Source organism: Tiliqua scincoides, chromosome 9, assembly GCF_035046505.1.
Source record: "Tiliqua scincoides isolate rTilSci1 chromosome 9, rTilSci1.hap2, whole genome shotgun sequence".
Lineage (NCBI taxonomy): Eukaryota > Metazoa > Chordata > Lepidosauria > Squamata > Scincidae > Tiliqua > Tiliqua scincoides.
The window spans coordinates 29,822,191-29,966,369 of NC_089829.1; the positions used below are offsets into that span (position 1 = coordinate 29,822,191).

General features: G+C 42.3%; 1 protein-coding gene across 7 annotated transcripts; it reads right to left on the minus strand.

Annotated features, from left to right (window-relative positions):
- Positions 1-441: 441 nt before the first annotated feature.
- Positions 442-88,996, minus strand: CHD9 (chromodomain helicase DNA binding protein 9). 7 transcript variants are annotated; one of them, XM_066637634.1, is made up of 41 exons: positions 88,931-88,996; positions 83,987-84,051; positions 69,816-69,907; positions 65,504-67,096; positions 53,446-53,783; positions 47,873-47,984; positions 47,596-47,742; positions 43,585-43,653; positions 43,438-43,493; positions 42,838-42,955; positions 42,289-42,375; positions 41,855-41,992; positions 40,501-40,622; positions 39,590-39,833; positions 38,213-38,389; positions 37,773-37,916; positions 31,371-31,626; positions 30,139-30,349; positions 27,743-27,938; positions 27,212-27,379; positions 26,411-26,590; positions 26,080-26,190; positions 25,015-25,211; positions 23,763-23,962; positions 23,404-23,563; positions 22,739-22,828; positions 22,387-22,490; positions 22,177-22,294; positions 21,337-21,394; positions 20,964-21,006; positions 20,617-20,836; positions 20,259-20,461; positions 18,842-19,750; positions 13,589-13,749; positions 12,093-12,317; positions 11,239-11,407; positions 9,010-9,149; positions 7,623-7,844; positions 6,252-6,380; positions 5,756-5,860; positions 442-3,848 (listed from the first exon to the last, which is right to left on the minus strand). In XM_066637634.1, the coding sequence occupies exons 4-41, from the start codon at positions 66,932-66,934 to the stop codon at positions 2,985-2,987; spliced, it is 8,622 nt and encodes a 2,873-aa protein (XP_066493731.1). In that variant the 5' UTR covers positions 66,935-67,096; positions 69,816-69,907; positions 83,987-84,051; positions 88,931-88,996; the 3' UTR covers positions 442-2,984. The 7 variants fall into 7 exon arrangements, with proteins under 7 accessions (XP_066493731.1, XP_066493729.1, XP_066493732.1 ...); XM_066637632.1 differs by having other exon boundaries at positions 12,045-12,317; XM_066637635.1 differs by having other exon boundaries at positions 11,239-11,380; positions 13,589-13,752.
- Positions 88,997-144,179: the final 55,183 nt, after the last annotated feature.

Below are 144,179 nucleotides of genomic sequence, written 5' to 3' on the forward strand. Positions count from 1 at the left end.
AAGAGTATTGGTTACAGTGAACAGTGGTGGGAGGGCGTAACAGAGACATACGGTGGGTCCCTAGTCTCACTTTATTGGGGCAGTGGCATGAAAAAGACCACTGGAATAGACAATATGAGGCAAGAAGAAACAGTGCCCTCACTAAATAAAAGACAATTTCATACATTCATAAGACATTACTATGTATTTTTAAACAAAATCTCACCCACTCTGTTAAGTGAAACTTCTTAGTATATGCACATTTAACATTAGCTTCTCAAATGCAATTAACAGAAAAGTTACCACCATGTATCCCTCATAATAGTGAATACCTTCAAGGTGGTTTGTTCGCTTTTTTCAAATTACTGCAGTAATTGCACTCCCTTTGTTATGAAAAATTAACTGCATTATGTGAAAACTAAAAATATTTTAATGTACTGAGGCCAACATCATGGGTTGTCAAAGAATATGTTTAATAAAAAATAATTAAACTTCCATTTGCTCTATAGAACATCATAGAAAGTAATTCAATAAATTACAAATGACTTTTTAAGACGCTTGTTCAACTACAGAAAGCAAATTCAGACTACACAGAACACAACTGGCAAATATTGCAAATGTCCAAAAGAAAAAACAGGACTAAGACTTGGATAATGAAGCCTGAAACAAGGGATAGAAATACAAGGCAATAACAGCTAAAGTTCTTTTAGTCACTACCAACATACACTTCTTCACCATCTTGGATATCTTTTGTACTGAAATGTCAGTATTAATGAAATTTTTGATGAAGTCTCCTTACAACCCTTGACTGTCTGCAGCCACACTTGCATATTGTTTAGCTGAAAGAATTACATATCTCTCATCTTCCATCGGGTAAGGATTAAAAACAAACCTTTACTTCCTATTCAGATCTGAATCAGCTGTACATTATTTGAAACTGTAAAATTGCCTTTCATTACAGAGAAAAGATCACTAGAATGGTAAGCAAATTCACTTGACCATAATTAGGAAAATACTTTATTTCATAAATTTATTAAAAATTATGCTTAGGATTTATTTTAGGGGAGGTGTGTAGGGGGATGGTGCAAAGTGATGATATTGTTGAAATACTCAATTGACTATGTCAACAACTGTGTTTGGAAAACTTTGGCTATATCATGGATACATACAAGATAAACAAAAGTGCTATATTACAAAGGGCAAAATATTAAATATGTAATACATCCTTTCATGATGAAGAATTGCTACCCCTTTTTGTTGTGGCATGTTTTACTATTGCTAAGACACTGTCTGAAGGGCCAACAAATCAATACTATCTGGGGGGGGGGGGGAATACAGTAACCAGCACAATCCAAATGTTATTTGTATAATTGTGTAATTACATGTAATACTGCTTTCTAGTCAAAGGGTTAATTATTTTGCATGTATAAATTTCATTTTTTATTTGTAAAGATCTTGGTAAAAAACACAGTCTTGTGTAATGTACGAGCAAGCAACAGGAACATACCAAAATACAGATTTTGTTAATTATTCCCTTTTGAAAAGGTTTGTCATTGACTATCACTGGTACTTTTTTCCCAATCCCTCAACGGTTGCCTATTCTTGGACCACAAGTGAGATAGCGCAAACACACACTTAACGTCAGTCAGGTTCACCACATGGGTGTGAATCTGCGATTCTACCATGTCAGAGTAATAGCAGCTTCAGCAGAACAAGGAATCATATCACACATCAATTAGACTGATTTTATACAATAAGGGTTTGAAGGATTTGTATTTAAACAGATGCTTTTTAAGCAAAGTTACTACCATGGTTTCAAGGAACCTATTTCTCTCATCATTGTTGAAAGTGCTTCTTCATTATTGGGCAACTCAGCATTATTATAATGAACTAATGATACCCTCAAACTTGATTTTGGGTAATATTTTTCTACATTGATTCAAACCTGCAGACAAATAAGAGAGTTTAACAATGTTTACATTTCCCCTTACCATTATTAACTGGTAACTACAGGAGGTTACATGACAAACAAAACACAGAGAATTCATGACAAACAAAGGAAACAAACCATTCTCACAAGGATCTTATCCTTATACATGAAGTATGCAGTGTTGAAAGTGGCACTTTTATGACAATTATTTCAACTTGTGGACACAGCTCCTCAACAACATGAATGCTGTAGAAGAAGAGCAAGATTTCAAAATTAAATAGGTATCCATGGTGTAAAGGATAGGAAAGGGATTTTCTGTGCATGTCAAAATTTCCCTTTACCATTACTATAAGAACACAACTAGTAATGGCAATTTCCCTTGCCAAATTAATGTACACAGGATGCCTTTAAAAAGCAAAGCAGAATATGAAAACAAGTAGAGAAACCAATGTAAACTTCCTAAACTAACTCAGCTGAGGTAACAAGGAGCCAATTTAATTGGCTGACTGGGAAACTTCTTTTTAAACACAGTTGTACCTGAATTGGAAACATCAGCAGTGCATCACAACACTAGAGCATTTTCATGTAATTAAAGCAATGGATGGTGATGTAGATTCTACAGCTTTCATGACATTCATTAGCTGCCCAAATTATTGCTGAGTTTTGATCTGTAAATTATACGTGTCAAGGAGGCTGTAAAACTATATTCAAATTAAATCAATAATGCACATAAAGATTTCTGTGTTCACTGCAAATATATTAAATATACAGCTCTTACTGAGCATTTTTTTAAAAATTAACCCTCCCCCCAAAACACAAAATTATAATGCCTTCTGCTGTAATTCTTTTTACACAATTGTGTATTTGATAGTACATACAAGTTCAGAAACTTATGAACTTCAGGAAATAATATTACATGCAAAACGTCTTTGTAAGCAGTTTGCACTTCTAAACAAATACTGAAATGTTCCATCAGTAAATTATTGATGCACTCACTCAACACTGGGTTATTTACAACAAAATAATTAAAGAATAAATTCAAAATCAGTTTATAATTTAAGTGCAGTGTCTGGGGTCAGTCTTCATCACTAGAATCTGAATCCTCAGACGAGGATGACGTACTGTCTGATCCAGAAGAAGCGTCAGCTTTCTCTGAACCCTCATCTGTGCTGTTTTCATTGCGAGAGTTAGGATGTGTTCCCCTTTTGTCATCTTGATCTTGAAGCCTAGAATTTTCTCTCTTTTCTTCTGTAAGCTTAGCTAAGCCTGTGCCATTGTTTTCATTGTTCTGTACATCAAAAATATTAGATTGGGACAAAGCTGGGATATGGAGATTAAGGCCTGGAGTGAGAAGCATCCCTGGATAAAGTATATTGGACAACAGTAAGGGGTTAAGAGCCAAGGGGCTGGCAGCGGCAGCAGCAGAGGATGTGGAAGGAGAGCCTGATGTAGAGTTTTCGCCACCATTGTGTGCATTTTGGCTGTCTGTCCTCTCTTTCTTTCCATCATGTTCTCTGGAGTCATTTCCCTTTTTCTCCTCAGATATAGATTCTGAGGACTTTGTTAGAAGTCCTCCCATTCCAAGCAAATTTGGTAAGCCAGCCATACCTGAAAGCAGCATGGGAAACACAGCAGCCATGTTTTTAGCCTCTCCAGCAGTATTCAGGCCAGCAGGCATTCCCATTAGACCAGCTGTCACTTGTAGTGACTGAAAGTTTTGCAGGTTTTGCTGTAAGGCCTGAAGAGTAGGTAGATCCACTCCTGGGAGCAACCCATTGGTTAGCAGAGGACTGACTTGTACATTTGCTGCTGTTGCTGCAGCAGCAGCTGCTGTTGCCTTGGCAATCTCACTTTTAGGCCTCCTCCCTCTTCTGCTTACTTCTTCTCGCACAACAGGCCCTGTGAGAATTCGGTCAAACATGCTTTCAGGAAGAAATCCCTAGGGTACAGACAGAACAAATAAAGAAACCTGTGTTAATTTCACCATACATTGCAGTGACATCATTAAAAATACAGTACTTCGGGGGGGGGGGAGGAGTAAATACTTCACTTAACCTCAAATATACCAAACTACCAGTAACGTGCAAGAGCCAGGACAGCCTAGCAGGTTATGAAAGTGAGCTGGGAGCCAAGAAATTCCTGTTTCAAATCTTAGCCACAAACTCATTCACCTACAAGAGTTTCTATTCATTCTACGAGGGTCGCCCAGAAAGTAATGCACCACATTTTTTTTCTCAGCCTACAGTAATGGTACGAATGCGAAACTTTAGATATACATTATTTGAATTTTCAGAACTGCGCACACAAATTTTTGGTTTCTTCAGACAGATAGCGTAGCTGCAGCAGTGTTTTGAAATGGTGTATGTAACTGATGTACGTTACAAGCAGCGTGTCGTCATTGAATTTCTCACTGCGGAGAAAGAAACTGTTGGGAACATTCACAAACGTTTGTGTACAGTTTATGGAGAATCTGCAGTCGACAGAAGTACGGTTAGTCGCTGGGCACAGAGGGTGAGGCCATTAGAAGGCGGTTTGGCAGAGCTCCAAGATTTGCAGCGTTCGGGGCGGCCATCCACGGCTGTCACACCTGACAAGACGCAGCTTGCTGATGTGCTCATTCGCGAGGACCGACGCATAACGACTAGGCAGTTGGCGCTGAAGCTGTCAATCAGCGAAGGAAGTGTGGATGCAATAATCCGTGCTCTTGATTACTCAAAACTGTGTGCACGATGGGTTCCGCGCTGTCTTACCACAAATCTCTCAGAAAAAACATTTCTTCTGAGTTGCTGAAACGTTTTGAAGATGAGGGGGAAGCGTTCTTGTCCAGGATTGTGACAGGTGATGAAACCTGGGTTCACCATTTTGAGCCCAAAACAAAACGAGTCGATGGAATGGCGTCATCCTCAATCTCCAAAGAAGAAAAAATTCAAAGCAACTGCTTCCGCCGGTAAGGTCATTATCACTGTGTTTTGGGACTGTGAGGGCGTCATACTCATTGATGTGATGCCAAGAGGCAGCACCATTAATTCTGAAGCTTATGTGAAGACATTAACCAAACTCAAGAAGCGCTTCCAGCGACTTCGGCACCATAACAACCCAGGTGAATGTTTGATTCAACATGATAACGCTCGGCCTCACAGAAGTTTGCGGACTTCGAACACATCACTAAACAGGGTTGGACTGTGTTAGCCCATCCACCCTACAGCCCTGACCTAGCTCCCTCAGACTTCCACTTGTTTGGGCCATTAAAGGATGCCATTCGTGGAAGACATTTTGAGGAAGACATTTTGAGAAATGGCTTTGTGACCAGAACAAGGAGTGGTACCGACAGGGCATACATGCCTTTGTGTCTCGCTGGAGGAAGGCCATAGAACTAGACGGAGATTACGTGGAAAAATAGGGAGTATAGAAGAAACATTCTTTCTTGTGTGTAAGTTTCATTGTGTTCAATAAATAATCGTTGAAGAAAAAAAATGTGGTGCATTACTTTCTGGGCGACCCTCGTACTCTCAACCCTCACCCCAACCTAACTTCCATAAGCAGTATGGTGCAAATACAGGCTCACTTTACTAGGTTATTGTAAGGATTACTGAGATGATAAATGTGTATATTTGAAACAACTAAAGTGACTAAATGCAAATCACTATAATTTCAAGTCATTTACAAAAGCTACCTTTTACAGTTTTAGAATCTTTAGGGACAAGCTTGACCCTCAAAAGATAGCTTAGGCATTAAATTTTTCGTGCAAGTATGCAAATATGGCCCTCAAAATACATAGATTTTCATAGCAGTCTTCCCTTTATTGCAAAATTGAGTTTGACCCCCCCTACCACCACAGGTACTCACAGATTGTTTCACAACATCTGCCCATTCAGGAGCTACTCCATATTCAGAGTTCTCTTTCAAGAATCTGCACAAGTCTTTCAATGGTGGAGCAAAAGCACCCCCAACCTAAAATATGAAAGGTTACAAATATATTTAGTTAAAATCCTTCTCAGTTTATTTTGTAGTTTTGTGATGCAGCACTCCATTTACATCCATGTCTTAACAAATATGGTAACAGTTTGTTTCAATTTGCAGTGAAGCAGTTGTGGTGGCAAACCAGGGAATACAGCTAGGCCTCTATTTAAGATGCCCAATGTGGAAGATTATAAAATCTCTTGCCAAAGCAAATGCCCAAGATAGCTTACAAAATACACACACACCACCACCACCACAACTTTCTCAGTGCTTGAGTCCATGGGAGCTGCTGTTATAGGTACCCTCTGGCCTGGGAACCTCTTCTTTCCTCCCTCAGGGAAAACAGACCCTCAGGGAAAGCAGGTAGGGAGGTTATAGTTACCTTTCTAGCATTCCTTCTGTTGATCAGCTGAACACGTTCTTCCCCAGTAAGGCTATTAATGTCCAATTTATTAGGATTGCGACAACGGTGCCTTTTTTGTTTGGGTCTCCCCTCATGAAGCTGCATTTTCTGTTGTAGAAGAATTTCAAAAATCAACTGACATAGCATATTAAGCTGATTACAAAATGACTTTTTATGTTTCCAAGGACTGCAACTCTACACACACTTGGTCTATACTACCTTATACCACATAGTTTGGCCCTGTGCCAATTCTACACAATCAGGACTGGGGTCATGGCATAGAGAAAGGGACTTTACCCCCCCTCCACTCTCTGACCCAAATTCCTTGCACAAAAGTTATTTTCCCTGGAAGTTCCCAATGCTGCACCCAGAGCACTGTAGCTGGCAGGGGGTGGGGAGAGATGCATGGGAAAAAAGTTAAAGCTCCCTTCTCCCATGGTTACTACCCCAACTTGAAAAATGAAGCATGCATAACATGGAGTTTGGTGCTCAGTCTGTACATACTTTGTAAACTTGCTGAAGAACACACAACTACACAATACTTTGTGCTAAATCCCACAACACAGTGGTTCCCAAAGTCCTACTTGGATATTAGGAACCCTGTAAGTCTTTGTGGTGGGGTGGGAGCAATGCCATCACCACTATCGCACCACTGCCAGGCAGGGGAAGGTTTTTTTAAAACTTATCAGAGGGTCTCTATGGCTCTCTGGAGGGTCTGGGGAGCCTATGACCCCCTCTGCTGCCCTCATCAAAACTTGGAAATGTTGTAAAAAGAAAAAGACGCCACTTCCTGTTTCGAGATGAAAATTGGAGGTGGGTATTTTTCCCCCGTTTTACCATTTCCAAACTGCTGCAGAGAGGGTCACAGGCTCCCCAGACCCTTCAGAGAGCCATAGTGACTCCCTGGTAAGTTAAAAAAAACTCTTCCCTGCCCGGTAGCAACGCAATCATGTTGCTGCCAATTTCTGGGTCATTCTCCTTAAAGAAGAATGTTTCCAGTTTCCCTGGTGGGTCATGACCCACCAGTTTGGGAACCACTGTCATAACATATTGGAGTCTCAAACCATGCTAAGATGATCAACCAATGTGTGTATGTCTGTGCAGGTATGTTTGCTCAAAAGTGCAATCCTATATTCAAGCCTTATACAAGTGCAATCATATGTAAACATATCCTCAAACTATTTCTCCTGTTCTCATAACCCAATCAAGCTGCTTATACCTTGCAGATTCAGAGAGGGAGAAGGATTATTATAATTTAAAAAATACAAATCACGCAGTTTGCTTTCTGCATTCAAATATTACAGCAAAGGCAGAATGAAATTCGCTACTGTAACACAACAGAATACTCACAGGAATAAAAGCTCCTAAATCTTCAACATAGCCAGGATGCTCAGTAAGCCATTTCTCCAAATCTTTTCTTTTGGGGGCATCATCACCTGCAAGTCTTGTTCCATCTTTCAAGTTAATAACTGGAACTGGATTTTCTGCATCAGAGAGGCCTTGGGACTGTGCATATGGAAGTATTGGGCTTATGCCTGGAGCAAACTGGGGAGTATTAATGCCCTGATAAACCTGTAGAAACAAATGTGCTATGAGAAATTCCTCAAATAGAAGGGAATGTTTAGGGAAAGCAAAAATCACAATTGTACCTGCACATGTAAAGTTTAAAATTTGTCTTGCTAAAATATATGTATGAACCCAATAAAAAAGGATGTCAGTAACAGGTGCATCAATATTTTTTGCAGGGTAAATGCCATAACAATACCAATATTGGTTGGTCTGTGGAACTCCTTGCCACAGGATGTGGTGATGGCGTCTAGCCTGGACGCCTTTAAAAGGGGATTGGACACGTTTCTGGAGGAAAAATCCATTACGGGGTACAAGCCATGATGTGTATGCGCAACCTCCTGATTTTAGAAATGGGTTATGTCAGAATGCCAGATGCAAGGGAGGGCACCAGGATGAGGTCTCTTGTTATCTGGTGTGCTCCCTGGGGCATTTGGTGGGCCGCTGTGAGATACAGGAAGCTGGACTAGATGGGCCTATGGCCTGATCCAGTGGGGCTGTTCTTATGTTCTTATGAGAAATAAACGTTTCTTGAAACAGAAAGAAACTATTCTTGAAACAGGAAAGTTAGCTCTTTCTGCCAATAGTAATAAATCCCTTAAAATTTAATACATGAGTCCCCTCATATTCATAGGAGATTTGTTTCAGGGCCCCTTGTGGATATGGAAACTGCAGATGTAGGAGAATCCTGTCTCCACCACCACCCTACAGACCTCTATGCGCATTAACATTCAGTGATTTTCAACCTTTTTCTTCTCATAGCACACTGACAAGGCACTAAAACAGTCAAGGCACACCATCAGGTTTTTGACAACTGACAAGGCACACCATGCTGCTAGTGGGGGGCTCACATCTCCCATTGGCCCTACTAATAAATGACCTTCCCCCAAATTCCTGTGGCACACCTGTGGACCACTCACGGCACACCAGTGTGCCATGGCACAGTGGTTGAAAATGGTTGGGTAGATACTTACTGCCTTCAAGCCTGAAAGCTTGAAGAGATTAGATCAAAGTTAACACAAAGCAGTTAACTTCCTGTTAACATTCAGGAAGGAGGTCCTCAGATCCACAAACTGAATCTGTGGATACCGGATCTGTGGGGATGCCTGTACATTCACATCAGAACAACATTATATACGCATATTTCGTGAATGAGTTCATGTTTACTTACATGATTAACTGCTTTATTTCTGTTTAAAAAGAAGATATCAACTCCTTCGACATTCTTTCGCCTTCCTCTTCTCTTTTTCACAACAGGTTGGTCATCAACTATTAGTCCATTTGCACTAGCTACCAACTGACTGGAAATTCCTAATCAAATCAACAGTTCAATATGTTAACGACTGAGATTTTTTTCCTAGTTAACTTGTTCAGTTGAAATAGCAATTAAGGATTCTTAAAGTAAAACCAGATTTCTAGGGGAAAAAAATTCTAACAGAACCATCATTATTTGGCATGCATTTCAATATGAAAGCCCTTGGCTTCAATAGGCTCTACGCATGTCTTTTCTGCACAATTACAACATACTACTGTGGAACAACAAATCCTTCGACATATGGGTAGCTTCAGCCTGGTATCTCAAGGGAAAAAGTTCAATCCCCTTTTCACTGTTGCCATTGCTTTGCACATCTCTCTCTCCCCTTTAAAAAAGCTTAGTCTTGCAAAGCTATTACATGCTTATTTCAGTTATTTTCTAGAAGAACACTGGTAGAAGGTCCTTTTTCATCAAGCCATCCACATCCTGCTTTGTTTTGTCTGCCATGCTGTTTCCCTACACTTGGATATTTTTATTTCAAATGCCCAGGGTACTCTGGCTTACCTGACCCTGCTGAAGAAGAAGAACTGCAGGTGGCCCCAACTTATGGTGGCAGCAACGGCTCTGCAGGGGTGGGGCAGGTAACAGCCCCCAGACAGCTGTAAGCCTGTGGAGTAGCTGCAGAGGGGTTCCCCAGGCTTGCTGGATGAGCTGCTGCAAGGCAGCTTAGGTTTGCCCAGAGCTGCCCTAGGCCGAGCACTGGTGAGCCGTGACAGAGCAGCACACAGTCTGCTGATGAAGACCTTGGCCAAGCGCAGGCCCCAGCTCCGCCCCTCTGGATGCCCCTCTGGAAGGGGTGGGGTTGGGGCACACTTGTCCAGGTTGCTGTTGACAGCCGCCTGAGTGTGGCATAGCTGTCACAGGCACAATCCCCCACCTCTCTGGCTGCAGGCAGGTCGTCTGGGCTGGGGAGAGTCAGGCAGACAACATGCCAGCGGGGGATGTTTCCGGCAGATACCTCGGAGACCTGGGATCCACCACCCTGGAGGTTGGCCTACCAAGGCAGTATCCGCCATGGGTCCCTGACTTAGGCAGTCAGACCCTGCTGTGGTCAGCTGCAGGGACGGCAAGCAGCAGGACTGGATCTGGACGTGGTGAAGGAAAGTGGTGGGGGGGAGCAAGGCCCCTAGACAGGCTTCATAACCCAACTAGGGCCTGAGGAGGCCAGCTTCCTGCATATAAGGCCCAACCTGGTCAAGGACAATAGTTAGTGCTGGCAACGCTGTTGGCTGCAAAGGAGGGCACCAGGATGCAGGTCTCTTGTTATCTGGTGTGCTCCCTGGGGCATTTGGTGGGCCACTGTGAGATACAGGAAGCTGGACTAGATAGGCCTATGGCCTGATCCAGCGGGGCTGTTCTTATGTTCTTATGGTGTGGAAGCCAGCTAGCCTGTGAGCCAGGAACAAGATACAGGAAAGGAGGACCAGGGCAACACAACCCCCTTTACCTGCAACCTTATGGAGCCTTTGGGCTGGGTTTGTAGTGCCGGGGCCGAACCCAGCGGCACCCTGCCACTACCCATCATAAACCTGTCAGAACTCAGTGACTCCGTGGCAAAAGAGTTGCCCCTGGGACACTACACCAAACAACTATTAGAGCATTAAACTAAAAATGATCAGAATATTAAACAAAATACTTAAATACACTTCTATCTTTGTCTCAGACACTTTACTGACTTACATAAAATGACAAAAAAGTGTTGTACTTATAGGCCTATTGCTCACTGAGTTGTGTCTGGATTATTCCTTCAGCTAGCACTCGCAAGATTATCCTCCATACCACACCCCCCACTACCCAAAAAACACCCTACAAAGAAATGTAAATGTCATGAAATGTTCTCCTTGAGCTGCCATTTTTTGTCTGTGTGCTCAAGGCATTTCTATGGAACATTTCATCATATAAAGCTCCATTTGCAGTCTGAAGTGATACAGTGGGATAAAACTTGACAACCTTAGTGAGAATTAGGTCACAGATAAACTAACAGACAAACTGCAATGGCAAACTCAAAAGTTGTAAACACATGATTATTGATGTAATAAGCCTTTTATCACTAAACAGATGCTATCAAAGCCCTACAGCACTAACCTGACTCTGGCAAAGACTTTGGAAAATTAACAAGGCTAGTCTCTGAAGCATTCTGGAGTTCATGTAGCCTGGCAAGATATTGCTGCTGTCCTAATGTGCCATCTTCATTTTCAATTGGCCTTTTCTGAGAAAATCCCTGCTTCTGAAAAATTAATTTCAAACCACCTTCCTGTTAAACAAACGTGAGGGTTAGCAGATTTCTTTGGGAAGGACAAATTAAATTTCATAATTTGGTTTTTCGTGTGCAATTTCTTTCCTGGAAGAAATGACTTCCCACCCCCAAATGCTAATAACTGCATCTAGCCAATTTCAGTTACAATTATATATTAATACTTCTATAAATACTTAAGAAAAAGTTTGCATTCATTAGTATCTATTACTATCAAACTTCGGTTTACAAGGCTAAGGCATTCTGAAAATAAGGAAGAAATACTGAAATAAAGGGTATTTAAAATAACAGCCATTTAAAAAGTTCCTATTTTCAAGCATTCAGGACTAATATAAGAAAGAATTGCCATATACCTGGAAATTAACTACAACACTATAAATGGCACAAGGAAGGCCTTCTGAGAAAGCATCTCACCAGCAAAGTTTCAAAAGACCAAGAAAAGGAATTAATTTGTTGGTGGTCCTGAAAAACGAGCATTTAAAAAAAAAAATGAAATGCCTGAAAGGAATGGCTCAAAAAATACCCACAAATGTGTGTGCGAAAGTAGTAAGGTTTGAGAGCAGGCAGCCACTTGTAGGAAAAGCATGCCGCACACCGCAATCGCAATCAGGTCCTAGGGCAATAAAAATAAACATACGTCATTGATTTTCACTGTAAACTCCTTTTCCCGTACATGCTTCTTCACCTTTGACATCTGTGGTGACTGATCATTTTCTTCTTTAACATCTGCACTTGGGGGAGTTGGTACACTAGGCTCACTGCAGTCTGCTGCAACACCTGGGCTGTCTAGAAGCTTGGTGGTATAGAAGGAAGCCACAGTATTGCTGTCATAACTTCTCCTTGCTGAAGGCCATCTACCTTTCAAGACTGTTTGACAAATACTATCCAGGCGGTTAATCATAACACGATCCTAGAAGAAACAGAATGCAGTTTAGAAACATTGTACTGTCTTGCCACTGAACAATTTTCAAAAAGTCACAAAAGTCAGTAAATAAGAAAATATATTCTGGTAAAACTTAATCAGGATAAATTATCACACGGCAACTATTTCCCTGTAACCATAATCATAGCACTATGATCCCTTTTACCTTCATAGAATAGAAATACTACTTGTTTTTGCCATCTTGACTAATGTCTTAATGTAGGAATCATGTCCTTAAAAATGAACTTTTAAATTCCCTTTTCTGCCAAGAGGAAAAATAAGACACAGTTTCATCACATCCAGCTACGGCAAAGGGTTTTCGTTACTTGAGAGAAAGCTCTGAAAAGGCCCATAGTCTTGGAAGCACCTTTTCAGGTCAGGCATATGTTCACAGTTAATGTTACAATAAGCAAAATTACGTTTCCTTTCTTTTTCCATCTAGACCTAGGTGCTGCAGCTACTGGAGTCAGATGACTGTTTTCTTATTTTAACATAGCAGGTCTAATGGGAAGAGCATAGTAGGCATTTTTAAAGATAAACGGAAGAACGGCATCTTACCAGAACATTACCAGAACAGCATCTTCAAGTGATGTGACTGATTCTTTTCAGTCAGAACAGTAAACCAAAGATAACCTGCCTAATCCCACTCAGATTTAAGAGTATGCAGAAACCATATTAATAAATTAAGGACACAATCCTATCCTGCGCTGGAACAGCCAAGCCAAGAGGCTTGCACTGTATCCAGCGTGGGATAGGGGCCCAAAGTGGCTCAACCAGAGGTAAGGGGAAACTTTTCCCCTTATAACTGGGTAAGGCACCCTTGGCCCCAATGGGTCTCCTCGGACTTGCGCCATCTCCAGAGGTGGCACAAGTTTGAGGAAAGCGGAGCAGCTTGAAGCAGCTCCAAACTCCCCTGGAATGGGGGGAATCCCAGCCCTGCCTCCTGCTCCCCACCCACCCGCCCCAGAGCCTCCCACTGCCCACCCTTTCCCCGTCCTGGAATGTCTCCGTCCCATCTCCTCCCCTCCCACCTCAGAGTCTTGTGCTGGCCAAACTCAGCCAACACAAGACTAGAGCCTCCATCGGCGCAGAGGCTTATTCCAGCCTCCGCAGGCCGGTGCGCCTCTGCTCGTTGGCCTAGCTGACTCCCAAGGAGGCACAAGGGACTTGTGCCAGCCCAAGTGCAGTTCAGGATTGCGCTGTAAGTTTCTTTACAAGATTACTGATCTAGATCTGCAAGTATGACACTACGAACTTACCTTAGGCCAGTAGGAAGCAGCCAACATATATCCACCTTGGAAGAGACAGTTAGAGTTTGGTGTTCCATTATTCATTTGAAAACTGTCTTGGGTTTCATCCTGCATAGTGCTTATGGAAGCTACACTTTCTTCATCATATGCTTTCAAATGAGGAGTTCCTTCTACTGAAAGAAATAGATTTAGGTAATTAAAGCTTAAAACATATGGTATTGTTATACCCTATTGCTGCAATATAGTGGTTTAACAAACACAAATCAGAGACGTTTGGGATTGTTCAAACGACAAAAACTGCACTATAACCACCCTTTAGAATGAAATCCCCAAGACTTTTTTAATTCTTTTTTTTTCCTTCCTGAGCACAAGCTAAGAATAAAGTTAAATTTAAATTACGTAATCAGGTTATAGGATTACAGAGGCAAAAACAAAACTGTGAGATCTCAGTCAGAAACCTGTAGTACTGTACAAATGAGAAATCATCAAGAATAAAATAATGTACTACAGTGGGCCTTCCATATTTGCTGGTTTGGTACCTGTGGATTTGACCCAATGCGGGTGCTGACCTGCACTGGAAGGCCTCACATATCTCCTGGATGTGACCAGAAATCCCTTTTGGTTACATCTAGAAGGTTTTCTGAGGCTGTGCAAGGTTTCCATGGAGCTCAGAAAGCCTGCCAAAGCCTTCTAAAAGGCACCTCCAGTTTTTTGGGCCCTATGGATTTGATTATCCACAGAAATCTGTATCCACGAAGATCTGGGAATGAATACCCCACAGATACTGAAGGCCCACGGTATTATAATCATCCGAAACATTCTAGTTCTTAGCTTTCTTAGCCTAGAAAACTTTTTCAATAGAAGTTACAGGAGCTCTCAATCAACCACACTGCCATCATGGTTTAGATCAAGGGTTCCCAAACAGTGAGTCCGGGACCCACCAGTGGGTCGGGACCCAATTTTTGTTGGATCATGAAACTGACAAGGCAGATTAGCCTATGTGTATCAACAGTTAAACAAGCTGCTACTCAGGGTGAACACTGCTGCCCAATCACAAATATAGTCACACACCTTTTATAAATCAGGCACCAGCCTCCAGGGCCTTTAAAAAGTTTGGGAACCACTGATCTAGATTGTATACAAACATATCACTAATGAATCACTCTGACAACAAGGAAGTTCAACTGAGCATGTAACACAAGAGTGGTGAGATGTAAACCGCTCTCAAGAGAATATACTTTTTCCTCTCAAGGAACCTTAACAACTGTAAAGTACTCTAACTGTAATTCCAACACAACCCTCAAGGGCAATTTCATGAAAACAGCCAAGGTCCAAAATTGCTGTGGAATGAATGATGACTGCCAGATCTTTCTCAGAAAGTGTCACAACTAGACTGGGAACAGTGAACAATAATTCTAGCCAATGACAATTCAAGAAGCATGTAGAAATGAGCCCAGCATGACTCCAAAACCACAGACTTGTAATCAGAGGAGGCAGAATCATTCTAAGTCAAAGTACAGTCAGATCTCTTTATCTGCAAATCTGCTTTCTGTGAGGAGCAGAATTGCTACCTTCTCTTGTCTGCGCCTCTGTTCTCACTATGCAGAGACCTTCCAGAAGCTTCAGGGACCTCAGAATGGTTGCCTGTGACCAGTGTGAACCCCTTTAAAATGGCTGGTTTCTTAAAGGGGTCTGGACTGGTTGTAGGTGCCATGCTGAAGGTTCCTGCAGCCTCTGGAAGGTCTCTGCGGCATTCAGAGATATTTTGGCACTTAAGAACCTAAGAACAGCCCCACTGGATCAGGCCATAGGCCCATCTAGTCCAGCTTCCTGTATCTCACAGCAGCAAACCAAATGCCCCAGGGAGCACACCAGATAACAAGAGTCCTGCATCCTGGTGCCCTCCCCTTGCATCTGGCATTCTGACATAAACCATTTCTAAAATCAGGAGGTTGCACATACACATCATGGCTTGTAACCCGTAATAGATTTTTCCTCCAGAAACGTGTCCAATCCCCTTTTAAAGGTGTCCAGGCCAGATGCCGTCACCACATCCTGTGGCAAGGAGTTCCACAGACCAAACATACTCCAAGAAAAGAAATATTTTCTTTTGTCTGTCCTAACTCTCCCAACAGTCAATTTTAGTGGATATCCCCTGTTTCTGGTGTTATGTCAGAGTGTAAAGAGCATCTCTCTATCCTTCCCATGCATAATTTTGTATGTCTCAATCATGTCCACCCTCAGGTGTCTCTTTCTAAAGAGGCCCAAATGCCATAGCCTTTCCTCATACGGAAGGTGCACCAGCCCAGTAATCATCTTAGTCATTCTCTTTTGCACCTTTTTCATTTCCACTATATCCTTTTTGAGATGTGGTGACCAGAACTGGACACAATGCTCCAGGTGTGGCCTTACCATCGATTTGTACAATGGCATTATATTATTAGCCGTTTTGTTCTCTGTTGCATTTTGCAAGCTTCCTGAGAATCTCTGCTGGATTCTTCTGATAGTAGCCCTTCCCTCCCCCAGGGTACCCCTTGTACCTTAATCCCATTGATCTCAGAGGATCAGTGGTTTGTTATCTGCGAATTTGCTATCCGCTAGCATTTCCAGGAACCTAACCCTAGGGGATAACAAGAAGTGACTGTATGTCTCCATTGTTACTGCAGGATTTCTGTGTTTTACAGAATGATAGCAATGGACAGCTCTGTTCACCTCTCTGCAACAAGACAAACAGAACTGGTTAGAATCTAGAGTCTGCTCATAAAACCATATGGGCAAACAATACACTGGCTCCCTGAGTTACAGATAGATGCATTGGTGTCTTTGCATGAGCACAGTAGCATGAACTGGCAGGAGTCTGATGCTTCAAGAGCCTGATGTTTCAAGCTCAACTTACAAACCCCTGGAACATACTTCTTGGAAGTATGTAGGGACCTACTGTATGGATTACCCACTGAACTGCTGAGAAATCAACATATATCAAAGTACTTGAAACATCTGGTGAAAAATTTCATATTATGTCTGAATTCACAGACCACGGACAAACCGGTTAGGGCCTTTTCTGAGCCTCAAGAGTAACTCATGAAAGCTACTGCACCAGAAACAAGTGTGAATTTATGAAGCTGAGAGGCTACAAAGCAGACAAGCAGCTTTAAATCATGGCAGAGGCATACCTGGGGGAGAAATGGGGGCAAATGCCCATGGCACCAGGCTTGGGGTGATGGCGCCATAACCCATTCCCCTCAGTTTTTTTTGTGCAGTCAGGAACCGCGCTGGCAGTAGTTGCAGGAGTGCAGCCACTGTCGCCGCATTTCTGTGCTGATCTGAGTGCCGCCCTGTTCTCCTCTTTCTTTAATGGGGAGGAGAGGGCAGCCTTCAGATCAGCAAGGAACTGCGATGACAGTGGCTGCACTCCTGCAGCCATGGTGTAGTTCCCAACCATGTCTGAGGGCCTCTCTCCTCTTTTCCCCTTAAAGAAAGGGGAGGAGAAAAGGGCGGCCCTTTGAACAGCTGGGTAGCCAGCGGAAGTGGCACTCGCCTCCTCCAGTTTCGAAGGAGGAGAACGTTGCTTCTAGCAGCTGCTTCCAGTGGGCTAGAAGAGGTGCCTGCCAGAAGTGGTGCTCATCTCCTAAGCACCACTTCTAGTGATATGAAAAAGCTCCAATGAAGCCTTTCAAGCTGCTAGCAGTGATGTCAAATGCTCCATTGGACCTTGGCCACCTCCTTCCTCCTCCCTTTTTTTAAAAATGGAAAAGGAGGAGGAGGAGGAGCAATTGTAGTGACACAATGACATCACTGCAATTACTTCCAGGTCAGGGGGGAGTGGCAGATGCGGGGTAGCCCTGGCGGGAAAAGTTCCAGGAGTGCCACTGAACCACAGTTGTCTGAAAGCTCAAATTACAATGTGGGTTCTTAAGTATGGATAGTACAAGCCATAGTTTCATGGTATGTCTGAACACACCCACTGTCTCTAATAGTAGTTTTCATAATTCACTCAACCACATGTCCTTATTTCATGGTTTCAGTCAATACAACCTACAGCATTATACAGGTTGTACCTCATTATCCACTGGGGTTCTGTTCCAGATCTCATAGTGCAGTGGTATTCAAACTGGGGTGTCGCGACGCCCCAGCCTGAGGGCCCTGGTCTCTTTCCCCTTAAGGGGCAGGGGCAGCCAGGAGGCAAGGAGGAGGCAGCGGCATGATCCCCAGGATCGTGCTGCTCAGGGGGGCTACAGGGGCTTGGGTACACTTGCCCAAGCCTCCTGCAGCCTCCCAGGGATGCGGGGAAACCTGCGCGACCTTCAAGCAGGGCTCCCCAGGTCCAGGAAAGTGACAGTGGGGCGATCGCACCTCACCTCTGCTAAACCGGAAGTGGAGTGCAATCGCTCCACTTTCCCTTCTGACGGGGCTGCAGGGACTGGGGTGCACCCTCCAGTCCCTGCAGCAGCCATCCCTGGGTGCGGGAAGCCGTGCGTGAGTGCCTGCAGGGCTCCCCAGGTAAGGGAAAGTGAGAGTGGAGAGATTGCGCTCCGCTTCTGGTTTTGCGAAGGCAGAGCGTGATCTCTCCACTCTCACTTTCCCTGACCTGGAGAGCCCTGCAGGCGCTCACGCACGACTCCCTGCACCCTGGGAAGACTGCTGCAGGAACTGGAGGGTGCACTCCAGTTCCTGCAGCCCCCTGAGCGACGCGAGCCTGGGGATCGCATTGCTGCCTTCCCCCTGCCCCTGTTGCCTCCCCCCCCGCCCCCACAAAGACTTACTGCAGGTTTCAAACTCCCTGAGAGTTTGAAAACCACAGTCATAGTGGATTAAAAAAAAAAATCAATGGATACTACATCAGTGGAAACATAGCTTTAAAGACCCACTTCCAGATATCTTTCTCCTCTTATCACCTCAGAGTGCATTGGTATATATGCTATACAGCATTCAGCCACTAGATGGTGTAAATAATGGAATCTATTGGAATGAAATTATAATTATTTAACAGTGCAAAGTAAATTTTTTTCCCTTGTTACAAGGCATTTAAAGGTGGACCCCGGTATCAGTGGTGAGTCAAATCAGTGAATGCCAAATTAGTGGATAACAACTCCCACCTGTGCATCACTTTCACAGCCCACTATTTTTATGTCAATATCAGGTAAAAAAAATGTTTTGAAGAAATGTCTTCCATCAGCCATTAGAAATATTTAAAAAAATAGTTTTTCCATTCTGATGAGCTTTTCAATGCTTAGTGATAGTTGTAAGTATTTATGTATTTACCTCTCTTCTGTGCCTCCTCTTCATCAGTGTCACTCTCTTCAGATGAAGAAGAGGAAGATGAAGATGATGAAGATGAAGAAGATGATGAGGATGAAGATGCAGAAGAACAAGATGAAGAAGATGAAGAGCTGGAGCCTGATCTCGAGCGTGAACAAGAAGAGGAAGAGGAGGACGAAGATGAAGATGACCTGGAAGAACAGGACGATCTGTCTGAATCAGAGTCTGAATCGGAGCTGGATTCTGATCCTCTCTTGCTAGCTCTCTGTTTTTTGGAAGCAGCATTAGGAGTTAGGGGCTCTGTCCTTGCTGCAACCATACGCCTGTCACTGTCTGCCTTCGCAACTGATTTGTGGTCTGTAGCATGTGATGGTGTGCCATTCTTTGGGCTCAGGGGTTCAGTCTTCACTCCTGTCCGTATATCCTCAGTAGACATAGATTCTTCTCCTGAAGAATGAGGTTCTTCTTTATGGTTTTCATTCTTAATTTTTGTATCCTCAGGAGTGCTCCCTTTAACATCCAGTAGCCTTGCCTGAGGTGTGAGAGGAGACGCAGAAAGTGCCATCTGATACTGTTGCAAAAGTGGAGTAGGAGTTCTCGAAAGTGCTACTTTGTTCTGACTGTAATTCCTTTGAGCAGTCATAAATGAAAGCTCAGGATCACGAAGGATATGATAGTCCGTCCTGCTAACCCCATGCTTTGCAGCTCCGATCAGTAAACCCCAGTCATGAGTCCCACACTCCCACCAGACTGGCAGATCTGGATTTGGTTGACAAAGTTTTAATCGTTCGACTAGCTGTGGATGGCGAACAGCTTGTTCTCGTACCTTTCTGAGAAGTTCAATGCGATACAAGGTTCGAGATGCACGCTCTTCTGTGATTGGCTGGATGAAAATGCTTGGATCCACAAGTTCTACTCAGAAAACACATACAAGACCATCAGCATCTCCCAGAACAGGAATCTAAAACTTAGCTCAGCTCAATACAAGATGTCCCAAATTTCCCCTTTAATAATTGTTCCCAATGTCTTTAAAAATACTCTTGGGAAGCAGAAATAGATTTTCAAAGGAAAATGCTGAACTTTATTACTACCATAGATAAAACATTTGTTTTGCGGCGAAAGTGCTTTAAGTAAGATTGAAAAGGGTTCAAATTCCTGCTCAACCATGAAACTCACTGAGTGATCTTGATCAGTTACTATCTCTCAGTCTAACCTAGCAGCATCCTGAGTACATAAAGTTCCCAATACTCATATTCACTTCAGTACTGAGAACATATTTTGGGTGTATATTGGAGTGCTAGTTGCTCATGCATACATACACTACATTTGGGATTTTACTGTCACATGTGCAACTGTTCCTTTCTTCCAAATTAACTGCCTTTTTCATAAAGAAAAAAACAAAATGCCACAAGTAACTCACCATCTTTTGAAGGCAGGCGGCAGACTCTTCTGCACATGGCCATAAAAGCATACAAGTACTTCTCCAAACTCTCATCTGTTTTCTTATGTAGCCTAGCCATGGCTCTAAACTTTGTCCAGTCAAACTGGCCTCTGTCAGGATCAAAGACGACACCAAAGGTGGAAACAACTCTATAGAAATCTGCTTCTTCCCTTCTTGTCCATCTAGATTGAAAACCAGAAAGAAAAAGAGCTAAAGTTAAATTACTGCTATAAGTACACTACAACGCCATAATTGACCATCTTAAAAAGAACAAGGTCCTTTTTGTGTTGTCTACAACAGCAAGTCTCAAAACAAGGTGTTTAAAAAACCTACAGACCTTTGCTGTCTTTCAATTTTGGCAGCCATTTTTGGATTTAAAGCAACTTCTTCATATGCAGTCTGCATTACATAGGCCTGAACTGGAAATGCAGGTTGAATCTGTTGGTTCTGCCTATTTTTACTAGTCCGCTGATATGCTGTTATTAGGCGACGCAAGCGTGTTGTTAAGGCAGACTGAGTTGGCCAATAAAGCTTGTCCCCTTCAATCATCTGACCATCTGTAATTAAGAAAAATCAAGAAAGCCAAAAATATTCAGTATGGTATACTCTGCAGCATACAAAATGCAGGACTGCTTTCTTCGAGAATTATAAAAGGAGCAACAGCTTAACATTATGTGACGTTACCTCCATCTGCTATTATGAGATCCCCTGGTGATGACACATCATCCTAAAACACAAATTTAAAAATTCAAGAATGAACAAGAGATATGATTCAGACATAGCACAAACCACACGCCTTGCATACACATTAAAAATAGAAGAAACTTGTTAAACGGATTAATTTCCGGCAACTTCTTTAAGGTGTTAGTCTTTCCATAGAAAGTTAAATACTATATAGTTAAATAAAAAGGGTTGCTAAGAAACCAATTCCAAGAATTACTGTGCTTCACTAAAGTAAAATGTTTAGAATCACGACCATTATGGTATGCTTATCAAATCAATAAGGTTTGCTGTAACTGTAAAGAAATGAATTAATGGTGAAGTAAAAATGTATTACCTCCATATCATCTTTAAACATTGCTGGGGCTGGTTTATATTCTGGATCTTCTACATCCCTGAGGAAAGTACACAGACATATTCAACACAGGACTGTAAATTATGTAGTCTTACCATGTAAAGTCTTTACCTACTGGGAAATTATAAATAACTTCTTTTATGAGAGAAAAGCATTAACAATAATAACAATAATAATAAAGGTATTTATATACCGCCTTTCTTTGGTCTTTATTCAAGACTTTATTCAAGGTGGTTTACATAGGCAGGCTTATTAAATCCCCGTAGGGATTTTTACAATTTGAAAGAATGTTCTATCTTACAAGAACCACAACATTCAGGTGTTACTTTCTTGATCTGGTTTCACATTCTGGCCTCCATCCTCCCACGCTCAGAGCAGATGGAATAACTCGGCTCAGCTTCTCAGCTGCTTCAAGGTCGCACGGTGCCGGTGGCCTCGAACCGGCGACCTTCGGATGTTATCTTCAGGCAAATGGAGGCTCTACACTCTAGACCAGACCTCCTGCCCTCCTGACCTCCTTTTAATTACTATTAAAAAAACAGATGGTCTAGTTCTAACTACAGAGAATTTTTCCCTAGTTGTCATAATCCAGTGGTCCAAAACCTGGGTTGTTTTCTGCTTTTGTCCACTAGGAAGCAAATTCTTTCAGAGAAAGATCTGGCCATGGGACTGAATGAGGAGGCATAATCCCACTTCCACTCTTTCTTCTGCCTCCATGAAGACGGTCACAGCTTTGAAGAACCTAGAACCTAATCCTCTTCTCTTGGCTTGCATGCTCAAAATGAAGAACAATTCACTTTAGTAGTTTTTTTTAAATCATACCCATCAATATAGTCATTTGCTCTCTGTTCAGCAGCCACTGCCTTGTCATCAGGTTTTCCCACTCTTTCCAGGAAGCAGAGAGCTGGATCTGCTCTAATTGTGTTGTACTTTTCATAACCTGGAAAGAAAATATATTATGAATACAACCTCAAAGGACAAATAACCTATACCTGTAAGACAAAAAAAACAAGCTGTACCATCATTACTTACCATGTTTGAAAACTCCTATTAGAAGAGATTTATCTGCCTCCGTATCCCACCATTCTGCTGGCACCTCAGAATGGTCTGGCTCAGGGACCCAAATATCAATTTCACTGAAATAATTAAGATGAAAGAAGGTAATATTTACCCACTGTAAGATAATTTTGGGGTCATTTAAATTTCAGGCATATTACACGCACATGCACACACAAATTAGCAAATTAAAAGAAACTACTTCCTAATTTAACTGCTTTGAAGCTTTGCAAATCTTGTTAAAATAGTTCAAAGTCAAGAATTTTGAAATTTAACTTCAGCAGTCAACAAGGGAAAAAGAACATATAAACTTTGGTATATAGTTTACCTGGCATCAACTCCCTCAAAAACCTTTTGGCACTCATTACCAATGACTTCTTGCTTCAAATAATACAGCATTCTAACACGAAGTAAAACCCTAAACATGAACATAAAAATACATCATTTTATCAAGGTTTTAATTCAGACTATATGTAAAAGCTTAACCAGGTATTATATACACAAAATTTTTATTTTATTTAGTGAATTTGTATAGCACATCAGTGCTTTCATGGCAGCTCAAAAAACTATGTAAGTCATAATATAAAACCTACACAGTAAAAAAAACAGAATGAGCAGATAAAATGCAGCTGATTAAAACAATGCTTTAAAAAAACTGGGTGCAGGTATTAGAATTACTTAAAAGATAGAGCATATCACAAAAAAGGCACCTCAGCAAGGAAGGTCCTCCCCACAAGCTGCCATCTATCTAACTTTAGAAACGACACTCCAAACCTACCTTAACAATATAGGGACTGGTACACAACATGGTACCTTCAAACATGATACATTTCTACTTCATTAAATCATAGGTTGGGCTACATTAATACAGCCTGTTAAATTCCCCTGCTGAACTCTGTTTGTACTTCAGTGAAGAATATTCAGTTTTAAATCAAGTGGACAAAACATTTCAATAACCTTAAAATACTCCAAGTTATTAACAATGTTACTTACTTGTTGCAATGGTGTTTTATGTGTTTTTTATAGCCTTCATCTTGCAACAAATGCTCTGGATTATACTTTCGAAGCCATTCTGCTTTATGTATGTCAAAAGTGCTTGCCTGAGTCTTTACTTTCTTTCCTTTCCGACCCCTGGGGACAGGGGCTGATAAACCTAAGGAAAGAACACAGTGAGTGCCTGCGTGACATAACAGTATTTGTGTGTTAGAAGGTATAAAATTGTTACATGTATATGTTTACTTCGTGCAGGAAAAACAGCTTACTTGTTTTAGTACATTCTGTGGGAGATTTTAATATTTACCCCGTTCTTACATCAACCATTATTAACAGTACACTTGGATAGGACACTTTACCCAGGTGATTCTGCAGCTCTCGCGTTTGCCCATCCTCAGTTGGAGTGATAAGGTCCCATATAAAACTTTTTATCTTCTCATCTCCTCGGTAGTGAACAAGGCAATATGCTAAGAGGGCTCGACAAATTATCTCCACATCCTGTTCGTTCAGCTGCCTCTTGAAGCGTCCATGTGACAAAATTTCTCTCCAGCGACCCCACCTGATTCAAGTTAAGCAATAAGCAACATTCTAACAAAAAACTCTGACATGATCATTAAAATCTCTGGGTAGGGAGGTCTTCCTGCAAAGCACTCCCGAGTAAGATACATTTCTAAGATATTTTTTAATGTATTAATAATTTTCATATTTTATCAATGTACAAAATGCATATTCTCCTCCCCCCAAAGCAGCTCAATGCAGTTGAAAAACTGAGATCTCATTTAAATTCATTTCAGTCATGTGACACTAGAGTTCTTTTAACCAATAAGATAGAATGCTTTCGCAGTGCACAGCCCATTTTGCTCTCTCCCCTTTACCTTTCCCTGACAAGAAACACTATTTCTGTGCATACCCATATGTTTTTGCAATGGTCTAAACCAGTGGTTCTCAAACTTTTTAGCACTAGGATTCACTTTTCAGACTGACAATCTGTCAGAACCCACCAGATGTGATGTTATGGCTGGAAGTGACATCACAATTCCCCAAACATCTTCAAAGGCTATAATCCTAACCACACTTACCCAGGAGTAAGCCCCATTGACTAGCATTGTTAAAAATATATACGAAGTAGCCTATTAAAAGTACAGACCTGTCACACTTTTCCAAATGCAATCACATGCCATGGTAGCATTAAGTCTATTAAAAATAAAATACACATTGAAATGAATGGGGACCCACCTGAAACTGGCTCGCAATGCACTTAGAGGGTGTGGACTCACAGTTTGAGAAACACTGACCTAAACACTTCTAAAAGACTTCTTTTGACTGCTTCTATCATAATTACAATCTATATTATAGCATATTTTGCACTATTACTCACTATAATTCTGTCACAAGCAACATTTAAAATATGTACATTTTATATTCTGTGTTCTCTGTCAACAAATCTATACAGTAATGTTGGCCTGATCCTGATAGTTACTGTAATTTGTCATTGTGTTCCATCACCATAAAATATGGCATTACTACATCACTTCAGGCAAATGTGCACGCACACTAGCAAGTTCAGACAGAGCTATGCAATCACCCCAAAGTAACTGAAAGTGTTCTTACCCATAAACAAGCAAGTTTTTCTCCACCCTAAAGCATTCTGTTCTTCCATATCCATTGGAACGATCACAAGGCCGCCGAAGCTTTGGTTTATCATCCCCTTCGCTCTCAATGTCTGATAATTCAGCAAGTTCATCTTTTGTGGCACTGAACGGCCTTGTTTGCTTCCTAATTCTGGGAGTGTCAATGACCAGACTATTCTGTAAAAATGTAACAAATATTTGACACCTCAGAAATGAACATTTTCAAACTATCTAGTATATAGTTTATATAATTTACACATATATATAAAATGTATCATTTGATATATCAAAAATCTTCTATACAACATACTGCATGATTAATATAAAACCATCAAATACCAATCACTAACTCTTTATAGAACCATAGTTCAAAGGAAATTCTGACTGTACTACTTCATGCCTCCATAGAACATGTATTTGGAGATCTCTATACCGACTTCCCTGAGGTAACAAAAAACTTGGCACTGAAGATAGTTTCCAACATAAAAAGATGAAAAAAGTAACAAAAACAGTATACATAATAGAATATATAAAACCCCAGTAGCCTAAAATGGCAGTTAAAATATAAAAGCATAAGACTAACAGCAAATAAGGTTTGAAGATCCCCCCATTTCCCCAACTATCACATTATTCCCCCCCACCACCAAAAGCCATTTGAAATAAAAACATCTTCAAGCCCGATCAGAAAGTGACAGGGAAGGGGCTGATCACAATTAGCCTTATTTTTAAGAAAACTAAAACATCTTCATCAGGTTAGTCACTGATTTAAGTCAATGGCCTCTCTTATAAATGACCTAGTTTAGATCCTTCAGAAGACTCAAAACAATAAGCATTAGATAGAAAAAAAGCATTAGAGATTTGCATGAATGAAAAACTAAGAAGATATTTATACTTTTTAGATAAAAGAAATGTTTTAGCTAGCTCTTTCGGATGGCAAAAGACGGTTTTCACAATGTGAAAAGCAAACCTAACAATAAGTCTCATAGATCATTAAATATAAGTACACTCAGGTTTTAAATTTAGTGCAAAACAAGTTCATACTTACTCTACCACTGATGGCATCTATGTCTATTTCTGCTTTTTTGGCCCACTTCTGCCAAAAGTTGGGATCATCTAATGAAATATCTGTCCTGTTTCCAGAAGCAACGAAACTAGCCTGTAACAACGCAACATAAGATGTGTCACCAACACAGCAGTTCAACCAATGGTAAGGTATGGTGAGTAGGTGTCATCCCAATGCATATTCCCAATAAGCAGGAAGAACAGCAGTTTCATTCAAGGCAATCTTGCCAATTAAGTATTGTCAGGGTTTCCTGAACATAGCACACACCTGAGAACAGGAAATAACTTGATACAACAGTAGAAATGGCAACTACCTTAGCAAATGTTGAGCCCCTCCCTTCAGATTCAATTGTGATGGTTTTTGTCCGACGCTGTAAGATTTGATCAATATCCTCCTCACAAAATTTAGAGCCCTCGTCTTCTTCATCCATAATGGCACCATAAGCACCTCTTCGAAGTAAGTCCTCAATTTCTTTTTTAGAAAGTTGCTGGATCTAAGTAAGTAAGATCTGATGCTATAAGAACCTCTCCAGAACTCAGCATAATGCATGTACATTAAATATCTTTTTCTAATTGGTTTTAAGTAATGTACTTGGACAAGGAAATCAAATGTCTATTGACAAAATACTTGAAGCTATTTCTTTGTGTCTTCAGTGAAAATAGCTCTACAGTATACGCATTATTACATATTTTAATGTGGAATTTGTTTGGTGACCCCACACTGACATTTCAGACTTATCCATGCATGAAGAAACAGATAAGTTCTATTTGGCATTATATACATGTGAAGTCTCAAGGATTTCCAGGTTACATTTTGCCAACTATTCCTTCAGGTTATAAACGCATTCCTAGCAACAGTGTTCAATGCCCTCACAACAATAGTATCCCCTTCCCCAGCCCCCCTAAATGGTCAGCTGAACCAAATATGTCATGAAATAAAACAGAATTTTACGGATATAATGGAAAATTGGAGGGTGGAGGTTGTACACAGCCTTAAGACACTGTTGTTTGCCAAATTTTTCTGTCTCCATTTTCTCTGGAATAATCATAAAAATGGAAAAAAAAATTCAAATTCCTGTTTTCCATGTGTAATGTATAGGAAAAAGTGTACGTACACCACCAACACTATTTTCTCTTCCACTCATGCTCTGGAGGACAGCCTTATCCAGGCCAAGCTTCAGACTTGCTCTATCAAACATCTCTCTTTCATAAGAATTGCGCGTTATCAATCTGTAGACTTTCACAGCTTTGTTTTGACCAATTCTATGGCAACGAGCTTGGGCCTGTGAAAAAGGTAGATGATTCAGACAGAATCATATGTAATTACAGCTTCATTCTCAAAACTGGCTGCAGAACTACTGAACTGATAATCTGAAGAAATCACTAAACTGAAGCCATGCATGAAACACATTTGGAACATTAAGTTTTCCAAAAGATTTAGAAACATTTAAATTATGGTCAACTCAATCAGCTTTTGTGTGTGTTTTAGAACATTGGTCTACACTGTACAATTATTTCACTCACTGCTGAACCATTGTTCATTAAAGGTCCATACAGCCTGGGTAAATTATGTTGGCATCTATAGAAACCTCACTGTTGATATTCCTTTCCCAGGGCAAAAGAATTAGTCACTCAATGAAATTTACCTGCAAATCATTCTGAGGATTCCAGTCAGAATCAAAAATTATGCAAGTATCAGCTGCAGTTAAATTAATGCCCAAGCCACCAGCTCTGGTGCAAAGAAGGAACACAAACCGATCAGAATCTGGTTTGCTAAACCGATCAATAGCAGCTTGACGCAAGTTTCCTCTTACTCTTCCATCAATTCGCTCATACAGATATCTTTGAAGTAAAAAAACAAAAAGTCATGAAAAAATTGAAATAATCAACCAGAATTCAATTCAAATTAAGTAATTTTGAGAATGACTCTGTTCAACAATCTATGGTGCCACCAGATGGCAACGTCATTGTCAGGTTTACAAGCATATCCACTTAAAAACATGTTAAAAGCCTTCAATCCACACTCAGATGAACAAAGCAAGAGCATCCGTACATTCACCTGATACTTTGATGGCAAAGTTCATAATGAGAATGCGAGTGCCCACCCTGCTGCCAAAAGCACATCTGACAAACATCCTTTATGGAAATCTGAAAAAACTTACATTGTTGATATAGTATCAAATTGCAACACAGAGACACTTTTCCAACTCCCTCATATATTTCATTAAATACATGATTAATGGTACAGATCCCAAGGACAGCAGATACAGGAAAAGGGGTGCAGGATGATCCTAGCTGCTTCATTATTTGCATAATCACTCTCTATGACTTTTTTCTACACATAGGACCGTGCGAGTTCTTCATATTTTATCTCTGGTTGTAAATTTTTATTTCTATTGCTGAAATCTTGTAATTGTAGTTTGGGAACGCAGGAGGACTCAAAAGTGGGCTAGTACACAAATATTTCATTACTCAAAAGAATGAGAAAACTTATTCATGCCACTGAATAAAATCAATTTCCTCCAGTTTCTGTGAACATAATATTAACAGAAGCGTAAGTTATGTTTTACAGTAAGTCTTGACGAATTTTGTAATATATAAAAGAAGAAAACCTGTCTGGTTTCCCATTATAGAAAAACAGTAGCACCTCTGTGTGGGGTAAAGCAGAATACAATGCAGCTTTTGCATTCGCTCATTATTTAAAAGTGCCATAAGTTTTCTTCACCACTAAATCAGCCATAAAACTGCACAGCAGACAATCCACAAGCCCACAGGCATTTGGCAGGCAGCCATGCTCCCAGAGTTATGCATTTTGTAATGTTTTGTAATGCATTAGCTTTGACAATTCCAACCAAAGGGCAATGTCAAGCAAGTTCACACTTCCGGGGCTCTTAAGAAATTTCATCTGTGTGCACATTGCATTAGTGCACAAGTACTATGCCTGTCTGACTAGTATCAGAGAACTTTCATAGAAATATCAGAAAACTAAAAGTAGCCATAACTATTAAAGGCATCAGAAAGTATTTGAAATGGCACTGTGAATATATAGCTATGTGTTAAGCACAGACAACACAGCAAGCATGCATTTATACTACCAGATAGGCTTCCAAAACAAGGTATGTCACAGAATTCAGGTACTGACATGTATCAGATACTAATGCACTGAAATATGTATCCAAAGGTATGGACACATTTTTTGTGTTTTCTATTTGCATGCCACAGTTCCATCAACAAATTTATTTATTAAAAGATGTACAAATGAAGAATAATGGAATTTTTACAAAATATTTCAGAAATGTTCATTAGGTCTCTATAGAGAAACTATTATATTTTTAACATGTATTCAGTAGTATCACTTGAACTTATGCTCTGTGATGCTGCTTCCTCAGCTTACAGTTCAGGCTACCACACACAGTTCAGGTCAGCACACACATAAATGTAATTCACTGAGAGCACAAATTCTAACTGTGCTCTCGGTTGGCACAGCAGCCCGTTCTGGCCAAAGGTGTCACTAACTTGCCTTAAAGCACATTTGCAGCACCCAGAGAGGAGGCGGCAATGGTGACAAGGCCTGTGCTGTCCCTACTGATGCTTCAACCAGGTATATGGTTTACCGAGCAGGAGGAGGAGCATAGGGAGCCAGCATTTCTGGGAAGGAAGTGGAATGTGTCCAGGAGGAGGACGGGATCAGCAGAAGTCTCCTCTGCTGTATTCTAACATCCCTCCCAGCCCTACACCAGGTTTCCCATACTTACGCCAGCTATACAGCTGGCATGGATCCGAGAAGTCCCACAGGACAGGCTGGGACTCGACACAAGGCAAGGGGAAACATAGCCCCTTATCCTGAAGAGACCTCCAGTCACCTCCTAACCTGCATTGGATACAGTGCAGGGCATACAGCCTGGTTTGTCAGCACAGGTTCAGATTGGGCTGTTAATTTCTCAGCACTAATGACTTGCAGATGAATGAATGAACCAAGCCCAGTGAAAAATGGTTAACATGCCATTAAACTTGACTATTTACAATATGAATAGAATCATACCTTTTATGTATAAGGTAATCTTCAAGGATATCTAGACAGCGAACCATCTGAGAGAAGATAAGCACCTTATGGCCTCCTGCTTTCATTTTTGGAAGAAGTTTGTCAATGAGGACCAGTTTTCCAGCAGATTGGATCATAGCTTGCAGGTGGAAATCAGGAGCAGTTGGACTGTAGGTCTCCCTAAACTCTCCTAAGATTTTTTCTTCAGCACCTACCAGATAAAATACACTCACTCATATCCTGCCTTTCTACAAGATGGCTTACAATGGTAACATTTTTAAACACATCACAGCACTATATTTAAAAAACATCATTTTAAATATGTCACAATATTAAAACTAAAAGAGCAACAGCAAGAAAATTGCTGCAAAACCAGAAAGTAGCAGTAATTTGATCTCTATATAAAAACACATACAATGTATCATGTGCTTTACTATTGACAAATACAGGTGTGTGCCACTTAACAACGGTGATACGTTCTCTGATCCTCGTTGTTATGCGATCAGTTCATTAAGCAAACATTTCACCCAATCTAGTGCCTTTCTTGTGTAAACAGACACTCCCTGCTACACACTTGCAGGATGCACAGTCTACTGGAGACACATTGCCTCTTCTTTGCAAAGAGCCTCCAGACACTCTGCTGCAGACTATGGGAGACCTGACTGCCTCATTAAGAACCTCTTTGTGGTGCTTTGACCACCATCTTATATGCAGTTCATTGTTATGCAGTCCGTTGTTAAGCTACGCACTCCTATAGTATGTTTCAGGTCACTTTGACCCAAACTACAATCCATACTTCGAGTGCCTCCTCTTAAAATTGCGTAGTGATACATTTATGGTCGGTTCTCTGCACTTTACAGAGCCACTCCTTGACGTTTTTTACTGACACTTGTTTCTCATACTAGTAATTAGTGTTTCAACTTCAAAATGACAGGATGCAGAATAGAAATTTCTAAGCCACATAAATGTTTTGAAGAATCTTTCTCCCTAAAATATGACACAACAGATCAAGGACTTGGCTTACTAACACTGCCTTCCTGAGATTCATCTTAACTACAGCTTCACCAAAGTTATGGCGTTTTATTTATTGGAAGATTTCTATCTTGTCTTTACCAAAGACAGACACACATTCGAGATGGCTAAAAAGTGAAACAATAACAAATAAACCCCAGATAGAAGATATTATACAAACATGAACAAGGCATGAGCAATCCAAAAACTGATGTTATTACCTTTGATAAGATATGGGTGATTGCAGCATTTCCTGAGCTCCATCATAGTGTTGACTAAGTTAGGTACGTTGGTTTGGCCTGCTCCTTTTGACAAAAATGCAAAATTTTTCTCTAAAATAGCTCTATAATATTTCTTCTGGATATTAGTTAGCTCCACTTCAATAATAGTTTCTTCTTTTGGAGCCAACTTTTTCTCTACATCTTCTTTTAGCCTTCTCAACATCATTGGTTTCAGGATAGCCTGTAGCTTTTGAACCTATATAAAATGGAAACAGTTAACTGAAAACTTGTATTAAAACAGTACACAAGTAATTGCAAGAAAGTGGCCTGATTTCCAAGAGCTATTCAGGCATGCCCTGCTTCACAATCTTGGACTTCTTCCTTATGAATGTTGCAGAGCCCATACCAGATCACAAACACATTCTCAAACTTTCCTCAGTTGTAGAAGCAGCTTATTTTTTATATATATAGAACTAGTCTTCACCATGTGGAACTAGTTTTGTAGTTATCTGAATTCAAATTGGTATGCTTGACCTTTGCTAACTTATCCCTGAATTAAACCACAGGAATTGAGATATTTAAAGAGGCAGCATAAGACATTGCTAAAAAGCCCACTCAATTTCATTTTAGTATTTTTTTTTTGGACAAACTTAGTACTGAATTTTGGCAGATTCATAACCACACTCTAATAGAAGGGAATTTTATAAAAATAGCAGCTTCACTATGTTTAAAATGGAAGGGGCTTTCACAAGCTGTCTGAGAGGTTATGAGGGGGTTGGGCTGCTGCTCAAAGAAGCAAAACTAAAAAAATTCCTCTGAACTTTTGGCACACCCAAAGTAGTTGTTTGGGATACTGGCCAATACACACGTATTGTCCTTTTATCAGCCCAGAACTTAGACTCTACACCAGCGGTTTTCAACCACTATGCCGCGGCACACTAGTGCACCGCGAGGCAGCTTCAGGTGTGCCACGGGGCCAGAGGATGCAGGAAGCAGCCACACGCAGGAGAAGCTGCTTTGACCCTCACGTGACAACTGAGAAAAAGGAGCAGCTATAGCTGCTTTGCATCTCCTGCTGCTGAGCAAGAGGAAGGTTGCAACCTGATCCTCATTTACCTGGAAGTAAGCCCCATGGAGAGGGGGGATTTGCTGCATGGGTAACAGCATATCCTCCATACCTTCTTTACCCAGGCTTCGCGCACTGGAGAGGACACTCCAACTTCGCCATATGGCGTCGGCACAACACGGGAAGCAGCAGTTTACCGGTTATAAGTCTTCGCTCGATTGGCGTAGAGCGTGACGCCAGGGGCTGCTTCCGACGGTGGGAGGGATCACTGCATCTCATTAGGCAGCTACCGCCCGCCTTAAGCTGGGCAGTCCCCAGCCAGTAAGGTGTTGCCTCGCCACGGTCCGTTAACCTCATAGGGTGCGTGGGGTTTAGGGTGAAAACTGACAAGCGGATCGACAACTCTGCACCATGCAACAGAAAACAGAAAACTCCTGCTCTAAAACTGGGCACCTGGAACGTAAGGACAATGACACCTGGCTTCTCTGATGACCTGCAAGAAATAGACGACGCACGCAAAACAGCTGTCATCGACATGGAGCTGAGCAGACTGCAGATGGACATCGTCGCCCTTCAAAAGACAAGGCTGCCAGATTCCGGATCTGTCAAGGGGAGAAATTTCTCATTTTTCTGGCAGGGAAAACCACCAAACGAAACCAGGGAACATGGCGTTGGCTTTGTGGTCAGAAATACCCTGCTGGAATCCTTCATCCCACCTACTGTGGGAAGTGAAAGAATTTTGTTCCTGCAGCTCCAGTCATCAGCAGGACCTGTCACACTCATCAGTGCTTATGCACCGACTCTGTCATCTCCAGCAGAAGCCAAAGACAAATTCTACGATGACCTGGCCACCACTATCAAGAAGATCCCTGTAAAAGAGCTATTGTTCATCCTCGGCGATTTCAATGCTAGAGTTGGTGCTGATCACAGTTCGTGGCCCACTTGCTTAGGTCAGTTCGGGACTGGGAAGATGAATGAAAATGGCCAACGCCTGCTAGAGTTTTGCTGTCATCACGGTCTCTGTGTCAGCAACACGTTCTTCAACACAAAGCCCCAACATAGAGTCTCTTGGAGACACCCAAGATCAAAGCACTGGCAGCAGCTCGACCTGATTCTCTCCAGACGCTCCAGCCTTCCCAGCATCAAGATCACACGCAGTTATCACGGTGCTGCCTGCGACACTGACCACTCCCTGGTGTGCAGCAGAGTGAAATTGCAAGCAAAGCGACTGTATCACACGAAAAAGGAAGGAAGACCTCGCATTGATACCAGCAAGATCCGGGATCAGAGGAAAGTGGAGGAATTTGCACGAGCACTTGAGGAATCTCTTCCAGGCCCAGCCGATGCAAACGCATCCAACAGATGGGAACATTTCAAGAATACCATTTACAACACCGCCTTGTCCATATTTGGCAAGAAGACCAACAAGACGGCAGACTGGTTTGAAGCCCACTCTGAGGAGTTGACACCAGTCATTGAGGAAAAGAGGAGAGCTCAAGCAGCATACAAGGCCTGTCCCAGTGAGCGCAACCTGCAGTTCCTCCGAGCTGCTTGTAGCAAAGTCCAGCAGGCTGCCAGAAGATGTGCTAACGACTACTGGCTCCAGCTCTGTTCCCTGATACAGATAGCAGCTGACACGGGCAACATCAAGGGGATGTATGATGGTATCAAGCAGGCCCTAGGTCCAACACAGAAGAAAATTGCCCCTCTGAAGTCTGCAGCAGGCGAGGTCATCCAGGATCAGGCGCAGCAGATGGAACGCTGGGTGCAGCACTACTCTGAGCTATATTCCAGAGAAAATGTAGTCAACGAAGAAGCGCTGAACAACATTGAGTGCCTGCCTGAGTTGGAGGAGCTTGACAGTGAACCAACCCTAGAAGAACTTCACGTGGCCCTGGACTCCCTTGCCTTTGGCAAGGCACCTGGAAAAGACAGCATCCCTGCTGAAGTCCTAAAGTGCTGCAAAGAGATCATCGTCACTGAGCTGCATGAAATCCTCTGTCTTTGCTGGAGAGAAGGTGGAGTACCTCAAGACATGAGGGATGCAAACATCATCACGCTGTACAAGAACAAAGGCGACAGGGGTGACTGCAACAACTACCGCGGCATCTCTCTCCTTAGCATAGTAGGAAAGTTGTTTACCCGAGTTGCACTAAAGAGGCTCCAGGTACTTGCAGAGAGCGTCTATCCAGAATCTCAGTGCGGATTCTGAGCCAACAGGTCCATCACTGATATGGTATTCTCCCTTAGACAACTGCAGGAGAAATGCAGGGAACAACGACAGCCACTCTTTATAGCCTTCATAGATCTCACGAAGGCTTTCGACCTGGTCAGCAGGGACGGCCTCTTCAAGATTCTCCCCAAGATCGGATGTCCACCCAGGCTCCTCAGCCTCATCAGATCTTTCCACAAGGACATGAAAGGCACTGTTGTCTTCGATGGCTCCACATCAGACCCCTTTGACATCCAAAGCGGAATGAAGCAGGGCTGTGTTCTTGCGCCAACCTTGTTTGGGATTTTCTTCGCTGTCCTGCTGAAGCATGCCTTTGGAACTGCAACAGAAGGCATCTATCTCCGGACCAGATCAGACGGAAAGCTCTTCAACCTCTCCAGACTGAGAGCAAAGTCCAAAGTTCAGCTGAAATGTCTGCGTGACTTCCTCTTTGCCGACGATGCAGCTGTCACTACCCACTCTGCCAAAGATCTCCAGCAGCTCATGGATCGTTTTAGCAAGGCCTGCCAAGATTTTGGACTGACAATCAGCCTGAAGAAAACACAGGTCATGGTTTAGGATGTGGACTCACCTCCCTGCATTACAATCTCTTCGCATGAACTGGAGGTTGTCCATGACTTTGTGCACCTTGGCTCAACGATCTCCGACACTTTCTCTAGATACCATGCTAAACAAACGCATCGGTAAAGCAGCTACCACGTTTTGCAGACTCATAAATAGAGTCTGGTCCAACAAGAAGCTGACGGAACATACCAAGATCCAGGTCTACAGAGCTTGTGTCCTGAGTACACTTCTGTACTGCAGCGAGTCATGGACTCTTTGCTCACAACAGGAGAGGAAACTGAACGCTTTCCACATGCGCTGCCTCCGATGCATCCTCGGCATCACCTGGCAGGACAAAGTTCCAAACAACACAGTCCTGGAACGAGCTGGAATCCCTAGCATGTATGCACTGCTGAAACAGAGACGCCTGCGTTGGCTCGGTCATGTTGTGAGAATGGATGATGGCCGGATCCCAAAGGATCTCCTCTATGGAGAACTCGTGCAAGGAAAGCGCCCTACAGGTAGACCGCAGCTGCGATACAAGGACATCTGCAAGAGGGATCTGAAGGCCTTAGGAGTGGACCTCAACAGATGGGAAACCCTGGCCTCTGAACGGCCCGCTTGGAGGCAGGCTGTGCAGCATGGCCTTTCCCAGTTTGAAGAGACACTTCGCCAACAGTCTGAGGCAAATAGGCAAAGAAGGAAGGCCCATAGCCAGGGAGACAGACCAGGGACACACTACACTTGCTCCCAGTGTGGAAGGGATTGTCACTCCCGAATCGGCCTTTTCAGCCACACTAGATGCTGTGCCAGAACCACCATCCAGAGCGCGATACCATAGTCTTTCGAGACTGAAGGTTGCCAACAAAAAAAAACAAAACCCATTGACTATTATGGGGCTTACTTCTGAGCAGATACACCTAGGATTGGGTATCAAGTCAGTTGTCTGCCCTGCCTGCTGATTGGGCAACCAGAAAAGCCTGGAGGAGGTCTGACTGAGAAGGAGGGAGCCAGGGGCAGGCAAGCAGGTAGGAAGCCAGCGAGTCTGCTGAGGCCACCAGCCTAAGAAAGGGCTGGCTGAGGGTCCACGAAAGTCCCTTTTCCTTGCCACAGTTGTCTGCAGCTCCCCAGGGTGACCCTCCAAGCCTTGCCTTTGCCTTTCAGAGGAGGGGCATTGGGCCACAATCTTATCCACACTTTCCTGGGAGTAAGTCCCACTGACTATAATGGGACTTACTTCTAAGTAGACATGCCTGGGCTGGGCTGGGCTCTCCTCTCCTAGCCCCACTTTCCTAGGAGTAAGCCCCATTGACTATAATGGGACTTACTTCTGAGTAGACATGCCTAGGATTGGGCTTTTGGTCACACTTTTTTCTGAAATACAGGAGCAGGCAATGGGGGGGGAGAATGTGAGGCAAGTGATTCTGGACCTTTGGAAGGTGTGGATGAGTGAGGGGAGGGACAGCAGGAGAGGTGCTAACTGCAGTTATGAGATGAGGGGGGAATGTGCCTGTGGGAGGTGAGGTGGGGGAGAGGAGGAGAGAGAAGTGCCAATTGCCTGCTACTGTATTTGCGAAAAAAAGAGTGCAACCAAAAGCCCAATCCTAGGCATGTCTACTCAGAAGTAAGTCCCACAGGCACATTCCCCCCCAATGACCCCCCCCCCCAGTCTTTGGCTGCAATCCTAACCACACTTTCCTGAGAGTAAGCCCCACTGAACAAAACAGGACTTATTTCTGAGTAGACTTGGTTAGGATTGCACCCTTTGTCATGTAATTATTTAATTGTATTAATTATATTAAAAATTGTAATGCAGTAATTTAATGTAAGTAAAAAACTGTGTGCCTTGTCAAGTGTGCCTTGACAATTTTAGTGCCTTGACAGTGTGCTGTGAGCTGAAAAAGGTTGAAAATGGCTGCTCTACACTATTTAGCACTGGGACCCACTTTTTAGAATGAGAATCTGTGAGTACCCACCAGAACTGGTGTCATGACCGGAAGTGACATCATCAAGCAGGAAGATTTTTAACAATCCTAGGCTGCAATCCTACCCACACTTACTCAGGTAGTTCCATTTACTATCATTGTTAAAATAATATACATAATAGCTTGTTAAAAGTACAGGTCCGTAACATTTCCTCAAATGCAGTAACATACCATGGTAGCATCAAGTCTAATATATTAAAAATAAAATATTGAAATGAATGGGGACCCACCTGAAATTGACTCGCAATCCACCTAGTGGGTCCCGATCCATAGTTTGAGAAACACTGCTCTACACAGATTGGACTGCAAATGATGGAGAAACTTTGCATTGTCCCTCACATACTATATGATGCCAAGATTTTTCTCCATTATTCTCTTGCATTTACAATGAATTATGATAACCAAAATAGAACACAGCACTAGTAAAATTGCCCATTCATGAAGACGACTGGGGTGGCAGCACTAACGAACTTAGTGCTGAGTGTTGGGAAAATTGCCGTAATAATGTAAACAGCCTACTGAATTCTTAGTTTTTGAATTTAGCATCTTGGAATAGGATGTGAAACTCTTAATACCTGTTCTTCTGTTTTAAGGTCTCCAAACTCCTGCATGAATGTGGATTCTGCTGGAAAGTGTAAAGGTTCAAGGAAGTGAAGAAGGCTGAAAAGTTCTTCTACTGTATTCTGCAATGGTGTGCCAGTCAACAGCACCTTGTGCTCCTATGGAAGATGCACATTTTGCACAATATTTTAAAATACAGCAGGTAAGAAGCTCTTGCACATTCCAACAGGAAATACAGAAGTAGGGCACAGACCCTTATTCATAAAACAGCAAAAGTTTCAACAAACAAGTACTGTTTGTGGCTTTAACAAATGGTATTTCTTAAATCTTGCCATTGCTTTCAATTGGTTATCACTTGAACCTTAATCTTAGGAGTTTGTTTATATTATTCTGTGCTAAAAATCAGCCACATACCATCTAGATACTTCCAGAAATTAGCAAAATTGACACTCACAAGATTCATGAGTTTGAGTCCCTCAAGAAGTTTGCAGTTTTTATTCTTCAATCTGTGTGCTTCATCAATAATAACACAGCGCCACTCAATTGCATTGAGTTCTGGACAGCCACCAAGAATCATTTCAAAAGTAGTGATAATGGCTTGAAACTTGTATGTACCTCTAATGATGCGACCCTAGAAAATTAACGAAATTAACATAATTTGTCATGTATCTGGAACCTTTTTCAATTTCTGATTGCATTTGCAAGTGAAGTTTATGCCAGGGTAACCAGGATGTTTCTTAAAACACAGAGATAAGATTTGTTTCTTTTCAACAACTAGGTCAAACGTCTTAAAAAATAAAGTGCCAGAGCTGTTCTCTCACTACAGCACAGAATGTAGAGAGTTCGGGACCAAGCCCTCCAGCGAAATGTAAGTCAAGACAGCAAAGAATGAGCATGGAGGAGGGAACAAAAAATGTAAAAGTAAAGTTCAGAGACAGAGCCCAATCCTGAGCTTGATGCGCCAGCTTACCGCCGGCGTGCACTGTCACAAACATGCTGCAAGGCACGTTTGCGAGCCTTACTGCCAGGCTAGTACCTGTGCTAGTCCAGCACTGGCCGGCGCTGGGCTAGCTCTGGCAGGCACCTGGCCTCTGCTGCTTGGCGGTTTCATGGACCACCGAGCCACAGTATGGTAAGCGGGGGGTAGGTGGGGAGGAGGCATTCCGGGGAGGGAGGAGGCAGGCAGTGGGTGGAGAGGGCTGGGAGAAGTGTGACGGGAGGCAGGAGGTGGGGATAGGGCTGGCAGGAGACATGCTGGGGGGAGGGAGTGGGGAGGGAGAGAGGTGGGAGCGGAGCTTCACCGGATCCTATCAATTTGTGTGGGGCTCGGCGCCTTACACAATGCTTTTACCTTACCGCCAACCTTTTGGTAAATTGAGTAGCTCCACTGTGGGGCTACATCCCTTACCCGGGAGAAGGGGACGAAAGTCCCCTTCTCCCGAGGTGCTGCCCGCAGTGCTCAGGATGTGGCAGCCGTCGATTTTGGTGCTGCTGAAGCTGCACGCCATGGGAGCTCAGGGTTGGGATGACAGTCATCTCCACTCATGTGCTGCCATCACAAAGTCAAACTCTTAGATCCCCAAAGTTCTATCCACTTTTTGTTGTGATGCACTATGCAGAAGCAACTTAATCTGACACCTTCAAATAGCACCCATAGCTTCTCAGTGCATTAAACTGACATTCTAAACCTAATCTCAACACGATAAAAACAATATTTACGTTCCTTCCAAGACCAACCTAAGTTTGGTTACAAACCACTCTGCCCTTTTTAGGAAGTTTTACTACCAAGTTAATGTACAGAAGATAAATATAGAAGCAAATCTGAAGTTACCTGTGAGTCCCTGAAGTACATCTCATACTGCTGTATCATCTGCCTGCTGACCATGCTCCCATGATATACCACAACATTGAGATCGGTCCATGTGCGAAACTCTCTTTCCCAGTTGGCTATGGTGGAAAGTGGAGCTATGATCAAGAAAGGCCCTCTTATGCCAGTCAGGAGGATTTCGTAGAGGAATGTAATTGATTGGATAGTTTTGCCAAGACCCATTTCATCTGCTAAAATGCAGTTTTGACTGGAAAAAAAAAAAACAAGAGCATTTAAGGAGATAATAATAATGATTTCAGATCATTAAGCATAAGAAAGATTTGAAAGTTCTCAGTTTTATGAACAAGAAATTAATGTTGAAATAACCTCAGAAACAAGGAGAGTTGACCAACAAAAGACTCTTCTCCCTTGTCTTGTTGCATAAGGCACAGAAAAAAATCTGGACCTGGGTATCCAAACAAAAACTGGTTCCTTAGATTCTGTATGCCACCAGCAGGTACTATACTTATGAATGGTAAAAATATTTTGATTTACTCTCTATATTCTCCCCATTGGGTTGGATTCTAATGATTCCTTTCCTGCATCATTTTCTCAGAGGACGTCTTCTTCCATTAGAAGGGAACCTTTGGATCCAACCCAATTTTATAGTTTCTTTTATTGCCCTGTGATCTTAGGTAAGATCAGTCTTCAAACATTTTGCTAGTAATCCTTCTCCCTTTACATTATTTAAAAGTAGTCATTCTATATATAAATATGTTAAAGGGAAACAAGCCAACAGAAAATGCGATAGCTAGATTTTGCATGTATTTTCAATTTTTCCTATTTACATGGCTTTGATTTAAATACAAATTTAATTCAATTTAAATGCCTTTGAAATAAGCATCAAAACTGTTTTTAATCTGTTGAGTACATACCTATTATACCAGTTGAAAAGGAGCCAGTTGAGCCCTTCCAACTGGTATTCCCTGAGTTGGTTGCCATTTTTATATTCCCTGGACTGTTCAATCTTCTTCCACGAATTAGGAGGTGGTCGATCCTTGAGAATAAAACAATAACACAAATGGAACATCTGAGAGACAACTAGCCTAAGGAGTTGATCTAGATTTAAATCAGTGTCTCCTTGATTCAGGTCTTATGGTTAACAACTGGAAAGTTCTGGCTCACCATGTTGACATGGGCGGAGAATTCCAGAAAGTTGCATAGGATTGCCTTCCATGTAATCCCATCTAGTCACTCCTTGGACAGTGTGCACTTGCTTATAAAGTGAATCGAATATCTGTCCAATTCTGTCTTATCTGATTCAGACTACAGCAATATTCTTCTTTTCTTCTCAGAAAAACTGGCCACTCACACCCAGAGTGTGGAGGAGAAGTTATCTTATCAATTATGGGTCTAATTTACTTCAAGACTGGATCAGTTTATTCTATATTCATGTAAATAAATCCAGGTTGAAACTCTGAAGGCTGTCAGGGAGCTGATGTCAACTACCAACTGCGCAAAGAAGCCAACATAAAATATCTACACTACAGAAAGTAATTGGAATTCTTGTTTTAACACACGTAGGAAATAACCAAGCCTTGCCCTAAAGATAATATTTGAGTTAGCAATTTCAGACATTCAAAGCTATGTGCTTTATGATCCCAGTATCTCAAGCAAAGACAGGAGAAATTACAGATGCAGAAAAGTCTTAAAGAGTCAGACATAGGGCGATACTGTCAATTCTGACACTGATTCTGTGGCTCCAATCCAAAGCATATTTGCAAGAAAGCAAGTCCCACTGAATTCAGTGAGACTTATTTACAAGTAAATGTACTGTCCATTAGGTTAGTGTCCTTCCAATTTATCTGTAATCATTATACTGCGCAATACCTGCTACCCTCCATATTTCATTGATTAGAAGGGTTGAAAGTGGTCTCAGTCAAGGAGCGGCTGTAATTCAGTTGCAGAGCACATGCTCTTCATGCAGAACAACCTGCATTCATTTTCTGACATCTTCATGAAGCCCTGGGAACAAACCCTGTGAAACGCCCAAAAGCTGCTGCCAGTCGATATAAACAATACTAAGCTTTTTTTTTTTATTTTTCACATTTTTATGCTACCCTCCCCTCCAAGGAGCTCAGGGTGGAACTGAAGGAGCTAGACAGACCAATGGTCTGACTCCATAGAAGGAAGCTTCCTATGCTCTATGCACGATAATGTAAGGGGAACTCAAACCCCTCTAGACAACTAACACCACCTTTGTGAGAAATTATGTATAAATGTCCTTACCAATCGCCTTGAATTTGGCCTTAAAGCTTGCAGCTGTTCAAACTCTTCTATTTTGGCTTGGTCTACATCTTCTTTCAGTTCCCATGTGCTGTCTTCATATGGTAATGAGCACCATTTTACTAAGTAGTAAGTAACAGGCTGTGGCAAAGAAAAATATTTATGGTATTAGCTGTCCATTTAGTTTTCCACAAGCTAACAAACCATATTGAAAAGAGACATATACTAAAGAAAATATGAAGTTTGTAATTTTAGGGAAAGGACCTCCTAAATTTTTTAACACCGTAACTATCTGTTTTCACATGAATGCACGTGAATACAATAGAACATTATATTGTTAGAATATTCAATTGTTAGAATAATACTTTGTTGGCCATGACAGGGCTTGTGAAACATGAATCTTGGCTTACTTACACTTATTTCAGTCAGTTACATACCTCTCCAGTATCCTTATCTTCACAAAAGGAGACTTCTAACACTCGATCTATTTCAATATAATCTGGATTAAAGGGTTCCTCCTCCATCTGAAATACAGCATATCATAGAATCAGAGTTGGAAGGGACCTAATAGGTCACCTAGTCCAACCCCCTGCCTTAGACAGGAAATCCTCTTAGAGCATCTCCAACATATACTCTGTAATTACTTAAACTGATACAGTTCACACTAAGACTAGATTCTAGGATTCTACAAATTAACACTGTTCTAAAATTTATATATAAGCAGCTGTGTATAGTTTATTAATATCAAACTGTAAAAAAAACAAAAAACCAATCACATCAGCATTGTGAATAAAATTACCCAAGAACATTACTATTTTAAAATCTACTGCTATTATTACACTACCCAACTGCTAAAAATCAAAGAAAGAAACACTGTACACAGAAAATATAACAAATTCCTAAACAATAAAACACAATTAGGTTTTTAGTAATCAATATTTTAATTAACTCTGCAGGGGTTTCCATCTTTTTTTTAATATACTCACATCTGCAAAAAAATGGGCTCTCTGTGCTTGCCTCAGTTTGAAACGTTTGATTTTCTGCTGGATTCTTTTATCCTTTAAAAGCTGTTGTTCTGTGGCCCATTCACAATGGAGGTAGGAGCTGATATCACAAAAGATTATGTCAGCACACTATTGCAAAAGTTGGTTGTATTTCTTTTAATCAGATGGTCTTGGCAATATTAGATAAATTCTTCACTCAAAGAGAAGCATGGGTCAGTTTCTGACACAATATGTTCCAGTGGTTTAGTGTGTTTATTACCCTGCATACATGCACAACAGACTGTGGCCCAGATTCAGAATCAGGAGTACAACTACCCATTTCCATTTGCTAATCACTCTTGCTGAATTGAGCCATCCCTACATGTACAAAACAGCTCTAAGACCAGAATTACGGAGTATAAAAAGCAACCTGTCTGTTTGAACAAGGGAGCCATGCTGAAGACAATGAAATTTACTAGTATGGAGACCAGAGAATATCCAAAGTATATGCACAAATCTCTCAGATCAAGGTTGATAAAGTATTACACAAGCAACCTTTTGCAATTTAGCTCAGACAAATTGCCATTTAGCTGCAATACTTACTAGTTTTTGTATTTAACAAAAAATTCCTCTGTTTCCACTGTCAGTCCCCCAGGTATCTGAAAAAATACACAGCACGCTGTTTTTAAGATTCATTTATATTTTGAATATAGTTGTGCACCAAAAATCCACATCCCCATATATACTCACTTCTTTCTTTACAATTCTAGAGGATAAAATTTTATCTACAATTGCTGCATCTTCTTCACTTGGATTCTCCTATGCAGGTGTAAAAAAAAAGGAAAATGTTGAATTTTCATAAAAGCACTTGTGATTTCAGATGCTGATAGACAAATGAGCTACTTGTAAATGAATAAGCAGCAAATATATAGTTTACGAAACCAATCTCTCCTTCCATCCCTTCCCACAACTTTATTGGCACAGGTGCATTCATTCTTATCACCTAGGAACAAAAAGTCTCTTGTCAGAACTTTTCAACATAGGGGGGCGGAGTTAACACTCAGTGAAGTAGCAGGGAACCTTGGACGGCTCCCGGGGGGAACTGCTAAATAGATGTGTTTTCAAGTGCCTCAACAATGAGGTACTCTTCGTTGCCAAGAAGAAGGAATGAAGGCTGAGAGCCTGAACGGGGGAGTCTCTTGAAATGGCAGTTTCAGAGATTTTTTCCCCATTTGCTCTGTGCTGAATCACATCATATCCCGGATGCCATCTTCAGAGACAATTTGGACAGCTGAGGGCTCCCCCCCCCCACGGCCTAGATACAACAACATGACAGCAAAAAAAAGCTTTGAATTGTGAGTAACCAGCTCATTAAAAGGCTATAAAAAGAACTTCAATCAAGAGGTTGAAATGAGGAAAAGATAACTTTAAGATTATTTACGTTGGCTGGTAGCCACCCAGAGGGGAAATGAGCGAATCTGGATTTAAAGAAACCCTTGCTGGAGTATTTTTCTCTGTTTCGTAATAAGGGTGACTGCAAGAAAAGGACAGAGATAAGAAGATAAAGATCACCCTGCTGAAATGGCAAGCATGGAAAAGAAATAACTAATCTTCAACGGCTGAAATAACTTTTACTTTTGCTTTCCTAGCAAGAAGGCTCGATTCACGCCTGGTCATTTAAAGGCATACTAACTTAACTTGACAGTGTTATTGACCTGGATTACTGATCCACCCCTTTTGGAAGAAGGGAGTCAAGATAATAAGACTTGGATGACTCTGTAATTGTTTGACTGATGTGACATTGTTATTGACTGGAAGTGGAATACTGACTTACCCTTTTTGGATATAAAAATTGGAAATTAGCCCTACAAGAAGGTGAAACAAGATAATGAGAGTTGGTTGATTTTTTTAATTGTTGGACCATTTTATCTGTTTTTTACAGCCAGAGGTATTTTGGCTTGATTTGATATTGATAAGAATGGCAATCAAAAATTTAAAGGATGTTAGTAAAAGCCAGTCCTTAATGGATTTGTTGTGGAATTTCAGAAGCGAAATGAAGCAACAGGTCAGAAAATTATCTGAACAAATGAAGCAAATAAACTCCTCCCTGACCAGCATGCAGGAACAGATTACAAATAACAGACAAGAAAAAAGAATGGATCAAATGCCGGATGAAACTAAAGATTTTTGAAGTTAGACAGGAGATGGAAAAAGCAACCGTTATCAGAATTAAGAATTTTAAGGAAGAAAAAAGAGGGAACTTTCAGAGAGCACGTTGTTTCAAGATGAGGAAGAATTTTGGGAATAAATTCAAAAAGACAGAAGGAAGAAAAAGAAAGAAGAAAGGAGAGGGATTAAGAAATTGAAAAGAGTTAAGAAGAAAAAGAAGAAGTGGAAGGAGCAGTGGGAGGAGCTAGAAGGAAAACACCAATAAGACAGAGAACAAAGTAAGTACTAAGAAAGTGAAAATGGCTGAACAACAAGTAGAATTTTTTTTCCTTTTGTAGATATCAATGGACCGAATTCTTTTTAGAAATGAAGAGTATTCCATTAATTAAATCAAAGTAGATGTAAATGAAAACTTGGAACACAAATTTTGCGAAAATTTAAGTGGTATTAAGATAACTAAAAGGGTTATTCTTTAAAAAAGAAATTATATAAAATATTTTATAGATGGTATTTAATTCTGGAGAAAATAGTAAAAATGTAGCCTGGGTCATCAAACAAATGTTGGATAAGTAAAGAATTGAGGGAATTTTTTATTATATGTGGTGGATATGCAAAAAAGCAAAGAAATATTGGAAAATGATATATAAACTGTTATAAGAGATACTGAAGTGTGTATTACCATTTAAACTGGAAACATTCCTCTTAAATGCGACATCAGAAATTAAGAATCAGATAAAAATTATTTTATTCTAAATATTAGTTTAGTGGCAAGAGTGGTATAAGTAAAAATTTGAAGCCTTTTTATGATTGGATAGATAATTTTAGATAAAAATATTGACTGTTTAGTTAAATTATTAATCTGTAGATTAACAAATATGATAATTTTTGTATTGATGAATAATTTTGTTTTTAGACATTATCAATTTTTTTTTTTTGGACTAATGTATGTTGTACTCGATGGCCAATACCCTCATGTGTAACCTGTGTAGTCCCTGCCCTAAGTCTAACCAATTTTCCTTACCTGTATCTGTAATAAATAAACTCTGTTAAAAAAAAAGAACTTTTCAACATAGTATCTCTTGACTAATATGCTTCTAGTTTCACAGAAATATGCGTTTAAAACTTTTATCCTGTTAGACTGATCAGCATTAATTCAATTGATAATATTGCACATGCCAATGAAATATGATTAAATACATTAATTGCTTGCATGTGTACATGTGGTAACTAATTTGAAACAGAGCCATACAAGTAGAACAGTGCAAGCCATCTCTCTTGATGATTTCACTGAAGTCAGCAGTTCTGTCCATGCATTGTTCTGGGTCAGGGGTGCCCAAACCCCGGCCCTGGGGCCACTTGCAGCCCTTGAGGACTCCCAATGCAGCCTTCAGGGAGCCCCCAGTCTCCAATGAGCCTCTGGCCCTCTGGAGATTTGTTGGAGCCCACACTGGCCCGACGCAACTGCTCTCCGCGTGCGGGCGACTGTTTGACCTCTCGCGTGAGCTGTGGGATGAGGGCTCCCTCCACTGCTTGCTGTTTCATGTCTGTGATGCAGTAGTGGCAGCAAAGGAAATACCAGCCTTGCTTTGTGCAAGGCATTTTACAGGCCTTGAGCTATTGCAAGACCCTCATTCATTCATCAAAGTTCATCTTTAATATATTTATTTATGTAAACTTATGTAAATTTATTCAAATTTTAAATGTAAATTAATTCTTTTTTTCCCCCTGGCCCCCGACACAGTGTCAGAGACGATGTGGCCCTCCTGCCAAAAACTTTGGACACCCCTGTTCTGGGTACACAAAATGATCCACTCCATTGAATTCCCTTAAAGGGTGGGTGGTCCTACACACATGCATCAAAGCTCCTACTGAACAGGAATCACCATACTGAAGCAAAGGTATGCTACAGAGCAGTGGTTCCCAAAAGGAGGGTCACAACCCATCACTGAGAACTAAAACCGGGCCATTCCCCCTTAAGTGATTTCACACCAAAACTGGAAGTGTGCTCAGATTTCTAAACCGAGTGATTTTCAGCATTGGGGAGGCCTGCAGAGGGGGCCACAGGCCACCCAGACCCTCTGCAAGGTCAGCAGGACCCTCCAGGTAAGGGGGAAAGTCCCTAGAGTCCTGTGGCACCACAACTACTACAGTCAGGACACCCCCCCCCCGCAAACACTTACCTGTGGATCCAGGTGACTTTGGGAACAGCTGCTACAGAGAGTTCAAGACTCAATGCATCATGTACTATTCCCAGGCAGCTACCACTTGTTTCAGTAAGAATTATCAAATAATGCAACTTGAAGAACTGTAGTTTTTAATAACACTACATTTCTAAGGCACTATCTTATTCATAAAATGAGGAGGCTTGAGTAGCCTGGATCCCCAAAGTCACAGACTGGGTTTGTTGTGGAACAGCATGGAAGATGGTATTGCCTCAGACAAAATCATAACACCATGCATGGAATTTAATGAAAAACTGACCTGTAATTGTATGTTTATGCTACCTAGACAAGGCCAACCATGCAAGCAAAAACTCTGAAACTAAATACAGAGAAAGCTGCGACACTCCACAAATAAAAGAGTTTCACTTACAACGAATAACTGTAAGGGCTGCTCAGCAGGTAAGGAGGCAGAAGTCTTTTTTATTTTCACAGAAACCTTTGCTTCTTCCTCAGATTGTTTTCCTTCACCTTCTTCTGCATATTTCTTTCTTTTAATTTGCCGATTTGATCTTCTCTTCTACAATGAATGGCATAAAACTAAGATAAAAATCTAACCAGCATTAGAAAAAATGTTGAGGTGGGTGGGTGATGGGGCTGAGTTAATGCTTCTAGCAAAAGTTGTAAAGGCAAGTGGCGATTTTAAATACCTGAGACACCTCATCTTTGAATGGCTGCTGAGGAGTCTGCTTAGCATCAGACATTTCATCTGAAGACTCATTTTTTCTTTTCTGCTTTTTACCCAGCGTAATAATAAGCTTGCTGTTTTGAAACAAAAGACATAGTTAAAGAAGCGCATAAAGATATAGTCATCTAGTTTTTTCCACTAAAACATTCAAGATGCACCATCAAGACTGAACTGTTTATATATTTCCCCCTTATCTTGGCTGACCAAAAGGAAAGATTTCAGTTTTTCTACTCAGAAATGTGGTTTATTTTAATCAAAAATATAGGCAAGTGTAGGGACACTTCACATATGCCCAGTGTTGCCAATTATGGGACACAAGAAACCAAACACACACTGTTGATATAACAATTTAACATCTACATGTTGCATAATTCTATAGTATTTTTAAATATGATCCAAAAGAGTAAACAGACCCATAACATTTTCAAGTTGACAGCTTGGACTTTAAAAACATCAAGATTTACAGAAGCTATTTCATCAGTAACAACTGATAATGACTACAGAATTATAGGGAAAATTATATTCCTAATGCAAGAGTGCTAATTATTTCTGAGTTTATATTCAAAGGGTTACAGAATAAGGGGCAATATTAATATCATTCCATCTGGTTTTAATCAGAGGACTGCAAATACATATAATTTTCCATATTTAAAATCTGACAAGTGCTGCTTTTCAAATGCCTTCTCAGAATAATCACAATGTGATTATAATTAGACCCAAATTCAGATAAAGAGATGTCCTTAGATGCATACTTTACATAATGTAGATTTGATAATTACATACTGTGTAGCAGTGAGAGAATTGCTTTAGAATAGAAATTTCTACTGCTTCAGACCCCCCCGAAAAAGTTTTGGCCTTTATCCTTTTGCTGCAATTAGTACACATCAAAAACTGTAAACATGACTGGCCACTGAGATAATTAAAAGTAGTGACACAAGGTTAATGAAGCCAATTTCAGTCTTTCCATACTTAAAGAACTAGATAAAACTGGTCGAAATGACAGTCATTCATGTATATATAATCACTGAGTAATGTTGAAATCAAAAATTCATTTCTGAGCTTTTATCAATTAAGATCATTTTTTATTTGAAGACGAAATGTGGAAGATATTGTTGCAGTGTTTTACAGATTGTAAACATGGAAGATTTAGTGAGAGATGCTCAACCTAGTTGTTTTAGGTTAAACTGCACATTACAGCTCTTTAGAGACCATCAAAAACTGTACCTGCCTGGAATAGGACCATTTTTGCAGCAGATACTGTGAGGAACATGCAGCAATGACATGCAAATTCTACACAAAACTAGGCTAGCACAGTGTTTCTCAATGTGTGTCCTCCACTCTACACTTTGCATGGTCCGCCTACTCAAAGTACCATCAGAAGTAACTGGAGATGACATCATTGCCAGTTACATTTGGGTTGGGAGGCCAGATACAACACAATAAACACCACTAAGAGGCTCAGGGTGAACGGAAGGGGCTTTTTCAATAGTGGAAAGCTTGCTTTGGAACCTCTTATTGCTGTGTCATGTTCCTGGTCTCACTGCCAAGTGGCAGGAGTCAAGGGGCCCCACGAGTACCACAGACACCACTTCAAGTACTATTGATGGTACCTGTACCACTGGTTGAGAGACACTGGGCTATACTCCAACATATAAATTTTATATTTCCTGTAACGAGCACTACTGTGCTGAAAAGCTGCCAAAAATAAACTATTTTATGGTCTCCACATTGGTCTGTAATGGTACACATTGGTCTGGTCTCATTCTCAAAAGGAGAGGGTCAAAACCATTGCCAATGGTGTTGTCCCAAGAGTGGCAATTTAATGCCCCCACTGTATTTTGTTATGTAGGTAGGGTTTAGAAACCTCACAAATGCGGACAATTTAAGATTGGCAGCAAATTCAAAAGCCTTTTTGTGGCAAGCTTTGAGCCCTTGCTAGCATATGATGCAATTACACAACCTTCTTTCAAAAAGGTTCCCGCCTAACACTGTGACCATTGGCAACCTTCAGTCCCGAAAGACTATGGTATTGCGCTCTGAATGGTGGTTCTGGAACAGCATCTAGTGTGGCTGAAAAGGCCAATTCCGGAGTGACAATCCCTTCCACACTGGGAGCAAGTGCAGTCTGTCCCTGGTCTGTCTCCCTGGCTATGGGCCTTCCTTCTTTGCCTCTTTGCCTCAGACTGTTGGCAAAGTGTCTCTTCAAACTGGGAAAGGCCATGCTGCACAGCCTGCCTCCAAGCGGGCCGCTCAGAGGCCAGGGTTTCCCACCTGTTGAGGTCCACTCCTAAGGCCTTCAGATCCCTCTTGCAGATGTCCATGTATCGCAGCTGTATTGCCTAACACATATTTATGTTATCAGCAGCACTCATTGAAGAACACCATTGCATCCTACACCCATGAGGCAAGTCTCCATTAACATGCTCCTCCCTACTTTTTGTGCTGCCTTCGCCCCTCCCAAAACTGCCCTATACATTCAGTGAAACTATTGCAATTGCCAAAAAGAAGATTTTTTTTAAATTCTGAGTAACAACAAAGTAGCTGTAGTCCTTCTGGTTCACAATGCTTTAACATTGAGGCCCTCAATGCTGAACAAATTAAACTATCATACAGTCTCATGAACTAGAGACTTTCCAAAGAGAAAAAAAGTTGGGTAGTACTTTAAAAAAAAAATGTTAGTTTTGGCAATACTGAGCCAGATGGATCAATGGTCTCACTTTGGATAAGGCTGTATCCTATGTGCTTCAAACAAATATTGCTTTCCAAACATTTTAAAACAAAACCTAATGAAACCAAACATATCTTTACACAAAGTATACATCAAAATACGTATTATAAAAATTCAACTGTAAAAATCATAAATAAAAGTTCACACCAGGATAAATTCTTATCATTTGAGACAAGTTGAAAGTTTGCCCACCTCTAATCTAATCTTATACACAGTTCAGCATGCTAAAGCCCACCCATTTCAAAAGGTTTATGTAGCTCTACGGCTGATATTGGTTCAAAAGATATTTGGATATTTTCATTCCATTTATTTCATTCAGAGTCCCAGTTTGTGGTACACCCTTTTCTTTGGAACAGCAAGTATTATTTTAACTACAAATAGCATATTATGGTGGGGGGATGGGGATCTGCATACAATCAATTTTTGTCTGGGAGACTTGTTAGGTCAGTTTTACTTTCTGATAGGCTTCTGATAATAAAGGCTTTAACCTGAATTTTTCCAGGGAGGAGATTTGCCTGCATAGTTGCTATTGCCTTGAAAACCAACATCAGCCCTAAGTAGCCTTTGCTCACAGTCCCCAACTTACTTCACCTTCATATCACAGGTTGGCCCTTGTCTGTACATAAACTGTCTTTGAAAGTTTGCATTTGTACAACAATGTCTGGATGTTGCTTCCCATACTCTTTCCTTTCTCACATCTGCCTCTGTGTCCTATCTTGCCTTGAGCTGGAGCCTGGGTTCCTCTTGCCTTCTTTATCCATGTAATATCTGTGCCTACCCCAGAATTGCTCATTTGGGCTAATTTTGCTTGAAGTGACCCTCTAAATGGTTCTTGGACAAGACTGTGAATTTGCATGGTCTGTCATTCTAGAATGATTTCGTGGCTTTTTGGAGGTCCTGATCTTAGCCATGTCCCATAATTTACATCCTCCTGTAAATACATGCATAGACACTGATGGGGAGCCAGGGTGGTGTAGTGGTTTGGGAGGTGGACTCAGGCCTGGAAGATCCAGGTTCAAATCCCCCCTCAGCCACAAAGCTTCCTGGGTGACCTTGGGCCAGTCACTTTCTCTCAGCCTCACCTACCTCACAGGGTTGTTGTGAGGACAAAAGGAGGGGAGCAGTCGTGTACACCGCCCTGAGCTCTTTGGAGGAAGGGCGGTATAAAAATGTAATAATAAATAAATCTGTCTCAACTGCACATGAATTTTTCTGTGTGCGATTCTGTATCTTGGGTAATGAAAGATCTCCACAGACAGGAGAGGGAAAGATGCCCCTGTTGCCCATATCTCTGATGCATGCCTGATGCCCCACAGCAAACCGTAATGGGTTTATAGAAGAGTACCTAACATATAGTATACAATGCAAAGTGAAAGCACAAAGATCACAATAACACCATGTATATACAGCAGTGACTTGGAAAGCAAAAGCCCTGTTACCATAGGCTAACTGGAGTATAGTCTGGGTAAAATTCCTTCTCAATCTCATTAACAAGCAACTGAGTTTGTCCACAGCAAAAATTTAGAACACTCACTGAACCTAAGCTTGTAAAAGGATGGAAAGTGGAAAGGCATCTATAGGCATCTATAGTCTAGAGACCTATTATAATCTAGATGTGGACCAGAGAGGTCTCTTTTCAGGTCCTCACCACAGACCTTTGCCCTTGCCAAACTGCTGGAGACTAATGACGCAACTGCTATCCATCAGACAGATGTAAGCCTCGCCTTCCTCCTCACTGCCAGTCCACATGATTATAATAGAGGGGCCCCCAAATGAGTCAGGGGAATGATTGCGAACAACAGTAGAAACTGAAGCCTGGCAGGAGAAGGAAGCACAAGGGACACTGAATCTTGTGAATGACTGAGTTACAGAAGGTCACAGCTACTTCGCTCATTATAATCTTCCAGGGACAGCAGATGCATTATTTGGCGTGCAAAAGCAAAATGTTATACTAATGGGCAACACAACTAATAAAAAACTACAGGAAATTGATCAAATCATAAGCAGAGGTATAAAATGAAAAAAAATGCTTGCAAAATTATGCAGTATAGAAATATACAGCGCAGAAATACAAAAATTATGCAGAAAAACAGAAAAAGTCTAAGCCAATATAGCAAAGACAAATGCTGGCTAATATTCAAAAGGGTAAGAATACGTTATGGCAATATGGCATGCTTTCAGAGATGGCTGCCATGTTACAGATGTCCTACATATTCCTACATACAAAGAACCACTTTTGGTAAACGATAGTTGGACTATTGCATACTAATACAGGCACCTTATTTCCCAATGAATTGGTTCAACTGCAGTCACACTTTAGAAAAGCAGTAAGTACCACCTCTGATACATCAAAATACTCCTACAACAACAAAAGCAAGCCCCAACTCCAGTTGTACAGACTGAATAACTCCCAAAGCCACAGATTCTGCTTTGATTTATATAAGAATATGAAATGTTGTACATCTGTCCTTACAATACTGGGGCCTAAATCAGCAATGAAAATTAGAGGCAAGAGCAACTTTAGTGTCCCTGGGACTGCATCCATGCACTGATCTACAATGATCCAGCAGAAATGGGCTATCGATACAGGCCAATACATTATTTTCAGAATATAATTACATCCTGAACCATTGTAAACAATTTCTCATTCTGGTATAATTGCAAATCTTATGAATACTCTTGGGGCTACAATCTTATACAGTTAACTAGAGGTAAGTCCAAATGAAATCTATGGGAGTTGCTGCCACCTAAACATGGCTGTGAAGAGGGTCTTAGGCTTTCAGAGAAGAAAATGTTAGCAAACTTACCCAATTTTTGTTCTATCTTTAGTTCTGGATGAAGAGCCGGTTTTGGGTTTTTTGCTTTCTTTGTCTTTCGGTTTAGATTTAACTTTTCTGCCCTTCTTTTCCTCTCTTCCTTCTGCTGAAATACTTGGGAAATTTTCTGGACTCATTACTCGTGGAATGTTCCTCTCCCCTCTCTCTTTTGCTTTTGCTATTGCCTCTGATATTATGCGATTAGCTTTTTCCTGCTTGCTTTCAGATTCCACTTTTTTTTTCTGTTTCTTCTCAGACATTGCCTTCACCTGGGTATTCTGCAACTTAGTATATGTCCCAGAACCATCTGTTTTCTTGGTGGAAGGAGGCTGCAAGAAAGAAAAAAATAGGTTATTCCTCTACGACGAATATTGTCTTATGCACAAGAGCTGAAGTACAATCCTTATACATGTTTATGTGGGAGTAAGTTCCAGCGTGTTCAATCAGGCTTACTCCCAGGTAAACATCCATTAGAATTCCAGAAATGGTCATGTAGTTAGATACAAATATAGTTTTGTACACTACTATGAATTCATACTAGCCAGTATAAATACACTAGCTATTTTTAAAGGTCTATTCTTATTGAGGAATAAACCAGTCTTTTCACTGCATTCATCATGACAACTAGTATCTAGAATAAAATATAGCGTATACATAGAGGTGTTCATTTCCTGTTAGTAAGACAGAATTACAGCCGAAGTCTTACTGAAGATAATGGGCTTATTTCCAAGTAAAATAAATAACAATGCTTTCAAACATGTCTAGGTATACACTGTAGCCTTCATTTATGGTAATATTATATTGTAAGCCAGAGTTATTTACTTGAGGGGGGAAAGGGAAAATGAATATGCTAAAAGCCAAAAATATTATACATTTTTGCTGAGAAAAAGAGTAAGTCAAAGTTAGATTTCTAAGTGTACTGTAAACAGTAAGAGTTTGGAAATCTTTTACTTCTAGATGTTCCTGCATTATAGCCTTATAACAGAGGGATTCATATACAAGGCCCTTGAGATTATTGCGGATACATCTGGGAAAGCTCCTGAGTTTCAGTCTTCAGACATGAACGTGAGTTCACCATAATAGCATTCCCACTCCACTATACCAATTCCCTTATTCTCTCTTTCCTTCCTTCCTCATTTATGCATAAATGATCTGCTTTATTTTACTCCTTTGTAAAAGAATATATATTTACAGGCCTACAACAGTGCCCATGAAAATATGGACTATGAACCCACCCTTCATCAGTGCCCATAAGAATGTGGACTAAACCAAGTAGTAATAAACAACCACCCCTGTAATAAGAACCATTTTAATGCATAATCTCAATATGCAGGGTTATTCCCACCTTCTCAAAGATTTTAAAAAAACAACCCTATACTGTATATACTGATGAAGCTACACCAAATGATACAGGCTTACATAACAAAAAAGTTAACGTCACAACATAATCTGTATATAAAGCAATGTTTCATGGTCAGATGTAAGATATTTACATACAGCTAGCATTCACAGTAAGACTACACATATTATGCTACAAACACCGTAGTCAATTACTTACAAAACACTATTTGCTAAGAATTTCCTAAGAATAATCAATCACATGAAACAGTTACACAGTTCCTTTGTTTGCTTGTCATTTCTAAATGAACTCAGACTGAAATTCCTCATTCTACCATAAACAATTACAGCAGCCTTTTTTTAATCTCATGGAGGACATTTTTTTTTTAAACCAGAAAGAATGGAAAGAATTTCCAAACAGACAAAAAAAGGATAACAATTCTGTTATGTTCTCACCCATAAATGTGCTTCTGACTACAGCACAGGGGAAAGCCACCAGGAATTTCCAAACACATTTTCAGGCCAAATCCAGTTCGCTTCACTGGATACATTTTTCTATACGCGCCTCATCAAAGCTCAACAGCAGTGCTGCAGCACCAGGAAGAAAGCAGGCTTTATGATAGCTAAGTAAAATGCCACCTCAAGGCCTGCAGGCTACAACAAATCACCAAGACTCGAGAAAACAGCAACAAGCTCAAGATGGCGATGCAGCACAACTCCCGCAGCAGCAGCCAGTAATAAGGAAGGTTATTCAATCCCATTAGCCTTTTAGCCCAAAGAACCCCTCCTCCTCCCACTCATTCAAGCTTTCACTTACCCTTCCTCTTGGCCTCTTCACTGAAGACATTTTTGGCATCAGACAAAGGCTTGCCCTCTGATTTTTCACCACCCCATGTAGTGCTCAAGAGAAAAGCATTGAGAGAAGATTGCTAAATGGCCTATTTAGCAAGCCAAAAGCCAAGATATACACAACCTTCCACAAATACACATTTAGATTTAGCAACATATTCCTTCCTTGACAAGCATATGTTCCCTGTACATCTACTGCATGAAAAACCGTCAACCTCCTTGGAACGGCAGAATTTCAACAAATCTGTAAGCAGATAGCCAGATTCCAACAAAACACAGAAAGAAATGAACGCACAAAGCATCAAAATGCATCAGCGTGAATATTAGAGATGTCGTTAAAAATACTGACTCCTTCTGCGGAAGTAGGCCAGCAGATGGTGCTACCAGTTATTATTCCATTAGACTCTGTAATTTAACCCCCAAAAGACTGCTTTTCCCTACATGTGGTATAGTTGTTAACTCTTCCTTTTCCACCTCCTGCAATAATTGAAATACTATTTCATTGCATTCCAAGCTATTCAAAATACATACATAAACCTGGCAATTATTCATTTCAAAATCTCTGTAACTGCTCCAGTACTTCTACTATACAGAAAAAAAAATTTTTTTAATCCAAAAGCACAAATGCTGCATAAGACTCTACATGCCAATATCTGTTGTTACAAAATTCAGCATATCTTGCTTTGATCACAAAAGATACACTTTGTATTTCAGAACAGAAGTAGAAGATTAGTGGAGAGATTATTTTCCACTAGCATTAAAAAAAGATGTAGCCTTTTATTCCATCCTATTCTCCTTACTTTTCTCATCCCTGCTGCTCATCCCAATAAGTTTACATCACTATAAAGGGGACCTCTCTGACATAACTTTTAGGGCATGATAATTGCTGGGTGGGTGGGGGGAACAATACAAGCCAGGTCACACCCCCTAACTTAGGTACCTTAAGTGTTAACACAAATCTTATGCTGACTATTTAGAATCATCTGTTTGGATAACAGTTCTTCCACTTGAGCCATTAATTTCTAGACAACAGACAGAAACCAACTGTCTCCAACAGAAAGGTCTCTGGAGAAATCTTCTAGTGAAGGCCCGGATTTTGCCGAACTCATGGCACTCGTTAAAATTGAAGGACAGATCAAAATGTCCAGCCTAAAGGACAAAAACATCTAATTGGCTTCCAAAATAATAATAATTTATTCAATTTGTATTCCACCTTTCTCCCAGAAGGGCACCCAAGGCAGCTAACGACAAAAACATTAAAGTACAGAATAAATACAAATAAACATTAAAAATAAGAACAATTAAAAACAAGATAAAATACAGAGCAGTATAAAATACAGAACAGTCAGCAATAACACACACAATAAAAAAACATTAATTTGTAAAAGCAGTCCTTATAAGGCCTCAAAGGCTTTCCTAAATAAAAAAGTCTTCAGGCCGCACTGGAAAGTTAAAAGCGAGGCAGCTATCCTCTATTCAAAGGGGAAGGAATTTCATAATTCAGGTGCCACCACCGAGAAGGCTCTGTTTCTGGCCATCATCCCCCTCACCTTGCTCAATGGTGGCACAACCAACAGGCCCCCTCTGATTACCTCAGAGAACGGACCAGACTATACAGAAGAAGGCAGACTCAAATACACTGGTTCCAAACTTTTAGTCATTTCAGGGTGCCCAGAAGGCTGAACTGGAGAGCAAGATGTGCAATTAAGGACTTCCAGGTCAGACAAAAGGTTGAAACTGGGTTCATACATGATCTACAGCATGCCAATTACTAGAGAAAATGGAAAAACATGACATTTTAATTTGCACATTTTACAAATGTAAAATGACATTTTAATTACCTCATGCAACAGGTTAGCATTCCAGCTAATAATTTTCTTCCGCAAGAACTGGCCAAGTATACTTGCAAAGCTTTTTTGAAATGTTTAAAAAAAAAATTGTGATCCACCAAAAATCAGCTTGACCCACAGTTTGGGAAACACTGCTTCAGAGAAATTCCAGGTATCTCCCTGAGTTACCTTCAGCTTTCATATATAAAAAGTCTCTAGCCCTTTCATTTGTGGAGCTAAGGGAAAACATGAAAGCAGCATTCTATCCAACTAGTCACCCTAAAAGTAAACTTGCTCCTGCTTTTTAGTGCTCTGGTCACTTAGTGTAACTGAGAAAGCTGCCATGCACTAGGTCCAAATTTATAAATAGCATAAAATTAAGGCTGCAATCCCATACAGATGTCCCTGGGAGAAAGTTCCACTGAACACAAAATGGTACATACATTAGAGTAGACATGCACAGGATTGTGCTGTAATTGTATTAAATATAAACGAATGACTTTACGTCATATATATAAACGAACGTCCTCGGCTACTACCATTTAGGTTTTGGTGGTTTTCCAATTATTTTTCACCCCCACTACAAAAATTCTATCTATAAACCTGGTTTGTCTCCATCTCCAATTCAAAAGGATACAACAGAACTTCAGGGAAGTGTTCTTGTTTTTAACAAACTGCACTGGAATTTCTTACTCAGGTATGGGACAAGGATTATTTTTGTAGCCCTACGGGGTCATCTTAATTTGGAAGACAACAGAATATCTTTCTTCCATTTTTTCTGCATCTGGGGTTTTCGATGCAGAACATTATAACAACTTGTTGACCTACCAATGGGATTAAAGTAGGATTATCAGTATATACTTACAGGTCCTACTCTTTGTTAAGAGCAAAGGTATTATAGGAATGTAATTCCTATAATTTTAAATATAAATAATCTTAATACAAGCTATTATGGCTTCGGGATGCTTTTTAAAAAAGAACTGTAAACTGATTCAAGGGTCATATTGTAACCAGAAAGTCATAAACACAATAAATGATAGCTAAATGAAACCTCCATGTATTCAGGAACCTTCTGAGCACAAATTGCTGGGCAAGGAGATAGGAGAGAGCTCAATAATTCTGAAAAAGTGCCAGGGTGACCACAGCTGTAAACTGGATGCTGGATATAGATTTCTGTTCTGATGCTGCAGAGTTGTTTTTATGAACTTAAAAGGGGATAGTATCTGAAGGGTGGGTGCAAAGTACAATTAAGAATGCCAACAAAATTAAGCTCTATTTTTCTTTTATATCACATCTTTATATATATGGGGAGCCATTTAGTTATTTGATTTTTCTCTGTAAACTGCTTTGTGAACTTTTAGTTGAAAAGCGGTATATAAATACTGTTGTTAATAATAATAATAATAATAATAATATCAATCACAAATGGTGAGATCAGTTTGGACAAAAATCTCAAACTGCAGAAGAGCAGGCTACAACCAGCACAAAGTAGTGCTGTGAGTTAGAAACCTTCACTTCTAAAAAAACATGGATAACATTTTACCCTCAACAGGTGAAATCAGGAAACAGTTCAGATGTTGTCTTTGATCAAGAGCTCATGCTTGTTTTTCAAGTGACAGCTCTGGCCATGTGTGTATTTCATTATTTTCTTCACTTCATCACAACATTCGCAACCATGTAGAGATCTCGCAATCCACCAGAACTGACTAGCTTCATATTCTTTAGGTGATGTGGACTTGAGAAGTGTGCAGAAGTTACAGTTGTCTAACTTTTAACTGGAATGGGATGCTGAAGCAACTGCATTGGCTACCTATTTGCATCTTAGTACTATTTGAAAAGTTGTCTTTAACCTTTAATCTGTAACTGAACTGTATCTGGCAAATATTCATAAGATCATGAGGACAGGTCCTGCTCCAGGTTCAGTTGTCCATAACATAACAGAGGTAGCAAGCAGAGACTTTAACAGGGTGCCTGTAGTTCTTTGAACAACACTGCTTTAGAGTAGCAGTTTCCAATCTGTGCATCTTGACTCCTCAGTTTCCAGGGCATCGCAGGCTGCCCGCTGCCCAGGCAGGGAAATGATGGCATGAGCCTCCAAACAGCAGCAGGAGGCTCTGCATAGCAGACAGAGCTGCAGCACATGAAAAATGTGCATTGCAAAAAGCCCTCTCACCCACCTGACCCTCTTACTGCGGTTTGAAGGCTAAGGTTAGGCCTCCAAACCCAGAAGTGAATTGCAATGTCGTAGCTATGTGAAGCATTTCGCGTCACTGTCATTAACTCCTTGGTTCTAGGGGGTGTCGCAGTCCCAGTAAGTTTTGGAGCCACTACTTTACAATATAATCAATGCTTAACTTTAGGAAATGAGTCATTCATATTTATTTTGCACCGGAGAATAAATGTCTCTTATTCTGAGGATAGTAAATCCCACCCCAAGTAGCTAGGGCGCCCCTGCGTTTCTTTTACAGCATGAGCCCCTCTGCAACAAGGTAACCAGTTTCTCATTTCTTTACAGTGCAATCCTATGTTTTCTCAGAAGTCCCACTGCACTGAACTCATAAGACTGCAACCTTAAACATGTAGACTACTTTGAAGGTACTTTTTTTTAAAAGCAGAGAAAAAACGTGACATCAATTAGAAATGTGATTTTCTAATTAAATGTAGGCCTAAATTATTTCCTTTAAGTGGTGAATCTTATTAACTTGCCAACCTTTCACTAAATTACAATAAATTCACACAACCTTTGCCACAGTGAACTATTTAGAATAATTTCCAACATTATCAGATACCCCAAAACTTAAGTAGTAACAGAATGGAAGTACATAACATTTCACATTGTATTCTTGTTAACAGTACTACTGAAAATGTAAGTTGGTCTACTGCAGGGCTTCACAACTGAGGCATCACGACACCCCAACCAAAGAATGTTATCCTTGTCCCTTTAAGGGGTGGGAGAAGGGGGAAGGCAGCAAACACCTGGGAAGGTGCCTGCAAGGCTCCTCGCACCTCCAAACATCTAAAAAAACAAAAAAGGGCACTTCCAGTTTTTGTCACGTAGTGCCCATTTTATTTTACATGTTTGGAGGTGCAGGGAGCATTGTGGATGGCTCCCCTGGTCCCCCCAGGACTCCTGCACTAGAGCCTAGTAACTTAAAAAAAAACCCTTTCACCCCTTGGTTTGAAAACAAAAGGTCTAGTGAATTGGGCATTTTATTCCATACTGATCTATAAAACCATGTTAGCTGAACAACTTATCCACCACAGTTGCCTCTAAAATAGATACAAGGAATTTACAGTTTTGTTTAATATGTTAATGTGCACAAATAGGAAAACTTTCTATTTCAAATAATGAGTTTTAAATATGGTGTAGTACAGCGAAATCAAAAACAGACCAATCTGAAGATTAAATTCAAAGCTATGAGATATTTCACATAGACCTCTGTTCAAGTGAAGACTCCCAAGCACTTTGCTGTTAGGGAATGCTTCATCCACACAAACGTTATGTACACAGAACATTACTAGAACACTAAACAGAAAAGCCTCTGATTATGTAGGCCTCCCAGTGTGTATCAAAAGCCTCCCATGCACATGCCAGAATAGCTGTATCAGGGCAATCGTGTCCTTGCTTATAGCACAGGATGAATTTCCTCACTGCATGGTACCCACAGCAGCCACACATATAAAAGAAAATTAAATTCACAAAACTATCATTTCTTACAAAGAACAATGCACTTTCACAAAATTTTACAATGACAAACCCACATTTGTTATTAAGGCTGCAATCCTAACCACACTTTCCTGAGAGTAAGCCCCACTGAACAAAATAGGATTTACTTCTGAGTAGACCTGGTTAGGCTAGTGCCCTAAATCACGTAAGTGGTCTGTAAGGGGACAGTATGCCACAATTCACCAAACCCTACAAAAGACAGCAAGCTAATTCAAAAGAATTAACTATTGCAAAGGACACTTAAGGGTGCAATCCTAACCAACTTTCCAGCACTGAGGTATGGGCAACGCAGCTCTGAGGTAAGGGAACAAACATTCCCTTACCTTGAGGAGGCCTCCATGACTGCCACCCAACTGCAGCATGCAGCACATGCCCCATTAGCACAGCTGTGTCCATGCTGGAAGGTTGGTTAGGATCTGGGCCTAGGACTGCAATCCTACACACGCTTTCCTAGGAGTAAGTTCCATTGAACACGATAAGACTCATTTCTGTGAAGAAATGCTTAGATTTGCTGAAAAATTGTGCAAACAAATTAAGTAATCCAATAGAACTACTGAAGTCACAATTCCTTTACAATGGAGGAGGTTGTAACTTTAAAAGTTCTATTGGGCTAATAAAAAATGTACTGGAGCATATATTTGATTTACAGTATAATTTGCAACAGTTCATTTAGTATACTTTTATTTGACCAACCCACACACAGAAATCAACAGGTGACATTTTACATCTAATTTGAACACACATTAGATGCTGTAGGAATTTAAAGTTTCAAATAGCAATTATCTTCATTAATTCATCTCCAGAATACAGATTTTCTATTATTTCATTGTTGCTTAATAGGTTTTCAGCACAATATATGTAATTAGAACACTTTAAACACATTGCTTTTCCTCCCAGCTCTGTTGCTCTAACTCTGGAAGAACAGTTAACTCCATACCTATATCTACATACTTAAGCCCCATATCTATATCTAAAAATAGGCTATCATACAATGCAGCCTACATGTTTTACACATATATCAGTCATATTTCATTTATCAAGGATTTTAAAAGGGAAAGCTGTCAAAAGCATTACAGCTACTTTGGTAGAGACTGTTGATTTCCAAATCTTGAAATGTCTTTATGTAGGTCTAATTCAAAATGTTATTCTACATCTGAATTATTTTAAATCTTAAACTTGCAAAAGTCATAAGTATAATGTTTAGTGGGCTCTAGCTCAAGAGAAATGTAGAGACATTGTTTAATCTGGCCTTAAACCCACCACATGCTCAATTTAATGCATTGATCCATGAATTCTACCCACTTTCTTCTCCCTTCCCAACTGCTTCCTGGAATCCACTTCCTGTTTGTCCTCTTCCTTAAGTATGCACACAGAAGGCCAAAAGCATGAAAGCTACTGTTCACAACTCTGCTTTCTGTTACTAAGTTTCCTGGCAGAACGCTAGGCAGCCTTTGCAGTACAGTACACCAAGTAATAGCTAGGATCATATTTCACTCCTGGCTGCCATTCCATGCAAATTCAGGACACATAGGCTTTATACTAGAAATCAACAAGGAAGACAATAACCACCCTTGTGGTCCAACTTGTGAGTTTAGAAGCAATGTACATTATTAATAAAAATGCTTATCAATGTTTTAACAAAATACTTACAATGTAATGACTTATCATGCATTATATACAGGTTAGAGAAGTGTTCATGCCCCATATATTAAGGCTGAAATCCTATTCAGACTTAACTGGGAGTAAGTCCCACTGAACACATTTGTACTTTCTGAGTAAATGTGTATGCAATATTTTTCAAAATGTGGGTTAGGACCCAATAAGTGAGTTGCGAGCCAATTTCAGGTGGGTCCCCATTCATTCAAATATTTTATTTTTAATATATTAGACTTGACGCTACCATGTTATGTGACTGCATTGCGGAACAGTTACACACCTGTACTTTTAACAAACTATTATGTATAAGCTTTTAAGAGTGATAGTAAAAGGGACTTATGCCTGGGTAAGTGTGGGTAGGATTGCAGCCTAGGATTGTTAAAAATTTTCCTCCTTGATGTCACTTCCAGTCATGACATCACTTCTGCTGCAACCTGACAGATTTTTATTCTATAAAGTGGGTCCTGGTACTAAAAGTTTGAAAACCACTAGTGTATAGAATTCTGTTGTAAGAAAGATTGGAAATAACATTTTAACAGAGGGAATGGGAACATGTTTTCTTATAAAGTATATTGTTATTAGGGATGTAGAATATAACTTGAAGAGGTCAAACTTTAAGGTAACAAATTAAAAGCAGGGACCATATATGACACCATTAAATAACTGCTTTAATTAAGGAGTAAGAGAACAAAACCTAAATGCCACTAATTTCCTTACATATTTATCAAGTATCATCTCTTTCTTTCCTACTAAGACACCTGTGACAAAAATGGAGAGCTGATGTTTTAGATGCACCTTAAAAAAAACAACTGAGCTTCAGTTTTCAGTTATCAACCTTCTACACAGTGTCCCACAGCTGCGATACAAGGACATCTGCAAGAGGGATCTGAAGGCCTTAGGGATGGACCTCAACAAGTGGGAAACCCTGGCCTCTGAGCGGCCCGCTTGGAGGCAGGCTGTGCAGCATGGCCTTTCCCAGTTTGAAGAGACACTTTGCCAACAGTCTGAGGCTAAGAGGCAAAGAAGGAAGGCCCATAGCCAGGGAGACAGACCAGGGACAGACTGCACTTGCTCCCGGTGTGGAAGGGATTGTCACTCCCGGATTGGCCTTTTCAGCCACACTAGACGCTGTGCCAGAACCACCTTTCAGAGCGCGATACCATAGTCTTTCGAGACTGAAGGTTGCCAATACACAGTGTCTCCTTTATGTACATGTCACAGCACTCAGAGAGACCACCATGTATCTGGAAACATGCCATTAGTGTTGCGTCAGGCTTTCATAACATACTAAAAATCATTCTCTAAAGATGCTAACTCAGAAATACTTCAAGTGATAGCAAGATCACCTCCATGTAATGTTCCACATACAGGAACATATACATGTATATGCAATGGAGTTTGCTCAGCTTACACTGTTTGAATTATTGACAAAAATGTATTCCTTTCCCTTATACTAACTGATTTAATTCTCGACAGACACCATCATGAAGTGCAAGCTCTACTCAAATAACCACTCACCTGATCATCAGTGGCAGACTGACATTGTCTATAGGGAACCAATCGGGTAAGTTTTTGAAAGGGTGCATTTCTGCCCTAGTTTGCCCTAATTTTTGCATTAGTTTTTCAACAACTAATCAGAGTTGGCAAAAAGGGCTGATCTAGCAGAACAATGAGAATTTACTGTCTGCTGGTGTGATCTCTTTAACCATGGCTTTAAAGGGAAGCCTTGTTCAACATAAAGAACTAGTATCTGAGATATCATGTGAAGGATTTCCTTGATACCCTATGGAAGACTTTCAGAGTCACACTAAACAATAAGGCAGACAATGCTAACATACTTAGTACAGTCTTTCCCCCATATTTGTTGCAACTACAGAAAAAGCTGCTATGAGGAAACCTGATCTGAATTGGGACTGTGCTGCAGGTCAGTGAGAAAACCATACTGGAGAATAGGGTCAGACTCCTCTCCCTAATTCTAATGGACTGGGGTCCTTCTTTCTAAAGAAAGGTAAGTGAGGGACAGGGAGTGAAATGTATCATCCAACTGACCATCAAATGTACAGTTACCAATAATTAAGGCTCACACAAGACCATTTTTGCAAATGGACACTGTATCATCACTATGACCCTGCATGATAACCTTTAGAAAGACATTCTCCTCTCATCAAGAGCACCATCTATGCCAGTGGTTCTCACTCCTTTAGCACCGGGACCCACTTTTTAGAATGAGAATCCGTCAGGACCGACCAGAACCCAATTTCAGGTGGGTCGCCATTTATTTCAATATTTTATTTTTAATAGAGTAAACCTGATGCTACCATTGTGACTGCATTTGGAGAAATGTGACAAATATGTACTTTTAATAGGCTACTCTGTATATGCTTTTAACAATGAGAGCTAGTGGGGCTTACTTCCAGGTGAGTGTGGGTAGGACTGCAGTTTAGGATTGTTAAAAATTTCCTGTTTGATGATGTCACTTCCTGTCATGACATCACTTCTGGCGGGGTCCTAACAGATTCTGATTCTTAAAAGGGGTTCTAATAGGGGTGCTAATAATTTGAGAACTATAGAACTATAGTTCTAATAGTTTGAGAACTATAGTTTGAGAACCACTGGTATAATGAGATCTTGCCAGGATAATCTTGCATACCTGTACTTGAGCATTTACACGCTTTCGGTCTTGCAGGTGTTGATCAGTAGTAGAAGGATGCCAGGGATGGTTGTAATTTTGAGACTGTGTCCGAGTAATGGGAGAGGGTTTCGCTACTTGCGGGGTAACACGGTGCTCTAGATCATGTTCTAACTCATTACTTGAGTTGTCCTGAACAAATGCAGATTCATCAAACTGAGGAAGGAGACCTTCCTGCAGGAGGTTTTCTGGATCAAGTCCTGTAAATGATTCCGCTTGAGATTCAACTTGATTAAGCAAGTTTTCATCCAAAGATGAAAAGCCATTTTCTTCTATAGGATCACTGAAATGGCTTATCCGAGGACCAGAGCCAACAGGGGCAGAAAAACTAATGTTCACCGAAGATAGTTTTGAACTATTGAAGTTGCCCTGAGGATGTGCTGAATGCAACACGTGGAAGTTATTTGAATTTAAAGACGTACTTGAGTTAAGGATGTTATCTGTATTTTGCTTGGTCCCTGTCCGAGATGCAAAGCCATCACTTCCAGCAAAGTCAGATAATGGATGAGTTTGCTGACTAGCAGAAAGAGCTGCAGAAGACTGAAGTAGACTGGTAGGAGAGATGTGGTTACTAGAGTAGGAATAAGGAGGTGAAAACTGTGCATTATTATCAGAGCACGGAGTTATCGCTGGAGAGTGTCCCTCAAAGTTTCCTTCCTGATTCCCACAAAAGCGGGGCGAGTCATTTGCAGTTTGAGAAAATGACTGAACAGAAATAGACTGTTGTGAGTTTGATAGGTTAGCAGATTGAGGTGGGTGGGGAACACTCGTTCTGTGCTGAATGGATGCAGTAACTTCCATGAAATTTTCTGACCGATTCCGAGTCTCCTCTCCTGTAATAATGCCATTTCTGTTTTGTTGTGGCTGCAATGAAGCACAAGTATGGTGCTGTTCGCTGGCCTGAAATAAGGCAAAATCGTGGTGTGCTACAAAGCTTTTATTTTGCTGCATAGATTGTGAATGTCCTTGGTGAAAAGGAGACCCATTCTGGTTAGAAACATTGCTAGAAGTTTGAAGGCCCCACATAGGGCTTCCATCTGCCACATCAGGAAACATTCCATTGGTTTGGCTTTGGGGATGAATGGGTGAGCAATTAAACTCAGAATGTGGTGATAAAACATTTTCAGCTGGACTGTTAAAGGACTGGTTTACTTGAAGTTTCAGTGAATCAAATTGATTTAGCTGTTCAAAATCATTCATCTTTTGCTGCGTTTGTGTTTCCTGCACATGGTTTAATGAGTCAATGTGTAAAGGCTCAAATTCGGCACCCAAGTTCAATTCATCAACAAGTGAAACAGGCCCAGCTTGTACAAAGGCATCATCTGACAAACCTTCTAAGGTATCACTAAAGAGATTGGCATCATCAAAAAAGTCCATCATAGGATCTGTCATCTTGATATATCTGTTATGCTTTGACAATACTCCGAAAGGAGTCAGTCAGCCTCTTGGCAGTGCAGAGTAATGGATATTTGCAGTGGTCAACAGTGTATTGAAGTCATGTCCGCATCCATTAGCAGTTTTGAAAAAATAATGTCTTGAAATGTTTAAAATAGCCTAGACAAGAAGGAAAGAAAATCGGGTTAATGTTAGTGTATGAGTGTTTGTTTACCACCATCTGATTACTCAAACCAATTCCCACTTTCTATTCATATGAAGCTAACATAAAGTGTTATATTCTGGGGCACATGAAACTCCTCTAGCAGACCACAAAATCCACTCCTGAGGCTCTGATGATGCTTTGGAGAAGAACAGAATATGGCACAGGAGGCTGCCAAGAGCGAATCAGCACAAATTCCCCTGCCCCTAAATGAATGGAACTGCCTTCCATTTACACAAAGCTTAAGATGCACCTAAAAAAGTTTCTTGCAGAGAATTGATTTAAATCAAGTTTCCAACTTTGTTTGTTATATTTCCTGAAAAGGCACACATATGAATCAATTGCCACGAGACTAAAAACGTATCCAATCAAAATTAAGCAGAGTCTTTATACTATGGGCAACCCAATCCCATCTCCAGTAGGGCTGCAGAGTGCAGGGGCACCAAAATGTCAACCACTGTATCCTACGGCCCCACAGAGGTCGCCGAAGGTCTCCTCAGGAGAAGGGGACATAGGATCTGGTCCCATCCCCCTTCTGAGCCTGTCACTCCCGCTACTCTGCCCTCTTTCACCCCAACACAGAATACCTTCCCCTGCCTGGCAATGCGACTTACCCCGGGAGCTCCCATGGCATCTCCTCTTGGCACTGAGGCCTAGCGTCAACAGGCGCTGGCCCAGTGCCGGTGGTCCCTTCTCCCCGGGTGCTGCCGAAGTGCTTTACGGCAAGTTTGCGACACCCAGCACAGGTACAACTCCTTAGGATTGGGCCTTAAGTAACACAATTTAAGATCTTTGATCATGCCACCCACATGCTTTTTGCACTATATAATTTATATTTCCTTATGAAAGTAGTTGTGAAGTTATGAATTTCGATTTGGCTTTTTCTATGTAAGTATCACTAAGCAAGATCACTTGGAGGCTAAGTGCCTAGAACCTTCCAAAAATTAGTTCTTGAGCAGAATGTTTCTCCCAAAACATGGAAAGTGGATGTATACACAGTTTGGTTGATGAAATAGGAATATTCACAGTTTGCATGATAATACAGACAATTCATGACCCATAATATCACATTTGTAATGTTTGATCTCAAGAGTCACCTTTTTAATGGTTTTCTTTAGCATACCTTATCCTGTGGTCAGTGTGTCTCATATGAGATACTGAAATTAATTCCAACTCAAAAGGATCATGTTAAAAAAGCATAAGCAGTCTTTTAGAAATATCTTGATTTCCAAAAATGTGAGTTTTGTGTTCAGTCTTCTTCAAGACCTACCTGCCGAATTAGGCATTTGACCAGTCAGAGAGTGTCAAGTATTCTTACAATACTAGTTTTATTAGCACAAAAAAGTAAGTTTTGATACACTGGTCAAATTTAGTTAACTGCTATTGAAACAACGCAATTTATTTTTTAAAAGAGTGTTAATGAATTATAGCAGTTTTAAACAATTTTATAAACATGAATAATAGACAACATTAAGAAAAACTATTAATTAAAATAATAAGTATTGTTTTAATTAATAGTTTAATGTTTTAGTTGGTTTTATTTAATGTTTTTACTATGTGGCACTGTAATTTTATTGTTGCACACCATTTTTAGCATTGAAAAAGCAGTATAAAAATCTTTTAAATAAAAGTGACACCACCTCTAGAATGGCCTGTGATGGGAGCTATATAGTAAGGAGCTATATTTAGAATAGAAAATTTGGACAGCCGCATGTATGACTGCAATCACTTGAGTATAAACTGGCAGAAAAGAGGCCACTTTAAAAATTGTTTTGTGAGTTACTGGTTAATTGTCTATGCCAGTAATTTTCAACCTTTTTCCTCTCATGGCACACTGAGAAAGTGCAAAAATTGTCAAGGCATACCATCAGTTTTGTTTTTCTTTAAACAACTGACAAGGCAGACCACACTGCTGGCCAGGGGCTCACATCCCCCAATGGACCTACTTATATATGACCCTCCCCCAAACTCCCATGGCACACCTGCAGACTATTTGTGGCAGACCATTCATGGCAGACCAATGTGCCACAGCATAGTGGTTGAAAATCTCTGGACTGTGCACTTTAAGGTCCAGCTAGGAGTAATAACTTAAAATTGCATATTATCCAAAATAAGATAAAATGTAAAAAGTATGGTCTTTAACATCTTATTTTAATTTTAATAATATTATGTAATATGCATACACACAAAATATCAAGCTCAGTTATTTCAAAATTAGTACACTATAAGCTTTCATTCTTTGCACAGATAGATCCAGGCCCTCTCTAAAGTGAGTCATTAACAACATCTAGGTCCATTGGTGAAAATGGTAAAAGGCAGACTCCTTAGTTCACTCCATGGTGGAATCCCTGATGAACCAAGTGACATGAAGGGGGTCAAATACAAACATTGCATATAGGTGATTCCCAGGTGATTTGAAAGCATCTGGAACACAAGTGTGTCCACAAAACTCATGGTTCTAAATTTTGCTGGACTGAAAGTTGATTTTTTATGTCAACCACATAGCAGAAAAGCTGATAATCTGAATCCACCCAAAGTTAGGGAATGTAATATTACATGGAATGTGCATACTAAAACTTGCATTACTGTATTTACATAAAACGCTTAGTGGTCAGGATAAATTAGAATGCAATGATATTTCACTTGATGATATACAAAGACAAAAAACATCCTTACCCATTAATACATAGCACATATCTTTTGCAAAAGTTTTATGTAATCCCGGGAAATACTTGGTCCACAACAGATAGTTCATTAGCATTAGGGACCTGAAAAACAAGTTACAGTATTGAAGGCAAATGAATTCTCAAAAAAGGCTCATCATAAAATTTTGTCTTTAACTCCACTCAAAGCCCCAATTTGCCCAGAAATGCTGTATAAAACATGTCACACTATCAAAATTTAATGCCCAAACTAGACATACACATTCATGCAAATATAAAAACTATCTGATCTATCTATCTGCCACAGATCCAAAATATTTGTGCTAGTGTACCACTGCGTTTCATCATTATGCACTGACAGAACAGCTCTAGTTGAATCTCATTTTGAACACATATGCTAGCACAACAAATCTTACAACTCTGTTGCAAAATACCCAAAACAAATTTTAAACTAACAAGGTACATGCTGCTTCCTGCATAATGTACACTTGAAACCCATGGAGCTGAAAACCTGCAAAATGTACACCAAACCCATGGAGTACTCCCAATCTCTTAATCCTGACTAAGAGATTAGAAAAATTTATATCTGCTTTATTGTGAAGCACCTCCCAATTTTATTTATGCTACAAGAACAGCATGAGTAGTTGTTCAGTTTTTCATGCCCTGATAACAAAAAATTTATTGTTTAAAAAAACCAAAGTCTAATTCATTTTAGGACTACAGCAATTAATAAATATATTTAGAAGTTCAGTCTAGCCCTGTAAACAAGCCTTCCACAGAAGAAACTGGTCTAATTCTAAACTCTGTCCCTCACTCAGATAATTATCAGAAACTAGAGGGATATCTCAAAATGTGCCCAGGAGTTTTTTCCATTGTCATGTGATTTCTGACATTACAGCTGCAAGGTTCATAAGTAGAACTCACATGCACAAGTCTTAGTGTTCATCAGATATAAAATATCTTTATTTGCTGTCAAAAGTGAACCGACACAATAATCTGCCCAATTTTTGCAAGGCTAAACACCTATGAGATACTCTTTAGTTAACTGCTAAGATAGAAGCACCTGGAGATCTAGAGTTGGCAGACAGATACATGGCACTTCACCTCCTCCCTCATATTGAAATAAACAAAATTCTAAACATGACAAGCATTGTTTATACAGGTGTGCATCACTTAACAACGGGGATACATTCTCCAATCCCTGTTGTTATGCGATTAGGTTGTTAAGTGAACATTCAGTCCAACCTAGTGCCTTTGTTGTGTAAAAGACACTCCTTGTCAGATACTAGCTGGCTGCAAAAGCTAATGGAGATAGATTGCCTCTTCTCTGCAATAAGAGCCTCTTTGGGCGCAATCCAAAGGGCGCCTTATGCCGGCCCAAGGGACTTAAGAGGGTCGCAAACGGTGCTGTGAAGCACGTTGCGCCTCCTTGCAGGGAAGCCAGGTCGCCCCTGCTTCAGCTTCCCTGCAGCCGCTTGTGCAGGGAAGCCAGGTCGCCCCTGCTTCAGCTTCCCCTGCAGCCGCTTGTGTTGGTGCACTTGCGCCGGCACAAGCAAGCGTGGGGGGGCAGGGAGGAGGAGGGAAGGCGTTTCTGGGTGGGGGGGAGGATGGGCAATGGGTGGTCCCGAGGGTGGGTGCGTGGGGAGCCGGAGGCAGGGCTGGGACACAGCAGTTATGTCGGATCCCAACCCCCATCCCCGTGGAGAATGGAGCCACTTCAAGCCATTCCGCTCTCCTCAGACATGCGCTACCTCCAGAGGCGATGCAGGTCTGAGGAGACCCATTGGGGCCAGCAGCCCTTAGCCAGGGGTAAGGGGAAGAGTTTCCCCTTGCCTCTGTCTGAGCCGCTGCTGTCCACAAATCTGCATTGGATGCAGTGCAAGCCTCCTGGCTTGCCTGCTCCAGTGCAGGTTTGGATTGCGCCCTTCACTGTGTAAACAAACACACTGCTGCAAGCTATGGTAGGCCTTAATGACTCATTAAGAGCCACTTTGTTGTGCTTTGAGCACCTTTGTATATGCGATCTGTCATTAAGCAGAAGGTTGTCAAGTGATGCACACCTCTATTTTAATTCTGATAATGTCAAATATCTGCAATTACATAAATCCTCTAAGCCAGCCATTTTCAATCACTGTGCTGTGACACACTGGTGTGCCACAGGAATTTGGGGAAAGGTCATTTATTAATAGGGCCAATGGAAGATGTGAACCCCCACTGGCAGCATGGTGTGCCTTGTCAATTGACAAAAATCCTGGTGGTGCGATTTGACCATTTTAGTGCCTTATCAGTGTGCCATGAGGTGAAAAAGGTTGAAAATCACTGCTCTAAGCAATAACCAGACTGCCCAGGCTCAATCACTGGCGCAGAACCAAGTAGACCCATGTAGGGCTTTGAGGCACGGCAGAGGAGATAGGATCTGATGGCAGTCTCTGCTTCCATCCCCATTCCCCTCCCAGGACTGAACCGCCCTCTTGCCTGCCCATTTTTGCCCCCTCTTCACCTTCCTCCTGCCTTCCCTTCTACCCCAGAATGCCTCCCCACCACTTGGGGGAAACTTATCCCTGCTGGCTTCCGGCAGTCATCCAAGCAACACAGAGGTCCAGTGCCGTCTGGCACTGGTTTCCCTGCTGGTGTCTCTCTTCTCCTGGCTGCCACAATGTGTCCTATGGCACAGGCAGCATGTGGGAAGCTGACACTGGCCTGGGACAAGACCAGACATAAGTAACCTTTGTTTTGAAACTAGAATGTTTTTAATCAAACATCTGATATCAAGGAAGAATTTACTAATCACACAGCTAAACTTTGGGGAAAAACAATTGGTTCTCTTAAGTGTCTTGTACTCCATCACACTGCTGTCAATAAAAATTATTTCCTTGTAGTCATATCATCAGTATGGCAGAAGAAAAAAAAAGAAAAAAGGTCAATTTATTAGAGCAAAGATAGCCATCACGTGACCAGTCTTTTACTTACAAAAAGCTGTAGGGCTGCTGACAGTTTTGTAGATATAAATGTTTTCTAGAGTCACACCTGTCAGAGTATAAACTATGCAAAATACACAAGACGCTACCCAAAGTAGTCTTAAACCTAATGCAAACACTTTAAAGCTAAACATACACCTCCTTGTACAATATCAAATGACACTCTAAGCTAAGGGGAAAAATTCTCATTTTCACTACTACTGTTAATATTACGAGCAATATTTATCATGAAATCTGGTATCATGATTTTTCTTATATTGTCCACTTAAATGCTTTAAGATGTCCTCTAGTCCAAATTCTTTAATGTGAACCTATTATTTCCCAGATTTTAAAAGACCACAAGAATCGGAAAAAAACTGGATAAAACTTATCTAGCTTATCTTGGTCAGTAAATCATCATCCTGGCCTAAATGGAGAACACAAAACTTTTATAAACTATGGTTGGATCAAAATAGGAAGTGACAAAAGGCAAAGATTGGTCTTTTAATTTCCTAAACTACTTTTGTTTCTTCAAAACACCAAAGCACAGAATGATACACACTTCTGTAAGAGTGTTTTTCCCAGCCTACAACCTGGAAACTACCTCTAAATAGGACAAAGGATGTTGTCCTCGTTATAATGCAGATGAGCCTAAGCAGAAACATTACTTTTTCTTCATCATTAAATAGCCTTGTTGATGATGTTGCTACATTTCATAATTGGAAAACAATTTGATGCTTTATTAGTGCTGAAGGATACTTCATAAATACCACCTACTCCCACATGGACCTGTTTAATTTCTTGAGTGCTGCCCTCCACCTTTACAAGGTTAGAGTGTGGCAACTAGAGATGAGGCTTTTGTTCCTGAAGTGGTATCCCTGCTCTGAAATCATCTTCTCAAGTACATTTGCCTCGCATTGTCTTTAAAAAAGCTTTAGGTGCTGGATCAGTACTTTTTTGTAGTTACTAAAATTTTATCTACTCAATGCTTTTAGCTTCTCTGAACTGTTGAGACAAATTCAGACAATTCAAAACTGAGACAATGTTTTGAGAACCTGAGAAAAAAAGGACTAACTACTGTGTATACAATTAGAGCAGATACTGCTGAGTAGATGGACCAATGATCTGCTTCATTAGACAGCAGCTTTGTATATCAATTATTTTAACTAGGTAAATACAAAATTATTTTTCCTAAAGAAAGCAAACTGATCTGCAGATTGCACTGCCAGTATACTAAACAATTATACCTAGATTAAAAAAGGATGATCAAAAGAAAGACCCCAACACCTAACAGGCAAGTAGGAGATGCTCTTCCTATCAAACAATTCCCTAACATTAGCCAAAGATAAAGACAAAAATAGTCTGCTTGTGTCATGCACTATTAGAACTTTTATCTAAAGAATAATAAACTGGTTGCAATAACAAATTTACTAGTGATCGGACCCAGTAATGCCCTTCTTATATTGCATGTATTAACCCTACTATTTCTTTATCTTATTTGCTATGCATTTCTAAAATTAGGCAGGAAAACCTTGCATAATAGCCTTATTAGCTATTTATTTCATTGTTTACATTTTTATACTGCTCTTCCTCCAACAGGCTCTGGGTTGTGTACATAGCTCCTTTCCTACTTCTGTCCTCACAACAATCCTGTGAGGTAGATTAGCTTGAGTGATAATGACTGGCCCAAGGTCACCCCAGAAGCTTTGTGACTGAACAGGGACTTGAATTTAAGTCCAACTCCCAAACCATTACACCATTCCATTTTTCATCTTCACAGCTATAGTCAGAAGCACTCTTACGAGTTCATTTTCTAATGAAAATCAAGACAAGTCACTCATTTTTATCAGAGAACCACCTAAATTAAAGGACTACATTATGTCTGCTTTAAGTCATATTTTAAGATGAAATAACCAATACTCTCTTTCCAAGACCCAGACACAGATCATTTCCAGTTCTGCTACCGGATGCCCTTCAGCTACAGGACTGCTGCTTTCTCAGTATGAGCTCTACTCCTGAGCTATGCTCCCTCTTGTAGATACCAAATCAGATTAGTTACTACACAACTACATAGTGATTGTTATTCACAAATCAAATACTATACTTACTGAGAAATAAAATAACATTTTAAGTATACCAGCTGTCTGATAAACAATAAATTTTTTTCTAGTCAGACTTCTCCTGAGTGATGGAGGAAACTGCAACATGGAAACATTCACTTTAAATAGGAAGCAACTTTATTGTGTTTAGTAGTGGGCAAACATGTATCATTAGAGATGGCACATGATAAAGGCAACTGAATTATTAATCTCTCAGGGTTCTCTTCTCCCATAGTATGCAGACTTCTAATGAATGACAATTTGCTAATCATGCTATTGCCTACGTTCTCAGAGATAATTTCATTTAATCAATACACATCAATCCCTCAAAATGTATCCTGTCAAAGCATCACAAAGGTCTGTGCCATTTTCTTGGAAGTGTTTTAGGACTCAACCTTATTCTCAGTTAGGTGTAAAGTATCTGCTTGTGAGTAAACAAGAGGGTACAAATGAAGGCACATTCTGCAAGTACTTTTCTCCTTGTCTCCCTACTGCTTGCTTTGTCACTCAGAGATAGCAAACTCTGGAGTAGCTGTTGCCAGCACCATAGCCCCAATCTATGCTTAGGTCTAGCACAAATCCTGGACCCGTGCAACTATTGCATTACATACGAAACATATATATGGGCACAGTAATTCATAGGACTTGGTTGCAACTTAGATTATATCTCCTGACTTTTTAGAGAGCAAAGTCCCAGAAAAAATACCAAATTTGAACATACTACCCTAATATTACAGGTAGGCCTGCACTTCATAAGACACCCACGTACAGCTGGTCCAGTACTAACACTTCCTTAAACACTCCCAACATTACGAAACACAAAAATTAAAGAATTTAAGATTTTATAAGAGAAAAACTAGCCAGAATTATCTGCTGTTACTTTGAAAATCTATTCTACTACCTATAGTTAGAAGTTATGAAAGTGAGAATGTAGGTTGAAACAAACATTTTTAGAATGTTTAGAATGTTCAAAATTATAGTTTAGATGTTAAAAAAGCAAACTGCAGCAATGCTATGCAGCTATGCTAGCCCCATCATAAAGGTAACTGTCAATTGAATAAGCTATTTCAGTACAACTGATACTGGGCAGGTTCCCCCCCCCCCTTAAATCAAATTGACACCATTAGCAACAATATAAATTTGGAATGGAGACTAAACACATTTGATGTCAGAGTGTCAAAAGATCCAAAGGCTTTATTGGACCATCAAAGATCCCTAATGTGGCCATGGTATTTCTACTACACTCCACACAAATTACTGAACTATCTTCAGAGCTAAGAAGCTGCTTTGTTCTTCAGACACTTTTGGTAAATTTTGTTTATCCAAGTAGTTCTTTACTTCTACTTGATCTATTTTTTGACTTTTGTATAAATTAGCATAATAATTTGTAATTATTTTTTTTATATCCTCCTGATCAGTATACGTTTTTCCCGCCTCCTGCAATTTTAAAATTACTCTCTTCTCTCTCTGCTTCCTCAATTTGTAGGCCAACCATTTCCCTGGTTTATTGGCATGCTCAAAATATCTTTGTTTCACAAACTTTAATTTAATTTCCATTTGATTCAACATCAAAGATAATTGATGCTGTAAATCTTTTATTTGTTGTACTATTTTTTTTATCTCCTGGGACTTCTATTAACTCATATTCCTTCTTTTTAATTTCCTCCTCAATTTTCTGAAACTTAATTTGTCTCTCTTTTTTCCATTCTATACTTTTCTGAATAAAGTATCCTCTCATAAAGGCTTTACTAGCGTCCCAAACTATCCTCATTTCTGTTCCCTTATTTAAATTCAAATTAAAAAATTCCCTTAATTTCTGCTTAGCATCCTTTATTATAACCTCTTTTTGTAACAACAATTCATTCAATCTCCATCTATATGTTGTACGTTTCATCTTAATAGTCATAGTTATTGGATTATGATCTGAAAGAGTCTTTGATAGAATTTCTGTTTTAGAAGTTTTTATTACAATATCCTTCGTCACCCAGAACATATCTATACTTGAAAATGATCTGTGTCTTTCTGAATAATAGGTAAACTCTTTTATATTTCCATTCATTTGTCGCCAAATATCTACAACCCCTAAACCTTCTACCAAATCAAAAAAAGTTTTTGGTAATTTCCCTTGAGAAATCTTAATCTCCTTCTCAGATTTTTTATCCCTTTGTGGTGACACAACTGCATTCCAATCTCCCATCAAACAATAACTTGAATATGAGTAATTTAAGAGTACATCCAATAATTGCCTAAAAAAAACTCCTCTTTCTTGATTTGGAGCATACAAACCCAAAAGTAAAGTTCTTACTCCCGAAATTATAACTTCCACAGCCAACCACCTGCCTTTTTCATCTGCAAACACAAGTTATGGTTTTAAATAATCTTTAACATATATAACCACTCCATTTTTCTTCTTTGAATTTGTTGAAAAAAATTCTTGTCCTAACTTTCTCTGTATTAAGTAGTTTGTATGACCTTTTTTAATATGCGTCTCTAAAAGGCAAATCACATCTTTTTTAAGTTTCTTCAAATAATAAAATATTTTTTTCCTCTTATTTGGAGCATTAGCTCCATTAATGTTCCAAGATAAAAACTTATACTCCATAGCTAATCTTCTGAACTAATTATTTGAAAATCTATTTGGGTTTGTTGCATATCCTTTAGATTTTCCTGTTCTCTTCTTTCTCCTCCTCCTTCGAATTCCTTCATAAAATCTTTAGCTTTCTGAACTGTATCTATTCTATACATTCTACTCTGAAATCTAAAGAACAAAGGGAAATTTTAAATAATAGAATAACTCTGTGTGAAGTTGTAGAGGCAATAAAGAACCTTATAGAATTCTTTGAAAAGGTCAATAGGCATGTGGATTTGGGAGAACCCATGGACATTATATATCTGGACTTTCAGAAGGCGTTTGACACGGTCCCTCACCAAAGGCTACTGAAAAAACTCCACAGTCAGGGAATTAGAGGACAGGTCCTCTCATGGATTGAGAACTGGTTGGAGGCCAGGAAGCAGAGAGTGGGTGTCAATGGGCAATTTTCACAATGGAGAGAGGTGAAAAGCGGTGTGCCCCAAGGATCTGTCCTGGGACCGGTGCTTTTCAACCACTTCATAAATGACCTGGAGACAGGGTTGAGCAGTGAAGTGGCTGTTTGCAGACGACACCAAACTTTTCCAAGACCAGAAGTGATTGTGAGGAGCTCCAGAAGGATCTCTCCAGACTGGCAGAATGGGCAGCAAAATGGCAGATGCGCTTCAATGTCAGTAAGTGTAAAGTCATGCACATTGGGGCAAAAAATTAAAATTTCACATATAGGCTGATGGGTTCTGAGCTGTCTGTGACAGATCAGGAGAGAGATCTTGGGGTGGTGGTGGACAGGTCGATGAAAGTGTCAACCCAATGTGCGGCGGCAGTGAAGAAGGCCAATTCTATGCTTGGGATCATTAGGAAGGGTATTGAGAACAAAACGGCTAGTATTATAATGCCGTTGTACAAATCGATGGTAAGGCCACACCTGGAGTATTGTGTCCAGTTCTGGTCGCTGCATCTCAAAAAAGACAAAGTGGAAATGGAAAAGGTGCAAAAGAGAGCGACTAAGGTGATTACGGGGCTGGGGCACCTTCCTTATGAGGAAAGGCTACGGTGTTTGGGACTCTTCAGCCTAGAAAAGAGAAGCCTGAGGGGGGACATGATTGAGACATACAAAATTATGCAGGGGATGGACAGAGTGGATAGGGAGATGCTCTTTACACTCTCACATAATACCAGAACCAGGGGACATCCACTAAAATTGAGTGTTGGGCGGGTTAGGACAGACAAAAGAAAATATTTCTTTACTCAGCGTGTGGTCGGTCTGTGGAACTCCTTGCCACAGGATGTGGTGCTGGCGTCTAGCCTAGACGCCTTTAAAAGGGGATTGGACAAGTTTCTGAAGGAAATATCCATTATGCGGTACAAGCCATGATGTGCATGCGCAACCTCCTGATTTTAGAAATGGGTTATGTCAGAATGCCAGATGCAAGGGAGGGCACCAGGATGAGGTCTCTTGTTATCTGGTGTGCTCCCTGGGGCATTGGGTGGGCCGCTGTGAGATACAGGAAGCTGGACTAGATGGGCCTATGGCCTGATCCAGTGGGGCTGTTCTTATGTTCTTAAGAAGATTAATATAGATAAAGCTCCGGGTCCAGATGGTTTAACAGGTAGATTCTATAAATGTTTAGAAGAAGAAGTAAGTTTACCACTGCTTAACACGATGAATGATATTTTGCAGACTGGGAAAATGCCAGATTCATGGAAGGCAGTAAATATAACTTTGATTCCTAAAGAAGGACAGGATTTGATGGATATAAAAAATTACAGACCTATTTCCTTGTTGAATAATGATTGTAAAATATTTACAGCAATTTTAGCAAGCAGAATGAAGAAGATATTACAAAATCTTATACATGAAGATCAATGTGGTTTTTTACCGAAAAGACACATGAGTGATAATATTAGAATAGTATTGGATTTGCTGGAATATTATGATAAAAGGATAGAGAAACAATTAGCATTGATTTTTTTGGACTTTGAGAAGGCGTTTGACAATTTGAGTTGGACTTTCTTGATTGCTGTCTTAGAGAAGATGAACTTTGGAGAGAACTTTATTCAATGGATAAAGTCAATTTATACATCACAAACTGTGCAGGTAGTGGTAAATGGAGAATTATCAACAATGTTTGAGATTCAAAAGGGAACACGACAAGGATGTCCATTGTCGCCACTTTTATTTATACTTGCCTTAGAAGTGTTATGTAGAGATATTAGACAAGATGAAAGACTACATGGTGCAAAGATTAAAAATGAATGTTTTAAATTATGAGCATTTGCAGATGATATGGTTTTGATCTTAGAAAAACCTTTAAAAGACAGAGTTGTTGATGGTTAAGTTGAAGACGTTTGAGTCATTAGCAGGATTTAAGATAAATAAACAGAAATTTTATCTAAAAATATGAACGAACAAGACCAATCGAAGTTGATGAATAAGACTGGGTTCAAAGTGGAGAAGAAGATTAAGTATTTAGGTATTATTTTGACAAACACGAATTGTATGTTATTTCAAAATAATTATGTTAAAGTTTGGGGTGAAATAAAAAAAGATTTTGCAAGATGGGAAAGGTTGAAATTATCTTTTTTGGGAAGAATATCTGTAATTAAAATGAATGTACTACCAAAAATGCTTTTTCTTTTCCAGAATATACCAATATTACTTTCTGATAAACCTTTCAAAGAGTGGCAGAAAGATGTGACAGGTTTTATATGGCAAGGGAAAAAACCAAGAGTGAAATTTAAGATTTTGCAAGATGCAAAAGAAAGAGGAGGTTTAGGACTGCCTGATCTGAAGACTTATTATGCATCATGTTGTTTTCTGTGGCTTAAAGAACGGATATTGTTGCAAAACAAAAAATTGTTGAAGTTAGAAGGATATGATTTAAGATTTGGTTGGCACGGATATCTTTGGTATGATAAGTTGAAAGTGAATATGAAATTCAAGAATCATTATGTTAGACATGCACTGTGGAAGATATGGAATCGTTATAAGAAAAGGTTTTACAACAAAATTCCACTCTTAGCTTCACCACAAGAAGCACATTTTGGTTTGGGAACTGTACCAGGAGATAAATGGTTATTGTATAAGAACTTATTGAAATGTAATCAAGGTCAATGTATTTTGAAGTCTAGAGAGGAATTGATTGCAGAGGGTTTTGACTGCCAATGGTTTATGTATTTATAATTATTAGAAAGATTTAAAATTGATAAAAAATTATATGGTTTTGAAGAGGGAGAGACAATATTGGAGAAACAATTAAGATCAGATGAGCAGGTAATATCTAAAATATATAAATTGCTTTTGAAGTTTGAAACAGAAGATGAACAGGTTAAGGAATGCATGATCCAGTGGGCAAAAAATGTGGGCTATGAACTTTCAGTGGACAGATGGGAGAAATTATGGCTAAAACAGACAAAATTTACTTTGAATGTTAACATTAAGGAAAATATATATAAGATGATTTATCGTTGGTATGTGACACCAAGTAAATTAGCCAAAATGTATGAAACTATGTCCAATAGTTGTTGGAAATGTAAGAAACAAGAGGGAACATTTTAAGGTTCCCCCCCCCTTAAATCAGCTAAGAAGCTGCTGTTGCATGTCTCAACATTCCCCCCTATCCCATTTCATTTAAATTAGTAGTGCTGTATTAGGAGTATTTGTAATTTGCCAGCATTTACAGTCAAGATGGAATAAGTGTTGAAATGGCAGTAAGTCAGTAGAAAAGAATCCTTGGGACTTTTAGGTGGGGAGAGTGTGAAGATAAGCTGTTTTGGGATTTTAAAGGATTTTGGAGATTAAACAGTGGTGTAGGAAAGAAAAAGGGATAATTTGTAGGAATTCTGAGACCTGCAACAGGAGGAAAAAAGGGAGCTGGGAGTGGGGGCAGGTACACTGATGCTGGCTGAGAGATTGGATGGTCCTAAGATAAATGGTCCCACCACCTGCTTTTTCCCAGCAACACCAGAACTTATGGTGTTGCTGGGGAAAAGCAGAAGTTATGGGCGTGGTCCCTAAGCATCAGTCAGATAGGCAGCTTGACTGTCTAAATCAGTGGTTCTCAAACTTTTTAGAGGTCCTAGGGGCTGCTACCCAATTTATAAATGCCAAGGGGTATGGCTATAATGGTGATAGGGCAACAGTGCACCCCCCTCCAAGCAGCAGCTTGTTTAACCCTGATGCATATAGCCTAATCTGCCCTGTCAGTTTTGTGAGCCACCAAATATTGAGTCACAACTCACAAGAGCAGTGTTTCTCAACCTGTGGGTCAGGACCCACTAGGTGGGTGGCAAGACAATTTCAAGTGGGTCCCCATTCATTTCAATATTTTATTTTTAATATATTAGACTTGATACTACCATGATATGTGACTGCATTTGGGGAAATGTTATAGACCTGTACTTTTAACAAACTACTATGTATATTCTTTTAACAATGATAGTAAAGGAAACTTATTCCTGGGAAAGTGTGGGTAGGATTGCAGCCTAGGATAGTTAAAATTTTTCCTGCTTGATGATGTCACTTCTAGTAATGACATCACTTCCAGTGGGACCCGACAGATTCTGTTCTGTCCCAGTGGGTCCCCGTGCTAAATGTGTGAGAACCACTGCACTAGAGAGTCCCAGAGCCTTGTTTGAAAACCGCTGGTCTAAACCATTTAAACTTTATATCCCACACGGAAGCTTCAGCCTATAACAATTCCAAATCAAACACCTTCAATAAGTATTACTACTCTTAAAAAGCATACTAACTCTAAAATAGTCACCATCATAAATGTATCAAAAGTAAATGCTTCTAGTTTGAATAGAAGATACCTTTATGTATGCTGGTTCTTCAAAAAGTATGTTACCCTAATACACAAACTCAGATAGAAGACCTAGGTGATATGCTGACTAAAACTGCAGGAGCAATGAAAGAAGCCAAGTACCTGTGAACTAACCATTCACTCTGTGTACAAGTACTACAGCGTATCCAAAATATTAAGATAGTTGTGGAAATCAGAAGGGATTTTAAATCTTTCATTCTCAGAAAAATGGAAGGCTCTGCATAAAACTGATATCAAAATCCAAAAAGTCATCCTAACAAACTTTAAAATCATTCAGAATCCTCATGCTCTAGAACACCTGCCACTTGAGAAAGCCTTTTTTTTTTTAATGAGGGAACAGAAAGTGATCCAACTCTGAAGAGATGACTTCCAAGTGATCAGATCCAAGGTCTAAAAAGGACAGATACGTTTCTTAGGGCCTATTCTAAAAACAGAGTTATGAGAAGAACAAATTGAAATATATTATACATTACGGGGAAGTGAAAGCATTGAAACTGTTCCATATACAGTGGTATGTGCTGCATCTTAGTTATTTTATGAAACTCATACATGCTTTTACACGCAACAACCCATACTTCAAAAGGTATGTTCACTAAGTCAAGGAGCATGGAGCAATGACACACACAAATTATAATGAAGACCAATAGGGAAATTATAAAAGCAGTCTTGATTTTTTACAATAGTAATGTGGCTACTGACCTCTTTCATGAATTATTATTAGTTGTGCATGGATCATGCCCTGCTCAAAGCGCTATTTTGCCATCCTAACAAACCTACCAGTAGGATAGGCTGAGCCAGAGGCTTGGTCAGGGTTATCTGGTGAATTTCATTGCCAAACACTAATTTAAATTTCTATTTCCCAGTTCTAACCACCATAACAGATACAACAGGTTTAATTCATAGAACAAGCTCAAATATTAAAGAACGCTACAGAAGTGTATAAAAATGTATTATTTAGACCTTGTCATATTGTTATCTGTCAGTTAATTAAGCTTGTAACTTGTAAATCTCTCAGTTAATGGGTAGCACGCAGGTAATTGTTTGGATACTACTTCCAAAATATATTTAAGTTTGAGGTCCTTGAGGCTAAACACCATTTCCATACCTCACAGGAACACAATTCTCAATCAAGTTTCTTTTCTTAGTCATTGATGTGCCTCTTTCCAGAAAGGAGATAGAGATGATATATGTCAGATTTAATTCTGTTGATTTAGGCAACAGTTATCTTGCCACATTTCCCACTATCTTATACCAACAACTTTCATCATGTAAGGAGCTCAGTGAAAATTTCAGAAACAGTAAGAATCTGGCATGAGAGCTGCACATATGCATCTTTAGGTTCATATCAATGGTTTTATCTACATCACAGAGACAAAAAAAACAGAAGCAGTAAAAGAAAAAAAGTCTGTTGGACTACATGCTTTACTGTACAGAGTTTACATGCGCTTACATACTGTGATGTTTGCTGAATTCCATATACTTCTGTAATACTATGGATAAGCCATTATCTTGCACAAGACTACGAAAGGCAATAGTTAATTTCAAAGTGTTCTAGTCTTCCTCTCTAATCTAAATGGTAATATAACATGATGCAATATATATTTGACACACTATGCATTAGGAAATTGTTGAATAAAAAGGTTTCAGTACAACTGATCAACAGCCAAACCAAATTCCTAATGAGTTTTTTGTAAATATGAATTTGTACTTACTAAGTATTAACATCACAGAAATGATGACTCAATTTCTGTTCTTTGTACTTATCAAAGAAAGAAATCTGTAAAAGACAAAGAAAGAATCTGTAAGCACTAGAGCAAGGGTGTCCAAACTTTTTGGAAGGAGGGCCACATCTCTCTGACACTGTGTCGGGGGCCAAATTAATTTACATTTCAAATTTGAATAAATTTACATAAATGAATATATTAGCGATGCAACTTGTATGAATGAATGAAAGTCTTGCAATAGCTCAAGGCTTATAAAAATCCTTGCACAAAGCAAGGCTGGCCTTTCCTTTGCTGCCACTGCTGCATCACAGACGTGAAAGAGCAAGCAGTGGGAGAGAACCCTCATCCCACAGCTCATGTGAGAGGTCAAACAGTCATCTTCACACAGAGAGCAGTTGCATTGGGCCAGCATGGGCTCCAGCAAGTCTCCGGGGGACTAGAGGCTCACTGGAGATTAGGGGCTCCCCGTGGGCCAGATCGTGAGTCTCTGAGGACCGTAAGTGGCCCCCAGGCCGGGGTTTGGGCACCCCTGCACTAGAGTAAATAACACAGCAAGTAGCATGAAGGAACACTCACAATCAGGCATTTGCTCATGAGATAGAATGCTCCAGTCTCTTTTGGAGAAGTGATCATAAAAATATGCCTGGCAAGAATATTTTCGATACCAAAACTGCATTTAAGATTTCCTTTAAGTGCGATATTAAGTTTTCCAGAATCAAAAAGCCAAAAATAGTCATACTTAGCATCTCCCCTGCAGAAATTAGACAAATCTGTATAAATAGAAACTTACAAATAAGGCAACAGGTGAAGCTATGAAGCAGCAATACGAAAAGACCTTTGGGAATAGGAGACAAATATGATTGCCATTTATTTTCATGGCTATATATTGCTACTTAACTCCAGCATTTTTTAGCTGCTCGGTAAAAAGTATTTCATAATTTTGGACATGGAAAGTGTAGAATACGTGAAGTACCTCTATCTGTTTCAAATAAGTACACATTTCAGTTACAGGGCAAAACCTGCTCTTAAATTTCTACATCCCCACCTTTTCACAAAAGTCACCAAATTTCACATTAAGACAAGCCTAACCCAAAATAACTTAAAATTCTGCATCCTTGAGCTCATAAGAAAGACTGTCCAAATCCCTACCTTATTCCAACTAACTACCCTCTGTCCATATGACTTTCTGTGGGCTGAAATGTAACCCTCAAACTCTCATCTTCTATTTACACCAGAAACTTAACAAATCTAATTGATCTGTTTTCCTACCAGTATTTATCCAATATTCTCTTAACTGGTAGTAAATAGAAACCCTCCTTAGTTTCAATCCTTCACTGTCCTATCATGAAAGCAACTTTACTACATACACCACCCGGAATAGGCTACTATCTCATTCTGCAAACATTTTGCAGCCTGCTCTGACAGTTTTCTCCCATGTACTCCCCTTGCCACCTTATCTCTTAACATGGGCCACTGGACCAGCATGCTGCGCTTAGCCTTAGGTTCAAGTCTCAGCTCAGGGATGATGGGATGCTTTCAGAAAAAAACTGCAACTGTTTTCCCACCTGTGTAAAAAAACACAACCAACCTTATAGGGCTGTCATGATGATGAAGGAAATAAGACAGCAAAGAACATTAGTAGAGTAAGTACTAACATTACTGCATGAAACCTTTTTCACTGTGCATTCAATCACTGTCGAAATTATTTCCAGTACTATTCCAAAGTGTTTAAACAAGCATTTTATTTACTTGTTCTCATATTTGGAGGGGAGTTACTTTAAAACTCTGCAAAATCAACTACAAAGCTGACTGTAGCACCACCCACCTCACTGGAAGCCAGTTCAAGTCTACTGGTATCAAACAATCAAGCACTAAACTTCTAGGCTGCTGCCTTTTTCCATCTGAAGGGAACTTGTAGATATCTCAGTAAACCAGTACAACACAAAGCTTTCTTCTACCTATCCACTTCAATAGCTATTTCCAGAGAACTTAATCTAGGTGTTCCAGCAGATTACAAATATCTGTTCATAGACAAGTTTCCAATTTTTCCAGTAACAGAGCAACGCGTATACATATGAGGGCGCATGTAAAATGTCTGTGAGACTTTCAAGCATGAAGATGTGACCAAGAGATGGATTAACTGTGAACACACAATTGCCATCCAATGCAACCAAATAAATCTACCACTAACCAGAAAAGGAGCATACCTTGCTTCCAAAACCTAGTAGAAAAGTGGGTTAAAATGTTGTCCAATACCATCGTGGACAATACCACTTCCACACCAGCTCAAAATGCAAGTGCACTGGTAGGTCAGGTCAAGGGATCATCCAATTTAGTATCCCATTTCCAACAGTGGCTGACCCAATGCTTCTAAAGAAGCCCACAAGCAAGACACAAAGGCAACAGTTGCCCCACTCCTACTGTTAATATCATCAACTTGTATTCAAGATGTATACTACCACTGAACCTGGATATGTCATACACCCACCATGACACACCCTGCTACCAGATCCAGAGTTCAGTAGCTGTCAGTACCATTGCTCCCTCCCAACATGCATCTTACCACCTCCACAAATGCTGTGGACTAATTTTCTCTCCTGCTTTTTTTATCATCAAGAGACTTCTACCCTGCCTTTTTGCCTGTGAAGTAGCCCTGGAACTCCACACAGGACCATATTAAAAAATTCTGAAGGAGCACATGTGGGGGACAGACCAGCCCATTCAAAGCCACCCTAGGAAAGAAAAGAGATACCTTCAGTCACAGAGAAATACAAACATACTTTCAGGAATAGATGGAGTTTCATTCCCTGAGCCCAGATCTGCTACACATATGTACAGTTACATATACTGCATATCCTTGCCACTTAAGGAGATCCACCTCTTGGTCACACCTACAGATGTGAAACTGGCACATAAAAATAACCCTGCAAGATCAGGCCTAGGGCCCACCTAGTCCAGCTTCCTGTATCTCACAGTGGCCCACCAGATGCCTCAGGGAACACACAAGACAACAAGAGACCTGCATCATGTTGCCACTCCCTTGCATCTGGCATTCAGAGATGCCTACTTCTAAAACCAGGAGGCTGCACATACCTATCTTGGTTCGTAACCTGTGATGAACTTTTTTTCCTACAGAAGCCTGTCCAGTCCCCTTTGAAAGGTATCTAGATGCCATCACCACATGCTCTGGCAAGGCGTTCAAAAGACTGATTGCATACTGTGTAAAGAAGTCTTTGCCAGCCTGTCTACACACAGCACTTGCATTAAGTACATAAGAAGAGCCCTGCTGGATCAGGTCAAAGACCCATCTAGTACCCAGTTTTCTGTATCTCACAGTAGCCCACCAGATGCCTCAGGGAGCACACAGAACAACAAAAGACCTGCATCCTAGTGCCACTCCCTTACACCTGACATTCTGAGGTAGCCTACTTCTAAAATCAGGAGGTTGCACATACCCATCAAGGCTTGTAACCTGTGATGGACTTTTCCACCAGAAGTCTGTCCAATCCCCTTTTAAAGGCATCTAGGTCAGATGCCATCACCACATCCTGTGGCAAGCAAGGAGTTCCACAGACTAACTACATGCTGAGTAAAGAAATATTTCCTTCTGTCAGCCCTAACTCTCCCAACACTCAATTTCAGAGGATGTGAGAGGGAAAAGAACATCCCCCTATCCACTTTATCCATCCCCTGCAAAATTTTGTACGTCTCAATCATGTGTCGTCGTCCCCCACTCAGGCACCTATTTTCTAGATCATTGGTTCCCAACTTTTTTTTTGCATACCCTTAGCAGTTCGTTTCTATAAATTGTACCACTCATGCTAGCCCTTTAAGGCAGTCTAATGCCAACCCCACAAGGCAGTCTACTACAGACCTGCCTTTTTTTCCACCATTATTCAATTCTTTTTCAGGTACCCCTAAAAGTCCTGGCAAGAACCCCTGGGGGGTACACATACCCCAGATTGGGAATCACTGCTCTAGGCTCAAGAGCCTCAAATGCTGCAGCCTTTTCCTTGTAAGGGAGGTGCCCCAGCCCCAGTAATCATTGGGGTTGCTCTCTTCTGCACCTTTTCCATTTCCACTGTATCCTTTTGGAGATGTGGCGACCAGAACTGGATGCAATACTCCAGGTGTGGCAGACAGGCAGTTCTTTCCCCATAAAAAAAAATAAAGACTGTATATGACACTCCCACACATGCTTTCAGTGTATCTACATTAGACAGGTATATATACATATATACAAACCCCCATGCATTTATGTATACTTATACGCCTATATATGCCTATATACACCCCCAGCCCCCCTAGACCCAGATTTGGGGCAAGAAGCACGCTGAAGGAGGCAGAAAAGGACACAGGGAAGGGGAAGGGAGGAGAGACCGCCCCAGCCAAGAGAGAGAAGGTGTGACAGAGCCCAGAGGCCTGAGCAGCGTCCTTCCTTCCCTCTTGTGGAGGAGGAGCAGCAGCAACCGGTCTCTGAAGATGGATGGAGAGTGAGGAAGGGCAAGGCAAGGCCAGGCCAGGCCTCGGCTTCTCACATACTCACCGACCCCTCCAGGCCAGCCCCGGCCAGGCCAGCCCCCCCCCTCTGCTTCACTGGCGCGATAACGCGCGCGCACGCGGGGTGGGCAGCCTGAGAGGGGTGTGAGGGAGGGCGTGCGCGCGTGCCCACGCACGCGCGTGCGCGCGCGTCGTCTGAGGCGATGCCTCCTTGACAGCTTGTTCAGGGAGGGTCAGTCGGCAGGCTCTGAGTGGCAGAGAAAGTGACCACGCCCCTTTTCCCCTCAGGGAATCCCCTCCCCCCCTTTCCACGCTCAGGGCTTCTTCCCCCCCTCAGGGGCTTTTGGCGGGCAGCTGCTGCTTCTCTTCCCTTCCCCCCCACGTCAGTTGGTGCTGCCTGAGGGGGGAGGTGAGAGGGGAGCGCGCGCTTACCGGGCGGCGGTGCTTGGTAGTGGCTGAGGAAGAGGAGGGCGGGCACGCTGGCTGGCAGGCAAAGGCCCTGCCTGAGGCAGAAGGTGGCGCGGCGGAGGCGGCTGAGGGGAAAGGGGGCGGGGCGCGACGCGGCCTGATTGGCTCCCGCCCTCACGCTCCTCCCACCTTCCCCCTCGCACGCGCTTCTCCTCAGCCAGAGACACTCCCCCCCACCCCTCCCGCCATCACGCCGGCGCGCGCGACTGAGAAATGGAGAGCCACGAAGCGCGCGCGCACTGCTCCCCCTCCCTCACTCGCGCCAGTGCACGCGAGGCACTCCCACGAGGGAGGGAGCGCGCGCGCGCCAGCCGTCAACCGCCTCTTCAGCGACCCCAGCCAACCCGGGGCGGGGACGTGTTTGAGGGAGGGAGGGAGAGGGGAGAGTTGTCTGTTGGCGGTTGAATCCAGGGGGGAGGAGGAGGAGGAGGAGGAGGATGGGTGGCTCATTTGCATATTTGTCACCTTCTCGCTCATTGGCGGAGGGAGAGCAGCCGCCGGAGGAAGCCGGGCGCGGAGTGGCTGAGGAAATGACCTACCCTGGAGGAAGGGAGGGAAAGGGTGTGGAGGCTGAAGAGAAAAGGGCGGGAGGCGCTGAGGGGGTGGGGGAGCGGCCGAGGCCTCCGCTGACGGAGGGGGGAGGGGAAACCAAAGCCCCTTCCCCTCAGCGAACCCCTCCCCCTCAGCATCCTGTTTCCCAGTCATAGTGAAGCAGGTGCCTGCTGGACACACCCACCCTGTTGCCTCCTCCTCTCCCCCTCAGCAAGTTGGTCTTCCCAGGTAGACTTCTCCTGAACATAGAGGTTCAATTTTGGTAGCACTGCTGGAAATAGGTCCTTCCTCCCCCCAGTGGGTTCTTATTAGGGCCCTCCAGCCTCGCACCCAGCTTCCAGCAGCAGCCCTTTGCCAACCCTGCAGGGCTGGTTTTCGCCTGGAGTCTCCAGGCGCTGACTGGAAGCCAGGGACATGCACTGGGTGGGGAGGTAGGTGAGGCAGAGCCTCCCCACCGGAGTCCTTTGAAAAGCACTGCTGCCATGTGAGGCGCCCAAGCACCCACAACTCACAATGCTTGGGCGCCTCACACAGCAGCGGTGCTTTTTGAAGGCTCTGGTGGGGAGGCTCTGCCTCACCTGCCTCCCCACTCACTGCACTGTGCTTAGGCTCCTCATATGGCAGTGGTGCTTTTCAAAGGACTCCAGTGTGAAGGCTCTGCCTCCCCACCCACTGCACTGCACATGGGTTGTGGGTGCTTGGGCACTTCACAATGTGGTGGCACTTTTCAAAGGACTCTGGTGGGGAAGCGCTCCCTCACCTGTCTCTCCACCCTCACATGGCAGTGGGCTTTTCAAAGGACTCCAGTGAGGAGGTTCTGCCTCACCTGCCTCCCCACCCACTGCATGTGCATGGGTCGTGGGTGCCTGTTCACCTCATATGGCAGTGGCACCTTGGGGCGTAATCCTACCCTGCACGAACAGGCAGGCTGGATCCAGCACAGGTTTAGTTCAGGCTGGGGTGCAACTCGGAATAAGAGGAATTTGGTCCCCTTACCTGAGTAACACCCCAGGCAGCCCTACTGGGCTACTTGAATCTGTGCCTGCGATTTCTTGGGCACAAATCAGAGTGGCCTGAGTAATGCTGCTTGGGCCAGGGCTGGGGGTTAGGATCTGGCCTGCACCACTGCATACTCCTGGGCCCAATCCACCCTGGGCCACCCTCCCCCACTCTATGCCCCCTTCCCCTGTTCCTCCCTCCTTCCACCCTCTCCTACCCCTTGTGTGGGCCAGCCCAAACTCACCCTGTCCCAGCACCAGTGTGGCTCAGCTAGACCAGTGCACATCTGGCACGGTATGCAGTCTCCTGGGAATAAACTGCACCCAACACAATGAGACATGGTTTGAGTAGAGATACATAAGATTGCACTATATTCCTATTTTATAAGTACACACTGTGTCCCAATGGTAGGAAAAATAGCCCTTCCCTTGCTCCTTCCCCCTACAAGCAATTATAAACCATCTCTGAATGCAGAGATTCCAATTAAGAATAAGAAGGAAGGTGCAAAAAAGAGACGGAAGGGAAGATTAAAAAAATAAAATGTATCCAGTTGCAATAGATAACCAATTAAGAAAAACTCTAGGGGAAATTATTTTGTTTTATTTCTAGCTATAACTGGGTGCTTCAAATGCAGAGGCTTATAGAATGTGGTTTCGTGTAACAGGGAAGAGAATTAATCTGATCCAGTATGGATCCTGCCTTTTTCCCTGAGAGAATTCTGTGCATTCTCTGAAGATTCCAGTCAGGTATTAGGTACCAGGCAGTCAGCCAGTCCTGTTGCTGTGGTCACTCAGGAGTGATCCTTGTTGCTTATGCTGATGCTGGAGGGAGGAAAGAGCCAAAGCGAGATCAGCCTCTTCTTGACTGCAGTGCCCTCTTGTAGACACTTAGCAGCTCGTGTGCTGACTCCCCCCTGCCTGCCACACACACACAAGCCTCAACAGCAGCATCTTTTTCTCATGCTGACATCAACCACAGTTCCTGCTGCCTTATTAGCTACAGTGGATGCTCTTCCTCTCACAGAATGCATTTCCAGCTGTGGCAGCTGAGTGGGAAGCAAGTAGAGAGATCACCTTCCAGATTCTCACCTAACAGAGGGAAATATTTTGCTCCTGCATGTGTTTGGCTTGCAGAGAGATATCTGTAACCTTTCCATCACTATTTTATGATTTGTCTCACTTAAACACCAAAGATTTGCCTTTAATATTATCTTACACAGATAAGATACACAGCTTTGCATCCTCATCCTAAAAGCCAAAGGCTCTTGTACCTTTCTGTATAGAATTATAGTGTCCTCCTCTATTCAAAGGTTCTCAAATTTAAAGGTCAGCACTCAAAGGAGAACAAAAACAAACCTGAAAATGAATTGACCTTTTCATCAGTAAGGTCAGAATAGAAAGTGGTATAGTTTTATACCATTTTAACTATTATGACTTCCTGCAAAGAAACATGGGAATTGTAATTTTATAACCAAGTCCCCAACTGTTTTTTTTACTAATTGTCTTATTCACTGTTTGTTTGTTTATTGTAATGTTCATTGTTATTTTTTGTGCAACTTGTAAGCCGCCTAAGGCAAAGGAAAGGTGGGATATAAATTTCTTAAATAAATCGAACACTTTATTGAGAATTCTGTTAGAGATCCCTAGCTCCACTCCAGGAACTAAACTTTCAGAATTCCCTGGGGAAAGGGAGTGATTTTTAAACCACATTAGTGCTGCAATTCTGTTCATGATTACCTGGGACTAATGGCCCAATTCTACCCATCTTTCCAACACTGATACTGCTATGCCAAAGGACTGTGCACTGCATCCTGCAGTGAGGCGGCAGTCATGGAGGTTTTTTCAAGGAAACATTTGTTGCATTACCTCATTTGTTGCATTACAGCTTCATCCATGTTGGAAAGTTGCATAGGATTGGGCCCTAAATCCCAATGAACTCAGTGGCATTGAACTTGTGAGTGCATGGGATTGCACTGCAAGTCTGTAGTGAAGATACATCCTGATTCTATTCATGTATATTCTGCAGAGTCCTCCAAGAAAACTTAAAACATCTACCCTTGAGCCCATTTTCAGGTAAGGTGGTATTTCCCCAATGCCAATGGTAACTGATAGAAAAAAGTGCTACTGAGGGATTTTCATGCAGAGTTCATTGTTAGGTGTCATTGCTAGAATCCCTAAAGATTGGGCTATAAGGCTGCAACCCTATGCATACTTACCGGTACTTTGGGTAACTTCTCATGTCTTGAGGTACTCCACCTTCTCTCCAGCAAAAGAATCGCAGTGTGGATTCCAACAGGGCCACCACTGATATGGTATTCTCCCTTAGACAACGCAGGAGAAATGCAGGGAACAACGACAGCCACTCTTTATAGCCTTCATAGATCTCACGAAGGCTTTTGACCTGGTCAGCAGAGACAGCCTCTTCAATATTCTCCCCAAGATCGGATGTCCACCCAGGCTCCTCAGCATCATCAGATCTTTCCACAAGGACATGAAGGGCACTGTTGTCTTCGATGGCTCCACATCTGACATCCAAAGCGGAGTGAAGCAGGGCTGTGTTCTTGCGCCAACCTTGTTTGGGATTTTCTTCACTGTCCTGCTGAAGCATGCCTTTGGAACTGCAACAGAAGGCATCTATCTCCGGACCAGATCAGACGGAAAGCTCTTCAACCTCTCGAGACTGAGAGCAAAGTCCAAAGTCCAGCTGAAATGTCTGCGTGACTTCCTCTTTGCCGACGATGCAGCTGTCACTACCCACTCTGCCAAAGATCTCCAGCAGCTCATGGATCGTTTTAGCAAGGCCTGCCAAGATTTTGGACTGATGATCAGCCTGAAGAAAACACAGGTCATGGTTCAGGATGTGGACTCACCTCTCTGCATTACAATCTCTGCACATGAACTGGAGGTTGTCCATGACTTTGTGTACCTTGGCGCAACGATCTCCGACACTCTTTCTCTCGATACCGAGCTAAACAAACGCATCGGTAAAGCAGCTACCACGTTTTGCAGACTCACAAATAGAGTCTGGTCCAACAAGAAGCTGACGGAACATACCAAGATCCAGGTCTACAGAGCTTGCGTCCTGAGTACACTTCTGTACTGCAGCGAGTCATGGACTCTTCGCTCACAACAGGAGAGGAAACTGAACGCTTTCCACATGCGCTGCCTCCGACGCATTCTCGGCATCACCTGGCAGGACAAAGTTCCAAACAACACAGTCCTGGAACGTGCTGGAATCCCTAGCATGTATGCACTGCTGAAACAGAGACGCCTGCGTTGGCTCGGTCATGTCGTGAGAATGGATGATGGCCGGATCCCAAAGGATCTCCTCTATGGAGAACTCGTGCAAAGAAAGCGCCCTACAGGTAGACCACAGCTGTGATACAAGGACATCTGCAAGAGGGATCTGAAGGCCCTAGGAGTGGACCTCAACAGGTGGGAAACCCTGGCCTCTGAGCGGCCCGCTTGGAGGCAGGCTGTGCAGCATGGCCTTTCCCAGTTTGAAGAGACACTTGGCCAACAGTCTGAGGCAAAGAGGCAAAGAAGGAAAGCCCATAGCCAGGGAGACAGACCAGGGACAGACTGCACTTGCTCCCAGTGTGGAAGGGATTGTCACTCCCGAATCCGCCTTTTCAGCCACACTAGACGCTGTTCCAGAACCACCTTTCAGAGCGTGATACCATAGTCTTTTGAGACTGAAGGTTGCCAACAACAGGGTAACTTCTGTTGAGTGTGAATAGGAGTCAACAATTAGTTTCAGTAAAAAAATTACAGAAGGAATCAATTACTGCAGCAGGTTAGCCACCAAGAAAGAAAATAAAACTTGATCAAGAAAGAAAATAACATTGGAATAGCATGAAGCAAACATCCTACCTGCCTATTCTTCTCCCCATATACATGCACCAATTTACTCATTACCTTTTCTCAGCTCATGGGAAGGGGCCCTGTTGGTTGTGCTGCCACTGAGAGAGGTTAGGGGCATGATAGTCAGAAACAGGACCTTCTCAGTGGTGGTGCCTGTGATATGGAATTCCCTGCCCTCTGAGCTAAGAATGGCCTCCTCTTTGTTAACCTTCCAGCAAGTCCTGAAGATATTTTTATTTAGGAAAGGCTTTGAGGCCCTATAATGGTTATTTTAGAAATTTTTTAATGCTTTTATTGGTTTCTCTCACTGCTGCCTGCTTTTGTATTGTCTGTTTTTATTGCTCATTTATTGTTTTTAACTGTATTTTATTGTTTTTTATTTACATTATGTATTATTGTTAGCCACCTTGGGTGCCCTTTGGGGAGAAAGATGGATTACAAATCCAAGAAGTAATAATAATTTACTTATATCTTCTGATGGATTGCAGTTGTTAATCACTTTGGGAAGCAACCTTGGCTGTAAAGCAGCATCTGAATATAACACTTTGGATTTTGCTGCAAATATATAACAGTATATAGTAAGTGTAACAGCAAATAATTGGCAAATGCCCCAATCTTAATTTATTTGGAAGTTCAATTAGCTTAAGCAAACCATTTATTTTCCATTCTGCCAACCCGGTTATTATTTTAAAGAATATTTATACACTGCTTTCCAACAACAATAGCTCACAAAGCAGTCAACATCACAAACGGAATATATAGTTCCTTGTTGTTGCAAAATGGGCTCACAGTCTAACAAGAGACTCAAAAGAGGCATCAGAAAATAGCCTCTGGGAGGGATGCCAGGGTGGACTGAATAGGAACAGTTATTCTCCTGTGGCTAAATATAAGAGGACCAGCACTTAAAAAGCGGAAACAAACTTCAGTTAACATATAAAATAATTATCATCCTTTTGTAATTGGGAATACTGTGGTAAAGCCAAGTGCCTATCCACTTACATAAGATAAGCCCTACTGGATCAGGCCAACAGCCCATCAACTCCAGCAACTTAATTTGCAAGGTGGTCCACCAGCTGCCCTGGGAAGCCCACAAGCAGGAGAGAAAGGCATACTTCTCTCCCATCATTGCTCTCTTGCAACTGGTAGTACAGAGGGGATACTGCTGCTGAAACTGGACATAGTGCATAGCCATCATGACTAGTAGCCATTGATAAACCTGCCCTCTATGAATTTGTCCAAATACTCTTTTAAATACTTAAAAATTCCAAGTACACAATGTCAACTGTTTAGTTCAGTATGTGGTCACACCCTTTTCCCAGCCTTGCCTGCCAGTTCAAGACCATACCATGTGATTGGTTCCCTCCATTCCCCGATCATCAGGTACTCTGTCTGCAATCTGTCAGCAAAGGTGGACCTGCAGCCCCCCCCCACAAAGACCCTGTAGCCCTTATCCATTTTTTTACTTAGAAGCACCGGCGTCGCTAGGGGGGTGCGGGGGGTGGGCCACACCGGGTGATGCGCGGGGGGTGACGCGCCCTGGGGAGGATGTGCTAACTTCGCAGCTTGCGGAGCTGCCCCGTCGTGCCATACACCGTTGGATGCAGAATGTCCAGCAGAATGCAATGCAAAAAACAGAATTGAAATCGCTCCTTTCGTTCAAAAGTTATGGCCAAAACACCGGAAGGAAAAATGCATGGAGCCCTATGGAAAGTGAAAGTGAGCCATATCGCGCGTTTACTCGCGAGTAGGCGTACTTGCCATAGTCCTTCGGAGAGGGCAGGCTGAGAGGAATCCAACGACACCACAATGGTCCCGATCCAATGAATGCAGCCTCCAAAATCACCCAAAAAGCTCCCCCCTCCCAGCTGTGAGTCTGAGCCTGAAATGAAGCCACATGGTTGCATTTACTCGCAAGTAGGCAGACTTGCCTTAGTCAAGGCAGGCTGAGAGGACTCCAAAGAGGTCAGAATGGTCCCGATCCAATGAATGCAGCCCCCAAAAACATGGAGAAGGAGGTCTCCCCTCCCAGCTGCGAGTCTATGGAACCGTATGGAAAGTGAAGCAGCCTCATGTCGCGTTTACTCATGAGTAGGCAGACATGCCTTTGCTGGTTGTCAGGCCAGGCAAAGGGGAATGTGAGGATACCAGAATGGTCCCGATCCAATGGAGCTGGAGTGCAACAAATGTGCAGAGGCAACCTCCCCCCCCCCCACTAAAAAGGACAAAAAAGTGGCTTGAACTGGTAAGGGGAACGTTTTCTATTTTGCACTTGCAAAGCCAGGTGGGTCTTTATCTTGATATGCCTGAAATAGAAAAATTTAACTGGACACTGGGGAGGGCTGGAAATCTCACTGATTCTTTTTGGGGGGTTGTTATTGCAGGCAGACTGCAGAGTAAGCTCCATTGACTACTATGGGACTTCAGAGTAGACATGCATAGGATTGGGCTCACAGGCTGCAATGCTACCCACACTTTCCTGAGAGTAAGCCCCATTGACCATAATAGGACTTCAGAGTAGATTCACTTGGTGGAACAGGACTGGCTCCCCCTTATTTAATTATTTCTTTTATGTTAATTTAATTATTTATAATTATTTATTTTAATTTGCTTGATGATGTCACTTCTGGCCATGAAATCACTTCCAACTGGACAGATTGTCATTTTAAAAAATGGGTCCCAGTGCTAAAAGTTTGAGAACTGCTGCAATAAGGTGTTAGTAAGTTGTCACAGGGTCTGTGTGTGTGTGCGACTCTACAAGTTTTCAAAATCACTAACATCAGAGTTTGGAGAATAAGACCATCATGTTATATATCAATCAATGTGTGATTTCATGCAGAATGCAATGAAACAAACCACATTGAAATATCTGTGTTATATCGAAAGGTACAGCCAAAAAACCGGTGGGGGCAGGGCAATGGTACATCACCATGCCCAACTGGGGTGTTGCCCCGCCCACTACATGGGTTGATGTGCAGGCCTCCCGCACCAGGTGACTTGAATCCTAGTGATGCCATTGCTTAGAAGTTCCACCTAGATCAGGTAGATTTACTGTCAAGTAATCGTGCATAGGATTGCAACCTCAGCAATAGCAGTGACTGAATTTTCAACATTGCTGCACAGGCGAACGAGAGAAAGATTATATAATACTCTGAGGCCAAAACAGGCAGTAGAGTGTAGATGTTTTCTCTGTGAATTCTTGGTTTATCCTGCTGATGTTTCTGTATCGTTTGCAGAGACATATCCATGTTGCTTGCAGCTAAAAGGCTGCCTCAGTAGCAATGTCAGAAGCTGCAGCAGCAGCAAGAACTCATGAAGGTGATGCTAACTGTGGATGGCTTTGCAGGGAAGCCGCTCAGTGGATTAAAACAAACCTTAAAATCATGTCTTTTTTGTTTTTTGTATTTTCTTAAAGTACTGTTGGAAGAAAGAAGAGGGGGAGCCTGTTTTGTTTTGTTTTTTTGTTTTTGCTTGAAGCTTTTTTGGACACAGAGCTACAACCTACTATAAAAATGCCTCTACAAACAAAATCACCACAAACAAATCCAAGAGAGACTTAAAAACAAAACTGCTTTAAGCATCACAATGTAAAGTGTTTTCCTCCTCCCCCGTTTCTTTTCTCAATGCTGTGTTACTTGTGATGGTGAAAGGTCTGGAGACCGCATGTTAAAATGGAGACCATATGCTGAAACCTGACAGGAGGCAAAACTTAATTAGGAATTTTCCCTGAAGGAAAATTCAACTCATATTGAAGGGGGAAAAGGAAAAGTTTGTTGTTTCTTAAACTTGAAAATCCTCACCAAAGACTGAAGGAGTTCAGTATGAAATTAATGAAATGATATACAATTTTTAACATTTCTGTCCATAACTTAGAGCCCAAACCTAACCTGTGCTGCCATAGCCAGGCCACATGGCCTGGGCTGTATCCAGTGCAGGTTAGGAAACAGCTGGAGGTCCCCTCAGGGGTAAGGGGATATTTTTCTCCTTATCTGGAGCAATGCTCCAGCCTGCCCTATGGGGCTACTTGGATCTCTGCCAGTTATATAACTGATGGAAGTCTGAGAAGCCCAGTGTAATGCTGGCTGGCCCAGTAAGGAGGTTAGAATAAGGCCCATTAATTGCTGCTTTAAAGTGAGCTACCCAATCCACTCACAGTTTTTCCTCTTCTGACCCTGTTCTCAGAATATGCATTTTTTCTTGTGCATGTGACTGCCATCCTTCTTCCTTGCCAAATGCTTGTTCCTCTCTTACAGGCACCAGTGCAGGTTTGTGTGCAGTGTTTGCATAGACACTGTGATACCACAGTAGGACTCATACCCTTCTCCTGGAGTCAGGGCTGTGACTTACATTGCAAATTTCACATACTAACATCCTAACCCCTGGGATATAGGAAGATCTGATAAGGGAAGTTCTGTGGGCTCATCTTGTGAATATAACTCTGAGTGTGGTGGAGGTGTGGGCTGGGTTCTGTGACATCATGGCATCCCGACAATAGCCATGTGCTGATTGGTACCTTCGATGCATGAGTAATACGTGGGTGTCTTCAGAAAGCATCATCATGGTTTATGAATGGTAAGGTGATTTCCAGAGACACTGGGATTGGCTATTGGTGACTCTTTTTTCTGCTGTACTGTGCATTTATACTTGACTGTGGGAACTGTGTGAGAGCATATCTGTATGATACCACAGCAGCACAGGTTGAGCAGTTGCCTGGAGCATGGAATCACCTGTTTGCCTTGCTTCAGATGAAATAGCTGCTAAGGAAAGGTTGCTTGGAATCACATGTGCATGGAATTATATGCATGTGCCAAGATTAGTCAGCACCACATGGTTTTTCTCAGTGTCCCTTGGTTGCCTCTAAGAATGCTATGCAGCAGCCAATCCATGGTGCATAGCTGCTGCACTTGCAGCCTGCCTTGTAGATGCAGTTCCACAGCAGATATTTTATTTGAGGCAGACCCTCAGACTCAAGAGTTTACAGCAGCATAAATCAATGTTTTTCAAATAACTTTTGGCTCAGAGCCTAGCTCCCAAATACATTCCCTTCAAAAGGGGATCAAAAGGCTTGCAAAATCAAAGGCTAGGCTAACCTTTGAGTAGACCTGGTTGCGCACTTGCTTAGAACATACGGCACAGCACATGTGCTGCCTTGCTCATGGTGGTGAACAACTTTTAAGGGGCATTTGAAAGCTTTTTTTCTGGCTGATCCAAGGTATTTGTTAGACTGAACCTTGTGTGTTCCGCTTTTGTTTTGTTTTAAAAGGCTCCAAGCATTCTGGTGGCAGAGAAAATCCTCAATAACATTATCCTTTTTGAACTGAGGGGTGCTACTCCAACACAGTCCCCTAGCCTGCTGGGGGCCATCTCTTTGGTACACAAAGAGACTTAGGCCCAAATCCTAACAAACTTTTCCACAATGACACAGCTGTGCCAGTGGGGCAGGTGCTGCATCCTGCAGTTGGGTGGCAGTCATGGAGGCCTCTTCAAGGTAAGGGAATGTTTGTTCCCTTACCTCAGAGCTGCATTACCTCCCCTCACCTCAGTGCTGGAAAATTGGTTAGGATTGTGCCTACATTCTTTGCACATTGCAGGCATGCAGCCTGCATTCCTGTGTGTAAGGATCTGTGGATTTGGGTGTGAATCCAACATTAGCATGAGAATAGAGTTAGAGCAGGCATCAGCAGTGTTGTTAAAAGCAACATCAGCGAGTGTTGGCCAGGTTGGGCAGTGACTTGGCACCCACATGCTCCTGACGGCCCACAGTTGACTACTGATGCCCCCAAGTCTGAAAATCCAGAGTGGTATTTTGATTCTAGATTTTCATGACTCCATATGCAAGTCACATTTAGATTTAGGAAAACCTAGAGTTCCAGCTCCAGATTTTCAAGTGGGATTGTTCCCAGCAGAGCTGGCTTTAAGCCAATTGGACCAATTCCTCCCATCTGGGCACCTGAAATTTCTGTTTAACTGTAATTATTCAATGAATTTTAAAGCAATGGCTCAAACTAGACAGGAAATAATTTAGCACAGGGCCAGTTTAGGATGTTGTATTCCACCCCCTCCCCTTTCCTGAAGCATGACAGCCAAGGAACAGATTACACGGATTTAATTTGGTTGTCTGGACTGAAATTAGATCTTTTCTGGTGTAAATTTTCAAATGCTTGTATATTATGAGCATTGAATGATTTGATTCACAGAAAACAGTTTAGCCAACATTTTGGATAATAAGGGAAAAGGACCAGGCTAAATTTTCTTTGTGGGTCTCAGGCGCCTCTTGGCAGTGTATGTTGGACTGAAACCTAGTTAGAAGAGAGATGACAAGCTACACCTGCTGAAATTCTCACTCCAACAAAATTGTTAAAGGTCCGGGATCCCTAAAGTTGAAAGTTTGCCCACCCCTGCTATAGACCTTGGCTGTCAACTTGGGGCCCTGCAAGAATATTTTCAATTGGACCCTGCAGCTCTTAAGCAGCAGGAGATTTGAGAGTACTGGAGTCAAAGGAGCAAAGGTCACTGGCAGGATAGCAGGACAGAGGAGATACTTTATTTGTTAGATTACTCTTTAAAAAATCAATTCCAAGGTGCAAGCCCAAAAATGGAATGCATGAAAACGCCCCCAGTGAGCCCATTCAGTGCTGTTGCCGACAACTCTGTTGAGTTCAGGGCATTAAGTTCCTCTTCGGTCATAACCTGTTTCCGTTCCTATTTACCGCATCAGATGCACCAGATGGAAGTCTTTTATCTTTCTACTCGAGCAAGGCCTGTGATTCCGGAACAGCTCTTAAGCATATGGAGTAGCTGTGATCATGCCCTGGCTCTGTTGCCTGCATAAGGAAGCAGCATCCAGCAATTTCAAAAGAGCTCTGTTCTGAGTGAGCTTGTGATGCCCCCTTGTGTTGTGACTGCATATCTTAAAAGTCCAGCTCATCATTCTTTCCTAGTAGCCTCCACGCATCACATGTCACCAGGATGGTGATGGAAGTTTACTTACCAGAATGGGCAGAAGTATATATTTGCATGACTGCAATGGCTTTGCTGATGGAGGACACATTTGTAACTGTTGCTGATGCATGCCTATGTTCATGGTGTGCTTGCATAATTCATATGACAGTTTCATGGGCAGAAAGTGGCCCTGAGTTGTGAGCACAATAAACAGATGCATAACCATTTATGGCTTATAGTATAAATCATCTAGAAATTGTTTGTGCTTGGGAGTCTTCTTGAACCCCCCTTACCATGCCTTTGGAAACTCTGCATCCATACCCTGAAACTCAGCAGGTTTTGTAGATAATCACAATGGGCCCTCCTTCAGTGCCCATGGATCTGACTCAACACAAGTTCTGATCCATGCTGGAGGGCCTCACATGACCTCCTGGACACGAAGTGCTGCATCCAGGAGGTCATGTAAGGGCTTTCTGCAAATTTAATTATCCACGGAAATTGGTATCCATAGGGGGCCTGGAATGGATCCTCCATGGATATCGAGGGCCTACTGTACTGAAGGGGGGGTGTCTGATCTAAGATCGAAGACCTTGATGCTGCTGAAGTAGTATGGCAAATGTCACCACATTTCTTTTACCCAACAGCACACCAGCCTCCTCTGCTCCTCCCAATACCGCTCCCTGGCTTTGAAAAGGAAGAGGAGAATGGAGTCAAAGAGGAAGTGTGGAGGAGAGCAGAGGGCAGAGCAATGGTCTCCAAACTGGAAAGTGCTGTGTCCTGAAAAAGCCTTCCCTGTCCCAAGCAGCGCTTCCCATTCTGCTGCTGTGCTGCGTTTCTTTCAAGCTGATCTGGGCACAGGGATGTAGAACAGTAAGCGCAAATCATGGGGTGAGATTTTTTTTTCCCCCCAAACCCTGGATTCAGCCTGCAGGCCGGGGTTTGGAGACTCCTGGGCCAAAGCATTGATGCTGTAGTAGCCCACCATTCTTCTTCCCTCCACACTTCCTCTTCATTTCCCTCTTCTTTATAGAATCCAGGAAGTGGGGAGAGGAAGTAGTAGTGAATGAACTCCTTGCCAATTTTCTGTGGAAAGTGACAGCTCCTATTGGCCTCATGCAGGGCCGGCCTTAGAAGCTGTGAAGCCCAATTGGAATTTTTTGTTTTTTGTGTGGGTCCATATTCACAGTCAAGATCTGTAGAATCTTAGTGATATAAATAAAATTTATTATAGACTTTAGATCTCTATGGTGGAATGGAAAACAATCAAAATGTGTGCTTAAGAAGTGCATGCGAGTTAATGCGCCAAATGGATCTAAGCACATTTCAATATATAATTGCACCTACAAGTTAACCAACAAAATGTGTACATTATCTTTTGAAAAGTAAATAGCTGCAAAACCACTTGTTCTGGTGACTGTGAATTCGTAAAAATATTGTTTTCATTTTTTATTTTTATCCTAGTATGGGGCCCTCTTAGGTACAGGGCCCAAATGGGAGCAATTGGTCCAACTGACTTAAAGCTGGCCTTGACCAGAAGAGCAACAGTGTTCATCCATTCAAACAAAACCAACAAACAAAATGTGTCTCCTTAAATTTAACACATTTATTGGTCTTTAAGCTGACACAATAAATTTCATGTAAGCAAAGTACTGCTGAATTTCTGAAGATATTTCATGTCTTGAACCTGGTGTAAGACCCTGGTAAACTCACTGGCTATCAACTCTGTATGGCAGGAGTATGATTAACTTTCATCACGGGGCTGTTGTGAAAGCAAATGAGAAAGATAATAAGGCACGCATGGTGCTAAGGTGGCACTCTTAGTAGCACTTACTGGGAGCACTGTGTGCATAAGTTGCACATTGACTGCAACTTTATGCACGCTTCCCTGGGAATAAACCCACTCAACACAGTGGACTTTACTTCCAAGGATATCCTTGGAGGACAAGAGAGAGAAAGAGAGAGAGACAGATTTTTCTTATAGGTCTGAATCAACAATTCTGACAACACTAGTAGAATATTCAAACAATAAACTAGCTTTGACTGTAAGCCCCAGGATGTGATCTGAAGACATACTGGAGCTAAGCAGCCTGGCTGTGCTCAGTCCCTGAAAAGGAAACCAGCTGGGAACTTCCCATCTATTCCACTGAGTTCCATTAAAGAAAGGCAGACTATAAATGGGATTATGTGATGTCTGATATTTGGCTCTGCTGGATACTATCAGAATAGCAACAAATGTGATGGGAGTACTGTATTTTCAGGGTACCCAACAGCTGATCTTTTGAGTGGCTTGGAAGTGGAGTGACTTCTCTCTGCAGCAAGAGCCTAGAAGGAAATTCATGTGCACAAGAAAGAAAATTTATAGTGCAAGGAAACCAGAAATGGGGTGTGTGTGTTTCAAATTGTTATACTGTTTTTAAATCTGATTTTGTCAGGTTTTTGCTTCTAAAAAATTTCACTCTATTAGCTGCCTTGAGTCCCTTGTTGAGAGATAGAAAGGGATTGGGGGTGAGTGGGAATAAAAATTCTAAGTTAAAACAACATGTCACTGAGAGCTATATACAAGCGAAGGATTAACTGGCATAAAACAACCTATTAAAAATTAAATTAGCCTGGATGGGAATTCCAAAATGTTGGGTGGGAGAAAATCAGACATGGGAGGGGGGCGGTGGGGGGGATGGAACAGACAGTTTGCAATACCTAGAGCGCAATCTAATGCATGTTTACAGAAACATAAGTTCCACTGTGTTCAATGGGACTTACTCCCAGGAGAGTGGATATAAGATTGCAGCCCTAATCTGTCATGGATGTTGTTGTCTCAGATGAATTGTAAGTGCTTCTTCAGATGCTAAAAAGATGCTGCATCCATGCTAAAATAATCACTCAACATTGTGTTATTGGTAGTATTTAAATAAATTGCAGGACCTATTTGAGCTTCCTAGATGCGCATGAGTCGTTTAGCTGTTGTCCACCAGAGGACACTGTTATACTGTCTCCTGATACACAGTCTGTTGGTTTGCACTGGAGATAATACACTTATCTGAAGTGGATTTTAAATGTTTTTTGGAATGAAAATTTCTACAGAATATTTTGATTAAAAGTAACAAGAGGGAGAGTGACACACCAAAGCAGGTGAGTTGACAAAGAAGCCATAAAAGCGATGAGAAAAGGTGTGTTACGTATAGAGTGAAACATCATAAAACAGAAAGAAAAGAAAGAAGGATTTTCAAAATTCAGAGCTCAAAAAGTGGAAAAACTAATTAAGGAACCCAAAATACATAATGAGAAAAAGGATTAGCCAGAGGACGGTAAAAACTAGCAGAATTTGCTTTAAATACATGAACTGAAAAGGGGAAGCCTTCTGACCTCTTTGAGATAGTGAAGAGAATTTAATAACAAAGACACAGAGTTTGCGGATTTTAATATTCTGTCTTTAGAAGCTGCAGAAGAAGTGATATGGCATACAATGAGAACTGCAAGAGAAATGGTAGTAGCTATGCAGCATAAGGAAACAGGTTTTCTGACGCTCAAAAGGGGTGGAGTAGATTTACTAGATTTGCAAGATGACTGTTGTTCCCTTTTACAAGCTGTTACCAGCTGAGGTACTGCAATGTACCCTTAAATATCCTTGGGTATGTTAGCATTGAAATCCTACACATGCATTCCTGGGAGCGAGGCTCCTTGAACACCTTACTTCTTACATCTCATCTGTTCATCTTATGCAAGGAGTAGTCTCTGAAATGCAAGACAAAAACCTATCCTTGGGCTCTCTTTTGCAGCCTTGCTGGTGTGTGTGCAAGACACAGTTTTTCAAGCCTGACTTGAGTTTGGTGCAGTAGGAAGCCCTTACTTACTAGTGTGGCTCTGATAAGCCATTTACATTTGCTTTCATTTTTCTGGGTTTCCAGCTCATGAAATTGTGGCTTACTGTGGCTCTAATGAACTGCGATGCTGACATTCTTCCAAGCTGACCTTTGCATAATATTTGTTCTACCAACCCAGCAGTGGAGGATATTATTTGGTTGTGTCAAGGATGTAAAAAGGCTTTTTTCTTACATTTTGCTATTGGAAAATGGTTGAGAAATAACCCAATAAAAGCTAATACAATTCAATGAGATACTCTCCCTTTAACACAGTCAACACCCGTGCTTCCTCCCCATGGTGTTGACTATATTAATGGCAGATGTCATTTCCTGCTTGATGACATCATTTCCAGCATAATCAGGGCACTTTCTCTTTGATGATGTCACTTCCAGCCATGACATCACTTCCAGGTTGATGACATCACTTCCAGTGGGTCCCATCATTCTCAAAAGTGGGTCCTGTGCTAAAAAGTTTGGGAACCACTGCATTAGGCTTAGGAGAGCTGATTGAGTTTCTTATCCTAAAATATCAACGTCTTTGACAGATTTGTTTTGTTGTTATTGTTGTTTTGGCAATGCTAACTCACAGCTTGTGTTGTTAAAAAACCAGAACAGATTGTTGTGGTCCTTCTTTCCCTTCTCCCTCAGGGTGTCAAAACAGAGGCATACACAACAGCAGGAGAGCAACACGTGAAGGTGCAGTGAGAAAGCAAAGGCATTTTGATGGCACAATTTTTGTATATACCACATCTAATTTTTATAAGCACGGTTGCAGTGGAATGCATACGCTTAACCACACCTCGGGGATACTGGAGGACCCAGCCTAGGCTGCAAATAGACTGCCCAAAGAAATTAAAACTCAAAGCTGAAGATGTTTATGCAAATCAGTTTCCCGGTATCTCTGCAGGGTGCACAGATTCTGAGAAGTTTGCCCAATTCTCTCACACTGAAAAGTTACAATCTTTGAACACAAGGCAAACAATAAATGCACCATAACAAGCTGTGATCATTTTTGGTATATTCTAGAGCCGTGTTTCTCAAACTGTGGGTTGGGACCCACTAGGTGGGTTCTGAACCAATTTCAGGTGGGTTCCCATTCATTTCAATATTTTATTTTTAATATATTAGACTTGATGCTACCATAGTATGTGACTGCATCTGGGGAAATGTTACAGATCGGTACTTTTAACAAACTACTATGTATATTCTTTTAACAATGTTAGTGAATGGGACTGACTCCTGGGTAAGTGTGGGTAGTATTGCAGCCTAGGATAGTTAAAATTTTCCTGCTTCATGATGTCACTTCTGGTCATGACATCACTTCCGGTGGGTCCTGACAGATTCTCATTCGAAAAGTGGGTCCTGATGCTAAATATGTGAGAACAACTGTTCTAGAGATATTTAGGGATTTCCTCCTCCCCCCCTCAATCTTTCTTGGTCAGTCATCTCACCACTCACTAGAAGCAGCTCACCACAGGTCTTTCCTAACCCTATCTGGACTCCTATGCATTTTTATTTTAAAACATGCGTACCCCGCCCTTCCACCCTAAACAAAGGTGCCAAGCATTTTACCCTTGAGCAATAAAATACAACATAAAAACATTCAAAAACATCCCCAAAGGATGCAAAACCAGCAACTCCCGTCTGCAATTGCATTAAAACTGGAATCCTTATGCACACTTTCCTAGGAGTAAGCCCCACTGAACACAATGTATAGGATTGTATTGTAAATCAAGGTACACAAAATCAGGGAAGGTCATAAGAAACAGAACAGATACTTTGAGAAAGCTGACAGTGATAGCTCACTGCACCGGCTTAGCTCATGGTTTTATGATCATATTGCCACCACCACCAAGGCTTGTAACTGGGACCTTCAGAATGCAAGCTGGGGCACTACCACTGAGCACAAAGGCAAGAGTTATCTTTTGCCTCTAGCTAGGGAGGTTCCCAGGATTGGCCCCAGGAGTGGCAGGGTCCAATGCAGCACATTTGTGCAGTGCCCCCACTCTCCCGATGGGGCCGTTTCACTCACTATTCGGCTGCTGCAACTCCTCTGCCAGTGGTGCTGCATGCAAAGTGCAGCTCCCAAAACTAGTTGGTGAAGACATCATCATGTCACCACCAACTGCTTCTGGGAGGCCCATTTTGGGCCAAATGGACTCGGAGTAGGAGGGAGGGCCTAAATGTGCTCTGCTCACCATACCTCAGTATGGATGATTCCACACTGGGGCAGGAGCAGCGTGGGCCCCCTGCAAACCGCAGGGCCAGATTTGGCTGAATCTAGCTCTGATGATTTAAGAACATAAAAAGAGCCCTGCTGAATCAAAACAAGGGCTCAATGAACCCATAATTCCTACAGTGGCTTCCAATACGCTTCCAGAAAGGATGCTTCCAAACGCAGGGCATGAAGGCGATTACTGTTTATTGCTACTGCTGCTGCCGCCATCCAACCACTAGTTGTTAATGGCTTATAATTCCTTAACAGCAAGGATCCATTGAATAACACTCAGCATTTGCAAAGCACTTGACATGTATCATGTTGATGGAATCTTTGCAGCAGCTGTATAAGGGAAGTATGATTATCCCATATTGCAGATGGGGAAAACCGAGGCTGAGCAGCTTGGTGAAGGGCCACCCAGTGAGAATTAGTGGCAGAGGCCAATTCAAAGAGGGGAAGTCTTGACTCACAGCTCTGCCTGGAGCCACTGTGCTACTCCAGCTCATTCAGCCTTTGTGGCTGAACTGTTGTGCAAATTGACCACTCCTCCATGAATTTATCTAATCCTTTTTTTAAAGGCATCTAAGCCAGTGACCTAAATAAATTACCCAGGTTACACAATCCATTTCTTTCCTGATGCAGAATGTTGAATCACCTGGACACAGAACATTTGCTTTTTAAAAACATCTATCTTTAGATCTGCAGGGACATAGAGGGTTGAGTTGAAAAGCAGGCTCTGTTTACAGTTCCTTTTTTTTTTTTTATTCCAGCCTTTGCAAACAGAACCAATGATGTCATTCTCCATAGTGGAAAGGTCAATGTAAAGTCATAAAGTGACTGATTTTCTTGCAAACTGGATTCCAAAGAGGTCCTTCTGCTGTTAAGTTGACCATGTAATCTACCTTCTCATTTGTCTGGCAAAGAGATGGGCTTCTTCTCCTTTGAGAACAGAAAATGTAGGATGGAAAGGTGTGTTGCTATGGTAACAGGAGGGTTTGCTGAAGCCAGCCAGAACCAGCAGTTGCTATGTGAAGTGTTTGTTACACGTCAGTACCCGAAAGGCTGTTTCTCAGGTATAAACGTAAATATTAGACAGCAAGAAGTAGCAGAAGGGATTGGATACACATCATGCAAATAGCACAGATTCTGGAGTATTGAATGGCTTTGGCTTGACTGGATGCCATGTTGTGGGGCAGCATCATGCGTATGATGCCTATGGAGTTAGGACATAAGGGTCATAGCATATGGTGAACACGTGAGGCTGTCATACAGTGAGTCAGACCCATGGCGCATCCAGCTCAAGATGGTTCACATTGGGTTGTACCCTAAGAAAGTTAATCAGGAATAAGCACCATTAAAATTGACACACATTCATTATGATTTACTTGTCCCATTCATTTCAATGAGACATAGCAGTCCTAACCTTCTGGCAGCCCAATCCTATGAATGTCTACTCAGACGTAAGTCCCATTAAAGTCAATGGGGCTTACTCCCAGGAAAGTGTGGATCGGATTGGGCTGTTGGGATACAACCATTGGACTTGCAAAAGGTGTCAAATGTAAAGCCTGCGGAGATGTGGCCCATAGAAGCTCTTTATCTTGCCATTGCACTCTCCCAGCACCACCTGGTTTCAGCTACTGAGCTGTGCTAAGGTGTCACTGCTGAAAGGGCAGCCTGTGTGATAATTGGGCTCTCCCAAAACTGGAAAATATGATCAAGATTTCCATATTTTCTGTCATTTGCAGCTAATGAGTGATAAAACAGTGCTTATTTCTGGTCATAACTTGCTTAAAGACATCACTTCCTGGTTAATTACATAACTTCTGGCCCTCAGCAAGCATCATGAATGCTATTTGGCCTACTGTAGGAAATGAGTTTGACACCTCTGGATCAGTAGGTAGCAATAATAATAATATATAATAATATACAGTATTTATATACCGCCTTTCTTGGTCTTTATTCAAGACTTTATTCAAGGCGGTTTACACAGGCAGGCTTATTAAATCCACGCAGGGATTTTTACAAATTGAAAGAAGGTTCTCTCTTTCAAGAACCACCACATTCAAGCTGTTACACTCCGATCTGGTTTAACATTCTGGCCTCCATCCTCCCACGCTCGGAGCAGATGGAACAGCTCAGCTGCAGCTTGCCAGCTGCTTCAAGGTCGCACGGTGCCGGTGGCCTCGAACTGGCGACCTTGTGGATGTTAATCTTCAGGCAAATGGAGGCTCTACCCTCTAGACCAGACCTCCTGCCCTGCAATATCAGGGATGTGATCTTCTCCATGCAAAGCTTATATGCCCACCACCGAGCTATGACCCCTCCCCCAAAGAATCATGTCATGCAGGGGGAAAGCTGGCTTCTTTTGCTTTTAGTCCACTTAATAATAATAATAATAACAATAACAACAACAACAACAACAAAGCATAGGACAGAACCTATTCTTGCCCAACAGTTATTTTCTTTGTAAGATGTATGCCTTAGATCAGAAGGTGCCAAATCCTGGCCTAAGAGTCGGATTTAACACCTGAAAAAGCCTTCTCTGTCATGTATGGCACTTACAGTTCCACACTGCTACCTCTTATCTTCCCCTCCAATCTCCTCAAAGTGGCACCATGCAGCCACTTCCACTGCCTGTTGCCCCAGCAGACTCTGCACCCCAATTTCAAAGTAGAAGTGGCTGGCTAGAGTGACTTTGTGAGGAGATCGGAAGGGAAGATAAGACACAGCAGCACAAAATGGTAACCACAGTGCATGATGGAGAAGGCTTTTTTCAAACATAGTGGTCCTGTGGTTTGGGGACTGGTGTCTTAAGAGGCAGATTTTGCACTAGCCTCTACACCTGAATTGGGTGAAAACAGCTTGGCCTTATTCCCAGTTGCATTAAAAAAGGCTTAATTCTGCCCCAATCTACAGAGGTTGGGATGAGTTCACACTGGAGAACATGTAGCTTGATTTTTTTTTGAGAGAGAGAGCTCAAATCACCCACCCTGGCTTACCTTTTATGGCTGCTGATGCTTGTTTCATGGTAGTGGTGCTCTCCTGGAGGCCAGCAGTTGGAAGCCCTCACCAGAATGATTCTAGGTCATAATGTCGAGCTTGCTCTCTAGCATACTGCTTCCACTTCCTCCATGCTTCTCCACACTTCCTTTCCTTCCATTCCCTTTTTCTGGTTTGAAGCCAGGACAAGGAGTAGGAATAATGGAGACAGGTGGGCAGAAGCATCATACAGAGGCTGTGGACCCCTGAAAAGAGATCATCCACTCCACTTCATGAACAAATCAGTCCTGCAGCCTTAATCTACATCAGTGGTTCCCAACCTGGGGGTCACCCTCCCAAGGCAGGTGTGCATGTTTTAGTTAGGATGCTAACCCCTTAAGAAGGGTAGCAACCATACTGGGGGACAAGTAGTGCCATTACTAAGAAATTTTTTTACTTACTCATGTTTGGTGGTAGCGAAACCTGGAAGTGCCTAAGTAATGGCACTATGGGCCCCCAGCTGGGTCACTACCCTCCTTAAGGGGACAGTGTCCCAACAAAAGTTGGGAACCACTGATCTACATCACAAGGCTATTGTGTGGCATCCTGAGCTCTGTGGAAGAAGGCTGGGATAAAAAATGCAACAAAAAAAAGCCTTAGAGCTATTTTCTTTGTCAATCGTAGGGAACTAACACTGCAAAATGGTGACCCCCTGCCTGACTATTATGTTTGTGCTGTTATGACAGAAATATTCATGCCTCACCACCGAGTGTATCAAGATAAAATACAGCAAATATTTACTAGGCCAGACAATATGTTGCTGTGGCAACAAGGGCTCTTTTACCACAACCAGCAGTGTTTGTTGGCAGGTATGCTTGAGGGCTTATTAAAAGTTAAAATTAAACAGAATTTTCCTGGGCATGACCATTGTGAGTCAGTGGGGTAGAACATGTGGTTGAAAAGAATCTTTCTTTTCTCAGTTTGCAAATGTGCTCTGCGGGAGAGGCAAGTGAACTTTGGGCCACTGACTTTCAGCATCCAAAGGTTGTCACAGAAACCCAAACGTTCTTCACAGTTCCGAGCAGGGAGGGCTATTTAGTTCTGGACAAGAAAGGAAACCACTCAGATGTCCATATCCCTTGATTCTTACTTTCTGAGTGCCAGAGGTCTACAGAAGAAGACGTTGGCTTTGGCTGATTTGCGTGCCGAGGACCAGAATGGGTTGCACCAGCTCCAAGAGCACGACGGTGGTGGAGGCCGCTCAGAAACCTGGAGAACCAGCAGAGGAAGAAGAGCATAACAAAACTGCAGATGCTGAAACAAAGGCAGAGTCCGCCCAAAATGCCAATGATGATGCTTGTGAACGGAAAAGTTGAACCAGGAGAGATGTCTTCTTCAAAAATGAATCCCGCCATGACCAGAACGTTCAACAACTTATTTATTTGGTTTTCTGTGCCTGTGAGATGACAATGAGATCCTTCTTCATTCCTTGCCAACTCAGGGATGTGGAAAGAAAAGAAAATGAATGACACTTTCCTTCAAGACTTGCTCCAATGAAACTTTCTGAAAGTTGTTATTTCATATTCTGTCTGGATGTGTTACTGTTTGCTGGGGAATCTTTCATCAATGAAGTCAAAAGGATACTGTGAAAACAAGGGCTTCCACCAAATATTGGCCTAAGTGAAATTTGAAGAAATCTTGAAGTTCCTTCTCTGGCAAAACATCTGAGGAATACAAAGGGGATTTTTTAAAAAAAATCTATCTAGCTACTCCAGGTTGTCTTGGTTGCCATATGACTTCACCTACCATGAAAAGTTCAAAAAGATTTTTGAGGTTTATCAGAGGAGTTTCAAGAATCTCCAAAGAAATTTTAATCTGACCACTGAAATTCTCCAGGGGAAGTGGAGGTATCTCACATTCCTCGAGCTATCTCTCTGGACGTTTTGGACCAGGTTTGAAACAGAGCAACTGAGATAAAATAAATACATCACCATCTTTGAGCAAGCTCAGCCACTATAGTAATTTCCTACTATATTAGTTTCATGTGATGGCTGAAAGTTAAATGGCCAGTTCATGAATATGAAGAAATTGGTGTGAGACTCTTAGAATGTCTGATTTAATTTTTTTTTAATTATGTTGTTAATGAATTGTTACTGCTAACATGAACATAGGAGATTATGTTAATCTTTAAGGCTTCAATCCTATGCACACTTTCCAGGGAATAAGTCCCATTGAACACAATGGGACTAGCATTGAACACAACAGATTTTGAGTACCCCTGCATAAGATTGCTCTGTAACTTTATGTTTGAATACACGATGATGAAATTCTGATTCTAGGTTTCGCTAGCCCCAAACCACAGATAGCTCTGTAATTATGGGTGGTATCAGATTGCTCAAGATTGTGGATCTAAGTGGTAAATTTTTGGTGATTTTTAAAAAAATAAGATGTGCTCAAAATTTCTTCATTCTCTTTCCTTCTTTGATTCATAAATAAAATGTTGTCAATATCCACCACTGCAACTTCTTCTTTTTTAAATTAACAAATGATTGCTTTTCCATTGGGTGATATCTTTTTGGTCCAAATCCTTGGTTTTCCAATTGCGCTCTGCAGAACCTTCAGGGTTGGTCAATGAGAACACTAATAATGGTGGACAGCCTTTCTGAAAAAACTTGAAGAGGAAGACCATTCCAGATCTTCCTCTGCAATATGCCATCATAGGGGACTATTGGAAGAGCTGAAGAACACACATCAGTCATGGCAGCCTAGTCCAATGCAGCCCTTGAATTTGCCCTGGAATCTACTGTTTGTATCAGAGTTCCATGGTAGATGTTTCAGGCATTCTTCTGCAGGCTTGTGGACATGGAACTTTCCTTTTACAGAACATTTGAACAAAACAACCCTAGAGAATTGTACCCATTGTCTTGCATTTTTAACACTGGGTGTCTTTACTCCCCTTCATAAATTGGTGCAAAACATTTCATTCATTGTGTGTCAGTCAGCATGTCTCATCTGGTCAAGAGTATTATGTATGCACACACCCAAATCATATGTTAACAGTAGGACATGCTTGACCCTTTTCAGGGTGCATTTGGCTATTGCTTTAGCCCTGTTCTTGTGGCACATTCAGGATGAGTGAACACATTTGGAAGGATGATTGGTGTTAATTCAGTAGAATGCCTGTGTATGTGCAGAGATCAGGACACATGTAGAGCTCTCCCTTTGCAGTTTGCCAAGCTTCTGTGGAGAGCTCTTCACACATTCAACTTTATGAGCATAAACCCCATGCAGATGCTCAGTATCTATAAATTGAAAGTGGGCCTTTTGCCCTAATCTCTTTCCCTCTTGGTTGGGTGTTACCCTAAATGTGCCATTAGAACAGGTCTAGGGGGACTGGTTAGCTTCTCTCTAGAAAGCTAAGCAGAGAAGAACTGGGATATATTACCTGCACTGCCATGACATTGTCCTTCTGATGGATGAAAATATCATAATATAAAAAGCAATAGATTGGCTTATACACTGCATTAAAAGCACCTCAAGTACATTCTTTCATTTCATGCTTACATCTCTGTAAGGTAGAACAATATTACCTCTCATGGACTATTAACACCAGCATGTTGATAAAAAAGGCACAAAAGCAGTTATATTTTCTGAGGAAGCTTGGGAGGTTAAATTTGTCATAGCAGCTGCTTGTGTCTTACTATCGTCGCACCATTGGGAGTGTCCTAACCTATGATATCTTGGTGTGGTACAGAAATTGCTCTGCAGGGGACCAAAAAGCTCTGCAGAGAATTATTAAGATCGCACAGCACATCCTCAACCTTCATCTACCAGCTTTGGAGGACATCTATACATCTCGCTGTCTGCAGAAGTCACATAGTATTCTGAGAGACCTCTTCCATCCGGCTCATAAGTTCTTTGAACTATTAGACATGCACCACACAATTCCTGAACAGTTTTTATCCCACAGCCATAATTACGTTGAATAAGGCAATATAGTTGTTACCATGCTCCTGGGCATTATGGTCTGTTATACTGTTTTTATATTATGCCTTCTGAATGCCTGCTCCTGGTGCACATATTATATTATGATGCATGTTGTATAGAATGTGTGGGTGAGTGTGTAGAGTGTGATTGTTGGAATTGTAGTATATATTTATGCTTGTATCTCAGAGGTGCATAAATTTTGTTGTGCTATAGCACAATGACAAAGTTACTACTACTACTACTAGTATTCCCAGATTCTTGGGAACAATGACTTGCCTAACACCATCCCATGAATTTAATGTGGTGCTGAGAATTGGACTAAGAATTGGACTAAGAATCTCTTGGCTCATTGTTTATTGGCTCATTGATTCATAGTTATCTTCTGTTCTACAAAACTGACACATGTCCTCCTGTTTTCTCCCACTGAATAATCTCTACAGGGGAGCAGATAATACTCTTTGTGTTCATGTGAGTGCAACCTATAATTATGATAAATGCACTGAAAACCAGTGCTTTTTTTGTAAAAAAAAAAAAAAAGTGCAGGAACTCACAACTTGTTAATCTTTTATTTATTTATTTATTTATTTGTTTGTTTTTAAACCATTTTTATTGGAGAAGTAAAATATTTTTTATGTGCTTCCCCCCTAAAGATGAACTTACTTCTGAGCAGACATGCATAGGATTGGGCTGTCAATCTCCACATCCCCTTCCCCCTAGCTACTTTTTCTACACATGGGGAAAAATACTGTACAGGTGCACTTGTAGCATCTAGTATGTAGTGCAGCACTACTTCGAGGAGAGGAAGCAGTGAATGGATTCCGAAAATGGCTTACATGAGATCCATGTAGTAAAATTACTCTAAGCAACTGTGGGAGTAAGAACAAAAAAGGAATTCTTACACGAGAGGGGTCCTTAGGTGCACATAGAAACAGCTACGTTTGCAAACAAGCGATTAAATATGGTTTAATTCAGGTATCAGAATACTCTGTGTCTTTGGGAAGGCGCTTGGCATGCAATTATATGTTCTCTGCTGCCCTGAGCAGCTGCTGTGCATTGCTGGAGAGGAGCTGCAAATGCTGGCTGGCGGAGGGCATGCTTGTGGGGGAAGGATGAGGAGGATCCTCTGCCTGTCTACTCAGAAGTCAGTCCCAGTAGAGGCAGTGGGGCTCACTCCCAGGAAGGTGTGGAGAGGACTGCAAGTTCAGAGCCCCTCCTCTGCCTGTCTACTCAGAAGTCAGTCCCACTAGAGGCAGTGGGGCTCACTCCCAGGAAGGTGTGGAGAGGACTGCAGCCTCAGAGCCCCTCCTCTGCCTGTCTACTCAGAAGTCAGTCCCACTAGAGGCAGTGGGGCTTCCTCCCAGGAAAGTGTGGAGAGGACTGCAGCCTCAGAGCCTTTCCTCTGCCTGTCTACTCAGGCTGCAAGGCTATGCACCCTTTCCCAGGAGCAAGCCCCATTGAGCACAATGAGACTTACTTCTGAGGAGACACGCCTAGGCTCCTGCTGCAGATTGGCACGGGGGCTGCACCAGCCAGCTTCCTTCCCCTCCTCCTCTACCAAGCCAGTACCTGGGCGTTCCGTGGGTGACGCAGCCTGTCTCCCTGGCTGGCTGTCCATCCTCCTGCTCGGCATCGGCGCATGTCCCCCGCACCCTCCACTGGCTTGGAAGCTGCGCAGGGAAGCAGAGCGTGGGGGAGGGGAGACAGGCTGGGCTCAGGCGAGAGTTTGGAGATGGGGGCAGGAGGGGGTCATTGTGCGGTCAGGCAGGGGCCAGGCGCCTGCCCACCCTGCACCCCCCAGCACCCACCCAGCAAATGCCTCTGTTTTGCTCCCCCCCTGGAATGCCTCCGAAGGGGAGGGGCCCCTGCAAAAAGGTGCCAGAACTCCGTTCCCCCGCATTCCATTAGAAAAAAAACCCTGCTGAAAACTATTCTTTTTTTTTCTCCCTTCCTCATTCTCTGGAGAAAGAATTAGAATAAAAACAGGGTGGGGAACAAGCAGAATTCTAAAAATCATTTATTTTCCTTAATGGTCAGAGCTACAAATTGGATTGAATACTTTACCCATTTTTATTGCTATTTTTTTGTATGTGGGCTTCATCCTTTTGGAAAAACAAAAACATTGTGCTTAAACAATGCTGTAAAATCTGCAAGTTTGCTTCTTTTATAGTTTATCTAAAATATTGCATTAAAAAAAAAATCCCATCCCTCTTTCAGGTTGTTCAGAACAGTGTACATGCCCCCAACATATTTTTCAAATAACCCTGGGAAATATGTCAGCCTGAGAGATGGTAACTGGTCCAAAGTTACCCAGTGAGCCTTGTGGCTGAGTGGCCAACAGATTCATGGACACGGTAATCTAATAGCCAGACTAGCTAAGGGAAATAATGTTTGTTGTTTGCATGTAGAAAGCAGGAGGTGAGATGGGTGGTCTAGCAATCAGTGTTATTAGTACATGGAGTTAAATCCTCCCAATCTCCCAAATGATCTGTTCCTGCAGGTTTTTCCTCTCTCAGGTTGGTTCTCCTTTGCGTGCAGAAGGTGCTTGTTTCAATCCCAGGAATCATCTACAAGTAGGACTGAGAAAGACACCCCTCTGAAACCCTGGAGTGCTGATGCAATCAATGCAGACAATACTGAGTTAGATGGAACAGTGGTCTGACTTAATATAGGAGAACTTCATAGCCCAAGTGAGTCAAGCTTGGAAAATGTCAGAACTGATTTAGAGTGGGGAGGTGAACCAAGGGAGGGGTCAGTTCTCTTTAAAAGTATGACAGGTAGGAAAACCAACAAGCATTCTTCACCAAGACAAGCTATTCTGTGCATTTCTTGATGTAACAGCCAGACCACCACACAAGCTGCTCACATGGACAGGTTATCATTTGAACAGCAAACAAGGCCAAACCTATCATACCTAGTTTGGCCCTCAGGCTAACCTTCTGCCCAACACACCACAATTTGTTTTGGCACAATATACCCCCTTCCTTCAGAGTTGACTGATTCATTAAAATGCACAAGAATGCACGGGTTCTCTATTTGGATTCTTTGTCCACTCCCTCCTTTTGTTTAGCTGGGCAAGCTTCAACATGCCACCAGCCTTTAGCTTGCATACATCATGTTTTGCTAAAACACTCAATGATTACTCAGTGACTGCAAAAGGGAGTTTAACTCTTTTGGGGCAGTGCACACAATTGGAAATCTCCTACATTCCTATCATCTCTGTTTTCCAGGACAGTCCCTATATTCTGGGACCACTCCCCTGTATATCAGATTTGTCCTTATTCTTGCTTTTGGTGAGATTATGGGAATATCTTTTAAAATGTGTTAGTCTGTTCTGCTTGAATTTGCCATCTTTGGGATTCCTCTCTCTCTTCAGGATCTCTAGAACATGTATCTTGAGGGTGCTATCCTATAGCCACTTTCCTGAGAGTAAACTTCATTGAACAGAGGAATTTACCTCTGAGTAAACACTCCATTGAATAGAGGTACTTACCTCTAAGTAAACATGCAATTGTTAGAATTGTGCTGTGAGTTAAGAAACATATGTTCTCACCTCCCTGACATGCCTACCAATACCATATGTGCCACATGTGGGGGAGTGGGAGATCTTACACATTGATATTGCCTTCTACTGAGCGGGATCATTGGTGTATCTAGCTCACTATTATCTACGCTTTGGCAGTGGTAGTCCAGGATTTCAGACAAAGGATTTCCTCAGTCCTCACCTGGGAGTGCCAGGGATTTGACCTGGGACCTTCTGAAGGCAAGTCACACCTTTTACCACAGAGCTATGGACCTTCCAGTTATAACATCGCCATAAGGCCTATGTGCATACAATCTGATGAATGTAGGCTAACATGATGTGGCTGAATCCAAGATTTTTTTTCCTGGAGACCCAACCACATGCCATAAAAGTTAAGCATCACTCTTGCCCACTGTTTCTCATTGGCAAAGGCCTAATTCTGCACAACTGTGTGGCACTGAGAACCCATCTCCCTAATATAATTCAGAATTCCAGCCCTGGAGAGGCGAGAGAAAGCTTTGCATGCAAAACAAGAGCCTCCACTTGACTTATGTCTGAGGGCATGTTAGCAAGTGAAACCAATCCATCTCAAAGCGCTTGGCTTGCACGGAGAAGTCAACATGCCACATCTCAATAATCTGTTTCATTTAAAAACATAATTAGCTAATCTGCCAAGTAAACATGTTGCTACGGGCAGGCAGCTAACCATCTGAATGAACACCCTCTCCCCCACCACGATGGAATATCTGTTGAACGCAGGGCCATTAAAAACATGCCAGTCCATTGGCAATGTTCTAACTCAATGAAGCAAGACAATGCACCTTCTGCTCAGGAAAACAGTCCTAGATCATTTCATCTAAGGAAACACTAGATGGCAGTGACGTAAAAGGAATTTAAAACCTCAGAATGAGATTTCCCTGAGTGTTTGTGTTAGGGCCTGACAGTCCTCTTCCATTACTTTCCACTTACTAACCAACTAGTGCTCTTTTGGAGTTGTGTCCATTATTCTTACAGAATGCACACCTAGAGGTAAATGTAAAAATTCCACTCTGTTTTTTTTCTAGCTGGGCCAGCTAATAGATTTAAGGGGGGGGTGGTGGTGGTAAAGAAAAACCAATATGTTTTCTTGTAAGGAAGGGGGTGAGCATTTGGAGTTTATTAGTTGGGGGGGGGAGATCAAAAGGGGGAGCACAATAAAGGTTACAAACCATGCATGGTCCTGAAACAGTGGAGAAAATTTTTTCTCAGTCTTCCATTATGCTATGAAATTGATGTTATCCAATGATTGATTAGTATTGATTGGCAGTAGATTCAGGCCAGGTTAAGTGTAGTTAACCTGTAGTGTATTGATTGGTTAACAGCACAGTCCTATGCATGTCTACTCGGAAGACAGTCCTACTGTATTCAATGGAGTTTACTTCCAGGCATGTGTGTATAGCAGAGGTTCTCAAACAGGGGCAACAAGAACCCAAGCCTGAGAAGCTTGCCTTTGCCCCTTTGAGGGGCAGGGAGGGGAGGCATGCAGCACCACGATCCCCAGGATTGCGCTGCTGCCAGTGGCACCAGGGGCTTTCTTTTATTTACTGGAAGCAACAGCAGCAGCAACCTTCCGGGCATGTGGGGTGCTCCACAGAAGCCTCCACAAGGCTCCCCAAGCCACAGAAAATGTAAAAATAATGATCGCAACCCACTTCCGGTTTTGTGACTGCAAAATGCAGACTACACGAGGCATCTTAAGACAGTCATTCTCCTTCCTTCCCGCAGCAGGGAATCCCTCTTCCAAAACAGTGCTTGCTACATGCTTTTTTAAAATAAGGACTTGTGTTAAAAAATAATCAATTGAAATCTTTTCATGGATTAATTCAAAGTATTCATTGACTCAATGGCAAAGCCCTAGGCCAGGGGTCGGCAACCTTAAACACTCAAAGAGCCATTTGGACCCATTTTCTGGAGGAAAAAAAACCTCAGGAGCCACAAAACCCTTTTGACATCTAAAATGAAGATAACACTGCATATATAGTTTTTTTTTTTTTACCTTTATGCTCTTATAGGTCCCGTTTTTATAATGTAGCCCCCTCTTATAATGTAGCTTTTAGTTAGTTTTGTCATACATTCTTGTCCTGTGTTTTCAGACACCTGGTCCTCTATGGTGTTTTGCCTGATTCCAAGGCCATTCTCTGCCTGGAGAATTATGCCCACTTTAAGCAAATTAGCTCCCCTTCTTTCCCCCAACAAATGACCTTGGTTCTGCCCTGCATTCCTGCTGGACCCCACCTCCAGGGTAGCTGGCCTGTTCAACCTGCAGAGGTCCTCTCTCCTGCCAGTAGCCTCCCACCACTACAGCAGACCCTTGGTCCTCAGCAGGTCTTGGGCACAGCAGCCACACTTCAAACTCCAGTGTCTCCAGCAGTCCATTAGTCACAAAGTCAGTCAGAGTATCCAGGGCAGAATCCAAAGTCCATAAGCCAAGTCACAGTCCAAGGTCAGATTCCAAAGTAAGTCAGTCAAATCTGTCAGAGTATCCAAATCACTAAAACAAGTCAGTCTCCTCTCCAACCCACACCCCCTGCCTGCCTCAGGTGCTCTTTATATCCCTGAGGGCCCTATTGCCTTCAAGTGGCTGCAGCTGTGCAGCACACTCTGCTGGATGCCCAGGCCTTACCCTTAAAGGGGGCCACTGCTGACACCACATCTACCTCCTCACCAGATCTTCCAGGATTCCAATACATATGGCAGTTATGACATCTGCTTATCTTACATGGATACTAAAGAACTCCCCCCACCTTCCAGAGGCACCCTGCTGGAAGGAAAAAAGGACAGAGACTCCAGAGGTGGGAAAGAGAAGAAGGGGGGGGCAGCCACTGGCCAGCTTCTGCCCTGCCTGCCTGCCCTCCCTCACTCAGGCTGCAACCCTCTCCACACTATCCTGGGAGTAAGCCCCATTGACTACAATGGGACTTCTGAGCAGACAAGTTGGTTGGAGCTCTCAGGTTGCAGTCCTCTCCACACTTTCCTGGGAGGAAGCCTCACTGACTACTTGTGAGTAGACCTGCATAGGAGGGGGCTGAGGCTGCAGCCCTCCACACCTTCCTGGGAGGAAGCCCCACTGACTACTTGTGAGTAGACCTGCACAGGAGGGGGCTGAGGCTACAGCCCTCCACACCTTCCTGGGAGTAGCCCAGGGACTACAGCAGGGCTTGCTCAAGAACAGGCCTGCCAGGCGCAGCTCCAAGGCTGCCATCCCAGGCACCCTTTCCTGGGAGTAAGCTTCATCCGCTGTAATGGGGCTTACTACTGAGTAGACACACATGATGTCTGCTCAGGGAAAGGCAGGCTGCAAGGACTCACAATGGCTGAGAAAGAGGGAGGCTCAGGATTGGCTGGTCTGTCTGCCAGTGAATGGCCCTGAGCCATTCCAACTGAAAAAGCCAGGAGCCTGCTGGATGCTGATTGGCTGAGTCTGCTGGAGAGTTGGGGAAGGGAAAAACAGGGAGCTTAAGCCTGCAGAGTGGGCAAAATTGAAAAGGGAAACCAATGCGGGGCAGGTGGGGGTGAAGGGAGAGGAGGGCAGTGAGCTCAGGAGGGGGAGGGAAGCAGCCTGCCCTCCCAGCACAGGTGCCTCCTGTTACCCCCTTTGCCACTTTCACTGGGAGGAGCCGCAGCAGACAGCTGAAAGAGCCACATGCGGCTCTAGCCGCAGGTTGCCGACCCCTGCCCTAGGCTGCTGTTGTTTTTTACTGGGCCAAAATGTCTCTATCATGATGGAACACAACCTTTTTGAATATCCTTCCCCCCCTTTTTTCTGGCAGAACTGTGAGAAGCAGAATGAGAAGATGCTGCAAATTAAAGGAGCTTAAGTAAAAACCAATTTCATTAACAATGCAACAGTTTCAGTAGCTGAGCCCAGATAATGTTTTACTAATGCTTTAGCACATCAAAGCACTGCTGACAATGGTCTGAACAGTAAAGAACGTTATATACACACACAGTAATAGTGGTTTGTGAAGCCAAAGGCCCCAATTCTACAAGCAGGCACACACAGGCACTTCATTCGCTTCCACAGAGACAGAACATTCATGCATGCAAAGATAGGAGTCTGAGCATGCTGTTTCCAATGAAATGAACAGGTAACATTTGTGGCTGTGGGAGCCCCCACACGCCCTTTGGACCATGATGGCGGCTGACTCATTGCATGCCTTTCTCTTGCCTTTCTTTCGTCATGATATGCAGGGTGGCATTTTTTGGGTTGCCAGGGGGCTACTCATCCAGGCACTGACTAGATCTGGACCTACTGATTTCCATCAGGGTGGCTGAATCTTACCCCTAGACCAGGCCTGGAGATCCATATTACCTCTGTGTTTAAGAAAACATGGGCCTTGAACGTGTAGAAGGTTGGAGGTGGGGACATGGTAGTTTCTATCTTGAACTGCAAATGGCATGCAAAGGGGGCATGTAGAGAAGAGGGCAAAACTCTCCCACAATCCGCAATTTACCTTCTGTTCTAACAGCAGAGATTAGCTAAAGGGGTTCCAGGGAGGTCAGCAAGTGATACTGGAACAGACTGGTTCTGAACTCCTCTGTGCACATTTTGCCATGGAAATCAGGCCCCTTTCTCGCCTTACTTTCTACTTGGCTGGGGCATGTCTGTCATTGCTAGTTTGCCCCACACACAAGGTATTGAGTGTGTTCTTTTTCAAAAACAAAAACTTAGTGTTTTGTTTTTTTTAAGTTGCTTTGTGATGTTGGAGCAGTCATTCATCTTACTCATGGGGTGTGCGAGTCTTGAATGCCCATTTATGGGGCCTTTCGTCATATACTCTAGTTTGATCTGGTGCAGCAATTTTCAACCTTTTTCATCTCACAGCATATGGACAAGGTGTTAAAATGTTCAGGGCACACGTAAGTTTTTGACAATTGATAAGGCACACTGTGCTGCTGGGGGTTCGCATACCCAATGGCATTACTAAAAAATGGCCCTCTCCCAAATTCCTGCAGCACACATGCAGACCATTCACAGCACACCGATGTGCTATGGCATTTTGGTTGAAAATTGTTGATCAACCACCACAATGTCCACAGTGGTAAAAGATCTCCAGCAAAAGATCTTTCTAGCTGTAGATGGAGATAGTAGGAATTCAATCAGGGATTCTCTATATTCAAAGCAAATTGTTTGCACTGATCCATGGTCCCATCTCTGGTACATAGTTGTAACCCCCTATGTAGTTAGAAGACTCTAATAGCCTAATCCTATCCAATTTACTGATGCAGCCACAATGCAGCCCCAAGATAAGGGGTCCCCTTACCTTGAGGAGGCTTCCATGATGGCCCCTTCACTGCAGGATGCAGTGCATGCCCTGTTGGCCTGGTTGTATCAGTGCTGGAACAGGATTGGCTCTCAAAAATGCTAACTGCTGCTTGCATTTAGTTACAATCACAAATGCAGGATACATAGGCTAGCTAATGTAATGACTCTTAGTGGGGGGGGGGGTGCACACATATATCAGAATCTTTTCAGTTGCTTTCTTCAGGTTGTGAAACTCTCTCCCACTTGAGACCTGCCTGGCCTCTTTGTTGCAGCTTTTCGCCATCTAGCCTAAACTGTTTTTGTTTAGGCATTTCACTTAATGTCCACTATGGTATGTTTTCTGATGTTCCCTGTGCTCTCTGCTGAGTTTTTAACCTCAGTTGGGTTTGGATTTTAAATAGTGCTTGAATTGTACTGGTTTTATTACTTAGGGCCCAATTCTATGCAGCACAGAAGCGGTGGCTCCGGACAGCCACCGCTGGATCCTGAGCTGAATCCGAGCAGGCTGGAGGTCTCCTTGAGGAAAGGGGACATTTGTCCCTTTATCGCAAATAAAGCCCCAGCCTGCTCAAGGGGCCTTCTCAAGCCTGTGGCAGCTAAATTGCTGACTTCCATGTCAGACAGGGGATAGATTCAGCAGAGGAGGCATCTGCTGACCCACCCCCCTCCTGGGCCGACCCCTTCACAATTCCATCCTTCCCCCCCACCCAGAAATGCCTCCCCCTGCCCTCCCACCACTCTTTCCATGCCCCCACGTCGCCTGGCATCTGCTCACCAGCAACGCCTGGGGATTGTTCTATGTTGTTGATGGGGCACTGCAGGCCTCCGTGCTGGCACTGCTTCCTTCAGGGTGGCATAAAAGGTGCCTTACAGCACACTTGCGACACCCACCACTGGTGCTGGTTCCGGAGCTGCAGCGTCAGTGGTAGGGCAGCCTAGAACTGGGATGCCCATGGTTTATTATTGTTGTTTTTATTTTTAAAAATTGTTATTGAATATTTGTATTCCCCCCCCCCCCCCGCCTGAATATTTTTTGTCTTCCTTGAGGGCTCCTTTTGGGAGGGCAGAAAGGTGGGGCAAAAAATCTCTGGATAAATTAATTAAATAGTTTGTGATCTGTTCTCCCCTGCATGCTCAAGGGAAAAAATAATGGCTAACACAGCCTGGTACAATAGATTATTTCCTTCTGTTTTCAAAAGGATCACTTTCTCTTTTCAACTTCTAAAAGGGAGTTTGGTTCCCTTCCCACTATGCGAAATGTTGAGTAAGTTTAAAAAAGAAAATCAATTTTAATTTAAATGCATTACTCTCCTCTGCTGCAGTTGGAAAACTAATTACTTCTAAATGTGCAATAATATGTATGGCTAGACTATATCATTAAGAAGCTAAAAATTCCTCATATGAAATAGATTTATACCACAGGAAAAATGCTGATGACTTATTCATAAGTATTTTTAAAGCACAGTTAGAGATCTCTTTGCAAATGACTAAGCTTCAAACGCAAAAGAACAGGTATATTTCAGCCGGAAGAGAAGGCACTTTTAACAGTTTTTAAACATGATAAACAAAAGTAAAAAGTAATAGTGTAATAGGGAAGGTAGGAGCCACAGCTCATGCTTTGTTGCAGATGGTTCTAGGTTCAGTCCCTGCCCTTGAGAGTTAAAGGAATCTCATACAAGGGAATTTGGGGAAAAAAAAAACCAGCCAATGACTGCTATCAGTCAGAGGAAACTACACTGAACTAGATGGACCAATGGGCTAAGTCACCATGAGGGAGTCTCATAAGTATATATATAAATAAGGTCAGGAGGTGTGGTCTGGAAGCTGAGTTGTTGCCTTCTTAAAAAGCTAAGCAGGATCAGCAGCCTTGGATGGGAGACTAAATCCTAACCGACTTTCCAGTGCTGATGCAGCCGAAATGCAACTCTGAGGTAAGGGAACAAACATTCCCTGACTTTGAGGAGGCCTCCATGACTGCCCTCCTACCTCAGAATGCAATGTACACCCTGGTGGCAAGGCTGCATTGATGCTGGACAATTGGATAGGATTGGGCAATTCCTGCCTGCTCAGGCTCAGTCCGGGAGCCACAGCGATGGAGGGCAGATGCGCGCAACCATCGCATGTGCATCCAGGGCTTCTCCCATCCCCCGCGTGGAGCCTGAGGGCTGAGGCTGTGAAATTGGGAGGAGGGAGGGCGGTTTGATGGGGAGCACCCACGGAACGCTGCGCTAGAGGCGGTGGCAGCGTTGAAGCAGGCCCCCCCTTCCCCTCCTTGGGAGGCAGAGTGGCAAGCGGCGAACTGCTTGAGCCCCCGCCCCCTTTTGAGCCATTTGTGCGGCACAGCTTTGCAGCGCGTGCCAGAGGACGCAGGCACCTGCATTGATGGGGGGAGGGTTGTACTGGGCTCCCAGCTCATGGCAGTAGGGGGCTTGTGTGTGGGGAGGGTGAGGTAGCACTCCACTCCGCCACCTTGTAGGCAGCCTTTGGGGGCAAGGGAAGCAGGGCTGGTGGCGACCCCCCCTTTTTCTCTAAGGATTGTAGCCTGGGTTCAACCCCCCCTTCCTTTTTCTCCTCAGCAAGCAGTAGCAGAACCCCTCCTCCCCCAAATCCATATTTTAGACTTGTGCAAGCAGCTCATTGCTGGGCTAATTAGTAGACATGCCTAAGAAGGCTCAGAAAAAAGGAGGGAAGTCACCTAAGCCTGTGGAGTCTGCTTCATCTTCTGATGAGATTGAGGAGGTCAATGAGTTGAGAGCTTTGGTAGCACGCTTTGAGGTACATCAGAAGGAGAAGGCTCTAAGCAGAGTTCGCAAGGGTGATAGGAGTGGTTCTTCAGGGGTCCAGCTTGACCAACAGCTAGCTTGACCAACAACAACTACAGTAGTGCTTTTTGCCTAATTCAAAAGTTTGAAGAAAGCTCCAGCCTTTCTGCCTATTCAAAGAAATAATTTCTCATCTGGCGCATGGACCATAACAAATGTTGTATACTGAAAAGAAAGTCTAACATTGACAAAGACATTTCTTGAAAAAAGAACTATCTAAACCAGGGGTGCTCAAACTTTCAACTTTAGGGATGCTGGACCTTTAACAAGTGTATAGAAGGGAGAATTGCAGCAGGTGCAACTTGTCATCCTACAGATGACAAGCTGCACCTGCTGAAATTCTCTCTTCTATACACTTGTTAAAGGTCCAGCATCCCTAAAGTTGAAAGTTTGAGCACCCCTGGTCTAAACCAATTGAGCACTGGTTGAGTCATTCTGCTGATCGTGTATTTTAAAGCTGATGAAAAGTAAGGTACTTTTATGCATGGTTTTTATCTTCCAAAGCCATAGGGGAGCTACAGTACTGATCAATTGGAAGCCCAAAAAAATTGCACTGGAAAAATCATTCTTAGGCAAACTGAAACTGATGTAATTTTTTAAAAAGTGCAAATGAACCCATACATTTTCTGAAGGGAGATCAATGAAAAGCACTTTATTAGAAAATATAAATCACTTTTTAATTTCACACGCAATAAGAGGGGAAAAAACGTTCACCCCACCCACTCCATGCCCCCATTTTTACTAACATTGATTGGTGCACCTGTAGAGAGAAGCAACTTTATCTTCTCATTATCAGACAATTAATATTCAGCTCTAAATGTTAAGACAATTTCAGTTAACTATGAATGGATGGTTTTATTGGAGTTTTAATAGAGCAGGGAAACTTAAGTTCCATGCTGCTCAATGAGGTCAAATGGGGGGGGGGGTGTTGGTGGTGGAAGGGGTGATGGAATTAACATAACATTGAGAAAATTGGTACAGGATTAAGAAGCAAGCTTCTTGAGTAAGAAGCAAGAACTCAACTATTTTTGCTGGTAGTTAACTGCACTCGTTTAACTGTTGACAATAAAAACGATTTCCACCCATTGGCTGTTAAAGTGGACCTCAGCCAGAAACATGATCATATCTCATTCAGCATATTTTGTCTTTAAAATTCAGTTCATACACAGGAATTTGCACAATATCTCTTAGCAAGCCCTTGCAAGCATCCATTTTGTCTATGGCAGTGGTCTTCAACTTTTTTCATGCCACAACACCGATAAATAAAAGAATAGCTAATGTAGGAGACTGGGGACCCCTGCCGATCCCTCCCCCCTCCCAAGACTCTATCTGTCCACTCCCTGCCCCCATCGCCACCCACTCCCCATCATTGGAACACCTCCTAGCCCAGTTCACTGTATCCAAATATTCTTGTCAGAGTGAGCAGAAATGTAGCCATGAAGCCCAGCACTAGAGAAAGCTACTTTAGCACCACTGCTAAGAATCTGAGCAGGACTGGGACACCGTTTTCTGGTACCTGAAGGGGTCCACCGGATGTCTCCCCTTTTACCTGGTGGTGCTCTAGTCCAGTGCTCTTCAAGTTATTTCATTTCAGTAAGTTGCTGCGACCCCACAGCTGAGACTTTGTGACCACATTGGGGTCATGACCCCAAGATTGAAGAACACTGGCTACAGTTCAACCTGTGCTAAAAAAAGGACAGAATTTTTAAAAGCGCTGAATGCCGCTTGAACGCTTGAACCAACTATGCCACTATCTTTTTCACATGTGCATACAGTATATGGTACTGTATACACAGTATACTGTATACAGGTATACAGCCACTCTTTATAGCCTTCATAGATCTCACAAAGGCTTTCGACCTGGTCAGCAGAGACGGCCTCTTCAAGATTCTCCCCAAGATTGGATGTCCACCCAGGCTCCTCAGCATCATCAGATCCTTCCACAAGGACATGAAGGGCACTGTTGTCTTCGATGGCTCCACATCAGACCCTTTTGACATCCGAAGCGGAGTGAAGCAGGGCTGTGTTCTTGCACCAACCTTGTTTGGGATTTTCTTCGCTGTCCTGCTGAAGCAGGCCTTTGGAACTGCAACAGAAGGCATCTATCTCCGGACCAGATCAGACGGAAAGCTCTTCAACCTCTCCAGACTGAGAGCAAAATCCAAAGTCCAGCTGAAATGTCTGCGTGACTTCCTCTTTGCCGACGATGCAGCTGTCACTACCCACTCTGCCAAAGATCTCCAGCAGCTCATGGATCGTTTTAGCAAGGCCTGCCAAGATTTTGGACTGACAATCAGCCTGAAGAAAACACAGGTCATGGTTCAGGATGTGGACTCACCTCCCTGCATTACAATCTCTGAGCATGAACTGGAGGTTGTCCATGACTTTGTGTACCTTGGCTCAACGATCTCCGACACTCATTCTCTCGATGCCGAGCTAAACAGGCGCATCGGTAAAGCAGCTACCACGTTTTCCAGACTCACAAAGAGAGTCTGGTCCAACAAGAAGCTGACGGAACATACCAAGATCCAGGTCTACAGAGCTTGCGTCCTGAGTACACTTCTGTACTGCAGCGAGTCATGGACTCTTCGCCCACAACAGGAGAGGAAACTGAGCGCTTTCCACATGCGCTGCCTCCGACGCATCCTCGGCATCACCTGGCAGGACAAAGTTCCAAACAACACAGTCCTGGAACGTGCTGGAATCCCTAGCATGTATTCACTGCTGAAACAGAGACGCCTGCGTTGGCTTGGTCATGTCGTGAGAATGGATGATGGCCGGATCCCAAAGGATCTCCTCTATGGAGAACTTGTGCAAGGAAAGCGCCCTACAGGTAGACCACAGCTGCGATACAAGGACATCTGCAAGAGGGATCTGAAGGCCTTAGGGATGGACCTCAACAAGTGGGAAACCCTGGCCTCTGAGCGGCCCGCTTGGAGGCAGGCTGTGCAGCATGGCCTTTCCCAGTTTGAAGAGACACTTTGCCAACAGTCTGAGGCTAAGAGGCAAAGAAGGAAGGCCCATAGCCAGGGAGACAGACCAGGGACAGACTGCACTTGCTCCCGGTGTGGAAGGGATTGTCACTCCCGGATTGGCCTTTTCAGCCACACTAGACGCTGTGCCAGAACCACCTTTCAGAGCGCGATACCATAGTCTTTCGAGACTGAAGGTTGCCAATACAATACAGTATATGGTATAAAAAACACATTCTCAATAGAGTTTGATGCTGAAGCCATAAATAGAGAGCTCATTCAACATGGACTCTGATCATTAGGAAGATTTTCCCACCATCTCTAATGATCTCATTTATCTAATCTAGTGAGGTTCAAGATGCTAAGCACAGGGTCCAAATAATCAGCATGTTCCCCCCATGAGTTGGCATCAACTCATTAGTCTTTTTTTTCTTAGCGACCACCTCAAGAGACAACACACACAACTGTTTAAACAGCCTCCTATTATCCTCACCAGTGGTATTGCTCCCTACCAGCTTAAATTGTAAACAGCTACATAAAATATTGCTATTGATCTTGAATCTCTTGCATCTACGCGTCCATGGAACAATCATTAATGAATTCAGCCATAACACAAGGACTTGGTCCTTTTTAGAACACTCGATGTCATGAAAGGAGTCAAAGACTATTTGACTTTTAGACAGAATAAAGGCAGAATGACTGGAAAACATATCAGATGGTATTGATTTGGCTCATGTTCAGTGTGTTCCAAAACCAATGCAATGTGCAACAAACGGTCACAGTGTTGGGGACCTCTTTTGGACAGCATTCTACCTTTGTATAGGAGGGTGGAACCTCTACACAGCCTGCTCCCTAGTTGCTGGCATTTTGCGTCCCCCAATGTCCTGAATGCAGTGTTTCTCCCTGTCATGAATATGTGCAGTTTAGGCCTAGTAGCATTGCAAAGCCTGAACCAAAGTAACCCAGTAACATAGAAGTGGCTTGCATCCTAGCTGCAAGGAATTTACAACTCGATGGATGGTGACAAGGTGGCACCTCTATAGACTGCAAGGCGCCCATCAGAGTGGAATGCAGCTGTAGACCTCCATGGGAGGGGGGAACTAAGAGGATAGCTTTCAACACCACTTTGGGAAGATTCTGTCCTCAAGGGTTTCTGATTGGACAGTTTAAAATGAGGACAGAGTCACCCCATCCTGGTAGCCTGTGAAGTATAAAAAAACAAAGCCCAAAGGGGTGTCTTTGTCTTCGTCTTGGGTCTTTGTCTCTTGGTGAGATAGGTGGTGGGTGCACATCCTGCCCTGCCAGGACCATGTGGCCTTATAGGTAACTGGCCTGAGGATCTATAAAAGAAGCTGACCCAGGTGAGAGTTAGAGAATAATAGAGTTAGCCAGTTAGCTTTGTTGTTTTATGCTGATATGTTTCCTAGAAGTTTTTATGCCTCTAGCATTTGCTGCCTTTTGTAACTTTTTGTAACCCTATGTACTTAATAAAGTAAAAATCCCTTTACTAAGTTGTTCATTGTCTGTTGGGGACAAAGTTTCAGAATCCTGCCTAGCCGTTCAGCAAGCTACCAAATCCTCATTGTGGACTAGTAACTTGAGGACTGAGACTTTAAGTAAAGAAAGTGCTCAGTGCCTACAAGGGATATAGTTAAGCCTAGAGGGTCTCAGTGTCCCTGGACTGAAGCACTGGCACATACAGGGTGGTGGCAGTTCTACCGAACAGGGGTTCTTGAGGCTCTAGGGTTCAGGAATCAAGAACTCTGAGCATCCAAAACCCTGGGAGTGTAAGACAAGTTTATGACACTCCCCAGCATTGTAGGAATACCAGCGGCATCACTAGGGTTTGCATCACCCAGTGCAGGAGGCTCGTGCATCACCCCTATGATGGACCTCCTCCCATACAGTGGACGGGGCAATGCCCAAGGCAGTGGGTGTGTGGTGTACCGTTGCCCTGTCCCCGCTGGTTTTTTGGCTGTAACTTTTGATAGAATAGAAATATTTCAACATAGTTTGTTATGCATCGATTGATATATAACATGATGGTATTATTTGAAAATACCAAGATATAAAATTTTTTGGTAGGTAGTAGTATCACACAACCCCCATGCACATCGCCCAGTGCAAACCTCACTCCTGCACTCCTCTAGTGGTGCCACTGAGGAATATAGAATGGCAGCCATCACAAAAACATGGCAGCCCCTGCCGAGAGCTGCCATGTCTTCTTGTCCAATCAAACAGAGGGGGAAAAAAGAGACAGGCATGCATATTGTACTTGTCCTTTTTTCCTTTCCAAGGCTAATAGAATCTGAGAGGCAGGGGGGATTGGCATCTTCCCCAAAAAGTTGGAAGATCTAGCCAAGAATTTCTGATTTATTTATTTATTTCTAGTATTTGTACCCAACTTTCCCACCAAGGGGATCCAAGGTGGTTTACAACACAGTTTAAAAGTACAAGGGGCATGGAACCACAATTTTAAAAACAAAGGCATACAATAAGTTAAAAACCATAAAATCCACAGAACATTAAATCAATCTTAACAATAAAACACTGCAGTAGCAATCACCATTATAAAGAGGAACCAAGCATGTAAAAGCCATTAAAAGTTGTTTTAAAAGGCCAGAAACTCTGAAGGCTTGTCTAAAAAAGAATGCTGTCAGGTCTCACCACAGTTTCCAAAGAGGGAGCAGATGTTAAGTCAAGAGGAAGGGAATTCCAATGTATCAGTGCCACTACTGATACAGAGCCATTTAGTTATTTGATTTTTCTCTGTAAACCGCTTTGTGAACTTTTAGTTGAAAAGCGGTATATAAATACTGTTAATAATAATAATAATGCTGAGAAGACCCTATCTCTTGCTGCTGCCCCTTGCACCTCCCCAGGTGAAGGCACTCACAAGTAGGCCTTCTTCGATGACCTAAGACAGCGGTCTTCAAAGTGGAGACTGCTGCTTGCCTGCAAAGGCTTCCCCGGCACAGATGGCACTTGCCATTCCATGGGGGAGCCTTGACAAAGTACCTCCATTCACCCTCAGGTTTCATTGCAACTAGCTGCTTCTGACCTCCGATGCCCCAACAGGCTTTGTCCCAGATTTTCTTGACAGAAGTGGCTGGTTGCGAAGACGCATGGGGGCAAATGGAGACACTTTGTCAAGGCTCCCCTGAGAAATGGAAAGTGCTGGTCACGCGGGAGAGGGCTATCAAAGGGTGCTGGATCCAGCCCACGGGCCACAGACGGGAAGACTCTGAATTAAGGGGACTTAAGTCAGATTGTACTTCCACATTTCCTCTTCTATTCCATTCTACCTTTGCTTTTTGGGCCAAAAAAGCAAGTGGAAAAGGAGAGGCAAAGGTGATAGCAGACACACCACTGGATAAGGGGCACCATCTCAGGTGTGCCACACAGATACTGGAAGGCCTTAGGCTGATCCCGAGTGTATGCATGAACAAGGGAAAACATGTCCAAGGTGCATCAGTCACATGTAGCGTGTCTTTTCTCTTCTCCCCTTGGCTTACAGCATCTGCTAATAACCAATATCTTTCTGGATTGGACCTTGAACTTGCTGAGAAGAATTCTGACAAACTTCAAAATAATTTGAGCTTAGAATCATGGAGGGGACACCTTTATTCGACAATAATTTATCATCTGCCTACACCAGGCCTTTTCACCCCTCCCTTCCCAGAATGCCCTTTATTTGGTGCTCCAAAGAGCATAGACGAATTGAGGCTGCTTAATTTAGCAGCGTTTTCGATCAGCTACCTTCAGGAATACAAGTGGTTGTATAACACAGTGCATAATGATTTATTAGGCTTCATGACAATTGCAGAGAAAAAAAAAATCATCGCTGTTAAGAGTTTGAAATGTTTTAAATGAGGGATTTTTTTTTCCCAGCCAGGCCTCTAATATAGCCACCAAATGCCCTCATCTTAGCTTGATATTTGCATAACTACTTGGAAAAAGAAGTGTGCAGGAAAGACAGACAAAATGATCAGAGGATTGGATAACTTTCCTTAAGAGACAAAGCGATAGCATTTGGACATCTTAGTTCAGAAAAAAAAGGATAATCAAGGAGGGAACTTGATTCTAAAATCAGTGTTTATCAACCAGTGGCATGGGTACTACCAGTGGTACTTGAGGTGGTGTCTGGTGGTACCCACAGGGTACTCACACCTAGTGGTGAGACTGGCAGCTCCCTGAATGGCTGAGAATGGTGAGAACTGGAAGCAGCTGACAAGGCGAGCTGAGTGATTCCACCTGCTCTTGGTGTGAGCAAGAAGCGTCTTGGCTGCCCTCCATGTGAGAGATGGAGCTGCTTGTCAGCCTGTGTGGGAGAACTGGAGGCCAGAAATGAGACCAAACCAGGAAGATCCATTCTGAAATGTTGTTGGTTCTTGAAAGAGAGAACCTCTAGGACTGTAAAAATCCCCTTGAGGGATTTAGAAACACCTGCCTGTGTAAACCGCCTTGAATAAAGTCAGAGGAGTAATCTGATGACTAGAAAGGCAGTCTATAAATACCTAGTTATTATTATTAGTTATTATTTCAGTGGTACTTTGAAAAAGTGGATCATGTGAAGTGGTACAGCAGAGGACAAAGGTTGAGAAACACTGTTCTGAACTAATACATGGCGCAGAAAAAGTGGATAGAGAGGAGCTTTCTTACTTCACTCCTGAAATTAAAAATCAGTATCATACATTGAGACTGATGGGTGATAGATTCAGAAGAGACTAAAGATAGAACTTCTTCATGCAACACTTCTTGAATTTATGGAAATCACGGACAGAACATTTGGTGATGGCTCTATCTTAGATAGCTTTAAAAGTGGATTTGACTCATGGATCCATGGCTATTAATAATGATGCTTATATAGAATCAGTGGTGTCACAGGCAGGGGCAGAAAGGGGTGGGCCATCCCCAAGCACAACTCTTAAAGGGGTGAGTCACCACACTGTCTGATTCTCCCTTTGGTGATCTTTGGGCCACTTCGGACACAGCCACCATGTACTCCTGCTGCCATGGATCATGTTTTTGCTGCTCACTGGTGACAGAGTGCGATGGTTGGGCCCAAAGTAGCTCAAAAATTGTAGAAGGAAGGTGGGTTTTCGCATTTAAATGAATGCAAGAGCCCAGAAATTTGGGGGCCACATGATTATGTTATTGCATCACCCTGAAATTCCGGAACTCCAAGCTACCGCCATGGGTGTGATCCATGGTAGGGATGCCTCTGTATGGAATGTCCATGTTCTAAGGCAGTGTGCCACTGACTACCAGTCACTGGGAAGGTGAATATAATTGCCTTCATCTCCTCCCTGTGGGCTAAGTGCTGCGCCAAAGACACAATTTGAAGTAGTAAGTGTAGAGGCATCACACAGATGCTCTAGAAAGCAACAAGGGAGAAAAGATGGAGTTGCAAAGATCTTACAAGATTTTAATCCTCATTCTACCAGAATAGAGCCTGGGAAGGAAGAAGAAAATATTATCTCCTGTAACTTCATGAATGGAAAGGGAAGATAATGTTTTGAAGGGTCAGAACAGCTTCATTTTCCTTTTCTCACTTGCATTTATTCTGTTGACAACAGGTGGCTACCTATTCAAACCCAAGGAACTAAGGAGAATAATTCATTTTAGCAGAGAAGGGAAGGATGGGGTGCACAGCTTGTATATGGGTATAATAAGCAATCTCTAAGCAATAATAACATTTATGTCAAATATGCATATGGATGACATCGGCTGGAGTATGTCATCTGCTGAAGTTGTTGGTTTAATTTAAGAAGCCTGCATGATGGTCAGCTTTAATCTGAGCTTCATCATGACAGATTGTAGATTATTTCTCCAGTAAGACATTTAGCGGACAAATAGGTTTGGCTAGTGTTTTATTTAATGTTAATAGTTTCTGGCTGGTTCTCCTCCTAAGTTAAATGCAATACATAGGCCCAGTTAACATCAGATGAGAAGCAAAACTGTGGTGAAAACTGGAATGTTACTGTACACTACAGGGCCAACCTTATCCATGGGATCAGCATCTGCAGATTTGAACATGCACAGATGCTGAGCCTGTGGCTGGAGCTGAGCTGTGACTGGAGGACCTGTTGTGTCCAGGAGGCCTTCTGAGAAGGCTGTGCATGACTTCTGGAGGGCCAGGCATGGCCCCCAGGTAAGTTATTGTGGCCTTTCCTGTGCCAGCCCTCCCACTGATTTATTTATCCATGGATTTCAGTATCCATGGAGAGGGTCCTGGAAAGGCCCCCCCGCCCCCCGGATACTGAGGGCCCATGGTATTTGCTAACAGAATTATAAGGCTGTCCATAATATCTCCATAAATTTACCACAATGGAGATTCTGGCCCTGTTATTCTCCATAGTCTTCCTGTCTTCCAAAGCTGCTCTGCAAAAGTATTCTGGTTGCATTGTAAAGTCTATTAAAATGGAATGAACTGGCATAGCAATCCAAACTACACTGTGAGCTGGTGCAGCCGTCCCTGTGCTGGCTCTGAGTGTCACAAACATGCATAAGGCCAATTTGTGCTTACTCGGAAGCCAGTTGAGACAGCTGTGTCAGCCGGCATAGGTAAGTTTCTACTGGGTGGTGTGGGGACTGGGAGAGGGTGGCGGGAGGGTGGAACAGAGGCGGGGAGGGGGTGTTGTGGGGCAGGGGAAGGACAAAATCAGGGGAGGCAGATCAGGCCTGGAATGAGGGTGGGATCAGCAGCAGTGCATGCTATATCCTAACCCACGGCCCTGGCCTGGACAGCCCACACGAACTTCCCAGGATTTGCACCAGCTGGAGCAGATCCGAGACGCTCCATAGGATTTTACTTGGAGTAAAGGGAAACATATCCCCTTACAACGGTTGTGACCTCCAGCCACCTCCTAAACTGCTTTGGATGCAGTGCAGACGCCTGGCTGCGCAGCACAGTTTAGGGCTGGGCTGCTCGTCTGTTGTGGCGAGTTCGGCCATAGTATAGAAGACTGTATGAAATGATGTACAGCCTTCTTTCCAATCTGAAGATTGTGCCAGGTTAGAGAATGTTAAGATATTGTAAGTGGAGGAGAGTGGTCTGCAGAACTCATTTCTCTTTAAAACAATCCTCTTAACATGCTGTGCTGGCTGTACCTGTTATAATATTGACACAGTGAATTGCTACCCAGTCAGTTCGAAGGATCAATTTCAGCAGTCTGGTATTATGTAAACCAGGCCCTGCGAATCTTCACTTTGCTCTTCCCTTTTGACTAATCGTATGAAATTAATCTTAACGGCTGAATTAATTGGGATGAATGGGGGAGGGGAAAAAAGTCACATCCGAACAAGGGATACAACCTAATGAAGCTCATTAAATAATTTAATAAACACACACAGTTACTTAATCGAGACTTAGGGAAGCAGGTCCTTTCTAAAATTAATTTGACTGTCTTTGAATCATAGGGAAAACATTTATTTAGCCTAAATGATGGTTCTCATTTCTGACTGGTGTTTTGCTGCTAATAATTATTACCCATTATCTCCTCCCTTGTGTTTTGCAGTAAACCTCATGTGATCACAGGCAGAGGCTTCAGGGAGAGGTTGTTTCAGTTGAGAAATTGCTGCTATCAAGGCCACATTAGAATCATCAGCATCTATATGTGTGGAACATGTTCCACTGCTGTGGGGCTCAGATTCCCATCTTGCCAAGAAGCTGTTCAGCAGCTCAGAGGCCAAATCTTCTAAATAGTAGAAAAGAGTTACCAGTAGCTGAACAAGATGAGGAGGTCTTGCTGCCCTACCCTTTCTTATAGCATCAGCAAGGCATTGATTCAGAGCCTGTATTGATTCTGGCCTCCAAGACCTATGAGAAGAGGGTACAGGGGGTAAATTGTACCCAGGTCTGGGGTCCAAAAGGGGACCAGGGAGCCAAAGGAGGGGGTCTGAAAATTTCCTAGGATCTTTCATTTTCCAATCTCACCAGGGTCCATGGGGGGGGGGAGTGCAGGGAGTACATTGTACCTGGACTGGGGTCAAAAAGGGAACCCAGGAGCCAAAGGAGGGGACCCAGAAATTTCCTGGGATCTCAGAAAATGTTTGCATATATTGTGTGCATTTGTGTAAGCCTACATATTTTTATATATTGTAATTCATAGGAAGTGTACTCAGGACGCAAGCTCTGTAGACCTGGATCTTGGTATGTTCCGTCAGCTTCTTGTTGGACCAGACTCTCTTTGTGAGTCTGGAAAACGTGGTAGCTGCTTTACCGATGCGTATGTTTAGCTCGGTATCAAGAGAAAGAGTGTTGGAGATTGTTGAGCCAAGGTACACAAAGTCATGTACAACCTCCAGTTCATGTGCAGAGATTGTAATGCAGGGAGGTGAGTCCACATCCTGAACCATGACCGGTGTTTTCTTCAGGCTGATCGTCAGTCCAAAATCTTGGCAGGCCTTGCTAAAACGATCCATGAGCTGCTGGAGCTTATGGAGAACTCGTGCAAGGAAAGCGCCCTATAGGTAGACTACAGCTGCGATACAAGGACATCTGCAAGAGGGATCTGAAGGCTTTAGGAGTGGACCTCAACAAGTGGGAAACCCTGGTCTCTGAGCGGCCCGCTTGGAGGCAGGCTGTGCAGCATGGCCTTTCCCAGTTTGAAGAGACACTTGGCCAACAGTCTGAGGCTAAGAGGCAAAGAAGGAAGGCCCATAGCCAGGGAGACAGATCAGGGACAGACTGCACTTGCTCCCAGTGTGGAAGGGATTGTCACTCCCGAATCGGCCTTTTCAGCCACACTAGCTGTTCCAGAACCACTATTCAGAGCGCGATACCATAGTCTTTCGAGACTGAAGGTTGCCAACATGAATTCATAGGAATTATGATCCAATTATCATATGATACGATCCAATGGAGAAGGGAAGGGAGGGATCCAACAAAAACTTTGCACCCCAAAGGAAACTTTGTATCCCCTGATAAAATACATCTCAGAGGCTCTGCTGGCCTCAGATTCCTGAGTACAACAGAAGGATAGGAGGCCCCGCACTACTAGACAGTCACTGTGTCTACTGGTCTGGGTCTCCTTCCAGACTTATCACAGCCTCTGTTTCTAGCATCTCACTGACACGAGTACTGCTGTGGGTCTAATGGACAGTTGGTCCCTGTCATCATTCCCTTGACCCTGAAAGAGGCCATACAATGTGTAAAAGCCTGCTTATGAGCAAGGCAAGCAACTAGGAAGCAAGTATGGCTGGAGAGCAGGGACGTGTGGTGAGGGGCAAGGCCTCTGAGAGGAATTTTATCAGGGTTACCAAATTTCTTTTGGGGCCCATCCCTAAGGGGGAGGGGATGAAACAGAGTGGGGGAGGGTGGTGACAAGGGTGGGTTGAACAAGGCAGGGGGAGGGTGGCAACAGCCAGAAAAGTCTTTGAAGCCCAGGTCTACTAGGCTTCCCAATGCCGAGCCCAATTCTACCTGCCCATGCAGCATCGGTAGCTAGAAATGGTAATATGGAAAATCGAGCACACTCCTGAGTATATGTAAAATCTTTTAAATATAGAAAGTCATTGCAGAAAATTAGCTTCACCGTATTTAGGCTCACACCAGAATGGAAAGTGTCCTGTGTGCACCAAAACATACTTCTGCAGCAGCTGTAGCCCCACAGCTGTGTCCCTGAGCTTCTTCATGGCAAGTGGATCTACTCACCAAAGATCCACTGCAGCAGGCCAGTTTCCTCCCAGATTTGACACTGTGTTATGGAGTGTCAGGTATGCATTTCTTGGCCCAGCATATATGGCTTTCGGTAGCAGCAAAAGCCGTGCATCCAGCATCCCATGCGGGCAGCTGAGATAGGAAAATGTAAGAGCCCAGACAATTCTTGGAGTCTCTTCTTTGGTTCCTGGGCCCCCTTTTTGATCCTGTGCATGCACTCCACCCACTTTCTGACTCTGTGTGCATTTTGATTTCTGCACGTGCAATCACAAGGGAGGCTGCAGCTCTTTTCTGCAGACTATGACAGGAGTGGGTCTGCCTCCCCTCACCACACGTCCCAGCTGAAATTGCCCATAAAAGAAGGCAAAGGTATGGAGGAGTTGAAGTGGAAAGTGGACTGCAGTAAAGTACCTTGTGCTGCTGGAACACTAGTTCCAACTGTTCAAGACCCCCATAAGATTGGGCCACAAAAAAGTAAAATATATTTTCATGTATTGCTTGAACATTACAGTCCTTGGTTTTGAATTTTTGTGGTTTCCTAGGGATGTGTTTCCCCCTCCCCCCACCGTGATCTGGGCTCAATGATTCTCCTCTTCAGGGATACCAAGTTGGGATGTCACCTCCATGTGAAATGCTAACCGCAGAAAGAATTTCTATACAGGATTAGGGAGAAATATAATGTGATCCAATTACTGTGCATTGAGGATGCAATATCACAATGCCAAAACAATTTCAGCTAAATGGTGGGCAGAGTGGAATCCATTGAATTATCATTTGGAAGTCATTAGAACTTGAATTAGCAAATGCCAAAACGATTTTAATGTTCATTTATGATCTCCTCATTAGGATGCTATTAACATACCATTATTCTTGAGGTTGCGACAACCTCTCTGTTTTAATTCTGCTCTTTTGGGATATGCTGTGCTAAGGCAAGGTCAGGGCAAGTCTTTTTTGGAGAGGCTGTGGATTTAAGAGATGCTAACAACTCATTCAGTCGGGTTGCGCAACTCGTATGTAGAACCATAAGTTGCAACACGTCCTGGTCTCATACCTGGCACACATCGACTTCTTCCCTCGGTGCATAAGGAAAAGTTTATTTTTTATTTATTTTCACATTTTTGTACTGCTTTTCCTCCAAGGGTGGTATACATGGTTCCTTCCCTTCTTGTGCCCTCACAGCAACCGTGTGAGGCTGAGAGAGCATGAGTGGTTCAAGGCCACCCAGGAAGCTTCATGGCTTAGTGGGTATATGAACCTGGACCTTCCACATCTAAGTCCAACTCCAGAACCACTGCGCTACCCTGGCAAAGATGAGTTTCTCAATGCCCTAAATACCAATGTGGAGAGCCCTGGAGACCAGCAATGACTTGCCCTGGCATCCTTTTTTCAGCCTCACATGTCAACATCTCCTAGCTGTATATAATCTTATACATGCCAAAAAAAAAAAAAAAAAAGAGAGAGAGAGAGAGAGAGAATGCAATGTTTGTGTTTCTTTTAAGGATAACCAGTTCTGTAAATCCTTATTGTTTTTTTCTAGCTGTAGCCCCCATTTGTATTTCAGAAGCTTGTCTCTGGAAGACCTAGGAGAATAAAAGACAGAGGGAAAAATGAGGAAAGAAGGAAGAAAAAGAGACTAAAGAAGGAGAAAGGAGGTAAAAGCTCTAAAAAAAAGTATAAAAATAAAGAAAAACTTGTCTGTATTCAAGTCTTGTTTGCTGTGTCCTCCTAACCAGGAACAAGATACAACTTTGTGCTAATTCCATTCGGAAATGATATTTTGGTAGGAGGTGCTGGTATGTAAAGTTGCAAGAAAGCCAGTTGTCCTATTTTCATGCATCTGACCCAGGTAGGGAGGTGCTTCAGGTGCAAAATCTACAATGCAGCAATCTCTGGCTCTCCCACAAGTTAGGTATAGGCAAAGGAGGTGTCCTTTCATGTGTGAAAGACTGTCTTCCAGGCATGGAAGGGCTGTTGTATGTTTTGCACTAGAACGCTGCAGAAGACAAGCAGCAGCTTTGCATAGACCAAAGCACAAGAATTGGTGCACAAACCCACCAATTGTAGCACTGTGTGATTTCTTACAGAAGTTCTTGGGGTATCATTTGTGGCAAAGCTCTATCTTCTCTTGTCACCTCCATCTGAAAAACTGCAGGGTAGAATAAACATCATTCTGCATTCTAAAAAAGATCCTGTAGCAGCAGAAGCCCAGAGCTCCTTTGCCAAGCTCAGAGCAACTCATGCAACAGCATCCTATTTTAGACATTTCCACAACACTGAGCAGTGCTGTCTTCTTGCAGCCCACCCAGAATGTTTCTGTCTCTGAAGACAACTAAATGCACTGATAGATAAAGCCATTTTTGGTTGCTGTTGGTTCTGCAATGAGAACAATAGTTTCATTCTTGTGGGGGAGGGGAACAGATTCTATTCCTGGAATAGAAATATTAAGAATCTTGAATACCATCCTGAAAAATATTTTGAATTTTGTGTTTGCTGTGCTATCAGTGGTGGTGAACACAGAAGATTCCAAATGTCTTTAAATTGTTCAGAGATCTTCATGGTGAGTTCAATGTGTTTGTTTTGGGGGGGGGGAGGTGCAAAGGCTGTAATCCAGTGGTTCCCAATCTCACCTTGATCGCAACACCCATCCTGCCACTGGCACCAGTCCAGAACCTGGAAGTAAATGCTGATGATGTGGTGACATGCAATGTAACAATGGCATTGGCACTTACTTCTGGGTTATGCGACCAGGAGATGACCATAAAACAAAAGGTAAGGAGGACACAGAGGGTGGGAAGACACCAAAAAGTCCTGAAAATGTTGTATGTGATACGCTGCCCATGGAGCAGAGCCTCTGCTCTGCAGTCTGTAGCATCAAGGTTGTCAGGTCTATGTTCTGGATAAGGCAGAAACACAGCCAACAAGGTGGTTCAGGAACAGGTGCAGATTGCTGGAGTCAGCAGGATCAGCAAACACCTGTGACTGCCTCACCCTGGGTGTGGCTTAGCCTACACTGATTGGCCACTCCAACTACTTAATGTTTGGTCTGTTGAGCTTCCAGTGCAGTAGTAGGAGTGTAGTAGGAGACTACTGAACTGCTGCCAGTAACTTGGGAGGCTGGATGTGAGTATATACATGTTGTTACTGACCATGGAATGAACTTTGACTGTGTATCTTGGAAAACTGATTTGGATTTGTTGTTTATGGACTGACTGCTCATCGTGCTGACTAGGACTGTTTACTGATTACTCTACCTGTGATAACCCTTGCTCTGAAATATAACCACTGCATTCAAAGAACTCTGCTGGTGTATGCTGTTTTGTGTGCCTGCTCATCCAAGGTTCCATACAACTCTTTACCAGACAAAGGGTTGCAACTCTAACAAAGGTCATGCTTGGCTGGCATGTGTCCCACAACACCCTGGTGGTTTGTCAAGGCTCCCTTGGGAGCTGCGACACCCAGTTTGCCAACCACTGCTCTAACCTAAACTGCTTTCCCCAACAGGACTAATAGATAGATTCTGTACAAGAAAGTGGTTTTAGCATCCTGTAGTATGCACTGGTTGGAAGGAAAAGAAATCACATGTGGTTGTTTGATATGGTCAGGAACACAACTCAAAGTAAACTGGTACCAGCAAACGCAAAAGCTCCTGCAAACCCTACGAGCGGATTCAGAATATCTGAGCAAACACTAGTACATTGGCCATTACAGTATCTCAAGGTATACAAAAAACAGAGGAACCCAAGATGAAGGCAAGGAGCACAGTATACTTTAAAGGAGATTGTGTATTTAAGACACAACAACAATGTTACACTGCACTAGAGTTTTGAATTTGAATAGGTAATACATTTAAATATTTTCCCCCAAACATGTTTTCAAATCAGTATAAATTACTGCATGCGACATGCGTTTTTCTTGATCTTCAGCTGCCATGACAACAGGATACAGAGAAATGGATTTCCATAACAATCATGAGCAATGTTTAGAATCCCCAGCACATTTTATTTTTATTATTATTTTGGCCAGGGAGCTCCCAGAAGAAAATAGCATCTTTTTCTATTGCTTGAAAGGTGCTTTTGTTGGGATCATTGGAAGACACTGTGCCCCCTCCCCAAAAATGATCATAGAAGGAGTAGAGGAAGAAAGAAAAAATTAAGTGCTACGCCCTATAAGCAAGTGATGTGCTACAAAGCGCACATAAGCTGTTTTAATCGGTTCCGGATCTGGGATTATGCAAAGTTTGTGTGTATGATTTTTATCTGATAGCTTTGAAGAAACCGTTTCTGTTCTGCCACTGCTATCTTGCACTCAAATGGAAGTTAATTTAATACCCAGTAGTTTGGGGTATGAACTTATTCTACTTAAACATCTTTCATGAAACATTAGGGGGAGGTTATTTCTTATCCAAGACTGGAGACCCACCAGTAGTGGGTGTAGTGATTAGAGTACTGAAAGAGTGGAGAATGGCAGGTTGAAATCCCCACTCAGCCATCACATGCCAGATCTTGTCTGATCTTGGAAGCTAAGTAGGGTCAAGTCTGGTTAGTACTTGGATGGGAGACCGCCTGGGAATACCGGGTGCTGCAGGCTTATACCATAGTCTTTCGAGACTGAAGGTTGCTAACCATCAAGTCAGTCTCTCTCTCTCTCTCTCTCTTTTTGCTCAGATGGCTTTAAAAGGGGATTAGACAAATTCCTGTGCTGCCACCTCCCTCCAACCCACCACCAATACAAGAGCAGCTTCCTGCCTGCTTGAGCAAGAAGCAAATTGCTTCCCTCCTTACTGTGCTTCTGACTAACTGTTGACCAACCCAGAAGTGTGGGATTTCCAGTTTTATTTACAGGGCCAGCACAAACAAAACTGGAAATCCTTCACTTCCAGGTTGGACAACAGTGTGCCAGAAGCATGGTGAAGGGTTTGGGGAATTTTTTGGGGGTAGTGCAGAGGTGGTGGTCCCAAGATGGCTTCAGGTGGCAATCTGGGTCACACTACCCCTGGACCCGATTGGGATTCCTCACCTTTTGCACCTCATTGAATGGAGGGATGCACCACAAGATGTCCCTGCAGGCCTGCATGGAAACAAATGTGACACACTCATGTGGAGAATTGCAACCATAGTGTGTCAAGGAGAACGTTCTCCCGATACACAGCTGGCTGCTGGGATGGTGTTTTTGTTTCCTTTCTGCCAAGTTTATTCACTCCTCAGTTATTTTTATGAAGTTAATCTGAACAATGTAAATGTCTCCCATGATAATATGAAGTCACAGACAGAACATTGACCACATTTTCCTGAAAGCTGTGTTCTAGGCCCATTTTCCGTTTCGGAACAAAAAGCAAATGCATGCACTTTTTTTTTTAAAGAAAGAAACCTTTTAAAAACTTAATGAACACACAGGCAGAAACTTTCAAAAGAACTGTCAGAAATAATGAAGTGAACTTTTACCGTTCTGGATGAATCTTTTTTTTTACCCTGCAAGCATTCCCAAGCAGAAAAATAGAAATTACAGAAACATACAGTATCAACAAAGACTAGTT

Excerpts from the sequence above, each read along its gene's own strand:
- CHD9 (XM_066637629.1), bottom strand. The coding sequence starts at position 66,934 with ATGACAGATCCTATGATGGACTTTTTTGATGATGCCAATCTCTTTAGT. Across the intron at positions 47,985-53,445 it reads AAAGATAGAACAAAAATTGG|CAAGCTTATTATTACGCTGG; the intron begins GTAAGTTTGCTA and ends GTTTCAAAACAG. Across the intron at positions 22,829-23,403 it reads ATAAAACACCATTGCAACAA|GGTTTTACTTCGTGTTAGAA; the intron begins GTAAGTAACATT and ends GTTCATGTTTAG.